This window comes from Cinclus cinclus, chromosome 15 (assembly GCF_963662255.1).
Source record: "Cinclus cinclus chromosome 15, bCinCin1.1, whole genome shotgun sequence".
Lineage (NCBI taxonomy): Eukaryota > Metazoa > Chordata > Aves > Passeriformes > Cinclidae > Cinclus > Cinclus cinclus.
Genome location: NC_085060.1, coordinates 19,110,344 through 19,254,522, shown reverse-complemented (window position 1 = coordinate 19,254,522; position 144,179 = coordinate 19,110,344). Strand labels below are relative to the sequence as shown.

General features: G+C 47.5%; 1 protein-coding gene across 1 annotated transcript; it reads right to left on the bottom strand.

Annotated features, from left to right (window-relative positions):
* Positions 1-51,422: 51,422 nt before the first annotated feature.
* On the bottom strand, positions 51,423-95,171 carry FGF13 (fibroblast growth factor 13). Its single transcript, XM_062502807.1, has 5 exons — positions 94,985-95,171; positions 92,939-93,049; positions 89,441-89,544; positions 52,059-52,257; positions 51,423-51,559 (listed from the first exon to the last, which is right to left on the bottom strand). The coding sequence occupies exons 1-5, from the start codon at positions 95,169-95,171 to the stop codon at positions 51,423-51,425; spliced, it is 738 nt and encodes a 245-aa protein (XP_062358791.1).
* Between the last annotated feature and the right edge of the window lie 49,008 nt (positions 95,172-144,179).

The window sequence follows — 144,179 nt, the reverse complement described above, 5'->3', positions numbered from 1 at the left end:
AATACAGCTGGGTCTGGGGGAACTGTCCCTGATGTCCCTGCTGTCCTGTCCCCACTGACCCTGCTGTTCCAGGGATGGAGCTTTGCTCTCAGAATTCCTTTGGAAAGTCTGGGAGCATCAGCCCCTCTCCTCCTGCATCACAATGAAATCAGAGTACTCCGAACCCCTTCTCTGCTCCCTGCCTTTGCAAATGCATTTCGTGGAAACCTTGCTGCTTAAGAGATCATGTTGGAAGTGATTGTTGGTCTAACACCCACTTTGTAAAAATGCTTTTGTAATAAGGTCATGTTTATGAATGAAACCAAGCTGGAATTAAACATTTGAATTGCTGGAGTAAATATATTGACAAAACAATATGGAATTAACAGATGGAGCCCTGGTCATATGGCATTTATATCTTGTAGTTTCCATAGACACTGTGATGGTGTTGTGCAAACACTCTACACCACCTGAAATGCATTATTCAGCAATAATAGCTACATTTAAATATGTTCTGCACAAAATTCCTCCTGAACTATTTGTTGAGTGATGGAAACTAAGCAGGTTTTCAAATGTCATTGCAGTTTTATCAATTCTAATATTAAATTTTCCCCAAACTAAAGGTGAAAGGAAAAGGAGGCAGAGAAAGCTCCTGGCTCAAGGCCTGTGCCTGTAATTTGGTGATTTTGTGACATAGTCCAGTGAGTGCAGCTCAGCCTGGGACAGGAGACTGGGGTGTGTGCATGTCCCCAAGCTGGGTAAGGGAATGACAGGGTGGCTGGGGAGATGGAGCCTTGAAACGGGACTGAGAAGGAGCAAAACAGAAGTGCAGGAGAGAGAGACAAGGATGAGCAAACAGATCCATCGCAGGCAGTGCCAGAGGTGTGAGGCTGCAGGAAGGGTCCCTGCAGCACAAGGGTCCTGCTGATGAGGAGCTGCCAGGAAGGGGAAGTTCAGCCTGAGCAGCACTTTGCTGCTGACAAATTGCCAAGAGCTGCAGTGTCCAGGTGAGGCCGAGGGTTTGGGAAAGGTTTTTGAGCAGGACAAAGCCGGGGCAGAGCCCCGTGGGCACAGCGAATCCTGGCTGTGCCTCACTGCCAACCCTGGGGGTGAGCTCCCACAGAATTCTGCCTCATCTTGGGCAGGAATAATTGCAACAGCCAGAATTATTATTCTCCCTCCTGTTCTTCTTCATATCAAATATGCATTTCCCCCCTCTATGCTCTAATTAAAACCAAATGAGAGGGAGAGAGGAGGAGAAAACTAATAATGCCAGTTACACATTTGGCTTAGGAAAAAGAAAAGCACACTCTAATGCGTTTGAGGAAAATAAGGAGGAAATGATTCATGCTTAATAAACCTCTTTGCTCTTAATCTCTGTTAACCTAAGGGCTCTGTTACTTTATTGAAAAGTCTTCTCACTTTCTGTTGGGTCATTGAAAAGAAAGAACTTCCATTATTACTTTTTTTTTCCGGGGTTATTAGTTGAACTTGCTGCCTCTGGAGCACTGGGGTGTTGTGGAAACTGGGCAGCCTGGTTGCAGTTACAGCAAGAATATTTTATCAGTGTCATGACCCTTCCCCTTGCCCACTGCAGACCTGGGAGGTCCCAAGGCACACACCTGTGTTCCCTACCACCTTCAGTTCCCTACCTTCAGGTGCTAGGGAAGGCTGTGGGGTCACCTGCTTGTTCAGGTGATTGAGATGTGCTGCCAGGGGGGATTCTGGGTGCATTCCTGCCACCTGAAGGGTTGAGGGGGAGTCTGTGCTGGAGAGTTCCAGAAGGGACCCCAGAGCCGAACACCTCCTGCCAGCTCAGTGCGAGGTGGGAGTACAGCGGATGGATGTGATCAGTACACTGTGTTTGCTGCCCGTGTTCTTCCTGCATGATGCACAGTGTTTCACAGCTCTCTCATCCCGTGGAGCAATGCCCAGAACTTGATGTGATGCTGCTGTAATGGGAGAGGCGCAAGTGGCAGGATGGATATTGCTGAGAATCCCCCACGATTAATGATTTCCTGTCCAGCTGCATCATCTTTCACCCTCTCCCTTGTGCCTTCAAATAGCCAAAGGCTTGGCTTTGTTTTTTTCACCAGTGCTCTCTGGTATTAAGTGCAGTCCCTTGGCTGGAATCTGCAGCTGGTCCCAGCTGGACCCAAGTGTTCATTGCAAGCCAAGACCTCTGACTGAGATGTCTCCAGTCTGGGAGGGTCAACACTTGATTTGATATCAAATCAATCCTTCAAAGGAAATTTCCCCGTGCTTTTAATACAATTGGGGGTTTTAACTCGAGCAGCAGTTTTGTCTCATTATTTCTGTGAATCAAACAGTGATTCTGAAATATTTTCATTTTTTTTTCCAAGGGAAAGCTATTTTAAAGTCAGAGCTGGATAAAAATTAAAGCATGAACATTATCTGACTGGAATTTAAGTCCTTTCTAAGATATTCAGAGTGGAACCAGTACAGCTGCGCAACATCATTCCCTGTTAATTTAATCAATACCCTCCTCTTGCAGTGCTGTTAGAGGCACATTTCTCTGGTTCTGGCCAGTGAATTTTGAAATATTGTTTGCATAAGTTTGCCAATTTCTTGCTGTGTTTATTTGACAATTATTTTAGTTATCTCAAAATCAGATTTTCAAAGAAAGAAGTTTTTCCCCTCTGTGATTACTATGAAAATTACACTTGGAAAATCAAAGCTTTCAGAGGTAATTTTACTTTCATCTCTTGTTTTTGATGAGGTCCTAGCATATCAAAAATCCACACTCAGAGACATCAGTCTCTGCTCAAACATTTCAAATACCAGGATGCTTTCATGGTACAGGAGGAGTATAACCAGAATGCTTCCACCCCAGCACTCAGTGGAGCTTGGGATGAGGACCCAACTCATGTCAGAGTTGGGGATGCTTGGCTGGAGCTCTGCCTCTGGTGGACAGCACTGCTGGGACTGGGCAGAACAGGAGCGTGTCACACTTGATTGAAACTGGACAGAAAAGGTCCTGCAGGAGCATATTTTCCACAGGAAAAACCCTGAGTTGAGTGGATTCAGTGCTGGGTTGCCAGCAGCCTGAGGTTATAACCCTCTAAAGGCTTTCTGTAGCTGGGGGCATTAAATAATTCAGTAGTCTTTCCATCCAGCCTCATGGAAAATTTTCTCATGTGCTAAAAAATTCTCCAGACCACCACCAGCAACTGAAATGATGAGAGAAGCCCAGCCTGAGCACTAACACTATGCTATGGCAAGGATGAATAAAAAACTTGCACGAAGAAGCCCCCTGGGAGAATATGGCATTGAAATGTGTTTCCCTCCTACGATTTAAAATGCAAGTGAGGAGATGCAAGAAGGCACTCACTCAAGGTTCAAAGAGCTGCTCATGCAAAGGATCAATAGATCCAGCACTGCATTTAGTGTAATACTAAGTGCTGGACCAGGCAATTATTTTGATTCATCACGGTGGTAAGTGAAGCATCAAAGTGTGACAGAAAATTCTCTTATTTTCTTGTTTCTTACGTAACCAAAATATTTCATCTTTAGAGGCAGTTAAGTTCTAGACTGATATTCTGCTCATGACAGACACTGCAAATGGTTTGTTAATTCAGTGTTAGTTTCATAGGTTTTTGGCATTTGCAGTCTCTGACCCAGGGGTCTCTGTGCCATGGGGACCCTCCCAGCAGCACCCGTGGCCTTTGAGACCTGCCTGGGGCATTAGAGTGCAAAAGCTCTTACTGACATCACAGGGAAAACTCCTGCTGGCTCAAAAGAACCAGTTCTGGAGTTGGAGCCATCTTACTTTAACAAACTAAAAGATGAAGGTCTGAATTTACTCAGGGTAATGAATTAGATAACCAATATATTACATGTTCTCAGCCACTTTGCTTCAAAGGCTTCTATAGTTCTGTTCACAACAGCAGCAGCCAGTCCCAAGTAAAACCTGAAAAGAGAGCATGAGCACTTTCTTCCTTGTTAGATGAGCAAAAGCAGCAGATGCTGTGCCATCCAAAAGGCCTTTGGACCTGAGGACATGATGGAGCTTGGAGCTCTGGGGTTTGCTCCTTTCAGCCTCTCTGTGCCTGTGGAACAGGTTCTGCTTTTAGCAGCTGTGTGAGTTTGTCCTGCCTGCTGCAGGGCAAGTGCTCCTGCTTGGGGTGAGTACACCAGTTCTGGAGCATTTCTCTCATTATTCAGTATGATTTGAGCAGCCTGTGGAAAACACTGAAGCTCTTTGGTTCTCTGTGCTGTAATGGGGTCAATGGACAGGCTTGTCCTGACAGTCCTGGAGGGTGAAACTCTGCTCAGACCCCAGGTACCTCCTGGTGCTGTTATTCTGAACTGCTGCTGGAGCCACAGCTGCTCCAAGAAATAAATTTGTTTGCTCAAAGAATGTAAAGGTACCATATTTGCATATGTTTCTTTTGAAGCGATTGAAATTCCACTGAACAATTCTGCAGGAAGTTCTTCAGGTAACTGCAGACTCTTAGACTCATTTATGCATTTTGGTTGACTAAAGCACCTTTCAAAGAGTTATGTGTGTTTTGTGGATGTACAGTCACAGGTGCCTTGCGGGCTGCTTGCTGTCTGTTCTTGGCAATATTTCTGCCTGAAATCCTTGTGCAGTCTCAGGCTATAATGTCACTTCAAATGAGAGGACAAAAGACCAGCACCAGGACCAGAACATGGCCGGCAGCTGGAATCTGAATTACTGGAAGTGCCAGTGAAAAGCTCAGAATTTACATCAGATATAATGTATTATGAGTGAGATTTATAACAGGATTACAGAAATGAGTTAGTTAAAGCTACTGGCAGTAAACAGGGATTAAAATATTTATCTAGCTGTAAAAATATGAATAATGGAGTAATTCATGTAGTTATGTAAAGAAGCTGTGTACTTTATACTGACAACAAATAGCACTCCTAATATCACTAATATTTCACAATCTCCATGTATCAAGATCCTCCCATGCCTTTCACTTCCAGCCCAGATCCTCTCGTATCTAGTCAGTGCATAATGTGGAATTGCCTGCAGCTGCAGACATGCTCACAGTGGTGCATCACAGGACAATGAAGCTATCTGCAGCTCTCTGCCTTTCTGCCTACCTGGGACAGCAGGTCCTTCTCTGCATTCCCTCTGGGGTATGTGATGCCAGTTACAGACAGATAATATTTCCTGCATTTTCGTATTGCTCTTCCAACAGTTGCATTTCTTCTTACTTAGCTGTGTGTGATCGGTGTTATTTTACAGGAAGGTCTGTTTCTCTGGGGAAGTGATTGAGATTTTAGACTTCCACAAGTCCTGTCTAATATTTGAAACTTTTTACGTAGATGAAGTCTTTCTGAGCCAGATCCTGCTGCAGTTACCTGCTGCAGCATCCCTCCAGTCAGCTGCTCTGACATGTAATCTGTAAAATAATTAGTAAATGTAAAGCAAACACTGCCTCAAGAAAAATGTATTGGTGGCCATGAGCAGCACCAGAAGTTTCACTTTTCACTTTTTCCATCACCTTCTTGCCAGGAACAGCTTTCAGTCAGATGCATATCTACAGTGATGCTTCCAGATGTGCTGTGACATTTCATCCTGGACAAGTTCCCCTGTTGTTGTAGCTCTGTAGAACTGTGCCTGAGTCTGCCTGGACTACTAACCATCTGCTGGGAAAACATCAGCTTCACCTGGAGGACCTGTGCCATCCTCTGAAGGCTAAAGCACAGACCCTGGGGCCAGGCTCTTCCTGAGCCAACCTCACAGATTCCACAGTTGCCACCAGGACTCTCAAGCATCCTGTTCTTAATCTTCTGGGTGAGAAAAATATTGTTCATTCCTTGTTTAGGCCTAAGGAAGGAAAGCTCGGTGGTTTTCTGCTTTCTGCTTTAACTCTCCAGTCAGCTTAAATGTTTAAAATACTGAGCAGAGAGGATTAGGCAGCAGAGCTGGCCTTGATCCTGTGTCTTGCTGAATTCGCCAGGTGATCAGTCACGCTGCACACCGAGTGTCTCCCAACAGCTGCTGAGTCCCTCAGGTGTCCTCTGCTGACAGAAATAAATTCAGCCCGTGGTGTGGTCCAGGAGATGGCATTAATGATGGTCTTTGGGTGGCCAGCTCCTTTTCCTCCTGGGTCAGACCACCCCAGTGCTCTGTGAGCTTTGCTGCTTTATTTCACTGCAACAGATTGGTCTCACTGCACTGCATCAACACAAATTACTTAGTCAATTTTGGATTTGAACTCTATATTTTATGCATCACTTGTGAGTCTTCTGTGAGATGTGTTTTTGATTTTTGATAAGTGCAATGATTCATCCCCTCTTGACATTCTGTGGGGCTGAAGTTTGCTCTTCCTCTCCAATGGCGCAGCTCCAAGTTCAGTTTCAGCCTTTGTGAGCCAGCACAGAGCTCATAAAAATAATAATTTAAAGAATATGATCAGTGGCAATCAAAGAAAGTAAATACAGTATTAAAATAAGGCAAAAATGTGTGGTATTGGAAAACTGTTTCAGCTCACTGGCTAAAAATTGTGTAGCAGAACTCATGAAAGGAGATCTATGTGTGCAGCAAGGCACAGACAAGGAGCAGCTGCTAGAGGATTGCCCAAAGGTAAGGAGATATGAAACATTCTCATAAAAATCTGGAAGTTCATAGTAGGGACATATTCTCCAAGACTGCTGCTCCTTTCCGAATAAACGAAGTCCTGGCCTTGGCCACTGCCTCAGCACACTGGCCAAGGACGAATGCCTCTCCAGACTAATTCTCTGAGTTTATTCCCTAATTCACTCTTAGTTTTTTATGAAATTCAGAAATTCTGATGAAACTCAATCCTAATTTCTCACAGAATGGAGACTGATTTGTCAAAAGAGTATGAGGTGCTGAAGTAACCAGTCTTCCAAAGCAAATGTGGTCCCAGGAAAAGTTCCTACTGAGCATTGGGATGCTGCCAGTTCCAGTGCAGTGCTTGGGCTGATATCTCATGAACCACAGGAGTCATGAAGGTTTTATACCTTTGGGAGGCTCAGCCCTGGTGCCTGTCCAGCTCCTCCAGTGCTGGAAGGGAAATCAGCTCCAGCTGGGCTGTGCCCGGGTGACTCTGTGGGGACAGCAGGGAGCTGGCAGCTGCTGCTCTGTGCTGTGGCTGGAGCTGTTTCCAGCCTGGCAGGAGCACACACAGGGCTGGGCTGGGCTGGGCTCTCATCTGCTGTCCTGCATCTCTGGGTGGGGGCAGCTCCTCCTCCCCTGGGCTCTCCCTCACCATGGGCAGGACTGCATGAGGAGAACTCAGCATTTCTGAATATCTGGGGCTCAAGAGGGAAGGTTTCAGTGCCTTTTGAAATTTGTTTTGTTTTTAACCCAGGACAAACCTTTCTGTTCAGTGCAGAGCTCTCTGGATTCTGCCAGCAAAGCCACGAATAATGTCACAGAGCATCAGAGCAGTCCTGCAGATTTCGTGCTCAGTCACCTTTTGGATCACACTGGAGCGCTCTGTGTTTATTCTGGGAAGCTCCTTTTCCACCCGGAGAGAGCTGCTTGGGGCACTGTGGGGGCAGATCACCGACTGTCTTTTCTCTTGGAAAGCAGAGCAGAGCATCCCCCACAACATCCCATCATATTCTTAAGGGGGAGTTCTTCCCCCTAGTGTAAATTCCAGTGTGTGTCTAACCATGCTCCAGAAATCCCCAGCCAACATCCAGCTCTTGGGGGAGAGGGAAAATGGGATATTGGGTAGGAGGTAACTGCAGCAGAGGCAGGGGAGCTGCCTGGGAGAGATGTGGATGTCACAGAGCAGGGACATCAGCTCTGGAAGAAAAGAATGTTCCTCCAGTTCCAGCCTGGATCCAGAGCCCAGCCCCTCTCCATGTCTCCATGCCCTGTGAGTTTCCCAGAGCCCCATCGAGGCAGACTCAGATGTCAGAAATGTCCCCTGCTGCCATGCAGTGACTCAGCAATGCAGCACAGGAGGCTGCTCAGCAAGAACACATTGTTCTCTGGTTCTAAGTACACTTCTTTTTTTTTTTTTTCATTCTTTCCTTTTTATTTTATTTTTTAATTTTCTTTTATTTTTAATATCTTCTAATTATGCTCTCTCTGCTATTGATCCTGTGCTCTTTTAGAAGCCAGACTCATCCTTTGCCCTTAAGAAGCAGAGAAGAAAACATTTGGAGCCTAAGCTGCTCTGTGGTCCCCCAGCCATGGCTGCTGGGCTCATTTGCTGGCTGACAGTTGGTTTGGGACTCTTGATTGCATTTTTTAGGGATGTGATTTTACAGTGTCAGAATCTCATGTCTATCACTCTTCCCTGCAAACCACTTGTGGACAGTTGGCCAAACAGAAGTTTCATATTTAAAAAAAAAAATAAAATAAAATAAAGTGATGAAATTCTGTTGCCAACTCTCCTGTCATTCTCCTGTCCTATTTACTGCTTGGGCTTGAAAAGCAGAACGATTTTTGAAGGCTTTGTTTTTAAACTCTGCTCTTGGTTTTCCTTTGTGACTGCTTTGACAGACTCCTCTGATGTATATTTCAGTATAGGTTGATGTGAAGCTAATGAGAAGGCAGATGTTTATTTACAGAAATATGGGTTCCATTTGTAAAATTATTTCCTGGTAAGGAGAACATTGCTTTCCAATTGCCTTACTTGCTAGAAGGGCTTTTTTAGAAATGCCTTTGCAGCTTGGTCCTTAACTGTGTATTGCTACAGGCATATAAAAACTGCCAGTAAACCCAAACCCCACAACTTTAGCACTCATTATAAAACACAAAAAGATTCAAATGTTATTTTAAGTCAAGAAACAGATTCACACATTGTAAAATAAGTCTATAAATATCACCACCGATTTATAAATCTGACTAATAAGTACTAAATAGAAAAAGATTAGGTTCGTAAATTCTCAGGCTCTGCTTTGAGTTGTCTGGTTCCTGATTTACATGAAGTAAAACTTTGTGTAAATTTGGGAACAACAGAGCTTCTGCCTTGTCTGCCATACAAGCCCCAATCCTTGTTCTGTATGTCCTGATTAGACTTATTTTTATCACTTCATCTTTTTGTTCTTACCCTTGGAACTATAAAATAATTGTATAAACAGAAGTAGAGCTCATCTGTGGTGCATGGCCACGAAGCAGTGCCCTGTAGAAAATCCAGCCTCCCCCAAATGAAGCACAGAAATCAGTTGTGTTTCACACTGTGACTGAGGGCCCAGCATGGGCTGGGAGATACTGAACTCACTGCTCTTTGGGATGGAATTCTCTACAGAGGCAGCAGGTGTGGGGTGCTCTTGCTGCAGTTTGTGTGGACTCCAAACCAACTGACACTAACAGGGTAGCAAATACTTCAAGAGGTAAAATTTTTTCAAAAAACGGGCTAGATGTCAAGTGGCAGGTAGCTAAATTAGCTTGGAGGGAGATGAATCCCCCAAATTCTCCCCAGTGCAGACACCAGGACAAGCTGCTGTCCCTGATGCTGTCCTGGCCTCTGGCCAGCTGCAGTGTCACTCCTGATGCGATCCAGGATAATGAATAGTTTTCCCTAACTGGGGCTTGCAGGTCATGTGGCAGGACTCACCCTGGGTGCCTGTTGGGGAAGAAGAAATAGGAATGCCTTATAGATATGATTGTTTAGCAAAAGAAGCTGGGAATATAGAAACTGTAGGTGAGATTGAAATGAAAGAGGTGTTCGACTGAGAGTCTGGAGAGCAGCAATATGGATGCCTGACATCTTCTCCCTTTGTTAAGATAATGCCTGTTGCTGTGAACATACCAAAGAGCCATCAGAGACCCCTTCCTGGCAGGACAGGAAGGGCCCAAGATAAGGTTTAGAGATAAGAAAATGGTAAAACATCATAATGTAGCGATTCCTATAGGTTGTATGTTAATCTTAGAAATTTGTATCTTGTGCTAAATTGGTTAGTGAAAAAGTGGAATATTCAACACAGAAGGAGATTTAAGACCTTGTAGAAGGAGACCTCACTCTCTTGCCTCTCTTGCCCTTACGCTCTTTCTCCCTTGCCCTTACCCTCTTACACACACTTACTCCCTTGGCCTTGTCCCTTTTGTTATCCTGCTCCTCTGGGCCTGCTTTGAGCTGCCTCTGGCAGCTTTTTGTTGCTTTGATTACTGCTTTGTTTTTTCACAAACAACCAGGGCAGTAGCTGCAGGGAGACCTCTCCTTTGTCAGCAGCAGCAACTGGCTGGAAACCTGGGCCCAGGTCCCTGAGGGAGCTGCAGGTGGGACAAGTCTGGGAATCTGCCTGTGCTGACATCCAGGCTGAGCCTCCAGCATCACTTCTGAGTGAGCTGGTTGCTGCCTGAAGTGTTGGTACAGCTGGCTGAGCCAGGCATGCTCCTTCAGGCTGGTCCTACCTGGGCGAAAGCAATCTCCTGTTCTCCTGCTTATTGCTCTCTGCAAGGAAGATGTTTCCTCATCCTCCCTTTGCTAATCCATGGCTACTCCAGCTCGAGTTCTGCTGGGTTCAGTGGGGTCAGTGCCATGGAGAAATCTGCCCTTTTCTTACTGGACCCAGGCTCATCAGAGAGCCACTTGTGTGTTTTCCTAACTTATTTGTGGGGCAGTAAAATTCCTTGAGGTTGTTTCCACTGCTGCTTCCTTCCTTTCATCTGAACTCCCAAAGCTGAAACCTCTGTCCTGGTTCATGGCTGCAAAGGTGGGATCCTACAAGACCCAACAACCCTTCAACCACCAGTGCTCCCTGGGATGTCAGAGTGAAATTACAGCCATGAGCTCCGAGTCTGCGCTTCTGCAGCTGTCCCCTAAATCTTGGAATCCCAATCAATAAGAAGGGAAAAATAAGTATTCTTGGTAACCAGTGTACCCTCTCAAAGAACTTACTGGCACAGCAGTTAGTGAAACCTGGCTGTGTTCCTGTACAAGACTAAATTAAATGTTATTTCAATTTTTGGTTCAGTTTGAATGAATTTTACACAGTCCCATTACCTTGTCTTCAGGGAACTAATTTCTAAGATTTCATTTACTTGTTTACTTCTAAATTCAATTTTATCAGGCTTAGTCCCTTCAATGCTTTTGAGGAAAATCCCTTTTCTATCTCTCCTATATAACATGAAAAACTATTTCCCTCTTTTGCTGAATAAAAAAAAAAAAATCACCATCCTGACTAGTACTGTGTGACTTTGGTGGGAGAAGAGTATTTTTAGCTAATCAGAACTGGAAATCTGACTTAGAAATGAGTGTAAATATGTGTAAATCAGGCTCCAGAGTAAAGCATCTGCAGAGCTGCCCGAGAGGAGCAGCAGCAGGCAGGAACATCCCCCCGAGTTCAGCTCCTGCCTTTGCGTTCTGCTCAGGGCAGCTGGGCAGCAGGCTGTGCAGTGCTGGGTGCAGCTTGCCAAGAGGTCTTGGCAGCCAAATCCCCACAGCCTGTCCAAGAGGGGAAGTGAGAGCAGGATCTGGCTGCTGGCTTCTATTTCTTCCAGCTAATGTCTGGAGGAGCTCTGCACTGTCTGGTTGGCACACCGGTGTTCAAGAACTCAGCTCTTGTGAGGGTGGTACCTGTGACAGCAGCCTGCAATTCCTGAGTGTCATGCAGGGCTGGTGCTGGATACAGCAGCGCCGCAGTCCAGGGGCTGCTGGATTCATGAGCCACTCGAGGGTATCTCAGCAGAAAAATGGTATTTGGTATGACTAGAGCAAGCAAACACTTCACAACAGGCTTAATACAAAGCTGCGAGGTGTCCTGCTGAAACAAAGGGAAGCATTGGTGTGCTTTTACAAAATATCTGTTCTCTTGAAGGTATAAATATCAATCCAGTGTGAGAATTAATTTATATTCACACTGTGGTATGTTAGTTTGTGTAATTATCCATGCTCAGGGTATCTTCACCCACCTAAGTCAGTGTGCATTGGGATGTCAGTGCAGTAGGTGTTAAAACCATCAAAGCCCCTTTTGCTCTGTTTGTGTAAAGGAAGATTTGAGACAGACAGTAGGTGTGGTTTAACATGATCTTCAGTTTATTTGTTTATTGATTGATTGATTGATTGATTCTGTTGGAATACCTGCCATATTTATGTTATTTCTAAATTAATCCAGGTTGTGGAGCTCTGTGAGGGTGGATGAGGCAGGTCACTGTAATGTCAGCTGTGTGTTATGGGAGATACTGCATTAGGTCTGGCCCTTACAGCCTCTTCCACATTTTCAACTCAGCAATGCCATTGCTTTAGGCTGTCATAATTTGATTAAGCCCTGATTTGTCTGGAAAGGTGAGTCACCTGTAATCAGTACATTAAATGAGAGACCTACGTGATTTGATACTGAAAAATAAACTCCAATTCAATAAGGGTTTAATTCCACATTTACAAGCCCTGATGCTTTCAGCTCTCTAATCACTGTTTCCGGTCAACCACAAAAGTCTTTTCATTTCCTGGAGTATGAACACAAACAACTGTGTGAGAAGAAGCCAGGCAGGCGCCAGGGCTGAGCTGCTCTGTGTAGGACATTGCACATCTCATTTTAGGAGGAAACCTGGGACTGTTGTGTTTCCAAGACATTTTATGGAATACCACTGCTAACACATCTTACAACTCTTGATGTCCAGCGAGATTTGACCAAACAATGGTTGAAGTAAGTCAGCATCCACCAAGTTTCCAAACTCTGGTGGTCTGTATTTGGTGGTATGTTTGAGAGGAACTTAGCTCCTGGGATAACTCTAGCCCTTGGGAAGCTTTGGGGAATATGCTGTCATATCAAATCATGGGGCTCCCTTGTCATTGAGGGGTTTGTCCCCAAGTGAAGCCTCATTGTGAAGTCAGCGACATTTTGGAGCATGAAGAGCTGTTGAGCAGCTCACCCTTTTTTGTGTCATGTCTCTACAGCCAGTGACCCAGGGAAACAAATGGGAACTGCTGAGCTTTGTGGTGCTCTTCTCTATGGGCAGAATCTGGGTGCTGGCCAAGGTGGTGTCCTGAATGATTAAAAAAAAAAGTAAAAAGACCAGCAAGGCCATTTCATAAGCAGATTCCCTCAAGAGTGACTTTATTGTACACCTCTATAGTTTCAGAAAAAACATCAGGCAGCAGTGAATTAGGTTCTTGGAGAGAAAGGGTTTAGTGTGTGCTTTTCTGTGTCAGTCTGAAGTAGTAACTGCAGCTCTGAGGTGGGGGAGAAAAGGCCAAAACAGTGACTAAAATGTGCTGTGGCTCTGCAGGGGCAGTGTTCCCTCACGTGTGACTTACACTCATCAGAGGCAAGGTTCAGCTCTGGGAACTGTGCCCTGAAGGGGAAGGGAAGCCTCTGTGGGAGGTGTGCTCTCCCCCCTTGTTCTGGAGTTCAACACCGTTGTCTTTGAGAAGCTTTTTGAGGGGAGGAAAGCTAAGAAAGAGATTGGACTGTCAGCTGAAGGACCAATGCTGCTTGTATGTACTTACTAACATGCAGCAATATTACCTCCAGAAACACTCCTAGAGCTAGAAAGTCCAGCATGTAAAGGATTTGTAGAACAATGGTTTCCTATAAAGACAGAGAGGCAACTTTTATATAAAGCATGCTTGAGATTTTTTTTCACTTGGCACATGCAAGGTCCATTAGACTCAAAGTGATCCAAGGATAATGATATGAGCACAAGAAGAAAAGGAAATGGAGGGAAGTGCTTTTAACTCCAGCAATCTGAAGTGTCAACGGTAAATAATACATAGATTGGCATTGCTTTCTAAAGCCAACTGCTGAGCCTGATGGAGATTTTAATGCTGAGAAATCACGTGTGCCCCACGGAGGGTTTGGAGCCAGGTCAGGTGTGCCAGGGAGAGCTGAGGTGATGGGGAGTTCCTCTCCTCTTCTGTACTGGGGAGGCTGGGCTGCTCCTCTGAGGGCAGCAGACTCCTTCAGCAGTGGCCTTTGTCAGGTTGCTGTGTTAGTCCTGTTTGAATCATCTGCTTGCAAGAATTTACAGAGTCTGCTGGTGCAGCAGAGGGGAGGGGATGCTTCCCTTTGCAGAAAAGCAGCTTGAAAGGGAAGGCAGGGTTTTCCTCTGAAGGCTCTCACTAGATGGAAAAATACAATCCTGTGTGACTTTTCCCAGGCTTGTTGGTGTCAAGAAGGTGGGGATGGAATGACAGAATCTAAAGGAGACAGTGGCACTTGTAGGGCCCAGATAGTTTGGGGATGTGCTGGCACCAGGGACCATGAAGGAGAGAAGGAGGTGAGAGAGGTTAATATGGCAGAAGATCCTTGGAGACAGTCTGTGACAAAGAGGAGGAAGGGGAGCACCAGAGAGAGTGGGAAAAATGAGGAGGGAGAGCCTGGGATGGGCTATGCTCCTCTGCACAGGACAGACACCCAGGAGCAGGGGAGCTCTGTGCCGGTCACAGGTGTCCCCTCCTGTCACCCACCCCTGCTTTGCACGGCCTTGGCCTCATCTCACTCACCCAGGGAAGAGCCCTCCTGTGCTCTGCTTGCCCAGGTGAGCAGCTCCAGCAGCTGGGCAGGGGCCAGAGGGATTTTGACAGGGTCTCTTACACTGAACTTGCTCCAGCAAGGTTTGATGGGCACGGAGGCCCTGAAGCCTCATCCATATTCATAACCATGATAGCTTTGCACTCACAAAAAAATTGGATTGCCTGACTTCACAACCTTTACTAGATACAGTGTGTGGCACTGTGTGATCCTAACAAGGCTGATAACACACGTCCTATGAGCTGGTGGCAGTCTTATACTGATTTGGAGTAATTCTGGTTTCTGTGTTTTGACCAACTACAATTTTCAGTTGTGATTGTCAAAGTGCATTTTCACACTGTGGCAGGAAGCCCTGATTTTCTGCATGCAATACACTGAGTTCCCACATCACAAGGGGAACTATTGGAAAATCCATAATTACAGGCCTTGGCAACCTTTAAATATTTCCATGGTTACTGGGGGGAAGGAGTTTCCCATTGGTTGGTGCAGAAATTATTTCAGTGACAAGGATGAACATGATTTTTGAAGTTGCTCGTTAGAGTGTTATTTGGATTTAACTTAATTTTGTAGCTCTTAGAGTACAATTCCATACAAGCTGTTTGTTGTTTTCTGTTAATGGGAAGTGTTAAAACTTTGACTAATAGTGCCAGTGAAATGATGTGGAAAACTTCACCACTGGTGCTTTTACATTACTTTCAAGCGAATGAGGAAAGCCATATTCTTTTTGCTTTTAGTTTGTGTCTGGATTTCATGTCTACGTTAAAAATTGTGTTTTTACTGATAAAGAATCCCCAGAAAGGAAAAAAATCAAAGTTGTAACAGACAACTATGAATTTCTGCCTTCGGTGCATTCAGGTGGAAACGAATGTGCTGAGCTCCCACATGGCCCAGCTCTGACCAGCTGTGCCTGGCTGATTTTGGGGTGTCTCCAGAACATTCCTTGCAGTCAAGAGGGGACAAAACCCGCCTGTGCACAGGAGGGGCAGATGGGGAGAGTGAATGCCAGGGCTGTGTGTGCGTATGGGATGCTGAACTTCCCTTCTAGAACTTTTCCATGAACAAAGGGGGACAGTGTTCACTGAATAAGTGGTTTATGGAATATTGCTCAGTTTTCCAGCAGCAAGGAAGTGACAGTAATTCTGTCAGAGAGAGCCCCAGCCTGCAATGCTCTGAGGCTGCTTGTGCAAGGGATGTGAAATGATGCCAGGTATTGGAACCTACTTTCCTTGTGTGCTTGTTTCTGACTCCTCTGATTTTCTTCCAGGAGTGTCTGTACAGGACAGCGTGGTTGTGTCTGTGCCAGGTGCATTTCTACTTGGGCTTTACAGTTAGTGGAGTTAAAGGTTTAGAGCTCAGTGCTTGTGCTAATTTTTTGGCCCATTATAAGTCTAACCCAGCTTGATGAACAAACCTCCAAATTTGTATTATACAATGAGTCTCAGCATGTTTGTTTCCTCTAGGGAAGTAAAGACAAGTATTAATGTCAGACTGGATTTGAACTGAAAGCATCACAAAAGAGTTGTTTTATGGGGTAGTACTCTGGCACTGGGCTATATGGGCTTTTTCTTCCTTATTATTTTTTTTTTTATCCTACCCTCTCCTGCTGACTATCCACAGCCCCAAATTAGGACAGCTAGAAATTTTCTGGTTGAAAAAGCTGAAATACAATTACCATTCCTGTGTGTCTGTGCTAATGCCAAGGGCACATGAATACAAGCAAGGATCAAGGCACAACCCTGGGGCAGTTCACACTGTGGCAGCTGCAGACAGAGAGGCAGACTGTGTTGAAAGCTGGGCACGTGAAAGCCTGTCAGGTTTAGCCAGGATGCAGCCCAGGGGGCAAAGTTGGTTCATTTTAGGGGCTCTGTGTACAGATTGGTTTATTTTTAATTGGGACAGCTTGTGCTGCCTGGGGTTAATGCACTCACAGGTTCATGGCCACTCAGGAGGGTGTTGCTGTGGATTGAGGGGCCAAATGCTGCACTGCTGACACAACCAAGGCCATCCTCTCCTCCCAGGAGCTGCTCCGATGCTGACAGCATCTAGACCTCAGTGTGGGTGTAAAACAAAGCTTGATGTGGACACGGGAACACTCCCAGCTTTACAATGGTCCTCAGGTAAATCAGCAAGGTAGAGATGCTGTGCTTGCACAGCAAGAGCAGCCCAGCCCAGTACTGGTTCCTGGCCCTGCAGAAAGGTGCAGAGCTAAAGGTGCTTTTCTCATCAGCCCCTCTTCATCACTCACAGCACGACTTTTGGGAGAACCTTTGGGAATTGAAGTCTCCTTCCCTTCCCCCCCAGCAGTGCTGTGAGGTCTGGCCCATCTCCTTTCCCCTCTGGTCCCTGGTTCCTCTCGTCCTGATGTGGTTTGGGCCGGCTTGGGGCAGCGGCACACAAGATTAATGGCAATGTTCTGTAGTCCCTTCGAGTCCTCCCGGTGAGATAATGGGAGGTACCATTGCATGGCATCTGCACCGTTCCTCTCCTGCCCCTGCCATTTCCTTTGGCTCGCCGTGAGCCCGCTGCCTGGGCAGGAGGCGGAGGCTGCCTGGAGGCAGCGGGTGTTTGAGCTGGGGCACGGCTGCCCCCAACGCTTTCGATGCTGCGTTGGCGCTGGTGATGAGAGTTTTGCAGAGCTGACAGATGCAGCCGGGGATTTTCCGGGAGCCTGGGGAGGTTGCTGGAGCAGAGGAGGGAGGGAGGCTCCTGGAGCCGGCGCGAGGACCTTCCCGTGGGGACAGGGACAGCGGTGGCAGCGGTGGCAGCGTTGCCATGGCAATGCCATCAGCAGCGCATCCCGAGCGGGAGGCTCTCTCTGCGGCATCCCGAGGTTTCCCAAAGCTCAGAGCTGCTCCTGGCTGCAGCTGCAGCTGCAGCTGCCGCTGCTATTGCAGCCCAGAACGTGCCCAGGGAGGGAGGCAGCTGTGGGGTGTGAGCCCGGAGCAGAGCCCAGCAGGACTGGGGAGCTGCCCCGGGCTGGCACAGCACCGACCCTGGCACAGCACCCTGCTGCCCCTGCTGCAGGCTCCGGGAACCAGCCCACCCTGTGGCAGGGCTCTGCCACTCACTGAACGTTGTGGCTTTGGGGTTGGTGCTTAGTTTATCAAAGATGGTGACAAACACAATTTTTCCCTGCTTTTCCTAGACCTGAAAGTGTCCTTCAGGTTTGAATGGTTTAGCAATGCCTGGAGGAGAGGGATTTCTGTAAACACCAGTATGTTTTTCTTTTATTGTTATTATATTCCATGTACCGTGAAGGCTGGGAAATCAGTATTTCAAGCAGGGAGAGCTGAGCCAGCACTGTGGCTGCCTGGCTGTCAGAGCAGCTCCTGGGGGAGTGGGTGTTTTTCCCTGGCCTGGGTCAGGCACAACACTTCAGAATTTGTGCCAAGCCAGCTCAAGCAGGCCGGCGTGCATGGGATTGGAATATCAGTAAAGGCTGAAGTCAACTCAGTGATTCCAGGGCATTGTAGTAAGAAAAAATTGCATTTTCTGAAGGCTGGACTGTAGTTGTTACATTTAGACAAGTACTTTAAAGCAGGGTTACCGTATTATTCTGTGTTACTAGTGACCACTTTGTTGTTATAAGCTGGAGTTGTCTTGCAACACTGGCACACATTCTGGATCCTGACTTAATCTCAGGAAGAAAACGAATCCATTTCGAGAAGCGAAGTGTTGCTTTCATTGTATGCTCCAAGTCATCAGTGCTGCTTTGCTCAGTGTGGAATCTGAGCCTGCCACTGTGTAATTTCAGTGACTAAGATGGCTTTATATTGTCACTGTTGTCAGCAGTTCCAGTTCTCATCAAACAGCTACTTTTCGGTGTGGGAAATTTAGCATGCGCATTGTCATGCTGGGTGCAAACCACCTCAGTATAGTATTTAATGTGGCAGAAGCTCATTGCTGCTCTCCCCAGTTGTCTCTGTACCACTCCAGACAGACCAGCAGAAGGTAAAGCACACTCCTCTAACTCGGAGGGGAGCCCTTTTGTAGGATGAAAGAAATCCGTTTTTTAGGATGCAAGAGATCAGTTTTGTAGGATCCTAGAGAGCTCGCTCAGGAACTGGGACAGTCTCCTTTGCCTGACCTTTGTTTCCAGTCTGGCTTGGATGCAGTCATTTGCTGATGATTCTTTCTGGAGGGATGAATTTTGCACGTGGAGAGGAATTTGGAATAGGGATGGAATTGAAGATGAGGCCGTGCTTTACTTCCCTTCTGATGCTGCTGTGAGATTTCTGGTCTGCAAACAGCAACCCCAGTGCAGCTGGGAGGGAGAGGTCTCCTCATTTTATTACTTCAGTGCTGCAGACAGCAGCACAAACCCAGCTGTTAGGGACATTTCCCTACAGCTGTGTTCTCAGTGAAGGCATTTTATGGTTTATCTCAGCATTCTTCAGGCAAATGCACAGAATTGTTTCTGTTTAGCAAAAGAAATCCTGGGGTTTGGGTGCTCGTCAGGAAGAGCAAGGATTGTCCATCAGGACACTGGCCCCTGTGGCCTGGGCTCACAGAGGTGCTGTGGGGAGGGAAATTTTTTCTCAGGTGCTTTTCTCCTTCCCTGCTGCCAGCGCACCCCAGGGCAAGCTTACACACAGTGGTGGCCACAAAAACAAGAATTCATCATATTTTCCTTTCCATGAATATGTTGCTTTGTCCAGGCAAACATCTCAAGACTGTGGTTGGTGGAGTGTTTCTGGGTGGGTGTACATGAGAGCAAAGTTTGACTCAAAATTCTTGAGTTAGCCTCAAATGAGAATCCTTGGAAGAGGAGGAGGACAAATACAGACAACTTTAGCTTTGCTTCAGAATCTTGGAGGCCTTTTTATAGAGACAAGAATATATTTCAGATTTGTTGTTGCACGAAGTTGAGTTTTGTTTGGAAAAGGCCATTTGGCAAATTGTATGATTATATTAAGCTCAGAGGTGGTGACTCACTGGCATAATTTCCAGGAAACAAATGAAAGAAAGGGTAATGATATGTTGTTTCTTCTACAGTGGAAGAAAGGAATAACCTTTCTGCCTGGGGGTACTTCTAGAAAAGCAGATAAAACCTGGAGTCATAACCATTTAAATCAGTAAGTTCTGTCTTTAACATTTCCTTCAGATTTCCATGCTGCAGTTTCTGAAGAAGAGGCTGAGAATCAAAGTACTTCCAGCCACAGAGATTTGAAGCCTATTTTTAGTTATCAAAAATGTTTCCTGTGCACCTCTGCAGGGGAAGCCCCGAAATATCTGATTCCTTGTGGGAGGGAGCTGCTTAAGCAGGTGAAGTAAGAGGACTGGAAATAGTCATTGTCCCTTTGGATGCAAACATCCAGGCTCTTTCTCTGTCAGCCACTGTATGGGGTGAACAGTGCTGGCACTGGGGAAAAGCTGAAGGAACTGGTCCAGTTACGGAGTATCACTACTGCTAAAACTCAAAAAAAATAATAATTTGAAATCACTCATTCATCAAAGAAAAAGCAATTCAATGTTTGCAGATCTCTTTGCAACACAGAAATATTTTCTAACAAACATATGAAGAGTCATTACAACTTGTGCTTCCTCAAAATTAAAAATAATTTACAATCACAACAAATCCTGATGATAGAGGAGACATAATTTTTAAAGCTTAGTGTTTCTGTTTTGGAGCAATTACAGAACCTTGTATTATAGAGGATGATGTGATTGTTTTTCATGTGGCAGCACCATTTAATTAAGATTTAAACAGATGGTTAACAAGAATAGTATTGTAGGCTTCATCAAAGTAAAGGGCACAATAATATTTCCACTTCAAAGTGGTTTGTTTTGATTTCTGCCAATAAATAAATGAATTTCACATGTCAGAGGAAAGCAGTCTCACAGCACAGTTACGGTATGACTACTTGTGAAGTGTGTTCACAGAACACGGAGTTAATTTGTAACCCCAGCACAGATACAAATCCACCAAATGAGCAAAGTGTTTGATTTGTGAGAGTTAGTGGTAACTGCTGAGAGTGAAAAAAACCCCAACACACTGTTTTTCTTAATTGGGAAAAGCACAGGCATGATCCGAGTGGAAAGGCAGCATCCAGCCCCTGTGCCCCCCTGCCCCACCAGTGCCCAGCCCAGCAAAGAGAGCACCCAGGAGATAAGGGGAGGGAGAGGAGAATTTCTTACCTGCCCTGTGGGGATTCAACCCAAGAGCTGGACTGGAAATGTGGAAACAGGAGTGGATGGAGGGAGCAGCTGCCACCCACAGCCCTGCTCTTCCTGTCCCCACTCTGAGCACTGCCCTGCTTGCTGGAAACCCACAGGAGGAGGAAAGGGACTGGACCATGCTTGTCTAAATGGGGCTTATTTATTTTTCCTCTACAACACAGGTCTGCAGAAGAGGCACCATCACAACCTCCCATCAAACTTTCCACAGTCAAAAAGGAGAAAGCACAATATCTAAATCAAATTGAAATGAGATTTCCAGGACTTCTTTGGGCAAATGACTTTGATAAGAAAACTTGCCTACTGAAGGGAAGAGGCCATGCTGGCCCCCCAGGTCACCTCCAGAAGGAGGTGAGAGCAGCCCTGCAGAGATAAGTGCCCTATTTCTGGGCATGGCCCAGCAGCTAGGCTCTTCTGCAGCCCCAAAAGAAGATTTCCAGGAAGGAAAGGTCAGAGAGGATAAAGCAGCCATTTGGGAGCTGTCACTCTTTTCAGTGTGCTTTCTGCCACTGCACTCTTCACACTCACATACAGGTCAAGAAAAAAAAAAATGAGTTCAATAGTTGCCTGCCTTCAGCAGGGGTGCCTTGGGATGTTGGACTGGGATTCATCTTGTCCAGCTCTAGTCAAAATCTAATTTCCTTGGTACTCTGTCAGAAGAAATCAGCAATACTGGAGGGGCCATTCAACCATGCCTTCACCCCTTGGCTTCCAAGGACCCTGAACCCTGGTGCTGCTTGCTGGCTGCAGCTGACGATGGAGGCTGGGATGGAGCGGGGATGGAGGCTGGAATGGAGGCTGGGATGGAGCTGAGGATGGAAGCTGGGATGGAGCTGACGATGGAAGCTGGGATGGAGCTGAGGATGGAAGCTGGGATGGAGCTGAGGATGGAGCTGGGGATGGAGCTGAGGATGGAGCTGGGATGGAGCTGGGGATGGAGCTGGGGATGGAGCTGGGGATGGAGCTGGGATGGAGCGGGGATGGAGGCTGGGATGGAGCTGGGGATGGAGCTGGGGATGGAGCTGGGATGGAGCTGGGGATGGAGCTGGGGATGGAGCTGGGATGGAGCTGGGGATGGAGATGAGGATGGAGCTGGGGATGGAGCTGGGATGGAGCGGGGATGGAGGCTGGGATGGAGCTGGGGATGGAGCTGGGGATGGAGCTGGGATGGAGCTGGGGATGGAGCTGGGGATGGAGCTGGGATGGAGCTGGGGATGGAGCTGGGGATGGAGCTGGGATGGAGCTGGGATGGAGCTGAGGATGGTGCTGAGGATGAAGGCTGGGATGGAGCTGAGGATGGAGCTGGGATGGAGCTGGGGATGGCGCTGAGGATGGAGCTGAGGATGGAGGCTGGCATGGAGGTGAGGATGGAGCTGAGGATGAAGGCTGGGATGGAGCTGGGATGGAGCTGAGGATGGAGGCTGGCATGGAGGTGAGGATGGAGCTGAGGATGAAGGCTGGGATGGAGCTGGGATGGAGCTGAGGATGGAGGCTGGCATGGACGTGAGGATGGAGCTGAGGATGGAGGCTGGGATGGAGCTGAGGATGACGGCTGGGATGGAGATGGGGTGGAGCTGAGGATGGAGGCTGGGATGGAGCTGGGATGGAGCTGGGATGGAGCTGAGGATGGAGGCTGGCATGGAGGTGAGGATGGAGCTGAGGATGAAGGCTGGGATGGAGATGAGGATGGAGCTGGGATGGAGCTGGGGATGGAGCTGGGATGGAGCTGGGGATGGAGCTGGGATGGAGCTGGGGATGGAGATGAGGATGGAGCTGGGATGGAGCTGGGGATGGAGATGAGGATGGAGGCTGGGATGGAGATGAGGATGGAGCTGGGATGGAGCTGGGGATGGAGCTGGGATGGAGCTGGGGATGGAGCTGAGGATGAAGGCTGGGATGGAGATGAGGATGGAGCTGGGATGGAGCTGGGGATGGAGCTGGGATGGAGCTGAGGATGGAACTGGGATGGAGCTGGGGATGGAGCTGGGATGGAGCTGGGGATGGAGCTGGGATGGAGCTGAGGATGGTGGCTGGGATGGAGCTGAGGATGGTGGCTGGGATGGAGCTGGGATGGAGCTGAGGATGGAGCTGGGATGGAGCTGGGATGGAGCTGGGATGGAGCTGGGGATGGAGCTGGGGATGGAGCTGGGATGGAGCTGGGGATGGAGGCTGGGATGGAGCTGGGGATGGAGCTGGGATGGAGCTGGGGATGGAGGCTGGGATGGAGCTGGGGATGGAGGCTGGGATGGAGCTGGGGATGGAGCTGGGATGGAGCTGGGGATGGAGGCTGGGATGGAGCTGGGGATGGAGCTGGGATGGAGCTGAGGATGGTGGCTGGGATGGAGCTGGGGATGGAGCTGGGATGGAGCTGGGGATGGAGGCTGGGATGGAGCTGGGGATGGAGGCTGGGATGGAGCTGGGGATGGAGCTGGGATGGAGCTGGGGATGGAGGCTGGGATGGAGCTGGGGATGGAGCTGGGATGGAGCTGAGGATGGTGGCTGGGATGGAGCTGGGATGAAGCTGGGATGAAGCTGGGATGGAACTCCTGCACTCTGCTCTTTGCAGAAAGCTGCACTCGTGTCCTGCTGGTGCTGGGACACGGCTGACATCACAGCAGCACCTGCACACAGCTCCAGCAGCTCCTGGGCTCTTTGGGGGATGCTGGCAGGGGTTCCCTGCTTGTCCCTGCTGCACAGCACTGCCGCTGTCTCTGGCCTGTCTCTCTGCTGGGACGAGAGGGACAGGCACCAGCACTGCCCCCAGCAGCTGCAGGCTGGACTGAGCCTGGGAACCCCTGGATGTGCAGCTACCTGTCTCAAGGACAAGAGGGACTGGAGATGCACCACGGGTGGGTGAGGAGCTGCCGTCAGCTGCAGAGCTGGGAACACGAGGCAGCTTTTCAGGAGAACACTTTGAAGTGACACAACAGAGGCAAACAGTGGAGATATCCCATTTGTAATCAGCACACGCAAAAGACAGGAAGGTGTTCTTTGTGCAAGACCTAATGTTATTAAACTTTACCTTGGCAAATATCAGGGTTGCTGGAAACAAATACAGCCTCTTCTGCAAATATAAATTCCTGCCTTAAGGTGATAATTTCCCTAAACATTCAAGTGACAGGTTCAGGAGGTGTAATTAGAAAACCCTGACAGACTTAAAAGGAAATTTTTTCACCACAAAGATGCAAGTGTGTAAGATGCTGTTTTACCCTATGCTGCTATTGTGTTTAGTAGTTTTGTTGCTTAAAATGATAATCAGACTGTGTTGAATTTAACAGAAATCAGAAGAAAGATGAACAGCATAGAATCCCACCTCAGTTTATCTTGCTTAACTCTTCTTAGGGTAGCAGGCAGTGTAATTTTCTCTTTTTTGTTTGGTATTTTGTCCCAACAGAGTTGTCACTTCTCCCCCTGTCCTTCCACACCCCTCACTCTCCACCTGCATGTTCTTCCCCAGCTGATTTCCAATTTTCACTCCTTGCAGAAGAGGTCACTCACAAGATCCTGGTTGTGTCAGCATCCCCAAAGTGTTTAACAGCAGGACCAACTTGAATATGGCACGAAAGTTGATAGCTGATGAAAGCATAATTTAATATTAATGTGCCAGATTCTCCACTGATACAAATTGAGGAGAAAATGAAATGGCACTGTTTTTCACCATCTACAGCGAGGCACAGCGTAGATCTCTGGTTAAAAGTACCTTGTGTAGTTCTAATTTCACACTCTAAGTTGTCTGGAAGACAGGGAATTAAGCAACAAGGCTAAGCATTTTCCAGAAATAGAGGTATCAGTGGGAGTTGCAACAGAATTTTGTATGTAATTACTATCCTGCCTGGGGTGTCAGGTTCATCCACAACAGTAAAGCTTTTCTCTTGTACTGGAATATGCAAACAGAGCAGGCCCCACATTTGGCACTAATTGGCAGAGCTGAACACCTTGCAGGAATGCTGCAGTTGTGTAGGGTGTGCAGATGGAGGGGTGAGACCAGCAGGCAGCTCTGGGTGAGGACTGTGTGCTCTGGCTCCTCTCCTCTCCTGGGACACTGAGCAGTGGGGCTGGGGAAACTCAGCCCATCCCTTTTGATGGCCAGGGTTACTTGAGCCCAGCTCCACTAAAACTCCATTTGGAACAGGCAGTGCATTCCAGGAGCAGCCAGAAATGGGATTGGACTGTCAGTGCAGACAGGACTGAATGTGCTGTGAAAATCCACACAGGAACCATGGAAAAGTCAAAGAAAAAGTTCTGGGGAAGAGCAGCAACCTGCAGATGTGTGAGTCGGGGCAGGATCCAGACTGATCCCCTGAGCTCTCTGTAGGACAGGGACATTTTCTGCAGGTTTTGCAGAGAGCAGCAATGACACAGAGCAGTACTGTGATATTTAGGAGCTGGAGTGAGGGGTGTCAGCTGTTATTGCACAATCACTGAAGAGAGCTGAGCTTCCAGGCACCAAGGAGGGGCAGGTTTCCATCCCACCTTCCTGTGCTGGGACATACTGAGAGCAGCTGGCCCTGGTGCGCTGGGTGCTGCTGTGGGTGATTGCTGCTGTTTCTGTTCACACAGGGCTGTCCATGGTGGCAGGGATGTGCCTGCCCCAGTGCAGGGGGAGGCTGCTGAAGACACCCAGACCTGGTCCCCCATGGCAAGTGTGAGGCTGCAGCTGCAGCTGCTGGAGCACCAGTGTGGGAGTAAAGTACCTTTGGGAATCCTTGCTGTAATGGGGTATTTTGGATCTTGCAGGACTGGCTGTGGTTTCTTTGGCTGTTCTGCCCTTTGGAAGAGGTATTGACTCCCCCGAGAAAACCAGTGATTTTTGTGTTTCAGATGTTCATGCCCCCTTCAGTTACCCGGCCCCACCTCAACCCCCATCTTATCAGTTCCACAGTGGTTCTTTAGGCTGTGGGAAGGGAAGAGATGAACCAATGCTGAGGCAGTTTTGTGTATCTGGGATTCATAAATCTGTGAGTGAGCTGCAGCGGAAGGTGCTGCTGGCCAGGACAGTCCCTGCACAGAGAGCTCCATGAACAGTGCAGCCAGGAGGAATTGAGGGAGAGTCCTGCAGCACCTACACATGCCTTGGTGGAGTTTAGGAAAGCAGACAGGCACCTGAACTCAGTTATGAGCTCCATTCTCACCCAGTGCTTAGTCAGTCCCATCCATCCTCAGCCAGTCCCATCCATGCTCAGCCGGTCCCATCCATGTTCTGCCAGTCCCATCCATTCTCAGCCATTCCCATCCCTTCTCAGCCATTCCCATCCACGCTCAGCCAGTCCCATCCCTGCTCAGCCAGTCCCATCCCTGCTCAGCCAGTTCCATCCATCCTCAGCCAGTCCCATCCATCCTCAGCCAGTTCCATCCATCCTCAGCCAGTTCCATCCATCCTCAGCCATTCCCATCCATCCTCAGCCAGTTCCATCCATCCTCAGCCATTCCCATCCATCCTCAGCCAGTCCCATCCCTGCTCAGCCAGTTCCATCCATCCTCAGCCAGTCCCATCCATCCTCAGCCAGTTCCATCCATCCTCAGCCAGTTCCATCCATCCTCAGCCATTCCCATCCATGCTCAGCCAGTTCCATCCATCCTCAGCCAGTTCCATCCATCCTCAGCCAGTTCCATCCATCCTCAGCCATTCCCATCCATGCCCAGCCAGTCCCATCCCTGCTCAGCCAGTTCCATCCATGCTCAGCCAGTTCCATCCATCCTCAGCCATTCCCATCCATGCCCAGCCAGTCCCATCCATGCTCAGCCAGTCCCATCCCTGCTCAGCCAGTCCCATCCATGCTCAGCCAGTCCCATCCATCCTCAGCCAGTTCCATCCATCCTCAGCCATTCCCATCCATGCCCAGCCAGTCCCATCCCTGCTCAGCCAGTCCCATCCATGCTCAGCCAGTTCCATCCATCCTCAGCCAGTCCCATCCATGCTCTGCCAGTCTCATCCGTGTATCCTAGGCAGGGATGGGGCTGCCAGCAGCACCTTGGCTTCAGAACAAAATGCCTGAATTCAGGGCAGCAGATTCCTCTGCTCACACTGCAGGCAGGTTTGGGAGCCTGAGAAGAGGCTCACATAGACTCTGTGTGCCAGGCAGTGTGAGGCACAGGGACTCTGGGGAGTGTTGACTCACAGTATTTTCATCTCTCTCACTGGCAGTAATACTGGTGCAGTAATGAAAAATATTCCAGAACCTTCCCTCTGGGGTACCTATCTCATTTTGGGCTGCATAAATCCTCCTCACAGGTTTGCAATAAGACTTTGGTTAACTTTTTGTAGGTGATTTAAAGTGTATGTCTGACAAGATTCCCTGTTCCATATTTTCCTCCCTGCTGGAATGTCCTTTGGCATTCAATAAAAACCCATAGTGGTTATGCTAATTTGATTTTTGCAATCAAGCCACCTTAAATTGCATTTATTCCTGTGTGGTGAGTCATGCTGTAATGATCTGATTTGTAGATCAGGTCCAGCTTCTGCAGGGCATTGTGCAAACATGAGACAATTTCCTTCTCACAAATCTTGGAGGGTGCTTTCAGTTCCGCAGTAACAAAAGAAATGAACACATTTTTGCCTACTGCAAGTAGAAGCCAAAACTTCCAATTGTTTTTAAAATAGAATTTACAATATTTTAGTAAAACAGGCATGAAAAATTGTCAGGTGGAATCTGTGATCCCAAATAGGTGAAAAGAGTCTCACAGTGCTGAAGCCATGGTGGGAGTGGAGATGACAGAAGCTGCAGCCATGGTCTGTGGACAAGGAAAAATGAGTATTGGAAACCAGCACAGGGGAACTCCACTCTGTGTGTTTTCCTGTGGGGTAACCCTTGTGCTTCCTTCCTGTCCCTGTGCCTTCTCCAGGTGCAGCAGCAGGTCTGGTGCTGGTCCAGTCCTTCAGATGATACCTCCTGTCTGGGCAGGAGCAGGAATTCCAGCTGTCAATCACTGTTATTGACATTCTGGTCCTGAGTTGCAAGTGCACATCTAAAGTGTGATTGCAATGACTGGATTGAAGCTGGAGGCAACAAGCCAGCAGTGCTAATTAACTCAGCCACAAATCAGCCTCATTAGCTCCAGCAGTGTCTCCTGACCACAGACGATCTGCTGCTCCCATGCAGGAGAGGCTGGGAGCTCCAGGAGAGCTGCAGATCACCTGTGGGCCATGGAAGAAGGAGGCTGAGGAGGAGATTCCAGTACGGATAGGATCACTCTGGTACCACGCTGGTGTCCTGTGGGCCATGGAGTGCCTGGCTTGTGCTGGCTGATGTCCCGTTCCCTGTGTGCAGACACCACCCACACCTGCCTGCCTGCCCTGCCTCCTCAGCTGGCACACTGTGAGCTTCTCTTTGCGTTCAAACGATTTGGTGTGGTTGGAATTTCTGCCTTTCAGGTCATTGAAACTGGGAACGAAGTCCCTGGCAGTAAACCCAACATGCTGAGGAGCTGCTGCTCCTTTAAGGGTGATGTTCACACATCAGCAGTGGCTTCAGGAAGTTGTTCAATAAGGTTAGGAGTGTTTTGTCCTGTGTGTGCCCTGTTTGTGTGCTGGGTGTGGTGATGGACAAACGGAGCAGTCCCAGTGGTGGGGACCCGCAGGCCAGGCAAGGAGCAGTGAGTGGCTCTCGGGGCTGGGGAGACACAGGGATGGAGAACATCTCTCTTTGCAGTGCACTTTAACAGAAATATCCCCAAAGGTTTCCCTTCTTTCACCTTGCTGGGCTGAGAGACTCCTGTTCCTAGCAAGACAGAGTGAGTTTTTCTTTGCCTTACTGTGATTTGCCTTGGAAAAACACTACTTCTTTTTTGTCTATTGACTTGTTTTTTCATATGAACAGCTGACTTGGGGCCCTGTCAGCTGTGCCCTTCCCTTCCTGCTGCCAAGGCACCCATTCCCAGGGCACACATTCCAGGATTTGCTGCTTTAGGAGCAGTGACCCTTTGCATTTGTTTCAAGTCGCATTGTTCTTTTTCCATGATAAAGCCTTGCAAACTCATCCCATATTGTAACAGTCCCTTTTGGTTACTTTAATCCAAAATTCAGCAGTTTCATTAAATTACTCATTCTCCCCATTTTCTTTGTGATCACCAGCCATGTCAGTCACAGCAACTCTTCAAAGAGGGAGGCTGAACTCTACATCAGATAGGACTTCTTTCTTTTTATTTATAAAGCAAAGCATGAATTCTAACAGGTCCACTAGTCATATCTATTGATTTGGTACTTAATCATATGAACACAATGAATATTCAGTGCCTGCATGATATAAAAAGAACAATCAGAATAAGCTATTAGAGGTGCTGGAATCTCATTTAAAATCTAATTAGGCCTAGAACAAAACTAGAGGAGTCTTGTCTGAGTATGAAGAAATGGATGTGTCTATATAATGATTGAAATGCCTTCTTTTTTCATCCTTATCTTGGCATTTATTAAGAAACTAGCATTTTTTTTTTTTCCCAGTTCAGGCTTGTAGAACCATTAGTTTGGCTGATACTCTCATACTTTAACTTCCAGATTAGAGCTGCTCACTCCATGCTATGTGACTGCTCTCCCTGTGCAGAGCTAGAGTCCTGGTGTTGGGGTGGGCAGGGCAACTCAAGCAGAAATTGTTTTATAGCTGTCCCTGTTCCACTGCACTGACCATTCATAAACCCCTGAGTCTGCATTGCTTTAACTGACCTCATCGTTTTCTGGATTTTGTCACCATATCAGATCAGTACTTTGTGAATTTCCCCCCCTTTTAATAACAAAACTGAGAAAAACTTCAGTTATTTATGGCTCTTTTGCATAAATATCATGGCTCAGCTTGCAGGGCTGGCTTGCATGAAGGCAGATTCAGGCTTTGCTCAGCTGGGCAGAGCTGAGCAGGTGAATTATTCACTTCCTTTTAGCAGCCAGGCTGGACCTACCCCACGCTTGCATTGTCCTGCTGAGGCAGGCAGAGGATGTGAGCAGAGGTCACCCTGTGATGAATGCTGGTCAGTGGGACTCTGCTTTGCTTGGCATCAGCAAACTCTGCCTGGATTCTGGCATTTCTGACTTTTCTGGGAGGTGGCCAAGGGGGCTGCCCTGTTTTTTTCCTGCTGGGTCATTTCCAGCCAGAACATAATCTCAGGTTCTTCAGGTAGTTTCACTCATTCTTTAAAGCCCAGGTCATGTAAGTCTGCTCTCAAATGCGCCCCAGGAAGGGTGCCAAGGCTTAGCAAAGCTAGAGGGAAGGGCTTGCCCAGGGAACCCCTGCCCATCTGCACACACCCCATGCTAAGCAGTAATCTCCTACAAATACAGCCCCGGACAGAGAAACGTCTTTTCATTCATGGATTCATCTTGTGGTTGCTGAACATTTATAGCTGGGAATGATTTTTATGCACTGAAAGCCTGTTCCTCTCCCACCTTCAGCATTTCTTGACAATGCAGAAGCCAAGGCAGCTGCTCCAGGGAAAGTACCTTCCTCAACAACCCCACTGGGCTGCATAAGGCTGGCAGTGACTGCAGAGCTGCCAGCTGCAAGCATCCCCACCCCAAATGGCTATCCAGAATGGTTTAAAAAAATGTAAGGAATTATATTTACAAATATATTACTCCACATGTAAATAGGGAATTAAAGGGAGTAGGAGAAATTTGTGTTGATAGCCTGTGCAGATCCTACATTACCACAGGGACTGAGCAGTGAGGCCCCACTCCCTGGGGTATCCAAGCACTGCATGAACACTGTTCAGTAAGAGCAGTTTCAGAAGTATAACCTGTGCACATCTTCCCCCCTGCAGTAGCTGGCTGCTCCCTCCCTTCCAGCCCTGCAAATTCAAGTTATGGAGACATAGCTCAGCCCTAGGCGGCCAAAAGCAGCCCAGGACTTCTCTTTGCAAGGGAAAAAATGGCACTCACAAAAAACATGAGATTAATTCCTGAATTAGGGTATAGTCCTCATGGTTTGAGGATGATGAGAAAGGTCTTGAGGTCTGGTTCAATTTGTTTATGGTTTCCCTGCTTTTCTTCTCCTTGCTGTAATGAATTAAACCTTACAGAAGTGGGCACTTGCCAGGTATGATTTCAGACTTTCCAGGCTGCTGTCTAGGGCTCCTAATTTTTGCCTGATATGCATTACTTTCCACAACTATGTTGTTCTGAGGATCTGATTTTGATTCTGTTCCATCTCATCTGAGATGAATGGGCTTAATCAGAAACCCACTTCATTCGATGGCAGCCCTTTATAAGATGCTAAGAAACATACCACAGTCTTGCCCTGGCAAGGCAAGAGCCCAAATGAAGGGAAGAATTTTAGCTTCTAACTGGATTCTAACTATGGAGCTCTGAGGGTTTATAAGATTTTCCAGTGATCACCTCATTTGGCCTCTGTAAATGGGAGCTGGGCAAGAAAATAAAATCTGTCTGCTCTGAAATGTGCTTATTGATGTCAGCAGTTGTTCTATAATTGTTCTCACAAATCAGCTAATTGAGGTCCTTAATGAAAGGTGACTTAAGCAGCAGTAAATCTTGCAGTTGCCTCCCCAATGGACAGCAGCTGACCAAATCTGGTTTTCCTTGTTAACCAAATACTATTCTTGAAGCACGTTTGCCCAAAGGACTGGAATTAATGAGGTTTATCAGGGTGCTGCTGCTCTCCCTCATGTCCTGCAGCGAGCTCTGTAGGGCTGAGCTGTGCTCCTTGCACTGTCCTCGGCACAGAGGTGCCTGCCACCCCCCTGGCAGGGCTGCTCTGGAAAAAGGGCTCACACCTGCACGGGAAGGTGCCAAACTCTGTACTCGGGGGCTGCCAGGTCTCACATCTGGGGCACAGCTGGGTCCTTCCGGTGGCTGGAACAGGAGATCCCTGGGGAGGGTTTGGGCACAGGTCTGGAGGCAAGCTCCTTGTTGCTTGTTTGCCGGGGTTTGGGGCTCCTCAGCCCATCCCTGCACCTGGACCTGCTCCTGCCTGAGCTCCCCAGGCTCTGCAGGGCAGGCACCACAGGAGCTTGGTGCTCCAGGCCTGACACCAGGCAGCTCAGAAATGCTTTCTGGCCGTCTCAGACGGAATTCAGCATCTCTTCGTTCTCGAGTTCACTTGTGTGGTTTTCTGCCTTCATTTTGCAGCTTTAACTGAGAGGAGAGGACCCTAAAGTTCATCCAGAGGTTCAAAAAATTAACATGCTTTCTCCTCTGAACTTTCAAAATCCAGCTAAAGGCTTTTAGCTGATTATCACAAGTCTCTTCTCTCTAATGACTTTCCAGTTTATTGATGTTGCAAAAAAATCTGTGGATAACCCTCTCTATTAGATATAACTATTAATGACTATTGAGCTTGGGAAATTATTCTGTTAATTTTGTCTTTTGTCTTCTATTTCCTGTCAGAGATGTGAAATGGAAGCCTGCAGTTCTCTCATAATTACTGCATTTTGTTGAGTTCTCTTCCCTATTTTTAAAGATAAGTTTGTGCTTAAGTATAAGCTTTTGAAAGAGGGAAGTAAAAAGTTTCCACTGAAGTGTGGTTGTGGTTTGAATGCAAAAATGTCATTGACGAAGGGGAACCCTGATTTTTGATTGAAAATTCACCACTGATGAAGCAATTTTATTTCTCTTGATTAGATTTTGAGATTGTCTGTGTGTCTCATCCTCACAAGGATGAGTTCTTGTTCAAGTGGAGTTACACAGATAAGACTGATCGTGTCCCATACTTAGCTGTTCTGGATCCTTTTTTAACACTTCCCAGCTGTTCAGCTGGTGATTGATAAAGAACCCATGGAGATGTGAGGACGTGGAGAGACCCCATGGTGGTGTTCTGAGGCTGCCAGTGTCTCACAGCCCTGCCTGCCACGTGCCCTCAGCCATGGAGCAGCCACTGCTGCAGAGCTTTTGCTGCTCTATCTTGCCTTTCTAATAGAGGAGAAATCTTTCCTGTAGCTTTTTAAGCTCCCCGAAATAGTTTAAAGACATTTATTTTTCACAGAGAGGGTCACTGCTATTGTGAAGCTTTCATGGTACAGTGTTACTGAGGCAGCCACCCACTGTCTGTGCACCAGATTTGGGTATTTTGTCCTAGAAATTTGCAGTCTAGTGAGGCTTCTTCTCCTTAAACAGTAGTTACTTACAATTTAATTCTTTAATTTCTTAGGATCAAAAAATAATATGGGTTGAAAGGGATGTCTGTCTTCGGCTTTTATTGTGGTCTGAGCAGAGCAGGTTATTTCCTTTTATCCTCAGCAGAGCACACTAGTGCACGTTTGTGTTCCCAAATACAAAATATTCCGTTAACTCAGCTGAGAAAGTAGGTCTGGACCTCGGTGCTGGATTTCCTTCCTTGTCTATCCCTGATGCCTCTTGCTCCCTGTTGTGAGTGTTCTTTTCCACAGAGCAGTGTGACAGCAGTCACTGTCCCTCCCTTTGATGTTCCTGTTGTCACCATTCCAGGCTGAAGGGTGGCTGGCAGCAAAATCCATCCCCGTTCCTCCAGAAACTCATTAAAACCAAGTAACTGAACTGTAGCAAAGTGATTTCTGTTTGGACTACATTGCCAACTTAGCAGATGTGTGAAAGGAAAAATGACTAAGTAGTTTCTTGTATAGAAATCTCTCTAACTAGAAACTTTAAAAAAAATTTCAAATATATATTCTCTAATTTGATTGACTTTGTAGGCATAACTTGTAATCATCATGTACTGCATTCCTAAGAGAGAGGATGTAGGTTTTTTGTTTTTTTTTTTTTTTTTTTCTTTTTTTTTTTGTTGTTGTTGTTGTTGTTTTGTTGTTTGTTTTTTTTAATTACATCCCAGTTCTTTCCTTGGCTGATTATAACTGCAATATTTTGTGTAGGTGTTTAGAACAGAGGACTGGGAGTATCAGCATTGCAGCATTTCAGGACACATTCTGGTTGAACAGTGCAGCTCTAACTCTCTGTGTTGAGAGTTAATGAAGTTTTTTTTCCTGTATAAAAACAACATGTATTAATTTGTATCTTTTTTTATTTTTATAGACATATTGGTGTTCATAATGGAGGTCTGACTACTCTTAGGACTATGTAACCAACTTTTAGTGTCAGTGGGGGTCGTTTCACCCATTTCATTTGATTACAATTAATCCTGGAAAACAATGGCAGCAGTGTCCTGTTTGTGCAGGCAGAGCACTGGAGTGTTAATGTGCTCCTCACTGTGTTCAAGCCACATCTCCTGTCATTTGACTTCTTTTCTTAGTAAAGGAAAATAAAGTTTTCACAGCTTTTTTTTTTTCCCATTTCAGCATATAATTTTTTAGCGAAAACTTGTGCCAAATTCTATTTTGATGCCGAGGTTTATTTTTAAACTGCAGATCAGTACATTCAGGAATCACAATTACGTGAAGATAATGCTGATAACGTTGCCGTGCAGTTTACCCACAGGAGTTCTCCATGTGGTGTTTATCCTGCTGGTGTCTGGCAGTAGTGACAGCAGGCTGAGAGGGAGCTGCAGCTTTGCAGAGCTCTGCAGAGCAGGCTGTGAACAGGGGGCTGTGCCATGTGAGAGTGGGGGACAGGAAAGCTTTGATTTGTGCTGCACCTCAAAGGCTGTGAGAGACACAACTCCTGAAGATGCTGCCCCAAAAGCCTGGAGGGGCTGGCACAGGGGACACTGCGGGGCAGGAGCCAGCACAGGGGACACTGCGGGGGGACAGGGCCAGCAGCCGAGTCCCCTCCTGCGCTGCTTGCACAGGGGCAGGAAGCAACTGGAAACACCCCAGAGCTTTCCAGGGGCTCCCTGGATGTCTCTGGTCTGTGCAGCTCTTCCCACCACTCCCAGGTGAAGCTCTAAGCTTGGAGCAGAGGCTGCCTGAGAGCCCTGGCCCCAGTGCTGTGCTGTGAGGCTTTCCAGCAGATAGGAGTGTTCCTCAGGGGATTTCACCTAAGGAAAATCATTCCCCTGAGGATTTGTCATTGCAGACAGTCCCACAGGGAGGTGCAGGAGCTGCCTGGCTGCAGGGCACATGCTGGGTGCAGGGCTGCAGTGCCCTGGCAGGGCAGCATCCATCCATCCATCCATCCCTCCATCCCTCCCTCCCTCCCTCCACCATCCATCCATGCATCCATCCACACCTCCCTCCATCCCTCTATCATCCATCCATCCATCCATCCCTCTATCATCCATCCATCCATCCATCCCTCCCTCCCTCCACCATCCATCCATCCATCCACCCCTCCCTCCATCCATCCCTCTATCATCCATCCCTCCCTCCCTCCCTCCACCATCCATCCATCCATCCACCCCTCCCTCCATCCCTCTATCATCCATCCATCCATCCATCCATCCACCCCTCCATCCATCCATCCATCCATCCATCCATCCATCCCTCTATCCATCCATCCATCATCCATCCATCCCTCCTTCCCTCCCTCCCTCCCTCCCTCCACCATCCATCCATCCACCCCCCCCTCCATCCCTCTATCATCCATCCATCCATCCATCCATCCCTCCCTCCCTCCCTCTATCATCCATCCATCCATCCATCCATCCATCCATCCATCCATCCATCCATCCATCCATCCCCCTCCATCCCTCTATCATCCATCCATCCATCCATCCATCCATCCATCCATCCATTCATCCATCCATCATCCAGAAGGAACAATCCTGACAGAACAGACCTGAAGTCCTTTAGTGAGCAGGAGCTCATCTGTGTCCCTGCCCTGGGGGTGGACGTTCAAGGACCCTGATTTGTCTCCAGCAGCCAAGGATCACGTAGGGACAGCATGACTGGAGCTGCCAGGCTCAGGTTGCAAAGTTTGGTTTCCTTCAGGCTTTATTGTTGTTTGGTGTAGGGTTTTTAAAAATTTTAATGCAGATTAGGTGATTCAGGAATGGTTTAGATGCATTTGATTCTAAACTCTCAAGAGGATGCTCAGCAGGGGGCTTTTCTCTTGATTAATCCTAAACCCCAAGGCTGCTATCGATTCCCTTCTTTGCTGTGTTTCACTGCTCTGTCCCAGGCACAATCTAGCAAAGGAACAATCCTGTTCTGATTATGTACAAGAATGCCAAAGCAAACAGAAGTGCAATCACAAAGGTGGATTATGAGTTGTTTTTCCTTTGTTGAGGGAAGAATGTTTTTTGTCCATGCATTTCAAGGATTACTAGTGTTCATGAACAATTTAAAATAAATATTTGGTACTGCAGGGGAGTTGGTAATGACTTAATAAAAAGTAAAAATACCTCTTTGCTCCAGTTGAATGTTCACATAGTTTAGTTCTTATTGGCATCGATTTCCCCCAAATCTTTAGCATCTGATTTGTGAAAGGCAACATAATGAATTTTAGCAATAAACAAGAATATTGGAACAACAAACCAGTCTGTTCTTCCACTCCATTGAAGGGCAGTGTAGAACTCCTAGGGCAGCTCTGGAAGAGCTCTGCCTTGGCTGGCTCACACTTCCTCTGCAGTCACATGGCAAACTCCCTGTGCCTCCCTCTCCACCCCTCTGCAGGCCAAGAGAAGTGAGAAACCACCTGGATGTGGAATGAGCAGACACGAATCCCTCTGCAGCAGGCAGGCAGAGAATCCCTCCTGTGTCCCTGCTGCCCCCAACACCTGAGGGACAGCTTGGGGGTCCCTGGCGTGTGCCTGCCCTTGTGATTGCAGCTGCTGCAGGACCCTGTGCCACACTGCCAGTTCTTATGGCAGATGAGGGATGTGCTGAGCTTCCAGCGGGGTGATGTTTTTATTTAAAGCACCTGGGAGTGGCTGACATTCTCAATTACAGTTTGTTTGCACACGGTCTTGGCAATTGAAATGCAGTTTTCAACCAGTGCACCTAAGGTCTGCTCTGGGACATGCCAAAATCTCACTGCCAAAGCTAGGAAAGTACGTGGCATTTGCAGTGCTAATAGAGATGGATCAGGGAGAGAAAAAAAAAAAGCCTAAACTTCCTTCATCCCTTTTAAGTAATGATTCAGTCACCAGCCCTTCCCACAGTTCTTCACTGATGTTCTAATTGCAGACCAATACCAGCTTAGGCTGCCTAAAAATAAACTCCACATTTCCATTTAATTATTTGGACTATCTGCCTCATGACTCTGAAAATTATAGAGAAGAAAATATTTACTTACAGGGTTTTCCTAAGTATGATCTCTCAGGTATCCCAGAAAGAGAGGTAATAAATCTATATAACAATCTGTTAAAATACAAAAGACAATGTGAGAGTGAGTTTGGGCTGGGAGAGCTGGGCAGAGCTCAGAGCCTGCCTCACCTGGGACCAGTCTTTGGGCACAGGCTCTGCCTCTCTCCCTCCTCCCTGGGCAAGGCTCCCATCCATCCCTCCATCCCTCTGTCCATCCCTCCATGGGTCCATCCATCCCTCCATCCATCCATCTGTCCATCCGTCCTCCATCCATCTGTGAATCCATCCATCATCCCTCCATCCCTGCCCTTCCCTGCACGGTGTGACATGAATGTGAACGGCAGAGCTCTGTCCCTGCCAGCGCTTTGTAAAGGAATCTCTTTGATCTCAGGCGGGTTTCCCTGTGCTATTTTTAGATGCAGCGAGGATAACCGAGAGATGTCGATTCTAATGCAGACAGAAAGCAGTTTCAGATGCAGTTTTTCTCCAGGGGCAGAAGAGCAGAAGGAGGAAAGCACTGCAATCTCCAGCAACATTTCCATACCTTCTGCTTAGACAGAGCAGGGCCCTGAAGCTAGAGTGGGATGTTCCCCAAATAAAAAATCCACTGGATAGCTGGTGATTCTCCGTGGTTTTTTGTGTAACTCAGCACTGTGCTGAAGCAGAGCCAGGACCTGCAGTTAAATTCATCTTTGTAGCACGATGGATACGTTTATAAGGGGTTGCTAATTGCCAACCTTTGATTTAAAAGTAATGGCAACATCTCTCACTTTCCCAGCTTAAAACACACCTCCAGCAACCAGAGGTCTCGGATTGCTCAGTTTTGATCACACCAACTCCTGCTTTTCCTTTCATCTTCAAAACTGAGGCAAAGCAACGAGCAGATACACAACCCAAACCTTTCTTCCCTAGGGCCAGAGGGTGTGTGTCTGCAGATTTGCACTCAGACTGCTGAAGAACAAGGGTGTGAACGTGTTTACAGGGCAGAAGCGCTTCCCAAGGTGTTTTCTCCTCCTCCCGTTGCTGGGGAAACCAGCGCGGTGCTCTCAGCAGCGCGGGGCTGCATCCAGCATCGCTCCGTGCCTGCCTGCAGCGAGCCAAGGCACATCCAGCACCAGCACCCCCAGCACCCTGCTCCGGGACACAGCTCCGGGACACAGCTGGTCACAGCTGGACACAGCTCCGGGTCACAGCTCTGGGACACAGCTCCGGGACACAGCTGGTCACAGCTGGTCACAGCTCCGGGACACAGCTGGTCACAGCTCCGGGACACAGCTGGTCACAGCTGGTCACAGCTCCGGGTCACAGCTCTGGGACACAGCTGGTCACAGCTGGTCACAGCTCCGGGACACAGCTGGTCACAGCTGGACACAGCTCCGGGTCACAGCTCTGGGACACAGCTCCGGGACACAGCTGGTCACAGCTGGTCACAGCTCCGGGACACAGCTGGTCACAGCTCCGGGACACAGCTGGTCACAGCTGGACACAGCTCCGGGTCACAGCTCTGGGACACAGCTCCGGGACACAGCTGGTCACAGCTGGTCACAGCTCCGGGACACAGCTGGTCACAGCTCCGGGACACAGCTGGTCACAGCTGGACACAGCTCTGGGACACAGCTGGTCACAGCTCCAGGTCACAGCTCCGGGACACAGCTGGTCACAGCTGGACACAGCTCCGGGTCACAGCTCTGGGACACAGCTCCGGGACACAGCTGGTCACAGCTGGTCACAGCTCCGGGACACAGCTGGTCACAGCTCCGGGACACAGCTGGACACAGCTGGACACAGCTCCAGGTCAAAGCTCCGGGACACAGCTGGTCACAGCTGGACACAGCTGGACACAGCTCCAGGTCACAGCTCTGGGACACAGCTCCGGGACACAGCTGGTCACAGCTGGCCGTGAGCACTCCCTGGAGCCTGGGAAAGGCTGGCACAGGCTTTCAGTACCCGGGGAAGGAGGGGAGGGGACAGTGCTGCCAGCTGAGGCTGATGGAGAAAACCCCTCCTCATTTCAATCGGGCTTGCTAACTTTCTGCTTGTCCATAAACATTCACAGGGACTAAGGAGTCCTCTTACCCTGCACCTTCATCCCTGTTTGCATCTTTTGGAGTGGAGCTGAATTCTGTCCAGTGTGACCTCTGGAACCTGTAATGGACAAATATTTATTTTTTGTTGTTGTGTCCATGGTGCTGTAGTTAGAGGATACTTCTCCAAATGTAGTGTTCTCTTAGCAAAAATCCAGGCACTAAGATACCTAAGCTTGTAAATCCCAAACCATGAGGTCAGACAAATACACTAAAAAGCCAGGAATTTAAAAATAAGAAAATTAGTATCTACTTACGTATTTTAATGCATTTACTACAGATTTTTTAGTTTTTTCTCCTCTGTTTGGAGGACCAGAACTTTAGCAGTGACTTCAGGGCTTCTGGTTTTCATGCTTTCCTTTTATACAGTGCCACAGTTCTGGGGAGGGGGAATCCAGGAAATGTGATGAGCCTGTAGGAGAGCAGTGAGCACAGCGGGAGTGGCAGCAGCCAGGAATCAAGCTTAGCAGGGTTCCATTAGGCTGGCTTGGCTCCTGGTCTTGGCAAGCGTTGGGAAACCGAGTGCTATCTGGAAATTCTCCCTGCTCAGGCTTGTGGGCAGCCTGTGATGCAGAGATATTCCTAATATCTGCATCTGAGAGCAGAGCCCTGATGTTACAGGTGCTGAGTTTGAGACAGACATTCCTAGCTGGACACTTCCAGTTTTTCAAACACAACCTCAGCCCCTTCTCCCCTATTTTCCTTCCCAAGTGCCACCCACTTCTTCAGACTGGTAACCTACAGCTGAAACAGACAAATTCTGATTTGGAAAAATCTCCAAACTTGGTGTCTCTTTAGTTAGCGGAATCCAAATATGTTTGGCCGGATGGATCAGTTACACGTCCTTTCCTCCCTGCCCTGCACACCACACCTGAGGAATCTTTCCAAACCCTTTTTTAGTACCTGAAATGCCACTCCCCCAGTCTTTTCTCTCTCCAGGCATTCTCCACAGGCCAGGGTTAATCCCAGTGCAGTGAACCATTTCCCTTTTGTTCCATTCCCCCCCTCCAAACTCTCAGCTCCTGCAGGAATCCCTCTGGCTTTGATGCTACCAGGATCCTGCCTGGCTTTGTTCTGCAGCCCAGAGAGAGTTCCTGTGAGTCTTGGGCTGCCCCAAGAGGAGAGGGAGAACACAGGGCTATGGGCTGGGCACCTCATCTTCTGTCCCCACCGTGCTTTGTCTTGGGAAGATTCATCAGTTGCACTGAGCCAGGCGAGAGCTGCTGTCCTGGGGCCAGAGCCCCTGCCTGAGCAAGAGCCTTTGCTTGAGCTCAGCAACCTCTGCAACACACCAAGGAGAACCAAAGAGATGCCACAAAGGGCAGGAGGAGAGTGATTTTAACTCAAATAATGCTAAGCATTTCAAGCCTAGTCACAAGCCAATGCTAGGTTTTCACAACAGAAGTTAGGATTTAGAGGGTGGACTGTCTCCTGAATCCTGAACCCCATTTCCTGGTGAGTTCTTAATTCTGCAAGTAGGTCATGTCTGCTGTCTCCCTTCGAGAGCAGTGGAGACTTGACAAGTCAAAATAACAACTCTTATCTCTGCTCTCTTTGATGTTAGATGTCACTAAGTTGTTCCCTGCCATCTACTTTTCATTGCTTCTCTTCATTTCCTGCAAAACTCTGCTGAACACACAGGATGATGAATGATAAGACGTTTCCAGGTCCAAGCAATGTTTGGCACATGGTCTCTCCCTGGCTGCCAGGGTGACCCATGGCAGTGGCTGGCTTGGGTCATGGACCCTGGTGTCCCTGTGAAGGCACCCAAAGCTCGTTCTTGAGCTGCAGTTTCAGTGCACGAAGCCCAGACTTCTCAACCCTCTGCTAGCAAAGATGCCACAATCTGCAGGTGCTGGGAAGAGCCTCTCTGCAGATGGGAGGCCACATCCAGTGCTGGTCACAGAGCTGTACCCAGGCCAGGGTAGTGCTGGTGCCACCACAGTGCCACCACAGTGCCAGGACACCTCCCACACTTCATTTCACCTCTGTGCCTTCAGCTGAGAGGATGCAGCTTCTGTGAGGAGCCTTGCAAAGACCTTGCCCTAATAACAGAGTAATTCCAGTGACATTTTAAATTATGGGTGAGTTTTACATAATTCTTTTGATACGTGTTGTTATGACATGTAAAATTTTATCTTTGCCAGATGCAGTGAATTATGTAAGATCTTTGTTTCGCATTTGTCAGGATAACTCGAACCACTACACATTTAACAAATGCACTTTGAAAGGACCTGGTCCTGCAAACAACTGCAATAATAAAAATAAACTTCATAAACTTCATTAAATTTCTAGTAAATTATATAAGCTAACAGGCAAGTTTATGTGGATGCCAAAGCCAAGAATGCAAGGAGAAGGAGAAGTCTTATCCTGAAATGCAGCACCATTCTGGGCTTCCAGGGATGCCTCATTCTATGATCAAATGCTGTTTTTCCCATGGGGGCCGTGTCTCCCTGGTGGAGCAGCCAGCCTGATGCAAATCAGTGGGCAGCAATTCAAAAATCTGTTTTCTTTATGTCCTTCAGCCTGTGGCCCCAGCCCTTGTTTACTGCATCCTGCTTATCCTTTCTGTAAAGATGAAATACTCTTTCCACTTGGTTTTTGGTTTGTTGTTTCTGTTTCTTTTTGTTTTGATTTTTTTTTTCTGTGACACTCATTACTCCAGTCATGTTTGTTTATTCTGCATGCACACTATTAATTAATTTGTCTCTGTGAACCCCAGTAAGACAGGGGAGAAACATTATCACTTTACAGATAAGGAGCAGGGGCACAGAAAGATTCAGTCAGGAATGTCACTTTATTTGGGATGTTCAAGTTCAGATGCTCAGGAGTTGAAAATTCCTGTGCACGTGGGATTTATTTGTTGCTCTGGGGATGCCATGGGCACTGTCAGGGCAGCACTGCAGTGGGCAGCTGCTGCCTGTGGCCCAAAGCACTTCTCAGGGCATGAGCCCAGAACCAGCATCCAGATGGAAGAGCAGGAAAGCACAGAACCACAGAATCTCAGAATGCTCTGGCTTGGAAGGGGCTTAAAGATGCTCTAATCCAGGCCTGCCCTGAGCAGGGACAGCTCCCACTGTCCCAGTCTGCTCCAAGCCTGACCTTGGGCACTGCCAGGGGTCCAGGGGCAGCCACAGCTGCTCTGGGCAGGGTGGCAGGATAAATGCAAAGTCCTCTCCTCTCCTCTCCTCTCCTCTCCTCTCCTCTCCTCTCCTCTCCTCTCCTCTCCTCTCCTCTCCTCTCCTCTCCTCTCCTCTCCTCTCCTCTCCTCTCCTCTCCTCTCCTCTCCTCTCCTCTCCTCTCCTCTCCTCTCCTCTCCTCTCCTCTCCTCTCCTCTCCTCTCCTCTCCTCTCCTCTCCTCTCCTCTCCTCTCCTCTCCTCTCCTCTCCTCTCCTCTCCTCTCCTCTCCTCTCCTCTCCTCTCTCTCTTCCTGGAGGAGAGCACAGGCAGCCAGGAGAGCCCAGCTGCAGAAGCCCTGCTGAGCTCACCAGCCTTCTTGGCTTGCTTCATGTTATAATTTGCCAGCTCCCAGCCCATAAATGAGAGATCTGAGAATGGCTATAGAAACTTTCCCTTGTCAAATTCCAAGAGTATTTATATAATTTAATCGATAAATTGCATCGATTTATTTTCACTAAGTAACTCCTTGAGGTCTGGATAATAGATAAGGGTGTGCATGGTGCTGTACAAACACATCATAAATAAATGCAGCTTGCAAATCAATTGCAGGATATTAATGATTAATCTTCTCATAGTAAAATAATGTGATGTCTTTCCATTATGGATTAAAAAAAAATAAAAATCTGACCTGAGAGGTTTCAGAGTAATTTATTTGAGGAAGGCTGCCCTTTAAGCCAGATCTTACACTTTTTAAAAGGTCACAGGGTTTAAATATCATGGTTCCTTACAAAGCAGCACTCCCTGAGTGGTTTGACAGCACCTCCATCAGAACACATCAGGTCCTGAGGCCAGACCTGGGTTCTTGCTGGGAATTTCACTCTCCCACCTCTTGTGATGAATACACAAAGAGCTGTAAAGATTACCCCAAAGCCTGGTGCATTAACACAGGTGAAGAACAGCATGTTTTCCTGGCTGGGACATTTTCTGACATCAGGGGGAGAGCTGGGAACAGAATATTTTGGTGTTTTACTGCACTGCATTTTGTGCTGGCCTCATGCAGACAGGAGGGAAATCTCTGAGCAGAGGAAGGTGTAATTCCAGGATGCTGAGCTCAATGAATGTCTTGTTGAGGCAGATGAGCCAGACCAGACTGTGCCCATGAGATCCAGCCCAGCTTTGGGGCTCTCCCCAGCTGGGCACAGCTCAGCTGCCTCCCCATCCCATTCATCCCCTGATGCATTATCATATAGCAAGAAGAAAATGCTTATTCTATAATTATTTGTTCTAATTAATTTATCTCTTCATCTGGTTTTCAAAAGAGACAAATTTCCTTGTTTGTCTTCCTCATTGCCTCTTGGCATGTGCAGTACAGCAAGGCAGGGCCACGCTGTCCTGATGTTTCCCTGTCCTTTGCAGTTCCAGTTCTCCACATGGGGCTTCAGACTGGATTTTTAGAAGGAACAAGGGCTTTAAAAGTAATTTATGTGCAATTGCTCTCAGATACTGTTGGGGGTTGGTTCTCTCCCTTTTCCCTCTGTGGAATTTTCCCCATTGTCATGCTAAGATACCTGTTGGCTGGGCCCTGGTGACAAGGGGGAGGAGAGAGAGAAGAGGGAAACCCCACGAGATTCAAACAGCCAGAAGAGGAAGTGGAAGGCTCTGGCTCAGCCCATTTCCCCTGCAGAGTTGGGATGAGAAGGACGATCGCCGCCTCAACCCCATTCCTGCCATCCCAGCGCTGGGAGCCACCTCACTGCTGTGGGACCTGCCCTGCTGCCTTCTCACTGTAACCTGCCACCATCCAGCACTCTGCTGAGCACTGGGACCCACACCGTGAGCGGAGAGCTCTCTCTCCATCTCTCTCTCCCCCTGGGACAGCTCTGCCATCACCCCCAGCCCTCCTACAGCTCTGCGGGACCTGCCCGTCCCCAGCACTGGGAACTGCAGCTCAGGGAAAAGGTGCCTGCAGCCAGAAAGGACTGGGACTGAGTTACTGTTCTGTTTGTGGGTAATTTCATAGCTGTTGTTGTTCTTGTTTGTCTTCTTAGTTACACTAGTAAGGAACTGTTATTCCTATCCCCATATCTTTGCCTGAGAGCTCTCTTAATTCCAAAATTATAATAATTGGGAGGAAGGAAGGAAGGAAGGAAGGATCACTTTTTTTTTTCAGTCCAAAGGGAAGCTTCTGCTTTCCTTAGCAAACACCTGTCTTTCAAACCAGGACAGATACATTCTGCAGGAGGGCAGGGAGGTGGCTGAGCCTGGGCTCAGCTAGTCAGAGCAGAGATCAGCTTTGGTGAATAAGAACTTGGTGGCTGGAATTTTCACTGACATTTCATGAAGACTTCTTGTACTGCCTGGATCTGTAGGCAGCCCAACTTTCAGTAAGTTTTTCACCACTTTTGAGTCATCATTAATGCCATCCCACTCAGTGGTTATTCCCTGGCCTACTCTCTCTTCCCAGCACTTTCTTGCACATATACTTTCAATTTTGTTCAGCCCTTCTGGTGATTAACCTTTTCTCCACCTCCTGTCTCACCTGGCCTGGCAAGCTCCATCCAGCTCTGCAATCTTTGTCAGCTGCTTAAACCCTTCTGCATTTCCATGGCAGCCTGCAAAGACTTGACATCTTTGTGCAGCTTTTAGTGAAGTTTCAGCAGCTGCCTCCTCTCCCTCTTATTGTGGCCAAGGGACTGGAGTCTGGTTTCTCTTTGATTGCCACTGCTGATGAATTCTTCTCCACTGCTCTCAAGAGGGGTCAGGCAGTACCCAGGGCAGTTTGCCTCTTGCAAGTGCTTGCATGAACAAGACTGGCAGGGATTTCACCTCCTCAGCATTTCTGCCTTGGCGGGGGGATTGCTGTGAGCTCCAAGCCTGTTCACAGCACGAGGTGTTCCCTGAGCTCTCTGGTGCTGCCCCATTCTCAGCAGCTCAGGCTGTTTGCCAGGGACCTTTCATAGGACAAACATGAGCTGCTGGATATAGCTCTAATTAACTATCCATAATCTACGCATGTATTTATGCGTGTCTCTGTCTTTCATGCACATTTGTCTGTGTGTGTATTTAACAGATTTCAGTGTGCTTAACACATTTTCCTCCTATGCAGAATTGCAACCCTGAGTGGGCTCCGTCTGTCTGATGGAACAGTTCTGCCTTTGCTGAAAATGCTGCTGCTTGAGAGCTGGCTCAGTTAGCAGCCAGAGGGATGTGCTCTGTACCCGGGGAGCAGCACAGCTCACCTGGAGCCAGGTGTGTGCCTGGGCAGGTGCAGCCCCTGCCCTGCAGCTTGTGAGGAGGAGAGGGACCCTCGGCATCTCCAGCTCCTGCAGTGGGAAACCCTGGGCGCTGCTGGCTCTGCAGGGCGTCAGGACCTGCCAGGGCCTCCCTGTGCATCTGCTGGGCTCTGCAGAGAAGCCACAGCAGCAGCAAATGAGGCTTGCGATGTGTCACCGGCTGAGCTGGAGGCAGCATCCAAGCAGAAGACATGAGCTGCAAGAGCAGCACCCACAATCCTGACTGCTCTGTGATTTCCTTGGCTCTTTGTTTTGCTCAGTCTACCCCAATTATGTGATCATGAGATTTGCTGATTGAAACTCCCTAGAAAAATCTCATTATGTTATCTAATGCAAAACCTTTGTGGTTAATGTAAAATAATTTCACCAGCTCTGTGGCAGGTTGGTTCTCAAGTGGAGCCGCTACTTCCTAATGCATTAATTGTTCTTTTAAATTACAGAAGTAAAATAACACTCCACACTTTTAAACAACAATGAAAGTTCTGCTTTTGTTTAACAAGAAAAGCAGTTTAATTTTTAAAGATCACTCTATATTATTAACTTCCTTAATTATCGGAAGGGATGGCTGAATGAGCAGACAATTAAAACAAGGAGAAGCTCAGAAGGAAAAGTTCATCAGTGTATTAGAGAGACAATGGGGGTAAGTAAAACTATTTCAAGCACCACTTGAAGGAAACCATTTGGGAAGTAAACAGGATTAATTAAGTTTTGAACCAGTTGATTTTGTTATCTAAAAATACTTCCTAGATTAACATTGTTACATTTATGTCTAAGGTTCTTCAGCAACAGAGGGAAATGTTGGTGCAGATAAAGGCTCTTCAAACCAGCAGGGAAGTCAGACCCAGCAGAGTCTGTGCTTTATTCTGGGGCTGAGGTTGGGATCGGGGCTCGTGGAGCTGCAGCAGAGCTGTGCCTGTCCTGTCCTGGGCAGGTGTGCTGAACTCACCTGAGCCATTGCTCCTGTCCTGTCCTGTCCTGTCCTGTCCTGGGCAGGTGTGCTGGACTCACCTGAGCCATTGCTCCTGTCCTGTCCTGGGCAGGTGTGCTGAACTCACCTGAGCCATTGCTGCTGTCCTGTCCTGTCCTGGGCAGGTGTGCTGAACTCACCTGAGCCATTGCTCCTGTCCTGTCCTGTCCTGGGCAGGTGTGCTGAACTCACCTGAGCCGTTGCTTCTGTCCTGTCCTGTCATGGGCAGGTGTGCTGAACTCACCTGAGCCATTGCTCCTGTCCTGTCCTGTCCTGGGCAGGTGTGCTGAACTCACCTGAGCCGTTGCTTCTGTCCTGTCCTGTCATGGGCAGGTGTGCTGAACTCACCTGAGCCATTGCTCCTGTCCTGTCCTGTCCTGGGCAGGTGTGCTGGACTCACCTGAGCCATTGCTGCTGTCCTGTCCTGTCCTGGGCAGGTGTGCTGAACTCACCTGAGCCATTGCTCCTGTCCTGTCCTGTCCTGTCCTGGGCAGGTGTGCTGAACTCACCTGAGCCGTTGCTTCTGTCCTGTCCTGTCCTGGGCAGGTGTGCTGAACTCACCTGAGCCGTTGCTGCTGTCCTGTCCTGTCCTGGGCAGGTGTGCTGAACTCACCTGAGCCATTGCTGCTGCTGCTGCTGCTTTCCCTGCAGAATGTGCTGCAACCCCAATCCAGCTTCTCTTTGGCATCCCTCTATTGGCCTTGTCCTTTTTGTCACCGGGAAAGTGAAACTCTGACTTCATTGCCCCAAACACAGGTGGGATGGCCCTGGTAGCCCTCTCCTCTGCCAGGAGACAGGCTCAGAAAAGAAGTGTGACCACATGCAGTGCTGAGAAACCCCTGGGACACAGGAGCATTCATCCTGCCCCTCAGCTGTTGAATTCAGGTGACTCATACCAAATACATCTGGGGAAAAAAACGGGCCTACAAGTGCGTAATTTTCTATACATGGTATTTAAGGTTCTTAAATTTCAAATCATGAATAATGATCTTTGAAGGGAACCCTATAAGTTGTCTTCTAATTCCTGATGAGATAGAATAATTTATGACATCAATTTATCTGATTAATGTAAAATGTGTTTCAGATTTGGGTTTTCCTTTAATATTTAAACTTCCCCTTGAGAGGAGCTGCAGAAGGTGACTGAGTGTCCCCCAGACGGATGTGGTATGTCCTCAAAGCAGAGTGAGCTCTGCTACTGGAGCTGGTCAGCAATAAAACCACGGGACAAGCAGAAAACCCAGCTTATTTCAGGAGCTGCTCTCCAGGAGGGATGAACCAGGGCCCCACACATCTGCTCACTCATGCCAGGGGAAAGACTGTCTTAAAAACTTACTCTGTGAATTGGACATATTTTGTTGTCAGGGACACGTCCCCAGAAATTGCTGGAAAAAGGCCAAAGCTGGAGTTACTCAGGATAAATTGCGTATCGGGTCTTTTCTCTGAGAAATGAATTTACTTTAAATAGGCTTTCTATTCTACTTGCATGTAATTTTTGCAGAGCCAAAGTCAGACAAAACCATGGTGGTTTTTGTCTTGGCCTTGCATCAGGAAGGAAACTGAGCTCCAGCATTTAGAGCAGCCATTCTCTGAGCTGCTAAAATGCATCACACTTTGTGTCCCTCACCCACCACGCGGAGGCCACAGAAAACTGAAACACACATCCTTACTGGTCTTGGGCTGACCCCTCAAGGTGTCCCTCTGGAAAAGGAAAGGAAAAGGACAGTTTTAATCCAGAAGGGTCTCTGTCCCAGGGCAAGCTAAGCCATGGTGTGGTGCTGCTGGTGCAGCAGAGAGCCCTTACAATACCTGCCATGATAAAAAAAACAGAGCACAGACAGGAGCCAGTTGGTTTAAGAGAGAATTCTTTATTTGACATAGGAGTTGTTACATACAGATTCTGTCCTGCAAAAGTGTCCTGGTCAAGGATATGTCAGGGAGACATTGAAAGCCACAGAGCTGGCCCTGCTCTCCAGCAGAGACAATCAAGACACAGCAGAGCTCTGCCAGGCCTGGCTCAGCTGGGCTCAGCCTGGGTACCACAGCATCCCTGAGCTTGTTCCAGCGCCTGCATCCCACGGCACAGGGGCTGGGGACGGCAGGAGGGGCACTGCTCTTCTGGGCTCACCTGGGGACCGCTCCCCAGGCAGGAAATTGGTTTCCATTGTGCCAGCAATGAACGTGGGTGAGCAAGAGGCTACAGAAACACAACCATGCCATGAGGTAAATCAAGCAAAAACCAGGAAAGGAACAAAGACCTCTGTGATACAGAGAAGATCTCTTCCCACACTGGCTCCCAAACCAGGCCAAGCAGCAGTTCCTGAGCCCTGCCAAGACCCCTGAAGAGCTCTCAGGTGACACCAAAGGCAGCAGCTGTGCCTGGGGAGAGCTGTGCTCCCAGCAGAGCTCCTGGCAGCTCCAGGGCTGCCCTGCTGCCTTTGGGCTGGCATTGTCTGCACAGCCCCGGGGCTCTGCAGGTGATGTCCAGGTGTGTCAGAGGCTGCTGGGATGGGGCAGCACTGCTGGAGGGGCAGCACAGCAGAAGGGGCAGGTGAAATCCCCACCCTTGGCAATGCCAGAAGGGCCCAGACCTGTTCTGCAGGTGCTCAGGGGCTCACAGGAGCTCTGGGCTTGGATCCACAGCAGCTCCTGGGCTTTTCCAGGCGTGCATCTTCCTGCACTCTGCCACTGCACCCGTGCCAGAGCAGAGCAGCTGTAATTACCAGTGCTCCAATTTTGACAGACAAGCATCCAAACAGACATTTTCCCAACATCTAACTGTCTTCCCAATGGAAGATATTATCCAGAAGAAATCTATATAACTTTCTAATTTATGAAATAAATATTCTGGAGTCTGATTCCTCAGTCTGGTCCTCTGATGAAGCCACATTCTTGTCTTAACTCTGCTGGCTGGGGCAGAATATTACCTTCACTCACTGTCTCTAAAGTCACATTTAACTCAAACTTTCCTTATTAAATCCTAATTATGGCTCCAGAGACTACATGTAAAACCCTGGGTATGATTCCCCACTTTGCTCACAGAGTACATAACCTTTTGTCTGCTATCAGCACTCCATCAGGATTATTGCCCTTTCATTCCTCAGTAATCTGAAGGAAAAACTATCATTGGAGGTTTGTCAGAAATATAATTGTCAGAAACATCTATTTCTGACTCATCTATCACCACATTTCTCTCATCTCCATCCACAAGCAGCCTTTGTTAGCTTGGTGTATCAGACAGCTTTGGAACAAGAGATCAGATTTGGCAGTGAATGCCACAGCTGACACTAACATCAGCACAGGATGATGGGTCAGACACAAGGATGCAGCACAAAGGATGGGTCAGACACAGAGCTCAGAAAGGATTTGGGAGCCAAGAATTCCCCTTCTACTGCAGATGAGCTCCAGGGCTGGAGGTACTGGGGGTGGAGAGTAACAGGAATACTGGAGGCAAAAAGCAAAGCAGCAGAGCTCCAGTTATCTCTGAGGCAGGAAACACTCAGCACCAGCTGAGCCAGCTTTGCTACAAATACACCCATTTTAAAATCAGGCTTTATGTTCCCAAGGTACTCAAACTCCTTTTTTGGAACATCTACCCCAGTGAGTTTGATGTTTGGGGATGGGAGGGTTAAAAAAAATGTTCCCCAAGAACATCCCACATTTAGCTGAAGGGAAGAGATGATCCAGACCCAGTGAATTATCAAAACCTCTGGAAAAATCATGACATGTTCAGTTTTTAAGGATTTCTTCGGCACTGGCTGTGCTCTCACTTTCCTCCCCCCACGGAAAGAAAGGGCCAAGCTGGGGAAGCCTGGGCCCTGTGAGAGAGGCCAGAGCTCTTCACTTACTATTGCCATGAAACCACAAATCTGGAGGTCTGATCTGAAACAATCTCCTTCCCTCCTCTCTCAGCCCTGGCAGTGCCCAAAAGCAAAGGTTTGAATTTCCGGATGTAGGTGTTACAGGGAATGACCATCACACAGAAAGATTTTGAACATTAATTACAGTATCTTTTGTAACTTTATAATTTAATTGCCAACCCTTTTCCCTTCAAATTAACCATGGATGTACAGCATATAATCAAACAAGCTTTTTTAAAAAGTACATCTTAATATAAATAGTTTATTCAGTGCATGGTTGTGTATACAACAAATAATAAACAACTTTTTTTGTACCAGGCAGAAAGCTGCCTGTACAGAACTAATTCAGTTTTGGAGCACAGAATCCAACAATGATTAATGCACAAAATCTTACACATCATGCAAGTCTATGCCAATATTCCAACTTTCTCCCATGCAACAGACATGATGACCTAAATGGAAACCTAACTACATTTTTTAAACAATTGTTTCCAATAGCATGTATAAGTATATGTTGTTTAGGGGTAACCTGTCCTAACGCTTCCTCCTACACAATATTCACGTGCCCATTACAGTGAAAGGACTTTTACAAATAAGACGTTTCTTATAAAAAATTAAGTCACCTTAATTCCACAGTTTCTGTCTTTAGAAAAGAAGCCACAACGATAGTTTAACATGACACACAAAATGGAATTAAGAGAAATCTACACTGGAGGATAATTTTATCCCTTTCTGTTAACTTCCACTTGGGATAACAAAACAACTCAATTCCTACAGACTGGGGTTAGCACAAGAACTTTACCAGAAACTACAAATCTATAAAAATTTATATTTCATTGTGTTTAAAACCACAAGAACACTGTTTGCTTGAGCCTGAGAAACCAACTCTCAGTTCCAACCCTGAATTTTTAATTATTTTTTAAAGACATAGCTTTAAAGACCCATTGGAGTTCAGAAATCAAAAAGTTGCACTATTCCAAATTAAAGGATACGGTTTTTTTATCAAGCTTTAGATATAAAACGTTAAGCCAAGGAAACAACAGAGTTTACATATTTGTTTTTTGTTTGCCCCTATAAAACATACAAGCATTAAAATTTCCTTTGAAGAGCAAAAGTGGTCTTTTTCTGAGTTGGAAAGCAAATTCTTATCAGCAGTGAATGCTGTGAAATGTTTTTGTTTTGTTTTCCACAAAGCATAGGAGAGGGAGAGAAAGAGAGAAAGAACAAGTGAGAGAGAGAAAGAGCTGGACATTTCTTCTTGGAGGTTTTCCCACAGGTTTTGCTGCATCCAGCTGCCTTGTGGGATGACAAGCACGTTCTACATGCCTGGGCTTTATCCGTGGGCAACCAGCAGATCTAATGGCTGCTAAGGGGGCTATGGAGCTCGGTGCCGTGTCCTGGCGATCCAAGGTTTGCATGAAAGACTGGAGTAAGAGTTGAACTGCATCCAGAGGTAAGGTTCTGTTCAGAGAGCACTTGGCTGGCTTGGACCTGGCTACGTGGACTCGTTCTGGCTCATGGATTTACCCCCATTTAACACTCCTGAAACGCTTCTGCTCTTTGTTGGGGTCCCACTTCCAGACCTGGAGAACTCTGTGAGGTCGTGGAGGGAAGGCTCTTTGTACATGGCCACTGCAAGGCAAGAGAGAGCAGAACATGAGCACAGCTAGGCTGGGGCTGGGCTGGGGGCAAAGCCCAGCTGGGACACACTGGGATCGCTCAGCCAGCAACATGCACTGGAAGGAGAGACTCAAAAACCCAGGGCAAGGAGATCTCTTCCATTTCAAACACTCCCTGAGGACCTCCGGGATCCTCTTCAGTGGACTGACATCTTACAGAGCTGGAAAACCACTCCTCCCTCTCCCAGTGACAGCAGCCTCCTAGCCAGAGCACTTACACAACCCTGCAGGACAGGCCTAGGCTGACCAAAATCAGCATTTCCTTACGGACAGAAAAGCAGCTCTGTCAGCAGTTGTGGGTTAACCTGTTTGAACTGTGCTTAGACGAACACCACATTGCAGAACATCACACTGCTGGGACATAAACAGCTGGACCCGTCACATATATATGCACAGGAATTAAACACAACACAGTATCAGTTCAGACAAATGGAGCAAACCCAAGGAATTACCTTTTAAGGGTTTTGGAAGAAAGTGCGCTGCAGGTTTATTTTTCTTCACGTGGTTTCCTTTCATTATTTCTCCTTCTTTATTAAGACCCAAATACCAGCCCCGGCCAGACTGTTGCTGTCTGTAGATCATTGAGGAATAGGTCACGTAATAGTTTTCAAATACCGATTCTTTGAATTTGCATTCAGGTGTAAAATGCTCCTGTAAGAAAGCAACAGATCAATACTTGCAGGGCTGAATCTCAGACCAGTTAATGAAAAAGCATCCAATATCATTGCTTTCTCAAAGTTAGAAGTCATACCTCTCATCTTCAACTATCCAGATATGAAACATGGGCCCTAAAAGTATTAACAGAAGAGTAACACAATTTGAAACCTGTGAAATGATGCTGTGAGCAGCTCTAAGCAGAATGTAATAAGATCGTTTTGAACAATGAGTAAAAAGTCTCAGTGAAGATTTATTGATTGCTGCAGCTAATGGCCATCAGGCAGACACAGAGCTGTGTCACCCCTGGGACCGGCTGGGCTCCAGCCCTGCAGGCAGCAGAGCCCAGGGAGTGCTCTGTGCATGAACTGCTGGCCCTGAGTGATGTGCATGAGGCAAGTGCAGAACAGGCCAGAGCCAGCATGCCCCGAGTCAATGGCTCTCTCACCAAGCCAGCAGTGTTCAGTTAGCTGGTAGCAGCTGCCTCTGGGGCCTGATCTCTGCTCCTCCTCTGCCTGGGCCATCACCCAGGAGAGCCCAGCAGCCAGGGACCCTCTGCAGACATCACCTGTGTCCCAGGGCTGCACCAGCCGGGGCACCCAGCCTTGGGCTGCCTGCTGGACTGCACTATGTCCTTTGAGACAGTGAGAATAAAGAGCAGTGAGCAGCCCAGAGCCTTCTCCTCCTGCCACTGGTGTGCTGGCAGCCCCTGTGCAATGCCCTGACTGACCCAGAATCGCTGCACTGCTGCCCAGATGTAAAATCAGACACAGGCATGGGACATGGCTCTCAGAGGGATCTCACAGCACAGCACCAGCCCTGACAGCAGCACTCAGCTGCTTCCCACAGCCCTGGGAACGTGACAACTTCTGACAACATCTCACCTGTGGACTCTCAAAGCCCATAAAATATTCAAGGAGCAGGGTTTGCAAATGCTAACATCTCACTCGTGGCTGTCACTGCACCCCAGAGCAGCCAGATGTTTGCTGGCCTTCCCTTGTGAAGGCAGCCAGCTGCAGGGGAGCTGCCCTTGTGCTAACAGTGCCCTACAGGGGCGTTGAGAGAAAGGAGGATAAAATTGTGCATGTATAATGATTGTAATTTTGATTTTAAAATATCACAGGAAATTAAATGTCTCAGGAGTTTAAGATATTCTTATCTAGTTTCTAAAATACTCTCACGTGAGAAAAGGGTGGTATTAGGAAAAAAAAAGAAACCCGCCACTCTGCATTTTCTGCACATCTTTTTCAACTTTGTCTTTATAAAAGAAAGAAAAAAGCTCCAACTCTCTGACTGGCATTTGCTTCAACAAAGAATGTGAAGCAAGCAATTTTCTTCTTTTTTTTTTCTTTAAGCTAATTGGTTGTTATTTCGTTAATTGACAATTGGTTTCAATTGCTGTCAAATGGGGACAGTCACTGCATTTTTTGTGAGATTTCTGCATAAAAGCTTCCCCTCACTGTTCTCTGCTCAGCATCAGCCATGGTAACAAAGACTATTGCAAGGGTATCATCCAATTAGCAGCAAAATGGAAAAGTTCGGTGCTCCCCCTGGCAGATTATGGTTTATGTGCAGTCATTTGGAGCTGTTTTGGGTACAAAAGGCCCGCTTGTACACAGCAGCAGAGGGTCAGACTGCAAACAGAACCAGAACATCTCCTCTGGAGCTCTCAGGATGCAAGTTAACCTCAGAATGAGCAGCAGCCCAGAGTCACAGGAACAGAGGGGACAGAAGGAAAGACACAGAACCCCTCCCTCACTCCTGCTTTTCCTTGGCTCTCATGGAAGTGCTGTGCTCCTGGGAGTGTGCAGCTGATGCCCTGCAAGTGCAGCCCAGCCTGCCAGCCCCCCCCAAGGCATCCCAGAGAAATCCTTTGTGGAAATCCCTCCTGGAGCATCCCAGGGAAATCCTCCTGGAGCACCTGGGATCCTGCAGGAGCTACAGGGACTGGATCCTCTCGACGAACAGGAACAAAGACATCTCTCCATAACACGCTCAGTTACCAGGACAAAGCACCTCCCTGTTTTCTGGGCACTAAAGCAGAGCCCCTGGTTCCCTGGGCTGGCAGAGATTCGTGCCCCTTTCTGCACCTGCCAGTTGCAGGCTGGAGGGGCATCCTCCTCCCTGCCAAAGCAATCCTGCATGGAGCTGCCTGCAGGCTCTGCCTGCTCCTGAATCCCAGCAGCTGCTCACCTGCAGGACTTTGTTCCCACCCTTCCCTTCCTTCAGTTTAATCCAGTGTGCTTTCCCTGCTCAGTGCAAAAAGAGGAGCCCTGCATAGGGAAGCTCTGAGTAAGAAATAGAGCATGGAGGCATTCCAGTGAAAATGGACTTTTGTGAGCTTTCAAGTCCAGCCCAGCTGAGTATGGACAGGACTTCCCTGAGCGCATCAATCCAGGATCCAGTGCAGAGCAGAAACTGCTAACAGCCACTCTGTCATGTCTGCTGTCAAATCCTTCGTTGCTGCACTGAGGGAGAGCATGCAAAAGTCAGGAGAGGGCTGGGTACCCCACTTAACACCGGTGGTTTCCAGCTCACACAGCCAATCCTATGGAAAAGTTATAAACACATGTGTTGAATTCTAAGGCCAGTTTTCTCCTGTCTCTCAGCTGTCCTTTCAGCCCATCCTTGCAATAAAAATGCAAATGAGTTCTGCAAAGTCCAGTGTTATGGATACATTACTACACAAAAGAGATGAAAACAGTTATTTCTGTGAAACAGATATTACCAGTATTTTCATCTCTGCTTGCCTCAAAAGTCACTGAGGATGGCACCTAAATGACAATAAACTGCAGTCACTCAAGCCCCTCACACATCCACTCTTAACACTGAATGAATGAACGAATAAAAGTGAAAAGGCAGTGCTGGATTCCCTGTAGTCATGACTCAGCCACGCTTAACTAAGCAGGAAGATGAACTGTCAGGGACTGCTGCTTGGTTTTGAGCTGATCAGCTGAACTATTGAAAGGTTGCATTGAATATGTGAGAAATAATTAAAAAAGAATAATTTGGTGTATGATAATATGGTAAAAATGCCTCATGGCATACACTTAGAGTAGCTGTATTTTCAGGCAGCTGACTAGATTATATCTAAAATAATTCAGGCTGCATTACTGAATGACAAGCCTGAAAGCTACAGTATCATAAAAACCAATCTGGAATTCTTCCTGCTCTATTTGTGCAGAAGACTCATCTGAAGCCCAAACCCCTCCAATTACCAGCATCTCACCCACCTACACTGCAGGAATAATGTTCATTATTCTTTGTTCCCAATGACTCTGGTGCAGGGATTCAGCCTCTCCATGCCCAGAGGAGGCTGCTGAAATGAAGGAGTTCATGTCACAGCAGCCTCTCCTGGGGTGGCTGATGCACAGAAGGAGCAGGAAGATGTTTGCTCTCTGCCATTTATTGCATTCCGAGTCTGCATTGTGGATACCATCAGTAGGGGCCATCAGCAAATTCTTGCAGTCATGAGGTCAAGACAGGCTTTGTTCTATGCTTTACCACAGGTTGAAAATCCTGCAGCTACCCTACAGTAGTTTATTACAACAATCCCAGATTTTGTTCAGATGGTCTTAGTGCTAGAGGAATGAGTAAACATCAAGAAAAGAAAAATTAACCTAGAAAAGTATTAAAAAGTATTGTGTACTTGGAAACTTGGAAAATGTTCTTATATATTGAGCATGTAATCATATTCCTTGTGATCAATGACTACGTCTGTGTATGGGATTTATCCTTTATTTTCTCCACTTAATGAAAATTGGATTTTTTTCCCTCCATATCCCAATTTCTTTCAGAACTATAATGTAGCTCAGGATTCCATTTTATAATCATGAATTTTTGAAGGAGCCTTGTTAAGGCTCCAGAGTAGTGATTTTCTGCGCCAGTGAGCCTGCCTTTTTTTATTAACAGAGATTGATTTTCTCCATCTTGGCATGTGAAGTTCCAGGGTGTATCCTCTGGACCATCACCCTGTAATGTGCAGTGCTATCTACAGCACAGGATGGAAATACTTCAACTTTAATGTTATCAGGAATAACAGCTTTTAGATCACAGGGTGAGAAGTCTGAAGGAGCTGGGATTTCCTGAGCCACCCAAAGCCCTTTGCTGCAGCCATGGAAAATGACAATTACCCTAAGGCAATGAATGCACTTGTGATCAGAGCTAGCACATTGCCACAGACAGGTCCCAACCCCACAGTGCTCCCCATTTTAATTGAGTTTACCAATTCTGAGGAATCCTGGTGATGTCAGTGGGAGCAGCTCCCATCTGCATGCACAGATCCTGTGAGGTGTCTGACCACGGAATTATGGCTGTACCCAGCACTGTCAGTCACAGCAAAGACTTCTCCGGGAACCTGAGGGGCGTGGAGGACAGGGAGGAGCAGCACTTTGGGCTGCCCCTTCCAGGTGAGTTTTCACACAGCCTTTGCAGGAGGGGGCTGGGAGGCTGAACTGCTCCCACACAAACTACCAGCTGAGCAGGGATCTGTGGAACTGTGTCATTCCCCTGCAGTTCAAGGTGTGTGTACTGGCCATGCAAGCATGGAAGGAAGAAAATCAGATCAAAAATTATATAGAGAAGAGACACTGGACTTATTCAGGAAAACAACTTAATGACAGGAGTGAGAGGAAGGCAATGTTTTCTGGAGAGTGATCCCAAACAACTCCATAGAATGGATTTTCCTTCTTGCTAGTGTGATAAACAGGAATTTATCAAGTGAAACACAAACTGTGTGTAAAATGACTTCATGCAAAGTTTCTGTGAAGAGTACAGTGGAGCCCAAGGAAGCAGCTGGATAACAATACTGCAGAGAAAGATTTCAGGTTTGCACTGGGTATTCTCTGAATCCATGAGAAAAGCACTGAAAAGAGCCTGTAATGATTCCCTTGATGCTGCTCCTTTGCACAGCAAACCAAATGCACAAATTCAGGGAAAAATGCCACAGTGAATGGAAGTAAAAAACATATTAATTACAAATACAGCGATTTGGAGGTATGAATTTCGTTCATTCCTCTTTTTCTACCCTCATCAGTGACTCAGTTGTGCCAATGTCTCCAAGCCATCTTTGCTCAGGTTTTTAAGTGGCATTTAGGCCCATCAATAACCAACCATTCAAAGCTGGCTGCTCACCTCAGTGTGCTCTGCCCATCAGGATGTGCTGCCTGATGACCCAAGGGAGACCACTCAGTGACTGTAAACAATGCTGGAATTTGAGACAGGAACTATCCATAATCATATTATTGTTCCCCTGTCTTCTGGTGATGCTTCACTTTTACAACTGCATTGATTAATCAAAGCATTCCTTAGCTGGGGCAAGAGAACTAAGATACATACAGAAATCAGAAACTCTACTGATTACTGCAGAGGAAATTAATCCTGCTGGAGAAAACCTGTAACAGGGCTTAAGACATCTGCAAGATGCCCAGGAGCCCATCTCAGAGATGTCAAACACAGGTCCCTGTCCTAGTCCATCCCGACAAGTTCTGACATACAATTTACTAGGTATGAAGAAGGACAGAAGATCCACCTGACCCCAAATTCGTCTCTTCTGCATCATGTTCACCTCTGATGATGCTGGAATCATTGTAGAGGGAAATCTCTGCCATCAGCTGAATGATCAAGTTGTACTTGAATGCTTGCACCTCTTTTAATTTCTGCAGCTTTACGGAAGATCCCGCCTTGGCCTGTAGGAGAACCTGAGTCACCTGAAGCAGCCCGGGCAGGTGCAGCAGGTCCCTGTGTGCAGGTACCTGTGAGTAACAAACACCCAGAGCCCACTGGAGCTGGGACATCATTCCAGCAGCCCTGGGACCGTGCCAGCTGCTGAATCACGCTCCCACTGGAAACTACCAGAGAACTCCCTTTTCCTCACAGTTTTCCCCAGAGCGGCCAATCCTTTTCATAATTTTCCTAAGCTCATTATCTCTGTTCCCTGCCACAGCAGCTTCCACAGGTGAATCCAGCACGGAAGAAAACATATTTAAAACGTGTCTGTTGTTATTTTTTATCATAAGCGCCCTTCTTGTCTGTTTTTTTCACCTTTTTTTTTCTCTCAGCTTTTAATTCTGGAAAGCAGCACATAAAAGTACTCAGTGTGCTTCTCCTGTGCCATTCATTACCCCACATCTCTCCATCGTGCCTCTGCTTATTCATCTCTTAACTAAGCAGGCATAATCTTTTTAAATCTCTTCTCATATGAAAGTTTTTTAGTGCCTTTAATAATTTTCAATGCCCTTCACCGAATTCTCTCTTTTTTTTCCTCTATCATTTCCAAAACTGAAACACAACATTCAAGAAGAGGCTGCATCATCGACTTTCGTAAGAGAGGTAAGGTATTTTCAGTCATTTGTCTTATGACAAAGTAAAATGGACTTTGTTGCTTAACCTCTGTGCATTTGTAGAAAAGTCCTTTATCTTTTAAGTTGTGTCTCTGATAAATATAGTCCAATCTGATGGTATTTCTGATGCTCTGATACAGACAGTGTACTCAAGCTTAAATATTAAAGGAAGGAAGAAAGATGCACAAAGCAGCTCAAACAGCTTTCTTCCCCAGAACTAGAGCAGAGAACCCCAAAGATGGCTAAGAAATGTATTTTATAATAAATCCATTATTACAGAGATAACCTGCCAGACACCTCAATCAGATTGCTAGCAGTTATAATTGCCATCAAATCCTGGTATTGTCAAATCTCCCCAGCACAGCTGTTGAGAGAATGTCCTCAACTTAAGTGTGTCATTTAAGTGTGCGCTTTTTAAAAAAGAACAGACCTAAGTTGAAAAAAATCCCTTTGAAGTGTGGGGGTCATCTCCTGCTGTCAGAGCCAGCCCTTCATCCCCCTGTTCCAAAGGCCCAGCTCTGAGCCCACTGCAGGGCTGGTGAGAGCAGAATGGCATCTATCCTGGACAGGACAGCAGCCCTGGGCCAGGGGGATGGAGGAGCTCCTTTGGACTGACAGCTGTGAACTCATGCACATTGATCTTAAAGGCTTGGACAACACTAATCTCGCTGGTGTTTGCAGCAAGCTCTAAGTCTGTCTGCTTAATTACAAGCAGGGACATGACCTCTTTTGCAGTGGATGCTCCTCAATTCTATGGCAAATCAAGAAAGCACACAAAACTTTTTCTCTTTTGGGGAAGAGCAGCTGAAGGAACAAGGGTCAGAACAAGTGGGGACAGTGCTCTACAATCCCTCTGTTGGGAACAGGGTAGCAGGGGATGCTGTCTGTGCTAACCTGCACCTGGCTGTACAAGCTCAGGTGGGGAAATCCATGGGAAAGGGATCCCCTCTGCTCTGCTGAGGTGCCAGCCCGTGTTTCTGATGGGAAACTCGAGCAGGCAGATCTCTCCTGAGCACAGCCCCTGCTCAACCTGGCCCTCCCCAGCTCCAGCAGCCACTTGCTGACACTGAAGAAGAAAGATGGGGTCTGCACCAGAGGAGCAGCTCAGATGCTGCTGAACGAGTTTTTTCTGCACACCAGAAATTGCCTCTGTTCAGAGAGGCTGCAAGTGAAAGATAAATGACAGCAGGAGCTGCAAGAGAACGAATAATGGCACAGCACATCACACAGGTTCCTTCTTGGCTGCAGCTGAGTCTGCTCCCTGGGAAAAGCCAGCCCTGCCCTTTGGCTTTGGTAATGTGCATGCACACCCCCGGTGCTCTGACTCGGCCCCTGCTCTCAGCACAGGCTCTGTCCCTTCCTCCTGTGAGCCCCCAGCACTGCCCCAGCCCCTGTGCCCTCCCCTGGGCACTGCCTGGGCTGGAGCTGCTGCCCCACAGAGCCTCCCCTACAGCAACACTGCCAAGTGCATTTATGAACCCCTGGAAAGCTCTGTCAAGTAATACATGGGATTAAATACTTAAAAATAAAACCAAAATAAAAGGCCTGTAAATTAGGCTTTTATTCTGAGGCACTGCATTGCAAGCTTGTTAATATGGATAATGTCAGTGTCAGGACATTACACTCAACAAAAGCAGTGACTCCTTCAGAACCTGATCCAAAATGCATTTTCACCAAGGCAAATATTACCCATGCCTTTACTGCCCTTTGGTCAGTTCCCGGTGTTCAGGTAGACACACCAACATCTTGCTTTAAGAAACCTAGGATATTTGATATTTGTCACTATTAATTCAGCTCACTTGCTTATTACGAAGTGTAGATGTAAAAACTGAGCCTAATAATAATCCTAATGTGAATGTCCCTGGTTCAAGGAAGCGGTCAGCTCCATCCTGACCAAACCAGCACCTCTGTCTGACCAAAGGATAATGAGACTTTTCAGATGAGCTGGATTTACTGAAATCTGTTCATTCATGCATGCTACAGGTGGATGTTTCTCAAATCTCAGCAGGCTGACAGAGCCAGGGCATTCCTGGCAGCCAAAGCCTGCTTCTTGATACAGAGCAGGGAATCTCTGCAATTTCTCCACCCTTCCAGCTCCCTAAATGATGCTACTGACCATGTGCTGCTGAAAGGATCTCAGAGAGATGTCTGTATCAGAGAAGGTGAGAATTGTGAGATGTGAGAGATTTCAGATGGTAAAAACTTCAATAACAAGATAATAAAGGATCATCCAGGGGAGATGAGATATGTGTGAGTGGCCCTTCACCTGAGAGCTGATGCTGACTGGTAGAACACATCTGTTTCAGTGAGTGAAGACCTCACCTACAAAGGGACACATGCAGAGAACAGGCTACATTTTCGTCTGTAAATTACACACATGCACGTCTTGTAAGCATTTTAAGTTTGGGGGAAGTTTTCCAGCACTTGTGTGTCCTCCTTACCAGGCATCCAAAAGCCAATGAATCCTGGAAGTAGCCCTGTCCTTCAAGAGCCATCTGAGCACACAGATAAGCTCCCAAAGCTCTGGCTTCTCTCTCCCACAGTGATAGGGACTTTGCAAAGGTCTCTCAATTTGGCTGCTTTGTGACTCCCTGCTGCCCTTGGGCTGTGTAAAAGATTACTCTGGAGCCAGACTTTGGGGAGACACCACGCTGCTGTTGTCTAAGCAGCAGAGGAGAAGCATGTCCCTGGTGAAACACTTGCAAACCTAATTTAAACTTGGAAGACACCCAAATGTCTCTGGGACATGCAATTTAAAACCTTAACCTAAAATAGCCTGGACTGCAATTGCAGATTTCTGGGAATGCTGTGGGACACTTGCTCCAGGAACTAAACACTGCAGATCTCTGTATTGTAACATTTCAACAGGAGAGCTGTTCTGAATTCTCTCACAGGGACAAAATCAGAATAACACAAAATTCAACCATAGGTATGACTTAGACTTCTGCACCAGCAAGTCTCTCAGCTTCCTGAGAATCTGAGTCAAAGAACCATCTCCATCTCCATCTCCAATCTCCAATCTCCAACTCCATCATCTCCATCATCTCCATCATCTTCATCTCCATCTCCAATCTCCATCTCCATCTCCTATTTCTCTGACAGTGCTGCCTGTTGAACAGACAGGGAGCTCCCTGAAAGGATTTAGGAGGGTTTGAGTGAAATCTTTGTCCCTGGATCATACAACAAGGTGGATGATGTGAGCACTTGGATTTCAAAGCTCAGCCCTGTATCTCTGCCTCAGAAAGTTTTTTAAGCCCAGTTCAAACAAAGAACTGGCACGAGATTACCAATACTGTGTACAGTATCACTAGGAGGGATCTGAAAGCCAGGTCCCAGGTTCAGTTTGGAAACTACTGCTGTATTTTTTGTTGAGGTATCTGAAGTGCCTTGGATCAGTTCTGCCCTGAATTGCGGTTCTCTATTTCCAGGTCACATAATTCTCAATTTCCTGCCTGCAGCCAGCCAAGAGTGAACAGAGCAAACCCAGCCTGCAGCGGGAAGTACAAAGGTGAGCCTGGCCACAGAAAAGGTGATCACCTTTCCCTTTCCCCACTGTCTGATCTCCCATTTCCCTCTCCAGGGACCATGCCACTGATCCCTGCCCTGGCCATGGGTGCCCAGAGGGACCAGCTGCTTGTGCTCCCACTCAGAATTCCCATCTTAGCAGGGATTCCTGCGCTTCCACTACAGTGCTATGTCTTCAGAATCATTCCTAGGTGGCTTTGCCTAGGACTAACTGGGTCTACAAACGAATGACATTCTTTCTGCAGGCTGTGACAGTTTGTCTGCTGGTCTCTTTGTATTTTTAAGCTCCAGCTAGTGAGATTCAGCTCTTCACTTCAGTGTCTCCCACCACTGGGTGTTCGTTATTGAAAAGCAGCTGCTGGCAGAGCGGCAAACACAGCCAGGAAAGCCCAGAATGCAAACTGGAAAGTGATGAGGAAGAAAAATATGAATTCCTTCCCCTAGATTTTGCAAAGCCATTACCTGTTTTCGAATGGCATTTCCAATTCGACACTGGGAACCGCTAAAGCATTTACATAAGAATGCAAAATTGCACACATTATCACTGCAGGAAGCACTTAAAATTTATGATAATTATATAGTATGGAAACCATTCCAAAGGCCTCCAACAAAATAACAACTAATTCTAGAGAGTCACCCTTTAAGATGATTATTACTCTGCAGTGCTGCTGATGTCCCACCAAAAAAATCCTTCTCTTTACAATTATATGCACATTATAAATTCCTACTTTGTTCTTCTACCATCAAGCTCCTCCAGCTGCCAGTGACAAATCTGCATTCTCTGAGAGCTTAACCAGACAACCAACATATTCCCACTGGGAACAGAGGTAAAGCACACGACTGCCATGGCGGGCCACCCTCCCTTACACCTCTGCCTCCTGCCCCACTGCTGCCATTCTCTTGTCTTTTCCCCAGGTGTCCCAGGGAGAAAAAATAAAATATTCCACCCTAGCTCTATTGCTCAAAGCAAACTCATCTGGGGTAAAACTAATCTGCCAAATCCTAATATGTTTTTATTGGATATATGCTAAGAGACATTTATAGAAGCTCATGCCAAAGTCAAACTCTTTTTTCCCTGCAGCAACGGCAAAAATACAAACTGAATTCAGAACAAATGAAAATTTCTTGTCTCAGATATTATGGAGACTTAAGGAAGTGTCATACCAAGTCTCTGGCTTAATGGACAAAAGAAAGTATTTTCTGAGTCTAATAATTGGAAATAATGGCAGTGAAAAGAGCTGGAACTTTCCCACAAACTTCAGCCTGAGAAAGAAAACTGATAAATTTAAAATCTTATATTTGGACAAAGCACAGAGTAGATGAAAAGTGTCTGGCAATGGGAAGTGCAGCCATCTCGTTACTGGGTGTTGCTCCCTGGGCTGCTGTAGGTTTTCAAACAACTGTCTCAAACAAACCAGAGCACTGGAGGCCACTGCTATCACTGAAACCTGGGCATTATTGGAAAAAGACACAAGAGCTGTGCCCAGTGATGGGCTAGAAGAGATCTCCCGCTGAGCACAGCAGCCGCTCTGACCTTTCCAGCCAGCCAGCACACCTGGGGGCACCACAGAGCAGCTGCCAAATTCAAGGCTGGCACTTGCCAGAGTGGCCTGGTACAGACTCAGTGCTCGGGGCACACTCTGGGAAACTGAAATTACCGAAGTGAGCAAAGCACCACGGGCAATTCCCTGCTTTGTCACACAACAGTGATTACTCCTGTTAGAGGTAATGAATGTTTGCACTCCACTGTGAGAATGAGGACTACTAAGTAATATCTGAGTGTAATCACATTTACATATTCAAGTGTGCATAGAAAAAAAAAAAGCCTTTGAAGGGATTCACCTTTCCTGCTCCTAGCAGCTGCAGTCAGTGTGATGCAAGAGTGCAAAGGGCTTTAAATAATGCATGTGATTTATATATAAAAAAGGCTTATAACATAAGAATTGAATGATGTATAGACTAGCTCATCACTGGGGTTTTAATACGATACCTCTAAAATATGCATATGGATCAGTGATTTACTAATAACTCACTCTCACAACACAGGCACACAGACAGGGATGCAAAGCACAACAGCTTTAACCCCTTTAAATCCCCTAATTCCCATTCTCACTGCTATAGAAAAGAAGAAGTATTTAAATCAAGTTGGTTTCATTATCCCTTTGTAAGTCTTAATCCACTACTGGGCTACCTTCTACCACAGCACATAAATAAATCAGCCTTTCATTGTCAGAGATCTTTACAGTATTGTTGTTGTTCATTTAGTTTCTGTTTTCTGGGTACGCTGGGCAAATCCCAGGCATGCAAGAAGGATCCACCTGCCCTAAGAAACTCCAGATCAAAAAGAAAAATGTTATAAAGATGAAAAATATTCATCAGAGGCAGCAGGAAATCAGGGGAGCAGAGCAGGGCAGAGACAGACAGAAATGATGTAATGCTCAAAATTGTATTTATAAAGTAAATCCTTAGAGCTGAAGTGCATTTCAGACTCAGCAGCAAGTTCAGCACGAGCTTCTGGCAGTGCTGCAGTGTTCCAGGAATTGTTCTGGTTCATCACCAGCTTGGCTCCTGTGTCTGCTCCTTGGTTTAGAAACAGAGCTTGTCTGCCAGCAGCACCTCCCAGTGTTCAAATGTTATTCCCACACGAGCATTTTCACAAAGAAGGAAATGAAAACCCAGTTCTGACATGTTTTGCCCAAGGCTGATGAGGAATTTATTGCCCAGCATGGATTAAAACCCCAGAACACTTCTTGCACCACTACTGTTTTCAGTACAGGATTTTTCTGTCTCCACTGACTCCACCAAGCTCTCCTGCACACTGAGGGCAAGAAGAATTCTGAGGCTCTTGATTTATTTATTGGTTTTTAAAGCCCTGAAATAGCCCCAGCACTTGTACTCTCCTCAACACCTCCTGCTACATTGCTAAACTTGAATTTTGGCTTTTTATGTGCAACTTTACCCACTCAGAAATTTAGCAGGATTTACACAGGACTAGCAGAGGAGTGTCCAGTCTCAAGTTCCACAAGGACCATGGTCACGTCTGCCTTTTCCAGAGGGAAAAAGCTCAGGAGCAGCCACTGAGTGTCCAAGGTCCTACCTGCAGGAGGGCAGCAAAGAGGAGGAGGCTGCTGCTGTATTTACACTGCCAGCATGGTCCTGCTCACCTGGAGCACAGCTGGAGCAGCTGCACTGCCCCCTGAGCACAGCTACACAGCAAGGGCAGCAGGCAGAGCCCAGCCCTGGAGCTGCTCAGGGCCGGACTGGACACTGGGCTTGGAGCAGCCTGGGCTGTGGGAGGTGTCCCTGCCTTGGAGGGGCAGAATGGGGGAGCTGTGAGGTCCTGTAAGAGTGGGATGGGTCTGTGACACCTTCAGAGCGACCCTTTTGCAACTTTATTACTGCTTTTTTAATGCTCTATTAATGCTCCACTGCTGCTTTCTGCAGGGAGAGGTTCCTCCACAACACCTGAGTGCCTCCACCTGCACTGTCTGACTACAGAGGCCAAGAGGGCAGTGAAACCTCCAGGGAATTTTTACCTGAAAAAGCTTTTTTACCCTGAGACTGGCTCATGAATGGAGCACTTGGCAATGGCACCTGGCTGGCAATGACACCTGGCTGGCAATGGCACCTGGCTGGCAATGGCACCAGGTTGGCAATGGCACCTGGCTGGCAATGGCACCTGGCTGGCAATAGCACCTGGCTGGCAATGACACCTGGCTGGCAATAGCACCAGATTGGCAATGGCACCTGGCTGGCAATGACACCTGGCTGGCAATAGCACCAGATTGGCAATGGCACCTGGTTGGCAATGGCACCTGGCTGGCAATGACACCTGGCTGGCAATGGCACCTGGTTGGCAATGGCACCTGGCTGGCAATGACACCTGGCTGGCAATGGCACCTGGCTGGCAATGGCACCTGGTTGGCAATGACACCTGGCTGGCAATGACACCTGGCTGGCAATGGCACCTGGCTGGCAATGGCACCAGGTTGGCAATGACACCTGGCTGGCAATGGCACCAGGTTGGCAATGGCACCTGGTTGGCAATGGCACCTGGCTGGCAATGACACCTGGCTGGCAATGGCACCTGGCTGGCAATGGCACCAGGTTGGCAATGACACCTGGCTGGCAATGGCACCAGGTTGGCAATGGCACCTGGCTGGCAATGGCACCTGGCTGGCAATGGCACCTGGCTGGCAATGACACCTGGCTGGCAATGGCACCAGGTTGGCAATGGCACCTGGCTGGCAATGACACCTGGCTGGCAATGACACCTGGCTGGCAATGGCACCAGGTTGGCAATGGCACCTGGTTGGCAATGGCACCTGGCTGGCAATGACACCTGGCTGGCAATGGCACCAGGTTGGCAATGGCACCTGGCTGGCAATGACACCTGGCTGGCAATGACACCTGGCTGGCAATGACACCAGATTGGCAATGGCACCTGGCTGGCAATGGCACCTGGCTGGCAATGACACCTGGCTGGCAATGACACCAGATTGGCAATGGCACCTGGTTGGCAATGGCACCTGGCTGGCAATGACACCTGGCTGGCAATGACACCAGATTGGCAATGGCACCAGGTTGGCAATGGCACCTGGCTGGCAATGGCACCTGGCTGGCAATGACACCAGATTGGCAATGACACCTGGCTGGCAATGGCACCTGGCTGGCAATGGCACCTGGTTGGCAATGACACCTGGCTGGCAATGGCACCTGGCTGGCAATGGCACCAGGTTGGCAATGGCACCTGGCTGGCAATGACACCTGGCTGGCAATGGCACCTGGCTGGCAATGACACCTGGCTGGCAATGGCACCAGGTTGGCAATGGCACCTGGCTGGCACCAGAAGGGAGCTGGGCCACAGCAGCAGCCAGCGCTAGCCTGGTTTTAAACAACAGCCAGGCACTCTGTGCTGGAAAGTTCCTCCATCCCTTGGCAAAGGCTGTCCATGGCGTGCTGCAAGGGAAGGCAGAGGGAGGAGCTGCTGCTGATCACTGTACCAGTAAACATGGCCAATGTGCAGCACCAGTTGCCCACTGCTCCAGTTACAGTGGGTAGCTACAAGTAAGCCAAGTACTTTACTTGTGTAATTACAAGGAACTAATCCCTGGGGGTCACACAAATAATTCAGTATACTAGCTAAAAATGAGCTTTCTGAGAACATTTAAACTATTATAATCTGATGGGATGCAGAGTTCTGGAAAATAAATGCTAAAGGGGATGAAAAAGCAGCTAAAGCTAATTTATTTTTTAAATCAAGTGAATATTAGCATTTTTTTGTCTGTATTTGCTCAGCTTTAAGGAATAGCCTCTTTCCTTTTGGTTGCTATTTGTTCTTCTTTGGTAATATATCTGAGTTGTATCCGAGGTTCAGCACAATGCCAAGGAGTGAAATGCAGAGATAATAAAGCTACACTGCACTACATGTGGGAGGCACCTTTGTCCATCAGCCTTTCCAGCGAGCTTCTGAAAAATAAACCCTGTTATAAAACTAATCACCCTGTGTCAAATGGCAGAGTGACAAGAGAGAAAGCGTACCTCATAATAACGCAGCAATAAAGGTGTGTACAGGGGAGGAGGAAATGAGGCTACTGCAGACACAGCAATAACACCACGAAGCAAAATCCAATATTGGAAGTGAAAAAAAAATCCCATCCCAATATTCCTCCATTACAAGTATGAAAGAGCATGCATAAAAACAAGGGGAAAAGATGAAAGGCAGCAGCAAAAAGTGCCTGAGAGGAGTGAGCTGAAAGGTAATTAATGTCTGCAAGGATGAGAGCAGGGGCAGAGATGGGACCTCAGAGATGGGACCTCAGAGATGGGACCTCGGAGATGGGACCTCAGAGATGGGGTCTCAGAGATGGGATGTCAGAGATGGGATGTCAGAGATGGGATGTCAGAGATGGGATGTCAGAGATGGGGTCTCAGAGATGGGGTCTCAGAGATGGGATGTCAGAGATGGGATGTCAGAGATGGGGTCTCAGAGATGGGACGTCAGAGGTGGGATGTCAGAGATGGGATGTCAGAGATGGGGTCTCAGAGATGGGACGTCAGAGATGGGGTCTCAGAGATGGGATGTCAGAGATGGGGTCTCAGAGATGGGATGTCAGAGATGGGATGTCAGAGATGGGGTCTCAGAGATGGGACCTCAGAGATGGGATGTCAGAGATGGGATGTCAGAGATGGGGTCTCAGAGATGGGACCTCAGAGATGGGGTCTCAGAGATGGGATGTCAGAGATGGGGTCTCAGAGATGGGATGTCAGAGGTGGGATGTCAGAGATGGGATGTCAGAAGATGGGGTCTCAGAGTCACTCCCTGCTCTGCTCTGTGCAGGGGGATCCAGCCAGGACTGCTCCCCCATCCCCTCCCACCCAGAACAGAACTGGGAAAGGGGTAAGCAGGGTGCTGGGGAGGCAAGCCAGATACAAAATGTGTGGCAGTGACATGTTTCCTAACACAAGTGACAGATTTTAATAAGCAAGCTATTCTTCAGTTTTGATTTGAGGTGTATATAATTAGGTGATGTGGGTGTTGAGTGATAAAACCCACAAGAAATACACAAATTAGAAGCACTGATTTTTTTGAAACCATGCCCTGCTTCAGACTAAGTGGCATGACCTATTTTTATTGCATTATTATATTTAGAAAATAAAAGGAAAACTTTTCTTTTTCATCTCTTCTTCAGCACAGACTGGGGACAAATGACACTGGTCTTTTAAGGTCTCCTCTTTCAAAACTTAAGAACCTTACTTCTTTTACTGTTAACTGGCTTATTCCTAGAAAAGATGAGATCTATCTTGTTTTTTCCAGATTTTCCAGAGATCATTTGCACAAACTTCCCTACAAACTCAGTTAAGTATTTCTCTATTCCAGATTTTAATAGGACCAGGGAAAGCTAGAAATACTCTGACTGCTGACCAAAAGCAAGAATTTACAATGGATTTCAAGAATGTGCTTTTGAAGCTAATACAACTGCTAAAAAAAAAAAAAAATCTTCTCTGCATTTTTGGGCATTTCCTCACATGGCAAGATCTCTCCATGGGCTCTGAAAGTGAAATATCCAGTACAACTTTCTGTACAGCCTGTAAGAGTTCCTGCTCCTCACTGTCACCACTAATGGGCTGAGCAGGGATCAACACAGCACCTGCACAAAACACGTATTTCTGTCTATCCCAGGAATTTAATCAATTCTTTTCAAAATAAGGTAGATTATCTTAATTAAATTTATAATGTGAAGTCCTTTGGTGTGCAGGACAAGGTCCTGTTCCAGTATCTCCACAATCTTTCATCCAGGCCTCCAGTGGGCACCAACTCCTGAATTGCCTTTTCCAGAGCAGTTATCACCTCTCCATCACAGAAATGTTATGCAATGGCCCATCCTTATCTCTGGTGCCTGCTGTGGACAAAGCCCAGCATTATTATTTCCCAACAATCCACTTAACAGGGCTGACCAGGGGTGGTTATAGAACATTATCAAACAGACATCTGGGGACACAGAACTCCCGTCCTTCCCACAGTACAGAAGTTCTGGGCAGCCTTCCCCAATTCTGCTCTGCCCCATGTGCTGCACTGTCCCTGCCGGCCCTCTCCAGGCTCCTCTGGAGCCCAACTGCCCCCCAAAACTCATTTACCTCTTCTTGCATCATGACAAGGCATCACTACAGCCAGTAAAAGCAAATTTAGTCCCATGGGAAACACCAGCACTACAAAACCTGTTCTTATTTCAAAGCAGGATGAAAAACACCAAAATCCTGTATCTTTTCATTAACACAAAATAGTAGAAATCATCTCCTGATACTCTCAAAATGCTACATTTAGGCTATTATGCAACAAAAGACTGCAGTTGCCCTTTTGATTTTTTTTTTAATCTATAATAGTAGTATTTTCATAGTCTTTTCTCAGAAATTTTAGAAATCAAAACTTACAGCTTTTCTTCTGGATACAGCCATCTATCTCCCAGCTTTCTCTCCTGAAACCTCTTCTCCTGAAGTCTTTGTTTATCCTTATGAAGGCACAGACCTGTTTTGCAGATGTCTTCACACAGCCCCTCACCCAGAGCATCCCTGATTCTGGATCCCCAAAGATCTTCTTAGAGCTGCCATCCATTCCAATTCATAACAGCAGTGATTAATAAGAATAAGAACGTAAAGCCAGCAGCAACAAGAGCTTAGTGGGAATGCTATACTTTTAAATGAAAGCTGATTAGTCTCAGCTCTTCCTTCTGGCTAACACTGAGCTCTAATACTTGATTCCATCTGCTTTACTGCCTAGCCTTTGCAGGGAAAAGATAATTTTTATTTTTATGACTAGGAAGGCAAAGTATCAGCATTTTTAGTGATCCCCAAAGCCTAAGGACTCAGGAACAGGCATCATTACCAACAATCTGCCAAAAAATCCCTTTTTATTTCACTGCCTTTTGACTCGAGAAGCTGGTGAGTCCCCAGGTGCCTGTGCCCCACTCATCTTCACACCCAATATTGCCAGCAGTGGTGGCAGTGACCTCCCCAGCCCAAAATCCTGTCCCACTCCTGCCAGCCAGCTCCCGTGTGGGGCTGCTCCCAGGGCTGCTCATGCCTTTGCCCCGAGCTCTGCATCCCTACAGGGCTGTGGGCTGGAGCCAGCTCTGCTCCCAGCCTCCCACCCCAGCAAAGGAAGAGCTTTCCCCTCCCTGCAGGGAGACTGCCCTGCTGCACAGGACAGCAGCAGCTGCACAAATCCTGCAAGGACCTGGGGCACAGAACATCCCTGCAGGTCTCAGGAGCTGTCCTGGGGGGAAAACCCCTCTGGCACGGTGGGAATGCTGCTGTGGGCAGGCTCTGGGCTGGGGCACTGCCAGGCACAGAGGGACCCAGAGACCTGGCACTCAGTGACCAGGGGATGCCCCAGGCTGGGGGCTGTGAGTAGAGCCAGGAGCAGGAAAAGGAAATGACTCATTAAATGTTTCATTCGGTCCCACTCAAGGGCCTGACCACTGTCCTTGCACTGACTGGTAGATGGAAAACATCTGGTTCGTGGAATGGTTTCTCCTGATGCCTTTCAGATGCCAACAAGTTAGAAATATTGCCCCTTTTGCACTTAGAGTACATTTCCAAATTAAGAGCAGAGAGGGTTTTTATAGTCAAGTGGGAGATTTGCAGTAACTATTGTAACCCAATTATAAGGAAGATCTCCAGGGCTTTATCAACTTTTTCCTTGAAAAATTTAATCTTGGTAAGAAAACGCAGAATTTTAACTCTCACAGCAGTTTTCCAGATGAGCTCTGCCCTGGCCATGCCTTGTCCTGGTCCCACCCAGAAGGTTCAAGACGTGCCCAGAGGCTCAGTGTGCAGAACTGCAGTCACTTCTGGCTATCACAGGGTAAACAAGGACAGATTCCCAGAGTTACTTCTGAAGAGATTGACCTGGAAGAGCATAGCACTGTCAGACACACAGGAGAACCTTCCTCACAGGAAAGCACTTTCAAGGAGGTTATAACTTAGCCCTTATCTCTTTTTGATGTAAAAAGAAAATGCTTTTACCAGTTAATGGCTCAGAAAAGTGCATGACTGGTTACTGTAACCACAACAACATATTCAAAAGCAGTGAGACAGAAAAGGAAATGCTCGATAAGCATATGTTGTTTTTAATAAAGAATGACTTAGTGCTAAGTGGACCACACAGTTTCCAAGGTTGCTGGCAAGAGCAGAACGTGGGGGAACCCAACACCCTCGGGATCCTCACTGAGCCCCAGCAGCCACCCTCTGCAGCATCCTCCTGGCTTCTCCTGGCCCCCAGGGCATCGCAGCCAGGCTGCAGAACAGGGCTGGCACCTCCTCGCCCACCTCCAGCCTGCCCAGCCCCAGCATGAAGCTGCACCAGATCAGTGCCCCATCTACTCCCTGGTACTGACCACGAAGGTGATTTGGTCAGAACTGAGATCTGGAAAGCTGTTTTTGCTCTGGCCTCGCATGAACTGATCCTTTATTGCAGTGCAAGAACAGCCAGGGTGTTATCAATATTCAGAGGTCCGAGAGCTCCGAGTGCAGCCGTCCCACAGACTGACAGTAATTCATTGTGTGCAGTGCCTCACAGGAGGCTGGAGGAGAAGTGCTACCATCCAGGTGGCTTTCTGAGAACAAGCACAATGAATCAGCCAGCAGCTCTGTAATATCCTTCCTGGGAAACTGCACAAGGGAGAGAAGCTGGTCCTCACTCCACACTGCTTCCCCTGCTCCCTGTGAGCAGACAGCAACTTGTCCATGACATACACTTCAAAATACCTGCCTGCCATCAGAGCCATCCTAAGCAAGGCCTAAAATTACCTGGCTTGCAGGCTGCAGCTGAAACAAAATTGCTCTTCTTTCTACAGCAAAACCTTTGTAGAGCCCGCTCACTGCACCCTTGCTCTGACACTACAAGGAAGCAGTCGCTGGGCAGCCCTGATCACCCCGGGGTGTCTGGTCTGGCATCAGGACCTTCCTCCAGCTGCATTTCATCCTTCCACCTTGAAAATGTGGCTAAGGTTACCCTTAGCTGCACAGCATAGGCAGGAAGCAACATCTAGAGTAAAAATCAGTTGTCGTGGCAGGTGAAACTCCAAATACACCTGAGTCAATGCCCCAGCAACCTCCAAGCCATGACAATGTGCTTGTTCTAGTTCAACAACCTCCTTACGCTCTTCCCTACAAGAGAAATGCATTTTGCTCCTTCTTGGAAGTGGCTGGGAGAAACATAAAGCTCAGGTAAAGCTTTGGGTGGGAATGGGGATGCAGCTCCAGTGATGCTTCCTGCAAAGCAAATGGGCTGAAAATGAACTGCAGAGCTCAAACAGCAGCAAACAAGAGTCAAATGAAATTCACAGAGGAAAAAAAAAAAAGTTGCCCCATTTAAATAAGCAAATCAGCATTATTAAATTAGAACCTTCATTAGGTGGGCTCCTATAACATCCACCAGGGCCATTCCCAAAGGTGTGCCCCAGCAGGAATGTGGGAATGGGACAAGGGCTGAGCAGCTCTGAGCACTCCCATCCTGCTGAGAAACGCTACTGCAATGATTTCACTTAACCCCAGTGCTTGGACCCCAATTCTGAGGAGGCACAAAAGCAACTGCTGCTCTCACAAAATCGAGGCTCTGATAAGACGCTGCAGGTTCCACACCATTTCCTGAAAGGGAGATAAGGACAGAGTTTGGACAACTCGCATCTGGGCAATGGTGACTCGGAAAAACAGCCCCGGGTACAAAAAGCAATTTCAGGTAAACCCATCTGCTGATACAGAAAAGTAATTCTAGCACAGAGATGACAAGTATTTTAATTTTAAAGTCTCAAAAAACAATCTGAACAAAACGCACTTAAAACTTTACACTGAATCTCTGTCATCCCAGCTCTTAGGGCTGGACTTGTACAGCTCAATAGGTCAGACCAAAGTCAGACAGGAGCACTCTGAGCCCTGAAAATACCATTAATTCCACAGAACATCATTTCTGTGGCCATGCCAAGGAACAGGGAGGCGTCACCACGCTGGCAGCAGCACAGAGCTGCAGAGGGGCTGTGTGCTGCCCCAGTGAGGCACACAGGGCTGGCTCTGAGCAGGGTCCAGCCCGGGGGTTTCAGTGCCCCCACACAGAGCCCTGGGACTCACCCCCATTTGCCTCCTTCCATCCCTGCGCCCTCACTCAGCCCGGGGTGAGCAGGGCTTGGCTGCAGACACCGAGCCTGCCTCCTCCAGGCTGGGGCTGCAGCTGATCTGGGCACTCCGGGGCACCCCGAGCTCACCTGGCTCTGTGGCTGCTCCTCCCCGACACACACAAAGTAAGAGGAACTCTCCCTTAAGGCCTTGAAACCTGGTTTATCACAAACTGCATACGTTGAGACAAAAACCACCAGAAAAGCCCGAATCCTCAGCTGTCATGAGCTAGCCCTTGGTAAACTGCTATAAATGGGTGGCTTCCATCAAGTTCATGGGGAAGGTTTGCCTGAGTACTTAATTTAGGCTGGAGGTAACAGCCTCTGTGCTAACCCTCTACTCTCATATTTCACACCAATATCTGACAATCTCAAATATTCTTCACTCATGATGATGCTTTTCTTCTTGGTGTCAAAAAATTTCAGGACAATTTTAACACGTACCTTCAAATCCTCTTCAAGCTGAAACAAATCTGAAAGGTGTGCATTTCCCCAAAACACCACCCCCAAAATACCTGCTGTTACTTCTACAGCCGAGCTGAAGTTAGAAACTTTAGGGAACATCTCTGTTGGGCTTGGTAGGAAAAAAAAAATCAAGCAGGATGAACTGTGGTGAAAATTCTCTGCCATCAGCAGCCCCAGAGAGTAGCAAACTCCACTGAGGGCTCAAACTCCCTCTTGGCTCTGCCACGGAGCTGCAAAGAATTCCACCAATGTCTCCTTTCAGCAATTCTGAAATTCTAAACTTCAGCCCAGGGGGTTGTGCTGGAAAGGAGAATTCTCACTCAAAATGAACAACTCATCTTCAGGTAAAGGAATGAATTCATTACTGGAAAGTCAGATAAAGGATTTGCAAGGGTTTGTTTTTCTTTTAGGTGGGAGGAAACTGTGCAACGGTCTTGCTACCACAGATTGGTGTAAAAGATGGGTTAAAATTTCCTGTGCAAAACTGTGGTCCAGACCAGAAGGAAAAAGATACACATGTGCACAGGGAGGAAACCTACAGCTCTGTTTTAAGATTGAAGAAAGAAGACAGAAAATGTAGGCCAGCTGAATCCTCATTAATAATGTCTGAATTCACCTGGCTCACCCATGTGCAACTGTGTGTCAGGGGGTTCAACCTCCTGCACAGGTACCTTCCTCACCACTCATTAATTCTTTCCCAACACTCCTCTTTCCGAGTCATTTTCTACATGAAAAAGAAATTAAATTAATACTTTGCCCATATATACTTAGTTAAGAATAATCCACTCAGATGTGATGGATGGCTGTCTGGTCTGTAATATACTTGCCATACCATATTTTCTATTATCCTGCTTGCTTTCTTTGCCTATTTCTGTTCTTTATTAATTCACTCTCTCTCTGACTTTCCCCTTTAGTAATTCTCTGCTTGGATTCCAGCCTTATTTTTATCCATGGATTTTTCCATGACTCCTTTTCCTGGCCCCTTGAGGAGGATAACAAAAGCGGAGTGTCCCAGCCCCAGTGAGACTCTCAGACCCTGCACACCCTCACCAGCAAGCAGAACTTTTTGCCCACTTTCACTTATTTTTTTAACAAGCTGGCTTTCAAATAAAAACGACAGTGATTAAATTATACAGCCCCTCTTTGGCAGAGATGATCACATTCCTAAGCAGTTCATCCCAAGGCTTTGCAAATGCAATTCCAGCACATCCTTTTACCTGGGACTGTGATTTCCCAGAGGCAAACACACTCTGCTGCTAATTTAAACCGAGCTCATGTACCCATGTGCTCTGCTGTGAATGGTTAAGGATCACTGGGGCTTACACTACATAGGCTTCCTACCTATGGAAATTTCAAATTACCCAAAATGTATATGAGTTGAGTTGAATATGTATATCCACCACCCCCACTTCAAATTGAAAATTGTTGTTTTTGGTTTGTTTTTTTTTGTAACAAGTGCCTATTTTGAGCAGAGTGTTTGGAAAAGAAAAGCCCTTCCAAGCAAGGGTGTCCTTTGAAGCAAGTGGGAGAAGAAACAGGTTTGAAACCTACTCCTTTTGTCCCAAAATGTGGAATTTATTTTGTTGCTTTTCCAGTCACACACTTGCCATAGGCTCCAGCAGGCTTGGAAGCAGGGATTGCTTGCAGGGATGCTGCAACAGGAGGGAGGGGTTGATGGGAAGTAAATCTGTCCTTTCTGCTGGCAGAGAGGGGTGTAATAAATTCCAGAGGGGGAGGAAAAAGAGAAATGTAATAAATAAAATACTGAGAAGGATGGATGTTAGAAGAGGAGAAGTGACAAGCAGAAAGGAAAGGAGAAATTACTGTAGTGAGGAGCAAAAGCTGTTTCTGAAACGGAAGCAGAGAGGGAGCCAGTGGGGTCAGGGAACATCCAGGGCAGTCCACGGTGCCAGGGCCTGTCTGGGAGGCAGGAGCTCCCCTCTGCTCCCCCTGCGAGGGCAGGACCCTGCCAGAGGGGCTCGGTGTCACCAAAGGTCACCCCAGCCCCAGTGCAGGCCAGGGCACAGGGCACCCCCAAACCCAGCTGTGCCCATGGACAACGGCCACGAGGATCCCTTGGAGTGATGTGGGAAGCAGAAAAGGTACAGAACTCTCAGAAAGCTGTGGGAAAGCAAATCTCAGGATGGAGAAATGCAAGATGCAAAGACAAGAAACCATAGGGCTGTGAGCTGTGTAGAGATGGGCCTCAGGAAAAATTAAACTACATGGTAGAAATATGTAAGCTTAATAATGAAGATTTATCCATTGTTTTAAGCTATGGCAAGCAAACATTGTTCAAAGCAAAAGGTACATGTAGCTTTATTAATTGGCCTGTGCAAACACTTGTCAGCTTTTAATATTGTGCTACTGGCTAGAAAGTTGTTTAAAAACTTCGTAATAATAAAACCCTTCGTTTGCTATTAATAGCAGCTAAAGCTGTTCCATCTCCCTTACTTAGTTCTGTAAAATAAAACTAATAATTGCAATAAAATACATCTTCACAACAGCTGCTCCAGCATTCCCATCCCATTGTTTGTATACATAAATATATATAAATATATTTTTTAACAAATATATCCCAAGAAAATCCAACAGTGTGGAACTTGGCTGCAGCCCCTCTGGCCAGCCCAGTGTCCTGCCCCTTGGGCACAGCAGAGCCCAGCTCCCCTCCAGGGTCACTGCTCTCCCCAGGCTTCACCTGACACACTCAGTCCCTGCTTTAATCTGGCTCCAGGCTTCTTCCTGAGCTGATGAGAAAAAATTTCTGAGCTGCTCCTTTAGGGAAGAGCCCTTCTTCAAAGCCCATTCCAGGTGCCATGTGCCAACAGCAGCAGATCCAGGTGCCCTCCTCAGATCTCACTTGGCTGCACTGAGGATGCTCCTGGGAGCTGTTTCAAAGGCTGAAGAGTCAGCATCAGAAAGAAAAGAGGTGTGTGGGTGTGAAATTACTAAATGCAAAACTGTCAACCTCCTTTCATTTACAACCCTGAATATGCATGCCTGCAAAAATGTAGGGCTTATATTAAAGTTTTTACTCTTGAAGCAGAAAATATCAAGGAAAAAAGAGACTAAAAGAGAAAATAAGGCTGTGCAGGTCAGAATTCTTTCTCAACTAATCTTTTCTTTTTCATCAGTAATGATTTCTGTTAATAAATCCTTAAATGAGATTGTCTTTTGGCATCTCGGGGAAGGGCACTGTCAGCAGACAGACACCTTTGGCTGGTGACTGGTCAATGACAGCAGAGGGGTTTAGTCTCTTACCCAAATAAAAGCTATGTGCAGAATCAATGGCCATCCCAGAAGAGCACTGGCTTACAAAGCAGCTCAGGGGAGGGGTGGGGATGCTGGGGTGTCTGGGTGTCCCACTGGGGAGGCTCCCTGGGCTGGGATAGGGACCCAGAGAGTGCCAGTGGGAGAGCTGTGCCCCCAGGGACTGCCCTGTGCCACCCTGAGAACCTGAGCAGCAGAATGGGGGCACACAGGGCTGGGGGACACCACCCTTCACAGCGCACCAGAATTCCACAGTGCACAAACTCTGGGAACAGGCACTGCTGCTCCTGAGCAAACGCATTCCTTGGAGCCGAGAGCAATGAGACCTTGCCCATCTCGTGGGAAACCCAAACTCTGCCCTTAGTCACCCTCAGCCTGCTCCTGCTGCCTGCTGGTGCTCCAGACTGCCACCAGCTCAGGGACGCCTGCACAGGGGACAGACACCAGCTCAGCCTGGCTTTGCTCATGTCCCCAGCACTGCTCTGGCATGGCTGAGGCTCCCTGAGCTGCTGGAACACCCCTGTGCTCAGACCCAGCTGGAAAACAGCCCTGGGGCACGGGGGCAGCATGAAGGGCTGAAGGGGGAATAAGTCCTTAACAGACACCCTCAGCATTTATATGGAAACTATGATTTTGATAGTAGGTTTTACTTTAAAAGGACCTAGATTTTTGTTTAAGAACTACATGGCCGATAAAACCCCACCAGACTCTACCAGAGAGTCAAAGATGCCACATCAGCCAGAGGATCAAACTCTTCCTGATGTGTGTGACCCCACTGCAGGTACCCCAGGGATGAGGTGATGTGGGAGGGACAACCTGAGCATGTGCAGGGCACAGGCAATTTTCCCTTCTAGGCTTCTTTTGAGTAAGAGTGGAGATGTTTGGATTTGGCCTTTCAGTAGCAAATGGCTCCAGAGGCATACTTCTACCAACATTGCTTGACTTGGTAAAAACCCCACAGACTGAATAATTGCTGTATCAAAAAGGAAAGGCCATAACTACCACAGTTACCCTCATTAACTCCAGTTGTTTCATCAGAGAAGCAACTGTTGTTTAGAAGACTGTCAGAGGGAAAAACCCCTTGTCTTCTTTTACTGCCAGTGCTGTAATCATAAAATGAAGCGCTGCAAGTGCAGAGGGCTTGCTTTGGGTAGCAAATGAAGCTTCCTCAGATGATTCATGGCCAAACCAGGATGATGGTACTCATCTTCTCCCCTAACAGCACAAAAGGAGGTTGATTTCCTTAGCACAGATATTCCCAAGCCACTCACAGATCAGGACTGCCTCCCTCTCACCTGGAAATTCCAGATATTCAGGGATTTCTCATGGGGAAATCGCTGTAAGGCCTCTAAAGGCAGCCCTGGAGGAAGAGCTGGTGACTGAGCTGGTGCCCAAACAGGACCCTTCACTGCTGCAGATCAGTGCTGCTCAGGAAGAGAAATCAGCAGTGCAATGGTCTTGGCTCATGGGGGAGGAATGTTCTCCCCCTGCCACAGCTGCTGGACATCAACGTGAAGAAAAGATTTTGTTGTAAGAGCTACCGGTTATTTACAATAAATGCTGCCCTTCTGGTACTGTTCCAACAAGTATAATTAAAGGAAATATAAACTGTTAGTGCATCACTTACAAAGTACAGGTGTTTTCTGCCATCTCACAGATTAGAAATGCAAATTTGGGAAAGCATTAACTAATGTGGTAGAAATCAACAATTTGCATAAAGCTCCTCCATGTCTTTCCTACCACAGCTGCAATAATTTTCCCCAAAAAGAAGCCCAAGAAGTCTGTGCTAAACTCTGCTGCCCATGGTGCAAGCTCCAAGTGTCTCTGTCCAGAACACATCAAATCTTTGTTTCACACAGAGGCAGCCAAAGCATCAATTAAAATGAAGCTTTTCAGAGCCAGCTGAGTGGTGCTGGCTGCAGCTCCGAGGCTGGGGACACAAACACCACCAGGAGTGCAGAGGGGCCAGGAGGGAGCAGGATGTGCTGCCTGAGCCTGGCACTCCTGGAGCCTCTGCCTGCTTTCCCTGCCCCTGCAGGACCCGAGGGTACCAAAACGCTGCAGCTCCTACCAGTGAACGTCCAACAGGAGAAGGTGTTTGAAGGGAGGGATTGTCTGGGAACAGAACAATCCCGGGTGGGCACTGCTGTGCCACAGCAAAGCTCAGCCCAGCTCCTGCCTGGGGCTCTCAGCTGCACACAGAGCTCCAAGCCAAAGGCTCAGGGCTTGCCCATGGCACAGAGAACCCCTCTGGGCAGCCAGGGCTCTGCTGCCCTCCCGTTCCTCATGGCAGTCCAGGCTTGGAGCCTGGCTCCAGCCAAGTAGGCACTTTTTTAGTCATTAAGTTCCACAGGCCTCCCAAACGTTCTGTTCATTTTTTAATGACACAGAAATCTCATATTGTAAATCAATGACTGTCTTGTCCAGATCCTGAAAATTTTACTCAGATAAATTAATTCTCCCTCTGGCTGGCAGTCAAAGAAACTGCCTGAGTAAGAATTACTTACATGAAAAAGGATTTGCAATATCAAGCCCATTAAACTCTTAGTTTATCAGGTGAAGGGAACAGATCTGCACTTCAAACTGTGTCTATCTCACTTATTAGAATTTGTCCTGGTTTTTGTTCTGTTTCAGATCATTCACTTATTTACTCTGAGCTTACTGTGCCTTCTGTCAGTGTCAATATGGCTCGGCTGGCAGCAGATGCTCTGCTAGCTCTGAGCACACTGGTGTGAAGTAACAAGAACAGAATGAGAATTGATGCGAACTTTTGCCTGAAACCTGAGCTGAAACCTTGGTATTTATGAAACTCTGCTTCTAATTCATGTACCAGCTCCACCAGATATCCTCCCTTTAAAAATACTGCCTTCCAGTTTAGTTGGAGTACTGGCAGGGGGAGGAGCAGCCCACTCTTGGCAGTTCCCTAAACCCATTTTTTAAAACATTTAAGTTCTGGAGCTGTCATTTGAGGAAACGTGCTCACAAATCTTTTGAGGTTTGCCCACTCACAGTCAGCTCAAATGCAACGTCCCACCAGCAGTTGGGTTCAAGAGGAATGCTGCTGTCTTGTAACAGGATTTTGTAACATCTGAAAGTGCTCTGGGGATGAGGATGGAGGGTCTAAATTGATCCCTTATTGCTGTGCATTCCAAGTAATCGAAGTAAGGAAAGGGGGAGACTGCTTGTTAAAGCAGCCAGCATCCTGTGCTGTGATTCTGAAATGAGCTCTCTGATTTTTAGATACCTCCTGAGGCTTTAAATAAACAGAGCTGCACTTCACCAATTATCATGCCTGTTTTGCTTAGCTCCCCAGAGGATTCCATTTTAGAAGAAAAGTACTGCTCAATATTCAGAGCTGTTTGGGTAAAACTACAAAAATGAAAAACAATGTGATGGCACATGTAGCATCAGCAGAATGTAAAATATGAAAGGCATTATCAGTTCAATTATTGCTTTTATTAATCCCATTCACTGGTAAAAGCTGTTACATAGGCATTATACCCAAAAATCTCCCTAATCCACTCAAAATTTTGGATTCCTTTATTAATCCTAGATTGCCTAATGAGAGCAGCTCAGTATGGAAATGCAAATTTTTTGATACAATTTTTATCCAACAGACTTTTTTCCCTTTTTAATTTTCTAGCCAGGAACCCAGCAGGTCAAACTCCAAGAACTCCCTTATGAAAAGTTAGTTTCTGAAACCAAGGCTTGAACGGCACAGTGTAAATATGACAACTTTTCCATTTCCTCTGTTCCTGAGCAGCTCCTGTGCCATACAGAAGGTTTCTCCTGCTCTCTAGGATCCATACAGGGGCTCAGGCTCCAGCACACAGGGGTCATACCAAGGGGCTGCCATTCAGCCAGGGACTGAAGTAACAGATTTCCTTTGGAAACCTCCAGTTGTGCTGCAGTTCTCAAAAGCAACGATAAATCTCAGAATCTTGGACTTAATAACTCCTTTTTCTCCCCCACTGACTCCCCATCGGTATTTCTCTGTACTCTTTCCAAAAGAAGCCTTTGGCTGACAAGGTGAACTTTTATAGCCAAGCTGGATTCTCAGTGTTTGCACTCCTCCCTTGCAATAGAGGTTCTGCAAGGAAAAGATGCTTTTAGTAGCTTTTTTAGTAGGCTTGTAAGGATGTAAACGGCCAGGAGCAGTAAACATTTCCCTGGAGGCTGCCAAGTGGAACAGAAGTGAATTCTGCTCCTCTTAGCACTGCTGTAACTTCAGGGCTACACAAAGATAAAAAGACACGAAGAAGTGTTGAATAAATCCATTCCCAATACCCATAACATGGCAGGTGAGCTGATCGTGCCAGCCTGGGTTGATGGATAGCAATTCTGGGGAACTGGGCTGCCCTTTAGGTACTTTCAGAACAAGAACTGCTGAATTTTGTTTTTCCTGGCCCTGCCGCAGCAGCTGGATCTCTGAGCACTGTCGTGCAGCACAGGCACTCACAGGAGCAGGCACACCTGCACCTTCTCAGTCTGCTCCACACCTTCACCACTCCTCCTCTCCATCTGGGACCAGCTTTAAGACTTTGGGGAATTTCTCATCAGAGCAGCAACAGCTCCTGAAAAGGAATCCACACACAAAACATCACCAGGGTGCAGCAGCAGCCCCGACCAGCCAGGGCCCATGCTCCTCACCCTCCTGGAAAACTGCAGGTGCCCGTGGGAGGGTGCAGGAAAAAGGGAACCTGACCTCCCCACCACACTGCCCTGGCCTCTGCTCAGTGGAATTCCCAGCTACTTCCAAGCCTAACATAACATTAAACACAACACCACTGTACTTTGTACTTTTCCCTGTTGAGAATTTACCTAAGTGCTGCTGGAAGTCACACGGATGAAGGGATGCTGGGGCTCCCATGGCAATGAGCTCCCAGCTGAACAACGAGCTGTGTGGAAAACACTTGCTGTGAATTTAATAAACGTGATGAGCCCTTGCATTTCAGTGTCACCCTGGGTTAGCTCCTACTCTAGTTCTGAGCTTGTTTTCCTATGCCAGCCCACTCCTGTTGGTTTGGGGAGCCCTGGGGCTGTCTGTCAGTGCCCCAGCACCCTGGTTAGATGTTCACAGGCTGAGCCATCCTGGCAGCTCCAGGCAGGGGCTCTGCTGAGTCACTGTGACAAGAGCTGCTCGTTAGCTCAACCTGCAGCACCAGAGCGAGGAGAAGCCCTGGGGCTTCCCAGAGCAGGCAGACAGATTTTTAGAAGGAAAGGCAGGTGCAGGAAAGAAGCCAAGGTTTCATACGGGTATTTTCTTTTAATTAAGTCACATTCTAAAGAAAGAGTCAGTTTGGAATGGAATCTTGCTTCTGAACTTGAAGACACATATTAGGGAAAATAATCAACACCTCAAAAATACTGGCATACCTCTTTTGCCATTGAACTGAGCCCAGCTCTCCAAGAAGCAGGCACATATACCTGGTGTTCATGGGCCTCTACACCCCACAGGTACCTACACTACTGGTCCCCAGGTGTAGCACCTACACCACATTTGGGAGAAAAAACCAGCACTTTTCTCCTTGGCTCTGCTGAGTCCCAGCAAGGTGAGCTGTCCTTCGGTGACCTGAGCACACAAAGCCATGGATCGGGGACCTGGCAATGCTCCCCTCACACTCTGCAGCCCAGCCCTTATCTGCTCACCACTCTGCTTGTCAAACGTGTTTTGCAATGACACTGAGGAGCTGTGAGGAGCCTGGAAGCCCTGGAATTCAGGATTCCTTGTCTGCTGGTCCAGTGCCAAAACCTGTTGTTCAAAGTGATCAGTGTGATCCAAGGTGTGAAGCTCTCAGACTTGAGTCCAAATTCTGCTAAGGCTTTTTTTCTGTCATCATGGCAGTTTTGTGTCACTGTGACCCCAGTGGGCAGTGCAGTGGACTGAAACACTGGGTGTTAAGAGCTACACTGCCGTTTCTGCCACACTTTGGAGCTTGCTGAGTCCCAAACTTCTGCTCTGAGCAGAACTCTCTGCTTTTTCATTCAAGGACTTTGGCATTGATTAGCAAATTACCAACAAAGGAAGAGAATGCCCTTTTTAGTCTCTTATCTACTTTGCAGGTACATTATTTATATTACGGGACACTTAAACTCATCTTGCACAAACAGCAGCTTCACTGCTGGTTTTTAACAGCAGCTCTGTGGGGAAAGCCTTGCCCAGATGTGCAGGTCTGCCAGGATCAGAACAGAGCACACCCTGGAGCATCCCCCTGCCACGCCTGGGCTGCTCCTAGGGAGCCCCAGCTGATGAGGAGCTGAAATCCTCAGCTCCCAGCACCTGCAGCCAGGGAGGGAGGCACAGCAGCACCTCTGAGGATTTCAGATGCCTGGGGGATGGCTTGTAGAGAAAAGCAGCAAAATAGTTTCAAACCTTCAGCTTGCTGAATCTCTTAATAATCCTCCCACGGGAGGATTGTGCCATCTGCACTTCCCTGCTGGAGACAGGCAGTCTGTCCCCAGAATTCTGGGCTCACACTGCTCCCACCAGAGACAAGCTGAAGGGAACAGCAACATCCCTCACCCCACCACACATCACTGACAGCAGCACAGCTCTCCTCCTGCTGCAGGAACCTCTTTCCTCAGGACTGACCCCAGCAGTGCCCCTGCCCAGAGAGCAGCGCCAGGCAGGCACAGGAGCTGAGCTGCTCATGTTTGAATAGCTCACCCAAAACAATCTCAACAAAAGGCTGCGGGTCCCTTCAGCAGGGGGACAGGGCTGTGAGCAGCAGCCCTGCAACCACGCTGCCAGCTCGGAGAGCCTCCCAGGCACACACCCTGCCTGGAGGCTGAGCCAGAGCCTGGGCAGCAGGATCAGCAGCTGTGATGCTGCACTGAGACCCACCCAGCTCCCTGCTGCAGGGGCCAGGAAACATCCAGGAAACATCCACCAGCTCAGGCTGGGGCTGCAGATCCTGGGAACCTCCCAGGGCAGACTGTCCCCGGCTCCCACAGCCTGCTCCCTCTGATCCCAGCAAGCAGCACACAGAGGTCACAGGGGACAGAGCACCCCTGAATGTGAGCATGCTGAACACCTGCCCAGCACAGGGCAAGGTGCTGGGATGGAGAAGAAAACACAGATGTGCTCCTCAGACCCTGGCACTGAAAAGAATCAACTGTATCAGCTGTCTGTGTAGTCGGCATTCATGGTAGAAAGTGATTTATACTGACGTGCAAATTTAACCAGATGAAGCTTTTGATTATTTCCCCTATCTATTGGTTCGTGCTATTTCCCTGAGGTGGAAAAATGCTCTTTGCCTGTAATTCATTATAAATGCCCCAGCCATTCCCATTAGCTACAGCAGGTCTCCACTGCACTGCTCAGTATTAAAAATATGCACAAACTTTTCTCCAACTCACCAAAACAAATTTTTTAATCGCTCTGAGAATTTAATCACATTTCAGTTCCCTTGGCTATCATCGACGTTCATGCTTCACACAATATTTACTTTCTGTGCAGGTCCCAAACTCAGAGGGGACAGTTTATTTTACATGCAGAGGACAATATTACTGAATGCTCTCTTAAGGTAAATTATAGGTACAGCTCTGCACTGGGTTTTATACCAAAGTGCTCCCTAATCCCCTGCTAACTCTGCATCAAGTGACATCAGATGAGAAATGGCAAAACCAAGCCACGTACAGCAGCAATATTAAATCAAAAATACTGGACATCCCAGAATAGTTGACAAAGCCAGCATAAGCACCTCATCCCACAGAAAGCTGAGTGCCACGAACTGCCCAGGGATAAGCTGCAAGGCTGGATGAGGGCAGGGCAGACCTGACCCTGTCACTCATGGTCAGGCAAAGAACCTCTCTTAGTGCCCACAGCCCTGGTAAATGAAACACTTTGGTAAAACACAGGAACGCAGAGCAAGACAAGACTGGCCAGAACTGTGCAAAGAGCAGCACATATTTAATTATTTTGTTTCTGACAAAGTACCCAGGATAAAACAGAACAAAATCCCCTACGCTGGAATGTTCTATAGGAAAATGGGCATTTCACTGACAATCATTGCATGATTTGAAAAACCCGACCATGATGGCTCATGGGAAATGCATGGCTGGAGGTTCACAGGCTGGTTTTTAAACTCAGCTCATTTTGGGCTGGTCCAGCCTATGCAGAACACTGAACTCCCTTCACCTCCATCCCCTGCCCCTGAAGGAACTTCACTCAGCTGCTGCTCTGGATAGCTGAGAGCCTCCTCTGCCACATTACCACATTGCCATGAGAAAGCAACAGTCCCAGGACTGTGTGTCTGACAAACTGTGGAGGCCCATGGGCCTGCCAGGGTTCCATCATGGCCTTGCCCTGGAAGGATGTCCCTTGAGTGGGCTGTGATTAGCTTACCTCAAGCCTCCTGGAAGGATGCTCCTTAGCTGGCACACCTTTTCTTATCATGGTCAGCTATCCCCGAACAGCTTCTGTTATCCCACCATGCCCTAGCACCCATGTTAATCCTTTGTAACCCACTGGTCTTTCCCCCTTGTTACCACCCTTGATCTCCCCATAAAAACCCCAGTATCTCCCCAGTTCAGAGGGAGCAGTGGTTCCTGGCTCCCTTCACAGAGCTGCTGGATAATAAAGGAATCTCTGTGGAATTTGCCATGCCACAGTTCCCGTCTCTCTGTTCCTGATAGCCTGGGACAGCCTCTCAAGCAGAGCTGGAATGGCTGAGCTGAAATCACTGATCAGAGCTGATCACTTGTGGCCATGGCCATCGATGGCTGAGGCTCATCCAGCAGCTAGGAGCCAGCCAGAAGACTCCATGGAAGGCAGTTCCTCGCAGGACTCTCTCTCTGGGAACACTGGTGGCTTCCTGGGTCTGGAGCATCAGATCTCCACGGACCCCCTAGCAGCCAACAACAAACGCATCCTTCAAATGGCTCCCACCCCTTCGTTCAAGACAACCAAACAACAGACACAGGAATTCATAGGATATGAGACCTGAAAAACCCAAGTGTGGCATGTACGGCAGGCATGTGAAAGATGTGGTCGTTCATAGAAAGATAAGATGAAATGAAAGCCACCCTAAACCACAAAATGATTCATGATGTGGTTACGTAAGGCAGCAGGGCCGTAACACTGTTGAAGTCATCCTGCAGCAGCATGAGAGAGGGATGAATCAAACCCTGTGCTTTCACTGGGAAAGGATGCTCCACACCAGGAGCTGGTGCTTCAGACACCTCCTAACAAGGTCCCTCCACATAAAGCTTTGAGGGTGGGTTCTGTGTGGGAGGAGCAATCACGGAATACCCGTGGCCTTTGGGAAAGAAACCATTTCAGGTGGGGAGCTCTGTGCTATGGAGATGTGACATGGTCCCTTCCCTTCCCTTCCCTTCCCTTCCCTTCCCTTCCCTTCCCTTCCCTTCCCTTCCCTTCCCTTCCCTTCCCTTCCCTTCCCTTCCCTTCCCTTCCCTTCCCTTCCCTTCCCTGCAGGCCAGGACTTCGATGTGCTCCTATTCTACATGTAGACAACTGCAGATTTGGTTTAATAGTTTATCTTTCTCCTGCTTAGCTGAATTGCTGCCGTGTCCCCAAGGAGCTTTTACCATTACATTACAGATCTTACTTTTGCTCTAACTGACAGATGCTGCAAACTATCTATAAACTCTAGCAGCCAAGCCCAGATACCTGTTCTCTGCGTATTAATGACACATCACTGATCCCCCAATGGAGAAAATTCACCTCATTCTCGAGGGGTGCAGCAAACCACACTGCAGGCTGCCTCTGAGAGCAGACACCTGGGTGCCCCTGTGCTCACACACACAAATCACAACAGAACCAAAACCAAGAGATCATGACAGAGACCACAACAATCCCTCTCCTTATTAAATAATTTCATTTCTCTCTGGAAATGGTGTAGCTCTGCGGTGGTTACCTCCAATTTCAATGCCTTTCTGTTTCCCATGCTCTCTTGCTTCAGGAACTTGTCAGTGTTCTGTGGGGCTTTTGCACTTGATCAATCCCATCTGTCTGCTCATGACAAATCCCATTCAGGAACACATCGCTGCAGGGCCTCTGAAACCCTCAGCATGTGTGGATGGATGTCACTTACTTGAGCTGATCTGTTCCCCAGACTCCCTGGTGGCTTTCCTTGAACAGGTGAGTGTTCAGCTGGTATAAATCAGCTGAGCTCTCCTGGGACTCATTTATACCAAGCAAGAATACAGCCCAAAATACAGAGTTCATTTTCCCATGCATCAGACTGTCAGACTACATCCCCTGCTGAAAGGACCATTATCAGCAAAAGAAATGCTGGAAACACTTGAAAAATCGGGCTGGAATTGGATTTCTGGCAGCCTGAAGTAGGGGAGATGCTCCTCACCAGTCCTTGTCCATTCACTGGGCTCACTGATAGGCACCAGAGCTGGTTTTTCCTCTGAGAGTTTCCTGTGATTATTGCAAAGAACAGAACAACCAAACCAGAAGGCAGCAGGGGATAAACACAAGATTATTGACAGCTTGGGTGACAATTTCCCCTAGAAAAGTAGACCAAAATTAAGTGGATACCTGTCTTTGTGAAGAGTATTTATGAGCACAAATTTGGGAAACCACAGAACAAAAGTCTGCTTAAGGTTTTGCCAAACCCATCAAGTTCAAGAAGATTAAAAAAAGAAATGTAAGAAAATAACTGTCTAAGGAGGAAACGAAAATGACCACTGTTACTAAGGGGGAAACAGAGAGGTGCCAGCAGTTAATTTTGCAATGACACAAACTGGAATTCAAAGATATTGAAGGATTCAAGGAAGACAGGATTCATGGGAACATAACCATATGAAGAACTATCCTTAACCAATGCAAAGAATAAAAATTACAACCCAGGTGAATCTCAGAGCTCTCCCTAAGATGCATGTCAAGCTAAAAGCTGCACTTCATTTACATGAGGGTCACACTGTACCCCTTGTCCTCCATCCCCTGAGGGGTGCTCAGGGCTGTGGCAGGAGAGCAGGGAGTGCCCAGAGCAGGGCACTGAGCCCTCCCAGCCAGAGGTGATTCCTGCAGCACCCAGAGCACAAACGCAGAGCTCTGCAACGTTCCTCTGGCCTCAGCACTGCCAGGCCTCATCTGCTCCTGCTCTCACACAAGAGCAAAAAATATGCAAAGCTGCCCCTGCTCCCAGCTGTCAGGACTGCAAAGTAAATGAGAGATTTGAATAAGTTTGCTTAATTTTTATCAGGAGTAAGGGAATCATTTCTAGAAGAGAATATTTTGCAGTAGATAAAAGAATATACTTCCCTCTATTTTCCTCATTGAGAAAAATATATTAAAACTGTATAACTAAAACTCCTGAACATAGTCCAGCCAAATGTTCTTAATTGAAATAGTCTATTTTTTTTTAAAAAAATATTTTTTTAAAAATAAAACCACTGTCTGCTCTTGTGAGAAATGTCACTAGGAATTATTAATTGACTTTCTTCACCAAAATTACTAATAAAGCTGTTCTTTACTCAGTCACCTCCTGGAAGCCATAAAATTTATATTTGAAAATCCTGGCCAAACAAAAGAAAATTACTGTCTCTAATTCCTTTCAGCTACAGCAATACAGATTCTACAGGAAGACACAAATTATGCTCAGGCACGCGTGTGACCCCAAAGTTGTCCCTTCCTCTCAGTGCCCCACTCTGACCATCCCAGTCAGTCCACAGTGACCAAGAGAAGGGATCCTTTCTGTTTGGGGTTTTGGTTGAGGGGTTTTTTTTATATCTCACACTTCAAGATCATTCAGAGGCATGTCAGTTTGATTCCACACTTCCCCAGGTGTTCCTGATGGAAAAGATTCATAAAGCAGAACCAGACTATCCCCACCACACTGGCTCTGCTGTCAAACCTCCATTTATAGGTTACTAGCAGAAGTAAGTTATTCATTTACCACAATTCCACTGAGAACAGAATTTCAAATGTTTACTTACTGATGTATATAGGTATCCTTCACTGTTCATTGCCAGGTATAATTTTGTTTGAACCCCCTGGATCGCCACCACTCGTAAGCCCACAGGTATGAGGTTAAACAAAGCTAGGAGAGAAAGCAGATGAGAGCAAAATCAGTCCTGTGGAGTATGCAGCAAGGAGAGAAAATTAAACCAGAATTACCAGAACCAAATAAAAAATGTCTATTCATGCAGATATTAATTTCTGTGGGTGCTACAGGGCAGTACTTCTACCATCAAATGCTTTTACAGCAATTTCCACCAACAGAAATTATCTGAGGGTATCAGTGCATCTCATTCTGCAGATGGGAATTGCTGGCAGCTAAATGAACTGACCTGCAGGGCTTTTGTTAGGGTGGTTTTCTTTTGCCATCAAGTGCAAAAAGGAATCCAGAAACAATCAAACAAAAAAACTTCCAAGACAATCAAAAACTTTTTTTCAAAGTCAGTAAACATTTTGACCAAAAGGAAGGAAGAAGAAGAAATTCAGAAAAGCTGAAAACCATCATTAGCATCTCAAAATGTTTCCACTTATAACTCATTGGGGTTTAATTTTTCCTCTTTTTTAGAGAACAACTGGTTTGAAAAAACAGAATTAAATCACTTCAAAATGAAATGAAAGGGCAGCATATTCTTCAGATCAGTCCCTCAATCTGTGCTTTCAAAAGTGCACTGCTTTGAATGTTCTGCTTTCATTTCTGCTTGTACACATGCTAATAGTGGCAGGATTTATAAGCACAGAAACAACTCTTCAAAAAATGAAAATTCCAGTTTGCAAAGTGGCAAACAAAAAAATAATAACAAAAAAACAGAAAAAGAAACCCCCAAAAACCAGAAAAAAACCCCACAAAGCTCTGCCATAACTTGGACTCATGGATATGTTAAAATTGAACACAAGAAGTAAGGAGTTGAATACAGTACTCTGTGTCCAATATGTAGGATTAAAAATAAAGGGGAGTTAAGAAAATTATCATAACCCAAAGCTCCTCCTTCCACTCTGTAGCAGAAATGCAGAGATAGGATAAAGTGATGCCAAACTACCTCTCATTTCCAGTGATTTAGTACTTGGCTGAAAGACTCTGGTCTGCTTCAGGCAGAAGCTTTATATTTATGGTCACTGTCTAAAGCCAATTTAAAAACGAATTACGAATTTGAAACATTTTTATTATTTTCAAAATTAAAGCTACGAATTATGATCCATTATAAATTCCTTTTTCAGCCTGAAAACCCTCAAATGGTCATACTTTAGTAAAAATAAAATTACAGCTTGACAGCATTTAGCACAGATCCTAAATTCTGCTTTTGGGGCTGTCAAGAGCATGTCGAGTGCCCTGAGGTCGGGGCACCTTTGAGCACTGCACTTCCCACAGTGGTCAAGCAGAGGAGAAAAAAAGGAAATATCCAGAGCTTACAAATAACTGCAGGGTATCATAAAACCTGTGTTTTTCTTTCACTTTCACAACCAGGGTACATGCAGACACAAACACACACCCATCCAGACCCTCCTCACGCTCGCCTCTAGCTCAGAATCAACACCCATCCCTTTTCCTCACTCCGAATTCCCTGGTTCTGCACAGCTTTTGGCGAAAGAAACTTGGATTTCAGCAAGGGAAATGGATTTTTCATTCATTCTGTCAAATGCTTGAGTTTATTCAGGGGAGAAAACATTCCCTTGGACATAGGTCCTCTGCAGTTCAGCCCCAAAAAGCAGCACCTGATCTCTGATTTCAGGGGGCGACTGAAAGCTCAGCCCAGGCAGAGCCTGCAAGGTCTCTTCTGGAGGGTGATTTCTTAATGGCACATTGCAAGCAGGGCACATGTTGGGGTCATTTCAGCACAGGGGTCTGAGTGTGGGCTCCAGTACTGCCACTGGGATGGGACAGCAGGGACAGAGGTGGCACTGGGATGGGACAGTGAGGAATTCCTGGTGTGCCCAGGCTGAGCCCTCGTGCCTGAGGCAGGCTGGCACCTGAGCCAGGGCTGCTGCTCTCACCTGTGGGACACATTTCCCTGCCACGCCCGTCCAGGCTCTGCTCGAGGCAGACAAGGGGGAGCACATTCAGAAGCTGTTCACACTTCAGTGGGATGAGCAGCTGCTGGGATTTGGGAAGGGGCTGCTGGAATTTGGGAAGGGGATGTGGGGAACATGCTTACCCTGCCACTCTGCCCTGCGCCAGCACAACCACACATCCTGCCCCAGCTGCTGGCTCTAAGGACAGAGGCAGTGGCACTGCACCGAAGATGGGACTGTCCCTCTCAGCAGCAGCTGGTCCTGCTCCTGTCCCTGTGCAGGCCAGGTGTGGCTCCTGGAACAGTGAGTGATATGTAACCCAGCCGTGGTCACTGACAGGACCCACAGCAGAGGCACAGAGAGATCTCTGCAAGTGCCCAGAGGGACAGGGGATGGAGGGGTCACCTCACTGCCAGGGGATGAGCTCATGTGGACAGATTCCACAGAAGGGGTGGCAAAGAAGTTACAGCTTCTTTATAAAGAAAGAAAAAGAAATTGCTTGCTACTGTGATCAGCTGGTGTCAGCACAAAATAATCCAAAGCAATTTGCATCCTACTCTCTCCCTATTACATTTGTGATGTTTCAAATAAGGATATAAGGATAAGGATATCCATCCCAATGAACAGCTCAGCAATGAGCAATGCCCAAGGGAGAGATGATCTTTGCCATGGTTCACGTGCAGTATGAGCTGACAGATACAAAGCTGCACAGGAAGAGGCAGCAGGCACAGCTGGATTTGGGAACATAAACATTTCTCTGAGGTCTGCCAGTCTTGGCTGGGCCACCTGGTCCTTCTTACACTTTCTCCTGTTTCCTACATTGCCGTATTTCACCAGTCCTGAAATCTTTCTGTCCAGCTGTGTGAGACCCTTAAGTATTTTTCACACACCAAATCAATGTTCTAATCATCTTTTCCTGTTTTTTATTCATTCTCAGAGTTGTAAAAATAACCCCAATCAAAAACAAGTAAAAATCCCCAGAAAATCTGAGGGAAAACAGATTGAAAGTTGATGGTGCAATTTAGAAGAGGTAACAAATAATAAGAATAGGGAAATGTGGAGTTGAAAATGCTGCTGAAGTCCCAGTTTGTGAAATAGCAGGGTGCTGTTGAATGAGCCCCTGTGTGAGAGTGGAGACAGCATTATTCTATTTCAGGCTCTGAGTAGGCGAGCAAATTTTCCCTGCCGAAAAAAAAAATCTAATAAAATCCAAAGGACAGCAATGAACTTCTCTGGATTACCATGGAGATAACATTTGCTTTGTTTGTCACATGTGTCATCATTACCTCCTCTAGTTCATGATTTCTGTAAGTGATTTTGATCTGTCTTTCTCTCAGAGCCAGCAGGTCTGAAGGATTCTGTGCTGCCACTCAGTCAGCCAGCCCAGGACAGCAGCTCTGAGGGGACCTGCACGACAGGGACAGGACACCACAACCCACAAACACACCACTTATGCTCGTGTCACTTACTGTAACTACTGTCTTCCTCTTTTGTTCCATCAATTGTTCCATCTGCTTGCAACTGCAAGTGGTATCCTTGCCTGCTGTAGAGCTTTGTTACTATACCTTTAAGCTGAGGCTCTGCAAAAAAACAACAGTGAGATTAATGTGGGAAATCCTGGTGTGCTGTTCCAAGCGAGCAGGACATGGAAAACAAATCTTCAGGTTTCTGCTCAAGGCTGTGGTAAGAAAAAGTCCAAAAACAAAAGCAGGGCTAGCAACTTGGCAACACTTTTCATTTAGGTTGAGATCAAATTTATGTCCATGAAATCAATTGCCAAAATGATTAAATGCCAGTTTTGATTACAATGTGAGTAGCACAGCGAAATCCACTTCCAGTGAATGCAGATTCCAGCAGGGCTGCTTGGCCTCAGCAGCCCAGCCCTATCTCATTTCAGATTAAAAATGAGCTGGCAAAGAGTACATTCAGTCTTTTAAAAAGGTGTGAGTTCTTAGATGAAGAGGAAAAAGAAGACTATTACAATAGCATTAATGAGAGCCACAGTGACAGCTGAGAGCCTAAATATACAGCAGCAAACGTTTAGCACAGGAACTGCTGCAGCTCCAATAAACAAACCCCCACTCCTCACTGCTCCAAAGAGTACAGAGCATCCGAAGAGATAAACTACTCAATGAACATATGGAAAATGGAGAGGGAAACCCTGAAATCCAGCAATGTGTGGAGCTGCAAAATAAATATTACCATAAGGGTTGAGGTAATTACCTCATCAGCTAGAAGAAGAAAGATCAAAACAACGCATAGTTTGGATAGATTTCTTTTTTCCATAACCGTCCTCAGCTTCACAGCTAGAAAGTGAGGTATGTCACACGGCTCCGTATCATTCCAGACCAAAAAGCACACAGCAGCAGGGTATGCTGTCAAGTGTGCTACTCAGAATACCTGGCTAAAGTATCAGGAGTAATTGCAAGAAAAGTCTACGTCCACTGCATCCCAATGACATCTGCATTGTAGTTATTCACACAGTTCTGTTTGTCAGGAGCTCCTGCATCCCCGCAGCTCGCTCCACAGCATCTCACTGTCCACAGAGACAAACCCCCTGGGAAGATGTGGTGTGTCATTTCCAGCACTGTGTCTGGGTAAGGCTCCTTGTGCCTGTAACCAAAGGCAATGGGGACCTCTGCTATGCACTCCCATTTCACAGGGGCTGAAGGAAAAAGCTTACACTTCGCCTAAGTGTAGTAGATCTTATTAGCAATTTTGATAAGAATCCTGATGGACACACAACTCTTCCCTACCAACTTTTCTGAGCAGAAATGATCCCATCCCTCACTTTGGCTCTTCAGACATAATCCATCCCAAAGCTGCTGGCAAACTGCGAGCAAGACAGAGGTGGAGTGGCAAAAGCATCAATGCTCCAGGCCAGCAAAGCCACGGCGACATTGCCAGAGGGTTTTGCTCCTCCCACATACAAAACAGTCCACTCAGATCAGGGACCCAGCCCTCACGCCTGATCCTGGAACCTGTGACCCACCGGGCAGCTGCAGGTGTGTCATTCCTAGAAAGGCACAGGGCACTGGAGTAAAACTCTGGAAGGTGCCAGCAAAAGCACAAAGCCTTGTCTGCAATCAGCAGATAAAGCATGGCACAAGCATTCTGTGAAGCAGGACACCAAAACCAGATCTCCGGACCAGGAAGTTATTTAATATACAACTGAGAGAGGTGTGGGAACCTCCCTGCTAGCATCTCCCCCCCAAAACACACCCCTGTGTCTGCATGTGTGTGACACAGGGACATAAAAATGCTACCTGGGCACACACAGGCGAGGCACGGACAGCACCGTGTGCTACCCAAATAAACCAGATGAACACAACAGGGGAAAGGACTGGCATGGGGTAGCCAGGTCAGCCAGGCCAGAACTGGCAGTACCTGCACATCCATTGTAGGAGCGTTGAGAACACCATTCCCCTTTCCCCACACCTGACACACATCCCAGCTTCCATCACATCACATCGCATCACACCAACCAACCCCCCAAAGACATAACCCGTGCCAACCTGGTCGCCTCCTTCGCCTTTTCTTGGAGCCAAAGAGTTTGACCCTGGAAAACACATTGAGCTTGTTCTTGTCGCAGCTTCCCTTGCTCTTGCTGGGGCTGTTGACACACTTACAGGCATTGGACTTCTCCCGCTCCCTGGCTTGTCTCTTCTGGCGGATCAGGGAGCTGGCGATGGCAGCGGCCATGGCCGCCACGGCTCGGGCGGCTCAGGCACGCGGGGGTCGCTGGCCAGCCGTGGCCAGCATGCTGCTCGGCCGGTCCCCAAGGCCGGGGACACTGCCGGACAGCCTGGCCCACGCCAGCACGGGACACGCCGTGGGACGAGCACCAGAGCCCCGGCTCGACACGCAACAGTTGAGCTCGAGCGATTTCGTCCTCTGGGATCTTCCTCTTTTGGCTTTCTAGTGATTTTTTTATTCCTCCCAACTTCTAGCAAGGGGAAGTCTGCAGACAGAGGTGAGCGTTTCTACAGAGACCACGCAGATCACACGCAGGACATCCCTCCGAGCTGGTCCAGACGCTATTCGCATGCAGACATGGCACTTCCACTTGGCGCAAGATCATCGCATCTCTCCTAGCCCCAATTTCTGCAGGGAACTTTTCTCCCCACCCGTCCCCTCCCCATTCAAATCCCAGCAAACACCTGTTAGACTCCAGCTGGGGCTGCCCAGTTGCAGGGGTTTTCTGGATCCTTTTTCCTCCTCTGGCTTAAGAAGAGCCCCGCAGCAGCTGCCGGAGGTGCTGGGCTGAGTGCGGATGCCCGGCCGAGGGAAGGATCTGCCAGGTGAGCGCAGCCCCTGCTCTGCTCTCACTCCGCAGCACTTCCAGCAGGTAAACAAGCGGCTCCCGAGCCGGGACTGCAGCTTCAGCAGCAGCAGGAGCAGCAGCAGCAGCAGGAGCAGCAGCAGGATCCCTTCGGCAGCGATGCAGGCACCGCGCACTCCCCACGAGCCGTGCGCTGGGTACAGAAACGAGGCGACGCAGCAAACCCTGATCACCGCCTCCTCCTCCTCCTCCACCACCTCCTCCTCCACCTCCTCCTCCTCCACCCGCTCCTCTCCAGGCACGGCGGCGAGCGGAGAGGGGCGAGCCCTGCCCGGCGCTGCGGGGCCACGGTGGGGATGGGGCGGCCTGGGAGGGGGTGCCAGGGGCGGGGGTGCCTGCGGCGCTCGGAGCCGCCTCCCGGGAGCGCAGACACCCAAACAGACGTGACTGCGGTGAGCAAACAGCCCCGCCGGCACCGGAGCCAGCACACCTGGCTGGCAGCAGCGCCGGGGCTCAGGGCAGGTGGGCACTGCAGCCACAGCTCTCCCTCACTGCCTTACCCTCATCCCTGCAGGATGTCCCCTCTCTGCCTGATTTATTGGGGGTTTTTTGCCCCTCTCGTCGTTTCTTTCCACCGCCCGCTCTCAGCTCCGGTTTTGTAGGAAATCCTCAGAAAGAGCGAATTCCTTGTCGCTGTCACATCCCCCCGTTTCCCTCTGTTCCCCCCACGGTGCCTGTGTGTCCCCCGAGGCCAAGCTCCCCCCAGCCGGCTTTATTCCCCTAGCTCGGTGGTCCCAGGGCAGCAGCCGCAGCAGAGCCGTGCCGGGCAGAGCCCGGCACAGACCCAGGACACGGGACACAGGAGATCCTGGAGATCCCTTTGTAACCCCCTCCCCGCTCTTCAGCGTGCTCTCAGCAGCTGGAGCCTAAATCAAACCAGTTCAGGCTGGAAATAAAGCAAGAGAGCTGCAGCCCTGGAGGCAAACAACTACTGAGAGAATTTATCCCGAGGCAGGGGGTGTTCACAGGCACTCCAGGCACTGAGCAGGGTGGGATGTCCCTGAGAGCTGGCGCCAGGCGGGAGCCGAGCCCGGTGGGGACTGCGATGGCAACAGGCTCCTGTCACTCGAGTGTCAGCCAGGGCTGGCAGCTGCATCCCCCGTACCTAGGGCCAGCTCTCCTGGGCCCTACAGACACCAGGGATGGCTGGGCCGGTGGGACAGCACCAGGATCCTGATGTGCTTCCAGACTGGGCCAGGCTGAAGGCGTCTGCCCCTTCCTCCTCTCCTCCACGTGCCCTCAGCCAAACCAGGCGCCGTCCTTGTCTGGGGTCGCACGCTGGGACAGGCGCTGGCACAAGCAGGAGAAGCTGTGCTGCCCCACACCTTCCTAGCTCAGCTCAGCTCAGAGGAGCTTTGCTGTACCTCTGCAAACAGCACAGCCCTTCCCTGGGCTGGAGACAGCCCACAGCAGCTCCACACCTCCCTCCTCCGCCTGGGGATGCCCACCGTGCTGGAAGCGGTGACAGAGTGCCCACGCTGAGCAGTCCCCAGGGTGTGACTGTCCCCAGGGACAGCGTGTCACTGTGTGTCCCTCCCAGCTGAGTGCCCTGCCCGGCACCCGGTGCCCTGCCCGGCGCTGCCCCTGTGCTGCAGGAGCTGCCTGTGCACACCACACCTACACTCACGGTTTGTGAGGCAGCCCACGCACACAACACATTAAACAAATACTCCTAATCCCTTATTTCAGTTTAAAAGCAGGGTAAAAATAGCTGCAATTCACAAGTTCCACCACTACACTCATGTGCGAGTCCATATAAACCATGTGAAACCCAGCACAGGAGACAGCCACTTGGGTATTATTAGCAATAACTCATCCCACTCAGCTCACCGGTAACATACTATGGATTTTGCCATCCAGTACAGTCATGAGTGAGACTTGTTTTTTTTCCTGAGACTCACCCATTACTTTATAAATATTCCCAATTTGGAAAGCAGTGTTTGATCTTCAGATCAAAGTGAAGCTGCCTCATTGTGATCGGTCCCACAAGGTCACAAGACATTGCATTTTCACAGAGACTAACCAGAACTCAGAATTCAGCTAACCTTGAAAATCCCAGGGAAAAGCAGTATATAAAAGCAGTACTTGGGATATCTTTCTGCCAGCATTCCAGCCTGCATGCTTGAAATCCATAATGAAAATTCATTTGCACAAATGTTCCTTGACAGATAACTAAAGCGAGGAACAAAAATAGCATATATGCATAATCAGATTTAAGTTTCAAAAAACAGTTTTTTTGCATGAGCAACCTCTTCATCTATCAGCACTCCTACAAACATGTCTTCATTTACTATAAATGGCACATGAAAATGAAGATCTTGTTGGGAAAACATCTTTGGTTTAGGACTAGCCTCTGGACTACTTCAGTGTTCCAGATAGAAAAATCTCAAGGAACAGCTTTATTTCCTTTGAAAAGCAAGAGCTGTTCACTCCCCACCACGCTAAAAAGGTAAAATAAAATAAAATTACATTCCAAGTGACTTTTGAACATAGACAACCAGACATTCCTTGAACACACATTGTCTCTTTGTTTGTGGTTACTGCAGTGGGGCCCATTAAAACTAAGGGGTTACCTGCCAGTACCATTTCAATCCAAGAGAAATCAGCATGGGACAGACTTATCAGGCACAGTGCCACCATCTCCCTGGAGCTGCCATCTGACCACAAGCAGTGCCACTGCTTTGAAGCAAAGATCTCACCCACCTTTGATTTATAGTTTTCCCTCCCAGTCATCTGTTGAGTGTTTGCTGATGATTGTTTCCACGATTCGGATCACTAAAATATGCTAGAACCTTCAGATTGCCTGGACTGGGGAGAAGCAGAGCCTGCAATTTGGTAGCCAAGGCAGGAGTGGCTCTTGGAGCGAGGCAGGGCAAGTTTCCAGCAGCACAGAGCAGGCAGCCCCTGCCTGGCTCCTGCACAGAGACATCAAACCCCCATCACTGGCCCGAAGTTCAGGCAGGGCTGGCTCTTTCAGGGAATGAGAGGAAAGTGCCAAAGTTCTGTTTTTCCATTCATCCTCCCTGAATCATCTGTGCTGTGGCAGGTCCCAGGCCACTGCTGTCTGCTCTGAGTTTGAACCTATTCCGAGCACAGACGATTTACAGTAGGTCCCGTCTCATGCTGAGCACAACAAAAACTGAGACCAGGTGAAAAACACCAAGGCAGTACAGAGCTGACTGCCATGGGAGCAGCTGCAAGGACAGACAGACCCCATCGTGCAGCACGTCTGTGGTCAGGGCAGACCTGAGCAGAGGAATCCTTTCCCCCAGTGCTCCTCACTGAGCACGAGCCCAGGTGTGACCCTCCAGGGTACCCACGCTGCTCTGAGCCCTGGGAAGCACCTGCAATTCTCATGACATAAAGTAGAACTGACTTCCAGCACCTTGAGTCAAAATATCCCATCCTTGGACCAAACTGCATTCTCAGTCATTTCCTGTTCCCCTGTACAAGTAGTAAAAGATTTATAGCAGACCCTATATAAACTAAGTGTTTGGGCAAAACGAATGCTGCATCCAAATCAGACCAGAAGCAAAAAAATCCCAAGCCAGCTCCAAGCCTCACTCAGTCCATCTGAAACCCCAAACCACTCCTCCACAGTTAGAAGCTTGAAACTGCTTTGGTGTGACGACGAAAAAAAAAAACAAAAAACAAACCAGCCTGGCATTGGGCATCAGAAGTCCCCCCTGAGGCTCTTTTTTCTTGCTGTTACAGAAAAAGTAGGGAAAAAAGAGCTCCAAACATCAAACCTATGGACTATTTCCACTGCCTACACTCTCCAAAAGTAGAGCATTATTTTCTGAAAAGCACCACCAGAATCTCATCTCTCTTTTCAGATTGAGATAAACAAGACTTTCTCCAGTCAGGGATGACACAGCAGCACTGAGGCTCTGGTGCTTTTTTGCTCTCCTAAGTAAACAGAATTACTATTCACCAGGAAGCAGAGCTGCTCAGAGCCCAGCCCCGAATCACTGAACTGCTCTGTGAAATATCCCATGGAAATGACTCAGCCTTTCCTCGGCAGCCAGCCCCAGGCTGGACACAGGCTGCAGCACAGCAGGGCTGGGGGCTCTGCTCAGCCATCAGCACGCTCTGCTGGCCCCTCTCCACCCCAGAGCTTGGGTGTTACCAGCCAGGGTCAAACAGCAGTCAGCTGCGCTTTGTCCTGAGGCCAAGATAAAAAGAGGTGTTAGTGGAAGCTGAGCTTCCAAGCAGCTCCAGCCCAAGAGCTCAAACTTGAGGATATTTTAGAAACAGATTGACTGGGCTACCTGAAAATTAACAGCAAAGAATGGCTACAATAAGCAGCTGCAAACAGAAGTATTTTTATGTTGAGAGCATAAGAACACTTGTAAATAGTGATGTGGATGTTCCTCAGTGTGTGTGCGTCTGTACCACGGTTTTTTGCAGAAGTTCACTGGGAAGCCTTGCTCAGAAACAGGAAAAAAGCCAAAATAGGTGCCTGTGACACTAGTGTAGACATGGCACCTAGACCCACTTTACCTAAAAGCTCACTTCTTCCTCAGAGGAGGAGGTGATTCGTTCATTTTTATCTTCTCAGGGTACAGACTCACGAATCCCAGCACCAGAAGAGACCCCAGTACAACTGGGGCACAGCACTGGATGTGCCAAAACTGGCACCCATCCAGCAAAGCACAGAAACACATCCCTGACTTCAACACCTGAGATACTTAAAAATAATTGTGTAGCAGATGCATCACAAAAGGTTCTCATAGTCTAAGCCCATTCTCTTCTAAGATCTACTCAAGTTTGCCAGGGAAAGATCTGACTGGCAAGAATTTGGATCTTCATGACTTACATGACCTGCTAAATGCTCAGGATGGCCAAGACACCTCATATAAAGAACGCCAGTTTCAGATTCTCACAGAAAATACTAATGAGAGAAAACCTAGTTCTGCTTTTTCCCAGCTGTGAATTCCAATTTCTTTCCAGCACTGTATCAGTAAAAACTGGATTTGATCTGACCTGGTAGTGCAGCCATTTTTGGAAAAGGAGGGCATTGTTTGAAGACAGAAAAATAGAAATAATTTTGCCTAGGTTAATTCATATTCAGTCATCCCAAAATGTCAAGCAAAAAAGCTCGTCTGTGCAGCACACAAAAGATCAGTGCCAATCAACTGGGAAAGGTCACAGAACAAACACAGGAGAGCAGCTCCCACAGCTCTGTGGCCTCCCAAAACTGGAATGTGTTATCCCAGTGCCTGGGGGGCCTGAGCTGAGCCAGGAACTCCAGCAGTGACCAAGTGACTCCTGTGCCCACCACACAGCCAAGCAGCACTCCCACCTCAGCAGGCACAGAAGGATCTGCTTGCTCACCTCCCAGCACAATGGCTCTGGGAAACATCAGTGCAAATGACAGCTTTTGGGCCCTGAAATATTTACATCTCAGCATGGGATACACCACAAGTGTGGGCTGGATGCCACTGTCAAACTTCACATAAGGCCACTTCACACATGACAACACACTGTAAATAGTCCTTCACAGAGCCAAGGCAAGTTGTCTGGAAATTGCCACATCACTCAAATAAGATCTTTTCCCACCTTTTCACAGATCTGATGGCTCATCCTTTGTCAACAGCTCGATAAAAAAAGACTCAGAGGGTCTCCAGTGAGTTGGAGCCTCTGAGAATTCTCCTCCTTCCACACCCCAGCATCTCACCAGTTTCTCACAGCCCTGCTCTGCTCAGAACGAACTTCTGCCCCACTGCTTGGCTTCACACAGCCACAGAGCGCAGGCCACTGTGATCCTGTGCAAGCCTGGCAATTCCCATTGCTGTGTTAATGAGCTGAGACTCAGCTGGTTCCTAATGATGAAAACTGTTTACCTGGACTGGGGTCAGAAGAGCCTGGCACTGGTTTTCTGTGACTTCCACCCAAATGCCAAGATCATGGCACCACATTCACACAGACGAGTGAGAAGGTGAGCAGAGCAGGTTACAAATGAAAGGGACTCTGAGGAAGAAGTGCTGGATATGTCTTGGATGGAAGCAGAGCTCTCCAGGAACTGGAGACAGACCCTGCACTGGTCAATGATGCTTCTGGAGATGTGGAAGCGGAGCCTGGCTCACTCACTGGCATGGAACTGGAACCAGTTTACCCAGACAAAATGCTGTCAGCCTCTGTAAGCAGAAGGAAGGAACATCCTTGAGGATTAGAAAAGGAGCCACGAGCCTGAGCTTCCATCGTGTCTCAGTTCACCATGGAACAATCATGGTCTGAACAGAGGTGTAACAAGACAGGTGTAACACTGACTGAAGTGATGTAAAGAGGTTTATCTAAGATCATCTGACTAGGTGTCTGGGCTGAATACTCCAGAAAGAAGAGAGAAAGGCAGCTCCAGATGGCAATTCATTCCCATGCAAAGAACACCATTATTTTCCCAGTGATCTGAAGGAAAACATCAGCTCTGCTTTACTGAACCTGTTGCAGAGTGATTCAGACTGTACCTCATGCATCATTATGATAAGTAATACTCACCACCACCAAAATTAAGTAATCACTTAATGAAGGTCAGCACAGCCCAGGGTTTTGCTTCTGGCAGTGCTCACTCACACATGGGAAGATAAATCCAGCCCAGGCAGTGGCTCAGTCACACTTCCCACACCCAACTAGCCCTGCAGAAATTAGCCTCATGACAGGAGCTGCTGCTGGCAAGAGCAGAACAAAGGTGACATCTACAAATCACACAGGGATTTTGGACTGAAAAGTACAGTGCATCATGAGTAACCAGAAGAGAATTCATTGCCACAGGCTAGATGCACTGTTTTCACAAGCAACACCGTGAAAAATATTGGCCAGAAAACAGGAACATGAACCACAAGCCAGCATCTGCTCTGTGGGATTTAAATAGGTCTGGAGACTAGAAAAAATGTGTATGCAAATTTCACATAAGCAAATTAGAAGAAATTCAGAGAAGTCAATTCAGAGAAGGAAGCTAATGGCAGAACATCTGCTGCTGCTCTCAATGTTGGCATTAGCAGCTGGGAACATTTCTGGGGAATCAGACCTCATCAGAAAGCTCAAAAAGGTTCTGTTGCTATACAGAGAAACACTGCTCAGAAATCAGAGACAGGAAGCTGCCCAAGCTCAGCTCTGTTATTCCTTGCTTAGGTCCAGCTGAGCTACAGCAGGGCCACATTTGCTTGCACAGGCTGGGTTACTGTCCCACCATGGCACATTTCTGCCCAAAGCCACCACGAAAGGAGCCTGAGGGGCACAAGCAGACACAAAAGTAACAGCATGATGCTAATCCAACTCCCAGCCCACATTATGGCCTTTGCAGCACCCCAGTCACGCAGCTGAGTGGTTCTGAGCTGCATTCACAGCACAGACACAGTCACACAGGTGATGGTAAATCAGGATTTCTGTCCTCTCCCTGCAGCCCCCAGCCCTTGGTTATCACTCTCATTCTCCGCCTCTTCCTACCAGACCTGCTTTCCTTGTTTCATTAAAAACTAAACATGTTTCTGATGAGAAGTAGCCACAAAGCCCATCACTATCTCCTCTCATCTGAGGTCATATTAACCTTGTTTACACACAAATAAACTTAGTTTAGCTTTATCTACAATACAACATTGCATGGCTTGGGAGCTTGTGCTGGGAAGGCACAAGGAGCAGACTTAGATTACCAGGCACAGAAATAAGCCCTCTGGACTCTTAAGTTCTCTGGGCAGAGATGCAAATGTAAACACAGGCATTTATTTGTCTGCTTTTTTCCTTCTTGACTCACAAATATGAGCAAACCCAAAATGTCACAAAAAGGCTGAGAGGCACAAACAGTAGGGAATCAAAGGGGAGCTGTCAATGATGTGAGAAACTTTCACCTCCCTCAGTCCTTTCTTTTTTTCCCCAACTCTGCGAAATATGAAACATCTTATTCAGTGACTATATTTTTAAACCACTATTGCCGTACATTTTAGCATACTTAAAATTTTCTGATGTACAGTCTTCTCAGGAAGCTTTCAGAAAGATGTAGAGTTTCCTGTACAGGAAGGAGACAGTAAAACCTGAATTTGTAAACAGTTACAAACCAAACCAATGGAACAGATTTCCAGGACTGAAAGTGGTGGAAAGGAATAAAATGAGGGAAATGAGAAGCAAGAGGGACACCTGCAGTCAGTGCCGGTAAGTGCCCGGCAGGGTTTACACTTTCTGCAGTTTGGGGTCTGTCAGTGCCGATGTGTAACCGCAGCAAACACCAGCGGATTTTGGCTGAGGTGACAGGGCAGCGCTGGGAGAGCCGGGACACAGCTGGAGCTGCCCCGGCCCGGCTGGATTCAGGGCTCGGAGCCGGAGCTCGCCCTCTGCAGCTGCGGGGCTCCGGGATCCGGCACGGGCTGCGAGGGAGCGAGGGACACCGGGGACACCGACCGGGGCCACCGCCTGCCCCGGCACGGCACCCCGGGGCACCCGGGACATCAGCACAGGGCATCCCGGGACATCCCAGGGCACCCCAGAACATCAGCACAGGGCATCCCGGGACATCCCAGGGCACCCCAGAACATCAGCACAGGGCATCCCGGGGCACCCCAGAACATCAGCACAGGGCATCCCGGGACATCCCAGGGCACCCCAGAACATCAGCACAGGGCATCCCGGGGCACCCCAGAACATCAGCACAGGGCATCCCGGGGCACCCCAGAACATCAGCACAGGGCACCCCAGGATCATCCCGGGGCACAGGGTCGCGTCCAGGTCGCCCCCGAGCAGCTCTGCTGGCCGGAGCCCGGCGCTGTCCGTGGTGCTGCTCGGTCGGGGCGGCGGCTCGGTGCCCAGCCCGCACCCCGGATCCCGCACCCCGGATCCCGCACCCCGGATCCCGCACCCCGGATCCCGCATCCTGCATCCCCATCCCGCCCCCTGCGGCCCCGAGCAGCGCGACAGCCGGGTCTCTACAGCAGGGACACATCCCCAGAGCACAGTGACATCCCCAGAGCACAGTGACATCCCCACAGCACAGTGACATCCCCAGAGCACAGTGACATCCCCACAGCAGGGACACATCCCCACAGCACAGTGACATCCCCACACCCCAGTCTGTACCAGCTGCACATTGGGGCTATACAACAGACACCCCACAACCCACCCCACAGCAAAAACTCCCGACTGCTTCAGCCCCATTCATCCCTACCAGCCCCAGGTACAGAACTCACAGCTCCTGCAGCACAGAAAGGCATTCAGCAGTCCATAGCACTGGTAATATTCCTGGTGATCGTATTTGGTAAATGCCAAACCACCACAGAGTGCATTCCTGGCACTGCACTCTTTACTGTACTCAGATTTACTCGATTAATTTTAAAGAGAAAAGGAAAAATGGATGCCCCACGCAGTGGCATAAAAGTTGATCATTAAGCTTGTTATTTCTAATGCAGAATGACACACAGCCCAGCTCATGTCCAAGGCTCACAGTCAATGCTGAATGTCTCGTACTTGCTGCTGACCAGATCATTGTTTGGTACTGGGGTACTTTCCAAAAGTCCTTGGATTTGCTCTGCTCTTCTCCAACGCCACAGGGCGTTGGTTGCTACAGTACACTGATCATTAAATGTACCCCATGCAGAGAACACACTTTTTCCTTATTGAAGAAAACTAAATCACACCATCATAAGCCTTCAGCTAAAACATGGACAAAAGAATAGAGAACTTAAGGTGGTTTTGTATAGAAAAGGTTTTTACATTATTAACACCATGACAAGATTGTCTTCAGTTAAGGTTAAGCACAGTACTCTGATGAAAGGCAATCAGAAAAGAAATTGAATAATTTGTTTTTTCTCTAAATCAATCTTTATACCTGACAAAAGCCTGGGTACACAATTAACTAAATACATGGCACAGATGTTTAAAAGGCCATAAAATCAACCTGTTTGACATGTGAAACACATATTCAATCAGGACAAATTTGCCAGTTCAGCAGCATATTCAGTCTATTTACAGTCCCAATCAGCAGGAATGAACACTAGCACCTGGCTTTTCCTTCTTAAATGACATTTTTTAGAGTTACTAAATAAAATTCATGAAGTCAAAGAACAACCACATTCTTAGTATTAAAGAAATATTAACATCTGATTTCTTTATATAGTTTATAACTTCTACAGAGGATTAGTTGCCAGGAAATACCTTCTCATTTTTCCCTGTAAAAAAAAATGTGCTTAAATACATCTTACCTGAGTAAGACTTTCTTATCCCCAAAGCCATGCTGCCTCACAAGCTGCTCCTGCCCAGGCAATTGCAGTCTACATTTGGAGCAGACACACGGGCAGTAGATCAGAGAAAGTTTAAGGCACATTTAAAGTATTCTCTAAGGTACTGGCCAGAAACATCAAGCCCATACTCGTGGTATAGAGAGATCATTAATGGGCATTAGTGACAGACCATTATGACTTTCAGAATCATTAAAGATTCATAATGGAGCTGCATTGTTCTGGCAACGTCTTGCCATTTCTTGGACATAAATGTACGTTTCTCCTACATGATTTACTTAAAATTGTTATTTTTCAGTGTCAAATTTTGTTTTCCGCCTCCTAGAATTACAAAGAGCAGCTGTAACAGGATCCTGCAGTGCATCACGCCAGCCATAGGAGCCTGTGCTTGCTTTATTTGATGCCCTTTCTGTAAGGCAATTTGCAACAGGAATAGCTCAACAACATTCATGAGGTTGAATACAGACCAGAATTTCTTTCTACTTTAAATAAGATGAATTATTGATGTAGCACACGTGTTACAAGCATAAAAACACTTGCAAGAATTAAATTTGGTAATGATTCTGAAATAATTACCTTTCGAAATTGTTAAGCTTTGTCCCTGCCTTTCAGTAGAGTTCATCATTTGGTATTTGGATATAGTGAAAAATATTGCAGATATTAGTCAGGGTCAGCCAAATCTGCAACTCCCAATGAAATTTTGGGAAGTGAGGAAAATACTGAGATTTGCTTTTAGAGATGTACAATATTGCCAACAGTGTGCTCCAGAATGTGGCTACAGTTATACCTCAGTTGTGTTAATCAAGGGTTGGATTTAAATCTTCTCCTGCTGAACTAGACTGAGACCCTGTTCAACCCATCCCTCCTCAGTACAGGAGTCAAGCCCAGGCTCACACATTATGTAAATAATGAGATTTAGGCACTTCAGAAGCACAGTCAGATTTCCAAGTCAAATACTGTCGTCAACTGTGCTTTCTTCATTGTGAAACCATAAAATCCCAAGTGGTAGAGAGGAGCTATTTGCAAAGGCTCTGACTCTCCGTGGGGTCACCACTCCCCCCCAGACATGTTTACAGGCGATGTGAGCTGGTTTGGTTTGGTTGGTTTGGTTTGTTTGGATTGGTTCGGTTTAGTTGGATTGGTTGGTTTGGTTGGATTGATTTAGTGTGGTTGGATTGGTTTGTTTGGATAGGTTTGGTTTATTTGGATTGGTTTGGTTTGGTTGGATTGGGTTGGTTTGGTTGGATTGGTATGATTGGATTGGTTTGTTTGAATTCGATAGGTTTAGTTGGATTGGATTGGATTGGTTTGGTTGGATTGCTTGGTTTGGTTGGGTTGGGTTGGATTGGATTGGTTGGATTGGTATGATTGGATTGGTTTGTTTGAATTTGATAGGTTTAGTTGGATTGGATTGGTTTGGTTGGATTGCTTGGTTTGGTTGGGTTGGGTTGGTTTGGTTGGATTGGGTTGGTTTGGTTGGATTGGTATGATTGGAGTGGTTTGTTTGAATTCTCTAGGTTTAGTTGGATTGGTTTGGTTGGGTTGGGTTGGTTTGGTTGGGTTGGGCTGGATTGGTATGATTGGATTGGTTTGTTTGAATTCGAGAGGTTTGGTTGGATTGCTTGGTTTGGTTGGGTTGGGTTGGATTGGTTGGTTTGGTTTGTTTAGTTTTGGTTTGGTTGGGTTTGGTTTCTCCTGTTCACTTTGCTTACCCACAAGGAGCACATATCCACTTGTCTGTCAAAGCATCCTGATCCCTCTGAGGAGCAGCAGCTCCTGAATTCCTGCAACACAAGCACTGTAACTGTGGGAGATTTGCTAAGGCTCAGACCTTTCAGGGCAAGAACAAACAAACCCCTTCCAGATGCTGGACCTAGGATATTAAAGTGAGACCTGGCAGCCAAAGCCTCCCAAGCATTTCCACATGGCAACATCAATGCTGTGCTGATCTAGGCCTGAAAGGTGAAGCTCAGCAATTTACTACTAATAAACAATTTTCCCAAAACAATATTTTAGTATTTGCTAATACACGTTATTGCTTATATATTTGGAACTCACAACATGAAGTATGCAGAAGCATACCATGCTGTGAACTGCACAATTTTAGATTCCCTGTTTCTTATGCCACAATTGCTCATAATCAAGCTGTGAATAATCCTGATATCCAACTACCCTGTGCAATTAAAAACATCCTTAATTATTGTTGCCAGAGATGAACAGTACCACGCAAAGAAGATGGCACTGGGGCAAAAAAATGAAGCTAATTTTGAGACCTCTCCACTTGGACACAGCACTGTTTTCAGCAAAGGAGTACAAAAGCCACGTGGAAGGATGCAGACAAGTGCATTTCTAATGGCCTGCTGAGCTCTATTGATTCCAGCACTGACCTTGAGTCAATAGGTTTTCTGTCACCCGTGTCAGCTACTGACAGGCAGTCAAAAGCCCAAAGTGGTTTTGCTTACTGCCAGGCAATTATAAACAAGGTTAATCCCTTGGAAATGTAATTCTTGTTCTACTGGCAACAGTAGATTCCCAAAAGCCTACATTACCTTGTGATGTTAACTCCCTAAAACTGACATGGATTTTATTAAAACGTCATTATTCTCTACTCTTCGGCCTGAATCAAAAATGGTTTAATTAGTTCAGGATCATTCTTAAGATTTTACAATATAATTGGAGTTATATATTTAAAATAGGACCTGGTTCAGCTAATCCTTATCACCACCTAGTTACTCACTGCATATTAACTTGGTTTGTTGCTTTTATTAATGGGAGGAAGATGCAGCTCCTATCTGATCTCTGGTTTGTTCTGATCCCTTTCTGTCCCTCAGCACAGGGCTGGAGCCACCTGGCCTGAAGGAACTCAGCTCCTGGAGACCCTGCCTTCAGCCCAGCTCCCACCTCACCTCTGCTGGAGCATCAGCTGCCTCGGGGGGTGACAGCTTAAACAAATGCAGAGGGACTACAAGAGAAATTTGCAATAAAACCAGACATTTTTTATTCTTGTCCAGTGTAGCAATAAAGATCAAGCTGCTGTTTGCTATGAACTGCCCCCAGAGAGTGTCACATTATAGAACTGCTGAGCACGTGCTGCGCTGCCTTCGGCTGGGATAGAGTTAATTTTCTCTGGCAGCTGGTGCAGGGCTGTGCTTTGGGTTTGTGCTGGGAAGTGTCTGTAACTCAAGGATGGTTTTGGTGTCCCTGAGCAGTGCTCACAGAGCCAAGGCTGGGGGTGTCCAGGGGGGCTGGGGGTGTCCAGGGGGGCTGGGGGTGCCCAGGGGGGCTGGGGGGTGCCCAGGGGACACAGCCAGCACAGCTGGCCCCAGTGAGCCCAGGGATGCTCCAGAGACTATCCAGCCTCATGGGAAGTGGAAAAACCTGGGGGAAGAAGGAGGAAGGGGTGGACATTTGAGCCTTTTGTCTTCCCAAGTAACCATTATATGATGGAGCTCCAGCCAGAACCAACAAGGGAGCGAGTGGACAGCTAAGAGCAAGGGGAAAAGATAGTTTGGAAAGGGCATTTATGTTTGTAACCATCTAAAGAGAAAAGCTCAAATTAGCCCTCCAAAAGCATCCCTTTAAGGCAAACATTGATCGGTCAACCCACGGCATTGTGTGCCAGAACAGATAATTTGGCAGATCCCAGTGGGATTTATGGCCCCATGTTAGTTTGCTGGCTGTTCTGGGAACTGTGCAGCCAGAACATCATCAAGCACTCTCCTCCCAGAGAGCACAGCCACACATCAGCACAGTGCTCCACCTCCTCTGTGCTCTCCACAGCACAAATTCTGTCTCTTGCATCTGAGCAACAATGCAGGCTGAAATAAGGGCCAAGCACTGCCAGAGAAGCTAGCACAGGCAATCCTATTTCACAGAATCCTGCTTTGTGCTTTTGAATACATCTTGTCCAGAAAAAAAACAGCAATCAGGCCTGACCTTCCTCCCTGGAATCCAACAACAAAATCCCCAAGGAGCTTGTCTGGCAGGAAGAGGCCAATTACTCAGCCCCACTTGTGCTGCTGTGACCAAAACATCTCAAATGCAAGCTCTGGCTGAGCAAGCCCAGCCCTACTGCTTCAGCAGCCCTGACCAGCCCTGCAACAGGAACCTGCCAGGAAAACACAGATCAGAGGCTCCTGCCTCCTCCTAGGAGAAGGAACAAGGAGAACAGAGAGCTCTGAGCTGCTGCCCAGACAGACAGACAGACACAACACCCCTTTGGGGTTCTGGAGCCCTCTGCCCTGCACAGACTCCTGCTGTGTTAGCCATCAATATATTTTCATACAGTGATACAGAGTTATGAATTTTAGCTCCAAAGAAAAGTGCCTCAATCCAATTTTAGAATTCTGGGGTTTAGATCAGTGAAAATATCGTATATTTGTATGGGAAAATACAGTTTTCTCTCTCTTTTGGACCCGATTGCACTACCCTGTCCTACAATCTAAAATCAGGAAGAAAGTCACTAACAAGTGAAACTATTTCATATTCTGATGCAGGGAATGTTTCAGTTTCTGCTTTCCAAAGGGAAGCTGAGTGAAGCCAGCGCAGCAATTTCGTTCCTTGGCTCCATCTGCCACCTGGTGGACCCGAGGTGGCAGAGAGCAGCATTTTATGGCACACTCCAACAGGCACCTGCAGCTCCCTGCTGCAGTGAGGCTGCAGTGAGGCTGCAGGGAGCAATGGGCAGCATTGCAGCTGCCAGCATCCGTGCAGCTCATGCTTGAAAAGCGTTCTGCAACTAAACCAATGCTTCTGCAGAAAGGGCAAACTTTGAATTCTGATTTTTTAGCCTACGAAACTAAACAGCTGCAAACTCCCAAATGTCAGAAACTGTCCCAACAATTTGTAACATTTATGAAAACCTCCTGAGCCCAAGAGAAGCTCAGATTCAAAATCAGGACTTGCAGACAGACACAGGATGCAAAACAGAGAGGCAAAAGAGACACTTTGATACCAGCCTGCAAATAGCTGGAAATGCCCTGCTGCTATGGCAGAAAAATAAAGCAGGGAAGACAGAATTGGTACAAGGCTCAGCTTCTGAAAATACTGTACTCTATTTGGAACAGGATGTTTATTTCATATTCTATTCAGAGCATTTTAGCAAAGCTGCAAAACCAAGCATAACCAAAAGCAATTCCTATTTCCTCATTCTGAAATCAGCAGCCCTGGTTGTGCTGTCCCACACACTCACAAGGACAGGGTGACACTGGTGGGCTCACCTGGTGCCTGCAGGGTGTCACCTGTCCTGCCAGGGCTGGTGAGCTGCCCCAGTGCCCCAGGAGCACAGAATGCTCTGCCAGGACACCCAGCACTGTGCTCACATCTGGCTCCTGCTGCTCATGGGGCACTGAGCACACAGGAAAATGTTTGTTACTGGGAGATGCTTGCTATGTTCACCAGAAGTAGAAGCACAAACCTCTAGCACACAAAAGAACTGCCACCACTTATTTTGCAGACATTATTTTGGCCTACTTCCCTCATTAGGTAAAACACTCCCCATGATTTGAGCACTCAGAAAAATCTCAATAAAGCATTTGCCACTAGAGGAGGCTATTCTATAATTCTTTTTTCCAGTGACACACCTGCACCATCGAAATCTTAGCAGAGTTTCTGCAAAATCACCACCTACTGTTTTCCAGCTATTCCTACTGAGCATTCCTTTGGAATCAGGAAATTCCTCAGTAACTGTATTTGTACTTATTCTTGAGCCAAACTAAAAATGAGTTCACAAAAACCACAGCATGATGGTGTTTTTGCAGCTCTACTCTTTGCAGTGAAAGGGAAAATACAGGCGAATAAATTGGGGGCTTCCAGGGACTCTGCTCATATGTAAATAGAATAATCCTAGGCAGAGAAACTTAAGATTGATAAATTATCAATGTGGCCCTCTCATCAACAAGTGCATCAATTTTCTTCACTATTTCCTATCTTTTCTAAAAGCCTTTTGAGAACCAGACCCTCATCTTCAGACCATCAGACTCCAGGTGACCAGGTTTAGGATTATTCCCTTGAAGAACTGTGTAGTCTTGCATTATTGCTCCACATCTGAATAGGACCAAATTTTAGAACATCTCAATTTTCTAAGAAACAGATTTGCTCTTTGCAGTCTGGCCTAGGTATAAACTGATATTAAGGGAAACAGGCCAGGCAATTCTGTTGGACACATCTTGAACTCATAAAACATATGTGGTTGATGGTCCCAGAAATAGCTGCCCTTTCTCCATCCACAGAACAAGCACATCCCAGAGGAGATCAGGGAGAAAGCTTTGTCCGACAATCCCATTTTTTGATGCACCCATCACAGGCTCCTTTATTCAGGGGAATCTTCTGTGCTATTCTTCTGGCTCCCAGTTCATAAATTCCAAATCTGACTCTGTATCATTAAACATTCCCACCTTCACTTCCTGTGCAAAGCAGCAGTTGTTAAAAAAAAGTAATTTAATTTAATTACAATTTTTTAATTAAGGAGCTGTGTAACTATGTTCTCAATTATAGTGGTGAGAACTCTAACTCCACAACCCAGCATTAGAGGGAGTCCTGCTCTTGTTTAATTCTCTCTGCAAAGTCAGGGAGGGAAGTTGGAAGCACGGCTTTAGTGAACAGCATCCCAGCACTCAGTCAGCAGCAGCAGAAAAAGGAGAAAGAAAAAAAAGCCCAGGAATGTATTTCATGCTCTGCAGTGAACCCAGAGCACACAGCAGCATCAAAATCTGGTCCCTCTCCTCCTGCCAGGATCAGCATTCCTGCCCTGCTCTGAGCTGCAGCACTTGAAAGCAGACTCACAGACACTCAGGCTCAGTGACCTCAGAGATCCAAAAGGATTTGTCAGCCTTTAAAGCAGTTAATTTTATACTGATGGGCCTGAAGAAATCCAGCAGCCACAGGCAGAGCACAGCAGTCAGGACTCTTGGGTACACACACAGGCACCCAGAAAGCCAGGGATGGGGGATTCCAGGGACATCCTGGGGCAGGAAATTCCAGGCACATCCTGGGGGTCCAGGGACATCCTGAGGCAGGGGACTTCAGGGACATCCTGCTCCTCAGGGCCACAGCAGCAGGGCAGGGAGGGAGCCAGGCAGGCAGGGGACAATGCAGCCTGTGCAGCATGGCTTGGGCCAGCTCACCTTGCTCAGCACAGAGCCTGGGCTGTCCCTGGGCAGGGCTGCAGGTGGGAGCAGTTTCCACCAAGGGGTGTCCTTTGCCAGCAGCACAGAACTTTAATGGGCTGGTTACTCTGCTGTCAGCTCCAACATGTTAACAGCAAAAGGATTTTTCTCTGCCAATTATTAGAGGAAAGGTGCTCATTCAGGTGACATTTCTAAGGTTTCTCTGCACCTGGAAGCAAGAAGTGAATGGAGCAAAAACCTGACTGCTGATGGACATTAAGTGCTATCACAGATGCCCACTGGATTTCTAAATGAGTTATTCTGCAGCCCCTTATGCTTTTGCATCAATCACTTTCCTATATATATTTGACTCAACACACAGTGCTGACACATTTTCCCAACTCTTCTCAACTTTAAACCCGAGAACTGATGAAAACAAAGGTGAAAGGCAGATTACTATTTAGCTCTTGTTATGTCATTCATAACAGTCTTCTAATAAATTAATGCCAAGAAAACACTTATTACCAATTCTGAAGCAGCAGGCTGTGCCTACAAGAAAGCCAGGCTTTGTTAAACTTGACAGAGGAAGAAATCTGGGATGGAGGAGGAAGAGCTGCTTCACTCTGGATTGTCTGTGGTGGGCAGACAAGGCTGTGGGAGCTGCACCCATGGGGACACTCACAGGGACAGGAACACCCACTAGGATAGGGACAGGCATGGGGACAGGGACACGAACACGATCACCCCAGAGGGACAGGGACACCCATGGGGACAGGGACAGGCACAGGGACACCCACGGGGACAATCACTGGGACAGGGACAGCCACAGGGACATCCACTGGGACAAGGACACCCACAGGGACACCCAGCCTGCAGGACCCCTCTGCACCCCCAGCAGCTGGTGGGACTCTGCAGGCCTGGGCCAAGGTGACCAATGTGCCAGGGCTGCTCCAAGAGGACACCACCTCTGTTTTCCCACCTGTGCCTCTGCTAAGATGAGGTTTTCAGCACCAGGCTGCAGCTACCCAGGATCATTAGAGACAGGATAAAACAACAAATCTCCTCTATGCTCCACTCCATGTTTTGCTGCATTCTTCCAATCAATCTATGAAGCACCCAGTGTTTGTTTTCATCCCTGGCTGCAATTAGACCTACAGGAAACATGTGACAAACACAACCTTCCCACAGGGATTATTGCTCTGCAAGCCACTGACTAACCACCACATGAAACACCTCAATGACACCAGCACCAATTCTCAAAATGCACGACTAAGATGAACATCTTACAGTAACAATATTAATTACACTGGGTGGATAATATGAGAAAAACACCCAGAGAATTCAGTGAGGGCTGCTAAGATATGTAATGCTTAAGCAGCCAATTCAATTAAAAGAGTCACCCTTTAGTCATCAGCAATTTTACAGCTCCACCGTAGGACATAAACACTGGAGCCAGTGCACTGTGACAAGGCAACAGATTTCTGCTGTGCACTACAGCTGACAAACCTTCATCTGTGAGATGTCTGACATTTAATGCGGTTTTTTAATAGACTTGGCAAAACCGGACAGATGACTGGAACAATTAGTAGCCATTTCCTAAAGCAATTATTTATCCCAGCAGATCTTTCAGGGCTTTTAGATGTGACCAAGAGAATTTGAACATCATGAGACACGAGGGGTGCACAGGTGAGAGCAGCACACACCTGAACACCCAGGGCTGTCTGTGTGAGCCTCCCCTGGACTGTGGGTGCTGGGACACAGCCCCAGGGTGTCCCTGGACCTGCTCAGCCTCACTGCACCACAACCAACCCAGGGCAGAGATCCCTCTCCTCAGAAAAACTTCAGTTTTACAAAATAAATTTTATGCTCCTACAGCTGTCACCAGCTTCTGAGCATCCAGCTAAAAGGAGGCATTTGTTTTCAAATTGCACATTACAGCTTGGAAGGGATGAAACTATCATCTTCATCATCAAATACTTCAATATTTGTAATATGGAAACATCTAGGAGTCACAATTGGGTCTACAAACTGAATCTGCAAAGGATGGAGGCAGACATCCTGCTCCGAGAAGGAAATTAGCATTAAACTGACAAATTATTGTTTCTGCCATCAATAACATGATTTAATTTGCGGATGGAAACGCAAATAACAAGAGACAAAGCCCTGGATCACTCTGCACTGCTCTGCCTTTGCCTGCTGGAGTCTTACAGTTAATGAATGCACTCCACTGGAAGAAATGCAGATCTGCTCTCAGCTGAAGGAAGGATTTTGTAGCTTTGCTGAGTTTCCCTGTATCTTGCCTCTTTTTAGCCTCTTTGAAGCACCCAGAGTTGCAGAGGCGTGATGGGCCAGTTCATAAGGCATTTCAAAACATGGACACACAAAAGAAGTTAATGCAAAAAAAAAAAATCCACTTTATTTTTTTTTTTGAGAAGCTGGAAATGCTGTTCAGTGGGTAAATTAGAATGAAAGGTTTCAATTTACAAGCATTTACCCCCCAGATTTCTTCTCAAATTAACAGGAAGAAGTAATTTCACATTTCAGTTTTAACCAGCCTTCTGTCTAGGTCCCCAAAGATGACAGAATAAAAACAAATGAGGAGTTAATTAATATTAATATGGCCATGAACATGTCCATGGTCAGGGAGGGGCTGAGGCAGGGCTGTCAGGCACCTGTGCGTAAGAAAAGCTGAAAATCCTCTGGCCCAGAATGAGCAGCTGTCACCCACAGGGTGGGGGCAGTGGGGACTCAGGGAAAACCCCCTGAGATGGAAATCGAGTCTGATCTCTGTTGCACAAGATGTACACAGCAGTGGAACTGAAGCTGTGACAAAAGCTGCTGCTGGGTGTGCAGGCTATAAACAACTGTCCCCTTGGAGAAATAAGGAAGGACACGGTTTTTAGGAAGAAGGAAAAATCAATAAAACATGAGAAGAGACACTGAGAAAACTTGTGTTCCAGCTGCTACAGCAACACCTCTGTACTCAATGGGGAGAATGCAAGAAATCCCACGGAATGGAGAGCACAGCTGCAATCACTGCTCCACGTGAGACCATGCGTGGCGACATCCCAGCAGTCAGAATCACATTTTGTGCTACCCCATGTGCCAGCTCCCCCTCAGCCAGTCTGTCAGGTCCTTCCCACAAGTGTTCCAGATCAGATTTACCAGGGTGACACTTGGAGAGCACAAACACAGCTCAGCTGCTGAGCAACAACACAGCAGGGACAGAAAAGCTCCCCAGCAGATACGTCCTTCCCATGGCACACCATGTGAGACCGGGAAACAGGGCCAGCGCAGGTGGGAGCACTTTCCTGCAGAGTCTCAGGGATGGGGGAAAAACTTGTGTGCACCTGCCAGGTCTGTGATTAACAACATCACTTGATTTTCAGGATTCTATAGCAAGGTCCTGTTTTCAAAAACATGCTCTGCTAAGTTCCTCCACTTATTCGAAGATGATTCACGGAAGAGGTGCCTGGGGCAAGAGACTGCTGAGCACACTGCCCTCCCTGACACCCCACAGTCACTGCCCTGACACCCCGCAGTCACTGCCCTGACAGCCCACACTGCCCACCCTGACACCCCGCAGTCACAGCCCTGACACCCCACAGTCACAGCCCTGACACCCCACAATCAGTGCCCTGACACCCCGCAGTCACTGCCCTGACAACCCACACTGCCCACCCTGACACCCCACAGTCACTGTCCTTACACCCCGCAGTCACAGCCCTGACACCCCACAGTCAGTGCCCTGACACCCCGCAGTCACAGCCCTGACACCCCGCAGTCACAGCCCTGACACCCCACACTGCCCACCCTGACACCCCACAGTCACTGTCCTTACACCCCACAGTCACAGCCCTGACACCCCACAGTCAGTGCCCTGACACCCCTCAATCACAGCCCTGACACCCCTCAATCACAGCCCTGACACCCCGCAGTCACAGCCCTGACACCACACAGTCACAGCCCTGACACCCCTCAATCACAGCCCTGACACCCCTCATTCACAGCCCTGACACCCCTCAATCACAGCCCTGACACCCCGCAGTCACAGCCCTGACACCCCACAGTCACAGCCCTGACACCCCTCAATCACAGCCCTGACACCCCTCATTCACAGCCCTGACACCCCTCAATCACAGCCCTGACACCCCTCATTCACAGCCCTGACACCCCGCAGTCACAGCCCTGACACCCCACAGTCACAGCCCTGACACCCCTCAATCACAGCCCTGACACCCCTCATTCACAGCCCTGACACCCCTCAATCACAGCCCTGACACCCCTCATTCACAGCCCTGACACCCCTCAATCACAGCCCTGACACCCCACAGTCAGTGCCCTGACACCCCGCAGTCACAGCCCTGACACCCCTCAATCACAGCCCTGACACCCAGCAATCATAGCCCTGACACCCCTCAATCACAGCCCTGACACCCCTCAATCACAGCCCTGACACCCCACAGTCAGTGCCCTGACACCCCTCAATCACAGCCCTGACACCCCACAGTCACAGCCCTGACACCCCACAGTCACTGCCCTGACACCCCTCAATCACAGCCCTGACACCCCACAGTCACAGCCCTGACACCCCGCAGTCACAGCCCTGACACCCCACAGTCACAGCCCTGACACCCCTCAATCACAGCCCTGACACCCCACAGTCAGTGCCCTGACACCCCTCAATCACAGCCCTGACACCCCTCAATCACAGCCCTGACACCCCACAGTCACAGCCCTGACACCCCTCATTCACAGCCCTGACACCCCGCAGTCACAGCCCTGACACCCCACAGTCAGTGCCCTGACACCCCTCATTCACAGCCCTGACACCCCGCAGTCACAGCCCTGACACCCCACAGTCACAGCCCTGACACCCCTCAATCACAGCCCTGACACCCCGCAGTCACAGCCCTGACACCCCTCAATCACAGCCCTGACACCCCTCAATCACAGCCCTGACACCCCGCAGTCACAGCCCTGACACCCCTCAATCACAGCCCTGACACCCCACAGTCACAGCCCTGACACCCCTCAATCACAGCCCTGACACCCCGCAGTCACAGCCCTGACACCCCGCAGTCACAGCCCTGACACCCCTCAATCACAGCCCTGACACTCCTCAATCACAGCCCTGACACCCCGCAGTCACAGCCCTGACACCCCTCAATCACAGCCCTGACACCCCGCAGTCACAGCCCTGACACCCCTCAATCACAGCCCTGACACCCCGCAGTCACAGCCCTGACACCCCTCATTCACAGCCCTGACACCCCGCAGTCACAGCCCTGACACCCCTCATTCACAGCCCTGACACCCCGCAGTCACAGCCCTGACACCCCTCAATCACAGCCCTGACACCCCGCAGTCACAGCCCTGACACCCCTCATTCACAGCCCTGACACCCCGCAGTCACAGCCCTGACACCCCACAGTCAGTGCCCTGACACCCCGCAGTCACAGCCCTGACACCCCTCATTCACAGCCCTGACACCCCGCAGTCACAGCCCTGACACCCCTCAATCACAGCCCTGACACCCCGCAGTCACAGCCCTGACACCCCTCAATCACAGCCCTGACACCCCACAGTCACAGCCCTGACACCCCTCAATCACAGCCCTGACACCCCGCAGTCACAGCCCTGACACCCCTCAATCACAGCCCTGACACCCCTCATTCACAGCCCTGACACCCCTCAATCACAGCCCTGACACCCCGCAGTCACAGCCCTGACACCCCTCATTCACAGCCCTGACACCCCGCAGTCACAGCCCTGACACCCCGCAGTCACAGCCCTGACACCCCTCAATCACAGCCCTGACACCCCGCAGTCACAGCCCTGACACCCCACAGTCACAGCCCTGACACCCCTCAATCACAGCCCTGACACCCCTCATTCACAGCCCTGACACCCCTCAATCACAGCCCTGACACCCCGCAGTCACAGCCCTGACACCCCTCAATCACAGCCCTGACACCCCGCAGTCACAGCCCTGACACCCCTCAATCACAGCCCTGACACCCCTCATTCACAGCCCTGACACCCCTCAATCACAGCCCTGACACCCCGCAGTCACAGCCCTGACACCCCTCAATCACAGCCCTGACACCCCTCATTCACAGCCCTGACACCCCGCAGTCACAGCCCTGACACCCCACAGTCACAGCCCTGACACCCCTCAATCACAGCCCTGACACCCCGCAGTCACAGCCCTGACACCCCTCATTCACAGCCCTGACACCCCTCAATCACAGCCCTGACACCCCGCAGTCACAGCCCTGACACCCCACAGTCACAGCCCTGACACCCCTCAATCACAGCCCTGACACCCCTCATTCACAGCCCTGACACCCCTCAATCACAGCCCTGACACCCCGCAGTCACAGCCCTGACACCCCGCACCGTGGCACCCCAGAGCCCCAAGCCGAGCACACGTCCGGCTCTCCGCAGTCCGTGCCCAGCCGTCCTTTCGGCCATTTGTTAACCTGTGCCTCGCGCTCAGTGACCCGAGCGCACACTGACCGCTGCCCCGGCTGCTCCGCTCGGGGCTCCGCTATTTTCACTCCGTTCCACTGCCGGCCTTGCCACGTTTGTTGGGAGCAAGGCAGGCTCCAACCTCCGGGGCTCGGCAGGGGAAGCTCTGAAGGCTTGCCGTGGTTTGCAAGTCTGAAACTGCCCACAGCAGCTGCCCTTGATATCAGATAGAGGTTTATAGCCAAAACAATCTGATCTCCATCACAAAGCCCATGACAGCCAAGTGAGAAACTCAGAGCTGAGTAAACAAACGAGTACATGGCACAGTAACAAGTTTCATTAGCTGATAGATCCAAGGTCCCCAGAAAATAAGGAGCAATGCAGGAACTTAATTGTTTCCTTTGAATTTTAATATACTGGATGCCATCCTTTTACTTGGAAATTCCTCTGCCTCAAAAACATTTATACAAGAACATATGATGCATATTTACTATTATTTTCTTGGTTCAGCTTTTCTTAATGCTTTATTATATGGCAGACTTCTCACAGAACTTACCACAGGTCACAGATTTAATTCCAGTGGAGCAAAGTGGATGTCTCTGTCTACAAACCTGGTAATGGAGGGGTAATTCAGCAAAACAACGGCTTAGAGACGTACAAGAACGTGAATATCACGTAAAGGGCTGCACCTGCATTGGATGTCATGGCTCTTAGCTGGCTGTTAACAGCTGACATACAGATTTATAACTTATTTCAAACAGTGGACAGCACAACTGGTGTGAGCTCTTCCCTGAGCTCTGACCTGCACTGTATCCAGTACCTCAACACCACAACCATACTCAAGACAATCAGGACTTGAACTTCCAAGCACAACCTTTACTACCTACCTGGGCCAACATGTGTAGTACTGAACGCCTGTGCCAGAGAATTTTCTGCAAGGTTTAGTTCTATCAGGAATTAACACCAAATACAGGAGTTACTACACCAGGTAGAAATGGAAGCCCACTTAACCGTAACACTAAAAAGGAAAGTATATGCATTTTTCAGTAGACACCTCCTCTTTTTTCTCTGCCAATTCTGGTACTATGAGAGTGGTTTAAATACTGAAACATCTGAATGTGAATCCCCGCCAAAAGCTAGCTGCAATTCATCTACAACTAGATATTTTGGTCACTGGTACTTCCATAGATACACAGATAGCAGAAGCCCAAGTACATACCCAGCTGTCCCCACGTGAACTGGTGCTTCTAGAAGACACAGCTCAAATTCATTATATTTAACTGTGTGTTTACAGAAAAAAATGAACTTTGCATCAAAGTTTAGAAAACTGATGCCCAGCCTTAGATTGAACAGTCCTAAAATAGAGTGTCAGAGTTGGAGTCTGAGAGGAACTGAATTAACAAATCCATCACCATTTTTAATCTCAGGCCCATTCATTGGCAGCCCCAGGAGCACAACCACATAATGTCACATAGCCCCCATTAACCCCTCTGTATCCCCAGAGCCAAGGCAGCAGCCAGGGCTGCGGGCAGGAAGAACCACGGGCCCAAAGCATGAACCATTTCAGGATGAACTCCTCTGCTCACCTAGACCCAGCTTTGTTGTTCCAAGAGATGCTGAATCAAAACCCTCCTGAGGACATCTGGCTTGACTTTGCTGCATGGTCTGCATCAGCAAGCAGCTAGAGAGTTTCCTTATTGAAAATTCTACATATTAAAAGTGCCAGAAAGGTACATTTGAGTCATGTTGATAAATCCTTGTTTAACAGTTGTCAAGGGAAGCTGACAGATTAGCCAGAGGGGGATCTCTGGGCATGCAGCACTCCCAGGAGTATCATGTACAGTAAAGTGCAGATGTAAGGAATGATCACATCACAGTACAGGCAGCATCCAGAACATACGGAGATCAGCCTGGGAAGGAAACCTTCAGTGCTGCTCCACAGGCAGAAGGACCCTGGAGCAGCTCTGGAAGAGTCCAGAGCACCAAAGGCACGCTCAGGGCTTGTCCCAGCAGGAATTGCCCCAGCAGGAATTGGGTGTTTGTCCCAGCAAGAATTGCCCCAGCAGGAATTGGGGGTTTGTCCCAGCAAGAATTGCCCCAGCAGGAATTGGGGGTTTGTCCCAGCAAGAATTGTCCCAGCAAGAATTGCCCCAGCAGGAATTGGGGGTTTGTCCCAGCAAGAATTGTCCCAGCAAGAATTGCCCCAGCAGGAATTGGGGGTTTGTCCCAGCAGGATCACAGCCACAGCCTGGCCTGGAGAGAGAACACACCAGGACATGCTGTGACTTCATTCACAGCTGCTGCCACAAAGGCTTTCACTTACTTCTGTCACATTATCCATGGCACCCAAGCAGATCCATTCCAAATACAAATGCTTTGGCTCTTAGACCAAGCAGCAAATCCCCAATTTTTCCCATTCTGCTGCTGCTGTCCTCGTGCATCTCCAAGGTCAGAGCAGTGGATCTCAAGAATGGCTTTCAATTATCTCTGTACAACTCTTGGAGAACTTTCCTCCTGTGCTGTACCTTTGTACCAAAGCTCGTGGTCATGAATACAAAGGGACTGAGGCCAGATGGAAAACCTGCAGATGAAATCTTGACAAACACTACACAAATTCACAGTGGGTCATGCCAAAAACCTCTGATGTATAGCAAGCCTAATCTTCCTGAATAATTGCATGCCTTCCTACCCCACGCTGCTGTATTTTTCTCTATTTTAAATTATTTTAATAAAACATACATTTGTTTGAAAACAACATACATTATTGAGCTGTTTCTGGTTTAGAAAACAGAATCATTAACATGATATAGTACACAAGTGCATTTCTAGATCGTTTTATTTTCTGCTTTGTCAGTTTGACTCAGTCTGTTTTAAATTGCACAAGCTATTTTAATGTCCTTTTTGCAATTCAAATCTGCATTCTCTAAGTACAACTGAAAAGATAACAGCTCAGTTTTAGTATTGCACTCCAATCTGTTGAAGGAGGCTTTAGCTGAATATTCTGTTACTTAAACTCTTTTTGACTATTAATTTTAAGACAAATCTGTTTTAAAAAGCTAGCCAGTGAAAAAAAGTGAGGATTGATTCGAAGCTTTTTCACAGACCCGAAGGCAGGTAGGTCCCAAGGAGAGCAGGGAGATGGATGCTCCAGAACAGTGAACCTAAGTGAGTGGAACTGTCCCAAAAGCCTGCTGGGCACCAGAACAAGGGCACCAGGACCAGGGGTGACACTGCCAGCCCAGGGCCACCCTCCCTGTAGTCCCTGCCTGCACATCCCCTCTGCTCCCACAGATGTGCCACAGCTCCAGCCTGGGCAGCTCCACCAGTTTCCATTTCTCAGAGATATCAGAGTAGTGTTCTATAGAGTTGGACCATGAACAGATGTATGTTAACAGCAGAGGAACAGAACAGAACAGTTGCTGAACTATTGATTTTTAATTAATGCTCACTTTTCAATTACTTGTCTTTTTAATTAAATTGCTACGTTGGAATGCTGGAGCATCCCTAGAAGTTAGTGCACTGTTCCTCTGTGTCCTCCACCTTGAATGTTTTATACTTAAAGGTAAGTTGCATAACTTTAGAACACCTAAGGCTTCAGAATGTAACCCAGATTTTGGTGGGTATATACTGCAGGAAAACGCAGAGAACCATTACTGGGCCAAGGGCACTCATAGCTTGGAAATATCTTTCTGACACTGCAGCAAGATCTGTTGATCTTCTACCAGAGCCTCAGAACGGACAGAAAAGCATGTTTTAACTGACCCTCGCGTGAGTTTATTACATCTGTGATTATCTACTGAGATTGTTGTATTTTTGGGTGGGAATGAAACAGCTTTTATTATATGAGACAGGACTATCCCCTGGGTAGATATTGCCTTAGTCCAATTATAGCAAGAACTGGCACCATGAGCCCTTTGTTTCACTGTCCAGCTCAGAATATGTTCAGTTCTAACCAGCAGCACCCACTCTTCCCTGAGCTCAGCCATGGAGCAGGCTCTGCCCCCTGAGCTCACCTCTCCAGAACCTTTCACTGACTCCACACAGGGCACAAGCTGAGAGCTCTGCTATTTCATTCTGCCACAAGCAAACAGAGTGATCGTCACTGCCATCCTCAGCTGAGCCTGCAACCAGAACCAAATGATGTCAGCAAAGGAGACAGAGGTCAGGAGGGAGGAAATACTGGGAAAAAAAAGGCCATTTATTTCATTCCTTAGGTAGGAAATGGGCAATGACTTTTAGGAGAAGCAGCATCTTTTAGTGAGTTAAAAATACTTCTCTTTCCTGCAAACCATGTCTGGCCTCTTATCCATTTGCATTACAACAGCATTAATACTATGCTATGACTGTATTGAAAACCTAAATCAGGTAAAGTCATCATACGAGACATCTGAAAACAAGAGAGAAAATTAAACAACTGCAGGTTTAAGGAGAGGAGGCAGAAGAGCTTTTTCCTGAAGCGAGAATCCCACAAGTTCTCTGCAGCATAACTACACTTCTGTCTCTCCTCTGAGCCTGGCACCTTCTGAGCCAGCACCCAACCAAGTGCCGTGCTCCCCTCCAGCCCAGCCACTGCTGGAAAGATCATTCCACTGAAGAGAGCTCTGCTCCAAAATGTGGGCTTCCCCTGAGACCTCCCCAGGGACCTCTCTGGAGATCCTCTGGCAGTTCCTCAGTTCTGTTCTCAATTACATCTCAATTCAAATTTCCACCTGCCATCAGTGGGGAAAAAAAAAAATCTGCTTGTCTTGTGCCAGTGGGCTTCAAACTCACAAATTCTTGCTTCCCTCCAGTAGCAGACTTTGGGTTTCTTTAGCGATTCCTGACCCTCAAGGACCATTTCTGTCCACAAGAGGTGCATTTCCCCCTGGAGCTGCACCTTTCCTCTCCCTCCCCAGCACGTGGGCAAGCCCATGGCTCATAGTCCTCTGCTCTCTCATTTCAGCAGCAGCTCAGTAACCCATTTCCCCATTTCCCCTCCTTGCCTTTGCTGCTGAACAGGTCATTTTTCTCCAGTGACTTCTCTTTTTTTCCCCCAACTCAGCCTGCTGCAGCATCTGAGCACTCATTTACTATGGAGTTCTTTACTCATAAGCTTATTATCTTCCATTTATCTGCACTGAGCTGTATTGCCCTATTACAACCCAGGTACTCAAAATTAATCCCCATCATGCATCAGATTAAATTGTTTCTCATTATCTGCTTGACTCTCAATTCAGTACCATTTGTAAAACTAAAACCTACTTTTCCATACTATTAATCAAGACATTTTTTTGTGACAAAAAACCACTGCATTGTAATCTGAATAATCTAAACCAGTTCAAGTGATATTTTTTCTGCCAGCCAAACTTGCATGTTTCCATATTTTTCTTTTCCCTTTGTTTCGAAGCCCCTCGCTGTAATCAGCCATTTGAAACATGAATTTAATGTGTTTAATGCACATTTCTCTAACTTGTATCATCTCCTTACAGTTAAAGGTTCTCAGTGATCAATATTTACATTATCAGATCAATTACAGCATATGCAACTGTTTTAGGAGACCTGACAAAACAATTTCCTATTGTTTTTTTAAAACTGGATTAACAAGGCAATTTCCTTACTGCTTGGTGGTCCACAATCATAGAGAGCACAGTTATGACCTTGGAGAGAGAACAATTCTCAGGTAATAGGTTAGACAAGAGCCAGGTTTGAGGAGACATTAGGGGAAAGCCTGATGGTACTTCTGCTCTCCGACTCCAGAATTGACAGGAACATTCTCAGAGGGATTATTCTATACTCCTGATTGCCAACTCCTCCACTGTATTTACCCACTTGTAAAATGGAGAAGGGGAGAAATAAAAAAAGACGCATACTTGAAATTTAATTTAAAAATGGCTTTGTTCCAGAACAGAACAGCCTTGGTTTATTGTGTCGCAGTTATCAAAGGCACTTCAGCCTGGGCTGAAGGGCAGCTCTGTCCCTCCACACCTGAGCACAGGTGAGCTCTCTATGACACCCCACATCTCCCAGTGCATCCCCTCTGCAGACAAATAAATGGGTTTGAAATCCACTGACAACTTTCTGTAGTTAGGCTTATTCAGTAACTGGAAATAACTCACTGCTGGGTCCTAAATGCTTTTTGGAGTGAAGTTCAAAGCACACCAGTACTCAGGGGAGCTCTCTAAGGGTAGTGCCAGCTGCATTCCTTACCAGGGGGAGGGGATGTCAGATATTCCTGCTCCTGTCCCCCTTCCCACATGCAGCTGGTGCACATCTGGCCTTGCAAAGATGTTCCACAGCTATAGCAAACACAGTTGAGGAACTTCCTTTCTACAAAACTCCACACAAATCAATATTCCAAGAACACATCCTGCTATTCTGTGTGTACTTCAACAGATGGAGTCCTCCACTTCAAAAAGGGAATCACACAAAAAATAACAAGTCTAGTTATTACAAGATGGAGAAATCAGATGTCCACTCTTCCAGATTCTTAACACTGTTGTCACTAGATTTTATAAAGACCAGAAATAAGCCCAAAACTATTTGTGAATTTGCTCTGCACATCAGCTGCAATGAATGAACTGTTCTGATTCTTCCCTGGAGTACCATCCTAAATCAAAGTACTACAACTTACTCTTTTAACAAGTTTCCTTTCTAATGAACCTGCAGCCTTACAAGTCTCTAGAGAAATCCGATGTGTGAGTTCAGGTTTGCACGTTTTTCCTTATAAACCCTGATTTATAGATTATAAAAATAAAATTTCCAAGGGTTTGTACCCTTGAAAGTAAGTGTTCATCGACTCGAGACTGGAAAGGTGACAGTATTCTGCTGGGCTTTCCTCCCCTTGCTGCTCCTGCCTCCCAGGCAGAATGTTTTCTCTAGAGCTGACCAGAAATGGACTTTAGAGCAACAAGAGCCAGCTCAGACACCAGCTCTGAGGCAGACTGGTGAAACAGAGGTTACAGAGAGAGACTGCTAGAAATAGAACAGGGAATGAAGGTTCAGAGTTTGGCACCTGAGTAAGAACCAGCTCCTGCAGGAGAGGAGAGATAAATCCAGAACTGCTCTGCAGCACCAGCTGAAGTCACTGGTGCCTTTCAGAGGGATGTGATGAAATCTCTGGGGCTGGATCACAGAACTCAGAGGGCAAACTGGCTTGCAGCCCAAAACCTCCCAGTGCACACATCTCAGGAGGAGTGGATTCCAATAAATGAAAGTCTGGCCAAGGACTTACAGAGAAAAACACTGGCAAGTGTCCATCTCAACATCATCCTGCTGGAAACAAGCTGACTTTAAAAGTTGGCAACGAAACTACTAAAAAAACCCAACTCCAAACCACACCACTAAAAAACCCTGGCAGAAGTGTCGGGTTTCGGTTTTTTTACCATGTCCTTTTGAGACACTGGTTTTTAAAAGGCACCTTTTCAATTCTGTTGAGACAGTACAAATTCTGCTGCAGGAGAGATTACATCAATAACAAATTGTCATAGTGCTGCCCTGGGATCTTCCTCAGTCTCCCGGATTACACTCATGCTTTCATTTGCATGTGCAAACTAAAGAATCTGCCATAAATACACCTGATCAGACATCAATTGGCAGCATTCTACAGACATCAGTGTACTTCACCAAATATACATAAGGATATGAAAATCTAATTGTGTGACTGGAGTGCACGGTTTGGAGCATTAAACCATGCCACGTGTGTAATGGGATGTGCAGAGCTGTGAAGGTGGGGTTAGAGAGGCAGCTCTGTGCTTTGTGAGCAGCTGGTGCTCAGTTCAGGGGCTCTGACCCTCCCAGGGTGAGGCAGAACCACTCCCAGAACCACTCCCTCACTCACAGAACACACCAAGCTCCAGGCAGTGCTGGCACAATAAAGGTGATGTTACTCCAAGTACAGCTGAGAATTTGCCTTGACAAGAGATCTCTTGTCCTCTAGGGTAACCTCTCCCACTGTGAGGGGTCCATCCAGCTTCCAGCTCCTCTCTCTCCCTGGAGCTCAGGGATCTCTGCTTCAGCTCTGGATCTCAGCTGCAGCCAGCACGTCCATCCAAAAGTAGATGCTCACCTGTCCACACCGCCCCCTTCTCCACCACTCTCCTTGCAGACTTTCTTCCCCAGCACCACACTCACCTTCTTCCACCTGAACCTGTCCTGGGTACCATGATGCTTTAAAGCCCACAGCCTGTCCTCTCCTCCTTGGTGCTCCTCACACCAGTTCTCCTGGCACTTTCTGTCACTCTATTCAACCCATCTTCTCTCCTCATGTTCCTACTGTATCACACCGACTGTGTATTTCACTGCACATGTAATGAAATGCACCACATCAAGTTCTTTTCAATTAAACAGTCATTTCCTAAACATGCTCCTTTGTTATTACTACAAAGTGCAGCAAAATTTCTCACTATTTTTACATTTATCTGATTTAATATCCAAGTGATTAAAGAAACCACTTACTTGCATTTGGCAGCACAAGTCCCATTCAAATTTTTGCTTACTACTGGTTTTACAGTATATTTAATCTAAATTTATCATAAAAAGGCCAGCCCCATGAACTGCACTGGATTACTGCTGACAGCTCATCATTAGAAGGGAAGATCTTAAACATTTTCTGTTTACAACATCTGAGAAACACTAGCAATATCTGAGGTCAGTTTTGCCACTTGTGTGAAATGAGAAAATGAATATACTTACCAGAGATAAGAGCAACTAGAAAGCAAAATTTGGTCTTTAATTACTGACTCTACCAAGCTGGAGCTGTAGAGGAAGAGAAACAGGGGCAGGCACCAATTAGGCAAAGGTGCACAATTGAAATCCACTCTGCATTTTTAACAACTCCTGCAATTAAGTGTTAATTTGATGTCACCTGTTGCAGAAATGAAAAATCCTGGGACTGTTGAGAGGAAAGGCACATTTAGAAAACAGACTGACAGCCACCACAAAGGTGGTTTATGATGTTAAAGTCTTTTCCAAAAGATGGAAAAGTCAGCACCTCTTCCACAAGAGCCAGCACAAAAACCTGAGACAAGAGTATTGTAGAAAGAGGAAAAGCCAAGGATAAGGAGAAAGATTTAGCTGTTATTTGGAAAATATTTGTTAAGAAACCCAAACCACCATACGAGCAATTAAGGCAAAGCCATCTTGGACCAATTCTTTTGTCTTCTGTGTGGGGCTCAAAACAATCAGGATGATCAAATGTTTGTGCAACGTTATCCTGAGTCACCACTCTACACTGGTGTTCTGACCTCTATGAAACAGGCTACACAAAACTAATTAAAATCTGACTTTATGGTGCCACCACAGACTTGAAGAGTGGCCACAGGTTTTTATTCTGTCACGAGAGTAGATTTGATCAGATGGAGCAGGACAGTGAGAACCAGGAGCTGCACCAATAACCTCTCCAGAAGGGACTTGTGTAATGTGGAAATGTCAAGCATGAAGAACAGCTGGGAACCAAAGACTTCTGGTGCAGTAACTGGTGTGCATTCTTAAGTTTTCCTTTCCTAAATCAACATGCAGGAATTATTTAGCAGTTGAAAAACATAGAAGACAGCTTCAGACCAGGAATATCTGAGATGCCTGGAAAGGATTTCTCCTCATTTCCTTGTTTTCCTTACAGGAGTTCAACACTGTGTCACTGAAGAGGCAGCACAGCCTTGTGCTGTAGCTCATGTGCAGTTCAGAACTTCTGCAGCCTTATGTGCCTTGTAATCCCTAGGGTTTATGTAAATCTTTGTAATCTGTCTTTCAGAGAAAAAAGATCCATGTGTCTGTTTTCAAACACATGGCAGAAAGAATCAAACACCAGGACCAATACCCAGCACACACGTGTTAATCCTTCCTGAGCACTGCTTGGCAGGACACCTTTCTGGCCTGGAGGACAAGGGCTACCTTGAAAGAAGATGTGCAAATATTTTGCACTGTCCTACCAAAGCTGGATCTTTTAAAGCATATATGCACAATCAAAGAAGTTGTACACAGCAGGCAAATTCTGTAGATAGATACCAGTGGGCAAAAATCCTGAATATGAAACAGTCTGAGCAATGACTTTTCCCCAAACACTCAGGTACTACTGAAAAAGCATTCAATAACTTTATGTAAGTGTTCCATGAAAATTCTGGCCTTTTGCAATCTGAGTGCGCATAGAGGTCTGGGTAAAGCTGCTTCAGATTCTTTAGCTTTCAGGTCAGGACATTTGAAAGAGAACAAGAAGTAAAGACAAATGTACTATGTTCAGAAGTGAACTGCTTATGCAATCAGAAAGAACAGAAATGCACATTACTGCCCAGTGTGCTCACCCCAGACTCGGAGGAAAATGCACTGCTGTGAAAATCCTTCAGCTTGGTTCAGAGAGCATCCGCAGCCCTGACAGAGCAGGACCCAGAGCAAGGAGAGGGAGGAAGAGAGGGAGGGAGAGAGGGAGGGAAAAACACCTTGAGGTGGCCCAGGGAGAGCAGACTGAGCCCCAGCTTAGACTGAGCCCCTCTTCTTCTCCAGACAATCCAGGACAGGAGGAGCCTGCTGGGGCTCTGCTGAACTTTGCTGGGTTTTTTTGTGCCCTCAGAGGCTGCAGCTGCTCTAGGTCAAGACTGCTGATGGGATGAAGAGCAGAAACCCCTGAGTTAGGTGTGGGCTGAGCTGAGCCTGGAACTGGAAACCACAGACAATTACCTATGTGAGCTAAGCACCCCTGAGGTGAGCCATTCCAGTGCACAGGTGTGGGCAGGGCAGCTCCACTGCTCCATGCCTTGCCTTGGCCCTCCTGTGCCTGACTACCCTGGGCAAGGAAACAACTCTGCAGTGACAGCTGGGAAGTTCAACTCCTCCTCCTTCAGACTCAGCCTAGCCCAGGACATCATGGAAGATCTGTCATGATCCCAACCCAAAGACACTCAGTGCTTGAATAGAGCAGACATTGCCACTGATAAAGGTTTGTGCAATAATTATGATGGGCTGTGTAGATGAGAGAGGTACAAAGAAAAACCTTCATTATTAATAAAGAACTACATCTCCTGATTTAAAATGAGGACAGATTGAAGAAGGAAGCCTGATGCTTTCTCAGGAGAGTCACGGGATGGAAAAGTAGCAAGGCTACTTTTGTACTTCATACAAGGAACACTTTGAAGATCTCAGAGTCCTTTAAAGATGAGATGAGAAAAGAATATCAGGGTGACTCATTTGGTCTAAATGTCCTACTTCAGCTATGCTAAGTGCCAGATACTGTCTCCACAGTGAATATTTACTTTGAGATTAGAACAAAATAGCAAAAAGCACAGATAAAAGGTTTCTCTCAAAGGGTACACAAGTAAGGTAAGAGACAGCATTTCTTTTTGGGTTGCCATGACCTGTTCAGAGGCAAGACCAGGTCCAGTTCAAGAATTAAAAATCATTATCTTGAAATAAAAGTTCTACAGCTGTTCCTAATGCCAGGTCTTACTTAGAATTTTCTGGTGCTACAGAGTACGAATTTGGTTAACAATTGCACTTCTCACACTCACCGCTGCACCTCTGGAATCTACCAGCAGGAAACCCAGTTCAATTAACCACTTCATTATTAGCTAGCTGTATTATTGACGTTTTATCTTAATTTCCTCCAGCCACATTGCTCTTAAATCTGAGTCTGACCAACAGCCCAAGGTCTGCACACTATTTCCTGAGATGCTGTGTGGCCACACAGTGAGAAGGGTCTCCCCAGACCCCTCTAAAGGTGATAGTTCAGTACCTAGTGCTCAGGTGATCGGGGCAATGTTACTGCTACTCTTCCTGATGACATGGCCAAATAGTTTTGAGAATCAAATCCTTCTCTTCCCTCTTTATAAATGGAAACATTAGATTTCTCTATTGCTCAGAACTCCTGTGTTGACTTGCACGTTCAATCATGAATCACTGTGGCAATAAGGACCATATTAACTGCTGAGGGAGTAAGAAAAGAAGAAATCTAACTAAACCATACAAGGGGGTTCTGATCTCATTTGCAGACCATCAGATATTGAATAGATCTCGGATTTTGGTGGAATTACTCTGGATTTGCACTTTCTGAGCCTGAACCAGATCCAGGCCCAGCCTGTGTTCAGGTAAACTCATTAAACACCTCCCAAACCTGTGACCGCTGGGAGCACTAATGTTTAATCTCGTGCTTAAAGGCTTTGGAGGATCAGGGCAGGAGGGCTCAGCCACGTGCAGGACTGAGCTGTTCTGCTGGTTGTTCTGAGCTTCTGAAGCAGCAGGGCAAGGTCAGCACTGCCCCCCAGCCCATGGCACAGGAGATTACCAGGTCATCCCCAGCCCATGGCACAGGAGATTACCAGGTCATCCCCAGCCCAAGGCACAGGAGATTACCAGGTCATCCCCAGCCCAAGGCACAGGAGATTACCAGATCATCCCCGGCCCATGGCACAGGAGATTACCAGGTCATCCCCAGCCCAAGGCACAGGAGATTACCAGGTCATCCCCGGCCCATGGCACAGGAGATTACCAGGTCATCCCCAGCCCATGGCACAGGAGATTACCAGGTCATCCCCAGCCCAAGGCACAGGAGATTACCAGGTCATCCCCAGCCCATGGCACAGGAGATTACCAGGTCATCCCCAGCCCATGGCACAGGAGATTACCAGGTCAGACCCAGCCCAAGGCACAGGAGATTACCAGGTCATCCCCAGCCCAAGGCACAGGAGATTACCAGATCATCCCCGGCCCATGGCACAGGAGATTACCAGGTCATCCCCAGCCCATGGCACAGGAGATTACCAGGTCATCCCCAGCCCATGGCACAGGAGATTACCAGGTCATCCCTGGCCCAAGGCACAGGAGGTTACCAGGTCACCACTCCAGTCCAAGATGGTTCCTCTTCAGGGGAAAAAGCCATTATAGCAGTGACAGCTTCAGCCCTTTGCCTTTTGGTCTCTGTCCCTCCCTTCAGATCCTTCACTGCAGACATGGTCCTACAGCTGCAGCAGCTCCACGTGCACCCAGACAGGCAGGGTTTAGGAGTTCACATTCATTTAGTACTGGACAAGGCTTAGGCACTGCTCAGCTGCCTCTTGCCAGTGCTAGAACCTGGGAACAAGGTGAGGGGAAAGCTCCACATTTCCTCCAGGAAGACCTGAGAGAGGCAGGAAAAGCAGCATAAAGAACAAAGTTGTGCTTAGGGTAAGGGCAGTGAGGAAGGCACAAGGGGCTGCAGGGCCCAGCATCATCAGCAGCAGAGTGCTGCCTTCCCTGGGATGAACAGCTCCAGGAGAGACTGCCAAGCTGCAGCACAGAAGGGTTAAATGGCAAGAGCAAAGGGACACCAAGTCTTTGTTTTCCACCTCCACTGAAATGACAAGGTGTGAGGAAAAATGGGAAATGTGAAATGTGCCAGTGTCAAAGGGATGGAGTTTCAGTAAGATCATGTGAGCGAGCATATGAACCAGGAGCACCTCCCTGCACCTGGGCCAGCCTAAAGGTTAAACCTGAGGCTCAGGGATGCACAGCACAGGTGCTGAACTGGGGTCCCACAGCCACTGTGCCTGAATATCCTGCACATTGTGCCTGTTTCATGTGGCTCATCTTTATTATTGCTCACTGGAACACAAAGTCATTTTTAGTTCTGAACAATGTGTGAAGTTTAAAAATCTGCCTCAATTCTCTGATTTCAAGTACAGTTCTCCTCCCCCTTCTTTCCTTTTCTCCTCTAAAATGCAGAAATACACATGCATTAACATAATTAAACGAGCCAGCAGGGCTAATAGGACTGATTTAGTCTAGAAAAAAAGGATGTAATTAGAGTGCCAAGTAACAGTGCTCTCAGTGGTGCCACGATGCTGGGAGCACCAGAGGGACATTCTGCATTACAGCAGAGAGGCTCCACATTTCTGTTGATTATTCTGTTGATTTCTGTGGTGACAAAAGTGCCAGTGTATACGGAGTAGGTGGAAGGAGCCTCTACAAAATGTACTTTAACATTGTCCCTTTGCTCACCCCCAGACTGGCTCTGCCACTCACCCCACTGCCAGGGATGAAGAGAGCAAGCCACTGTCAAGGGCAACCACAAAACTGATTGTTTCACATTAGCATCCTTAACATTTTCTATCTAATCAGATTTCCTGTTGGTTGAGGAAAGCTGCCTTTCCTCATTACCAGCTGCTATCCCAGATTTCCCTCTCCCCATCCCCAATACGTATTTTGCCATGCTTGTCTGCTTTTCTGTGTAAAAAGGTTATGTATGCCCGGAGGGAGACTAAATGTTACCATTAAAAAAAAAAAAAAAAAAATTCCCACATGAAAACAGAACTACGGGCAAGTGTCCAAGACTCTTGACTGTGGGACTGTGACTAACCAATGGGTGCTTTTTAAAAACATTTCTCTCATTTTATCCCCTTCCCTGGATGTAATAATACAACTCAAATTAGTTTTCCAGGAGCTGACTCCTTTTTATGTAATCATGTTTTATACAGATAGCAGCAGCAGCTTATGTTTAAACAATTTAAGAGAACAAATAGCTGCAAAATGTACTTCAGATGGCCCTTGTCCTGTTAGCAGCATATTCCTGCCTTGAGGGAAGCTAAAAAAACCACTCTGGATTTTGCTGCTGCGTGGATGCAGCTGTAAACAACGGCCAATGCCCACAGGAGCAGCATCCAGGTAAGGATGTCAGTTCTGCTTGTTTCACTGCCTTTGAGAGACCCATGACATTGTAAACTGGGCAGTGACTTTGACAAAACAAAGCTGGAAGGATGCAGAACAAAGCAGCAGCTCAGCTTTTTACACTGCCCCAGGTTCCCAGAGCAGCAGGGAGGGCAGCACCTACCTGAACACCCTGCTGCCACTGGGCTCAGGTGGAATTTTCCACTTTTGGACAGATCTCATTGCTGTGATCTCCTGCTGCTCTCCTTCCTCCCACTTGCTGCAGTTACTGGGCCAAGGACCTCATCTGTGTCCTCCAGGTACCAAAGAACTGCCCTGGACCTGCTTTCCTCAGTGCATTTGAGGCATTGGGAATAAAGGTGATGATGCAAGCAGGCAAGTAGGTGTAGGGAAAAGAGAAGGAAACCAAGGCAGAATAGTTTAGGAAACATGGATCTCATTTCCTCATTCCCACTTTTGCTTTTAGAAATAGGTCCAAGATACAAGAAATGATAGAGCACAGGAAGCTCAGGTACCAGTGTGACGTGGCACTGAACATTCCCCAGACATCCCTACAAAAGGCCTGGAAAACCTTTTACGTGGTTTTTTTTTTTAACTTTACCTGGTAGGATGATGCATCATCCTACATGCCCAGGGAGTCCAAGTCCTCAAGTGATAAATGAGTCTCCCCAAGCACTACCCCTGTACCAAAGTGGTTAAAAGGTGCAGAGAAATCCATCATCTAAACAAAAGAGTGGCAAAAACACACAGACTTTACTCTGTGTTCCCACGCCATCATTCAGCAGATTTAAAAGGTCCACTTTTATACTCTGCAGAGTCTTCCAAGTCTGCAATTTTCCCTAAAACTTCCATTATGACACTTGGAGAACATTGCTAGCAGCTTCCTAGTTGTCATACTTTCCAGTACCTTCAAAAATGTGTAATTTGTGTCACAGTAACAAGTTTAAACATTCCTTTTCCTTTATCCTAACAGCACAATGAAGCTGTTACCTGCTGGGGTCACACTGGAAGGGATTTCTGCTAGGATTTGTTTCAGCCACTCCATCAACTTCCATGGAAAGCACAGTTCAGATCACCTCACAACCAAAACTGTTCAAGCTCCACGCCAGCAACCCACTGAGCATGGGACACATCAGTCTTTCAGTGGGTCTAACACCACTGCCAAGGCATTCACAGATTCTAAAGAAACAGAAAATGTAGCCCAGGCAATGTGAGCTACAACAGAGGCTAAAAGGATTCCTGATGAGATATTCTCCCTCCCGTGCTAGAGACAACATCTTTCATAGAAACCCCACAACAGCAGAAACTGGCTACCCTTGGAGTTCCCATTTCCTCAGGTGGCCACAGGAAAGCCCGCGTGGCCACGGCTGCTGGTGCCTGTCTGGGAATGCAACACTCCTAGAGGAGAGCAGGAGGGACAAACAAGGGAAGAGACATTCATCCTTGTGCACAGCAGTAAAAGGTGACAAGCCTTCCTCTCAGAACCAAACATTCCCCTGAGAATGCTTGAGTAACAATGCCAGGTGCCATGGAGGCAGGAGTGACACAGCTGCTGGGGGAGAGAGGCACTGCAGATTTATGGAGAACACAACAGTGGCAACACCACGGCTGCACTGCTCCAGCCTTTCCCAGCAGATCCCAAAATCCCCAGCACTGAACTAAACCATGTCCTCAGAGACTGGAGAGAAAAGGCCCAGCACTGCTCTGCTTTCCTGGCTCCTCTTGGACAGGCCAGGTGTTGGTTGGTGATTTAGTCACTGGAACCATCACTGGAACCATCAGGTGTGAACTGGTGATTTAGTCACTGGAACCATCACTGGAACCATCAGGTGTGAACTGGTGATTTAGTCACTGGAACCATCACTGGAACCATCAGGTGTGAACTGGTGATTTAGTCACTGGAACCACCACTGGAACCATCAGGTGTGAACTGGTGATTTAGTCACTGGAACCATCAGCCCAGCTAAGAGCTCCTGTTCTGCAGGAATCCAGGTCCCAGTGCAGGTTCCATTGAAATGCCCACGAGCTCCTGCTGGAATTTCACAGCAGCACACACAATTCCCAGCACAGCAGCCAGGGATGCAGGTGTAGGGCACACCTTTCATGCCTCATGGCTATGGATCTTCCTACTCACCACATGCTGAGCACCTGCAGAGGGTCAGCTGCCAGCACCTTCCTAGAGGAGCTTACAGGAACAGTTCTGGGCTCACAATTTACTGGTGAGCAGCACAAACCCTGACAGGTGACAAAAAATCCATGATGTCTGCTAAGCCAGAAGGGTGCTGTAGGATTCACCTGGCCTTCCTGATTACTGACTCAGGAAATCACAACTTCTACCAAGTCAGCCCCAGAACTGAGAGGACAATTGCAATTCTTCAAACCCTGATTTTAATATTCAGTTACATCACCACTGAAACAAGAAACGTCTCCCCAGGTCTTAAACCAGAATGTGCATCCGAGTTAATATTTCTGGTGAGATGATAAATGCTATTTTAATAAAATACTTTAATTTTAAAAGACACAAGTCTCCCAGAGATGGTTCAAAGAATATTCATGCAAAATTTGGGGAACATAACAGAAGAAAGCAACTGACCAAAATATTTTGGGCCAATAGTGACAGCTCAGCAATGGATGGCTATCATCACAGAGAGAATAATGCAAGTGATTTGTAATAAGAACTCCAACCTGCTCACTCTGCCATCCTTGCGGACTCAACTTTGGCAACATCCAGCCCTAAATATTCCATCTTGAAACACTTCTACCAGCAGCAGCATTGTTTGTCTTGGCAGATACCGGAGCTTATGCAGAAAGTAGAAGGCTTACCATGTGGAATAGGAAGCAGTAATGCAAAACACATATGGAACAGTAAGAGAAAGTATTAAGAAATATAATTTAAAACAGTTTAAGCTTATGTATGCTAGATTAAGGAGATATACCTCATTGGCAATTTCATATCAGTAAATACATCATGAGGAGAGACCATACCTTTGCTTTATCTGAAAAGGAAAACAAACTACTCATTGTTTTTTTCTGCTCTGCATGCATTTCATTTCCCAAAATGCAACCAGGCGTGCATTACAAACAAACTCCATCCTGCTTCACCCCGAACAGCTGCCATGAGCATTCTCTAGCACTATGCAGAAGCCTGATGGAGTGCAAGGTGTTGGGGACAAGCTGAATCCCAGTCTGAGTGCCAGGCCAGGAGCAGAGTGCAGCTCCAGAATGTCACTGCAAAGAACTGCCTGGGAATCTATGCCGTTTGAGGAGCAAGCAGCTTTGGGCAGCCAAAAAAAAAGGGCAGTGTGTAATGATGAGAGCTGGAACAAACAAACTTTATTTGAGGAAAAGCAGCGCCAGTTCTGTCCTGGAATGACCTGTGAGGGGCTCAGGTCACAGTGTCCTGTGGGAGCATCAGACACTGACAGGCAAGCAAAGGGACACGAGTGCATCGCTCCTGACACAGGCTGGGGACACACAGCACACCCGGGGACACACGAGAGAGAAATAAAACAAACAGAACATGGATCCATAGTGCCACAAACCTTCCGGCTCTGTGTTCTCTTTGAGGTGCACTTGCTTCAGTGGGCAGCAGAAGATTTCGTGACACTTAGCACGAAAAGGGGACTCTTTTTTCTTTAATTCCGCAGATTGGATGGAATCTTGCCGTAACATAATGTACTCCTGAGTGCCAGGGGGAGCGTCATCCATAACTGTGGTCACCACATAACAAAATGAACTCAAGTTAGAGCTCGAGGAAAGCAATCCCAAGAATCAAATCAACTACAAAATGTCAGGGGGGGAAAGACAGGAGGGGAAGAAAGGTTCACAGGAAGGAAAATAAACTTTAAAGTATCTTAATCATGAACAGCAGGCAAAAACATTTATTTTTATAAACAATGCTTCTCATAAACCTCAACAACCATCCCATTTCATGCAGCTTTGATAAACAGAGTAACACCCCGCTCTGAAAAGCAACACAGTTCCCTCCTGTATTTTCTTTGTTCTCCCCTAGCATCGCTATCTATCCTGCATGCAGATTAGGAGGAAAGCAAACCCAACATGCTTTTATGGCCTGGCCATAGGCAATGTCTGCACTAACATCAGAGAGCAACCACCCACACCTGCAGGGAGTGCCACACTGGGGTAGTGCTCCCCAAAACATAAAGGATGTGCCTCGATCAGGATAGAGAACCACACCCCATTACTTTTATCAGGATAGAGAATTACACCCCATTGCCTCGATCAAGATAGAGAACTACACCCCACTCCTCAGAGCAAGGATAACCCAGTGACATTTGACTCCATCATAATTTTCCACTAATAGAAGAGATGTACAAAGAGAAAGCACATTAATCCTTCTGATGGTTTTCTTGTAAAAGAGCAAGCAATTTTTAAAGCTGATCTTATAAATCAATACTGCCATTAATAACATAAAGGATACGCAGTTGGAAATTTTTCTGAATGGGCTCAGACTATTAAATGGCAAAAAGTTAAAATATATAGCATAAAGTTCCAGCTACCTCAAAGTGTCATATTACCAGCAAGAATTGAAACACTTTTCCACTATCTAAAACAATGAAGCCTTAATAACAGAGATAGTGAGATTCCTCAGCTCACAGCTTCAGGCACAGATCATCTCACATGAACAAAAATTAGCTACTTTTTCACAAGACAGCCTCTAACCACCAATTGTTATTTAGAGTGTAACACAGAGCTATAAAACCATACCCAAACCCAAACTTGGATTCCCCAGCCCCACCTGGAACTGGGGCACATCTGCATCTCCTTGACACCTTGCTGAAGGCACACGTGGAACCATGGTGCCAGCCCCCAACATTCAGTGTGTCTCTGCTGTTATATTTCAGCTGCTCACAGTTTTTACCCCTTCCACCCTAATGCACTCCCCATCCTCACGGGTAGAACACATTGGTGCTCCACATTCCCATCTTCCCATGAATAAAAGAGGGACAAGACTCCGTACATCATGGACACAGGTCATTAATTTACTGCTAAAGAACTTGCATATTCTCAGATGCAAGTGAGAAATAAATACTACATTGCTTTTACAAAATGAATCCTTGTCTCTTCCCCTCACAATCTGATGGAGACCAAACCCACAGCAACTGTGTATATGAGAGGAACTTGCTTAGCAGTAAATATAAAATAACTGCAGTAACTATTATGTTTCCTAATCAAAGCATTCAGCTTGCTAAATATCACCCTGCAGCACATTCTTTAGCTCAAATAAAATAATGATAATTACATTAATAAAAACTTGTCAACATGCCAGTAGGAACAAAATTTCTTCTTCCTGTAAGCTTTACTGAAAGTGATGTCTAGGATGGCTGCTGGTACCAGGATGTTTTTCAAGATAAATTCAAACATGTTTACTTCCTATAAACACACCAGCTAAACAGTCTGCTGGTTGTGTCTGTCTTGTATGTCCAACTGCGTTTCAGTCCCATCCAGAATTGCCAGAAACCATAACATCAACCCTGTCCATAGGCCTTGGCTCAGGTTCCAACTGAATAATCTTTGATGTAATTCAGAGTTTAATAAAGCTGTACAGAAATATCTTTCCCCCTGGTTTTGCATAGAGAGGCTTCAGCTCTGCTAGCTACAGGCTGTAGCAGCCATAGGGTAAATAAAATCCAGGCAAAACAAATCCTCCTGTTCCCTTTGGACAGTTGTTCTTGTATGTATGACACAACACAAAAAACTGCACTTCCGTGGATCCATTCACTCCTTGAATGAACTTTCCAGGTCATTACCTGAAACACGACTTTTCCTCAGTTCCCTAATGGTTAGTTTTACATGCTGTGAGCCCCAGCATGCTCACACTTGCAATAAATTCGTTTTGCTGGCATTTTGGGAGGACTGAAGCTGGGTCTCTACACACGAGGTCTTCAAGCCACAGAGAGCAGTACAGCATCTCTTAAATCCTGCACCTGCAGAGGGAAGGAAATCTCTTCTCTTTGGCACAGGGCAGGAAAAAAAACATTGCCCCAGTATGACTTTGTAGAATAATGTGAGCAGCAGCCAATGACTCCCCACTGTCACTGTCACCCCCTATTGTCACCTCCCCACTGTCACTCCCCTATTGTCACCTCCAGGACACAGAACAGCGATGCTCACTGATGCTCACTCCTTCATCCACTGCCTCCTTCATCCACACAAAGGAAATAAAGGTCACAAATGGTTACCCAGGCCCTGGGGCTGTTTAGAGTTATGCAGGAATTTTTATTTTTTTTCCTTTTAGGGGAAAACATTAGGCTATCAAGTTGCTTTCAGCTCCTTACAAGAACAAGTCCAAAAAAACCCCTCTCTAAAATAGCTTCTTCAAGTGACTGCCTGTAGGACAGGGAAGGGGAGGAAAGTGAGGTACTTTGTTGTAACGTTTTCCTAGTTGAGACAGATGATGAAAATCTCTCAGGTATACGAGCAGTAAAAACTCCCTCTGTTTCTTTTCATCACTGTTTTGTTTTCCCCCTGATTTCTCCCAGTTGAAGGTGTGATTTTTTTTTTTTTTTTGTTCGCCACCTGCACAACATAATAAACTCAGACCACAAAAATACTTACAAGCTAATTGAAAAAAATTTCTATTCTGGGGTTATGAAACACTCAGAAACTCTTAATGACAACACAGCCTATCCAAACGATTTCATCACCATTAAGCTTTGCCAAAATTTTGATGAAGTATTCTTACCAAACAGTTCTGGCACTTCTGCATCACCCAGAAATCTTATTTTCAGCTTGCAGCTGTGTGCTCACAACTTTGAAGTCTGGTTGACTCTGACTTGCAGATTTCACAATGAAGACAGATATGACAGGAAGCACAAGCAGCCAATTCTCTAATTTTTATTCACAGCAAGCCATTTCTGTAGTCCCTCATTTTGCACCACTCCTTCCTCCCCAGCACAGCCCCAAACCCAGGCACCACACCAGTTTATTTCAAACTGAAGGAAACGAAACAGCAAAAATTCATTATGAAAGACACAACTTTCTTTAGATGATTTTTCACAATTAAAAGTAGGCTCAAAATGAACTCGCATTAAATCTGGAAGCTGCTGCTGGACAGGGTCTGTGACAAGGAGAGGCTGTCAGGGACAGCCCAGCTCTTTCACTCACAGGGAAGCAGCTCCTGCTCGTTTGTTCTCAAACCAACTCTATCCATTTCCTCCACAGAAACCATCTCCTGTGCTTATTTCTGAGCTGGTATTACAGGACAGTTTTATGGCATGCACGAATAGAGCACCATTTTGAGATGGGCAGGAACTGCCTCCAAGAACTCAGACACTGGGGAAGCAAACCCCTTGCCCAATAGAGGGCTATTAGTACTTGGACTAATGAACTCTCAAACTGCTGATCTCAATTAGACTGCAGTCAGTTTTTAGAACCTGAGGCTTTAGGGATTCCACAGCATCGGGCTGGGAGTGCTTTTCTGCGTCTGGTGGGAAAAGGAGGGTAACCTCCTATTTATGGCATAAGTATCACAGGAATATTTAGAATTTGCTCACCACTGATGTCTAAGGAATGCTTGCTGTGCTACAGCCAAGGTCCCAGCTCCTGCTGTGTCAGGCAAAGTCACCAACACCTGCACAGCCTGAAGCCATCCCACCCAGACCCCAGCAGCACCCAAACAGCCCCAACCTCACCCCAACAGCCCCAAAGTGCCCAAAGCCTGCAGCACAAGCACCCCTAGGGACTCCTGAGCCTCCCTGGGGCTCATTCCTGGAGCAGCAATCAGAATTCCCCTTGCAGAGCCTGCATGGAGGGGAATGCCAGCCCTGGTGCTGGGCAGAGCAGGAGGGTCCTCATGGCCCACCCAGGCCACACCTGCACCACCAGGAGGGGAACAAACCCCACTGGAAGCTGCTGCAGCTCCCACACAGGTGGGAAGAAGGTAAGAAGAAAGTGGGCTTGTCCTCTCCCTGCGTTGTATGGGTCCCTCACAATTCACTGCTGAGACCCCAGGGAAATCCTCATGAGAGAACAGGAACCAAGTAAGCCACAGATGGCTGAAACCTATTTTAGCAAAACATTTCATGCTGTATTAATTCTTAAGGTTTGCACAGCTCCACCTTCATTCCCACATCAAAGAATTTCTCTGATGATTTTAGACAATGATTTTATTTTCTGATTCGAAACTACTTTCCATTGTGAAATATCTTCATATTTTAAATAAGTGACTTGTGATCAAATTTGAAAGCTGACAGCTCTTCCAACCATGTTTCCTCCTTTCCATACGTAGAAATTTCTTAACTTTTCTGTCTGCTGAAAAATTCTTAAATATGCTCTCCTTGGGTCAACACACAGAATAATTTTTTTCAGATCTTCCAAAAATATTTGCACAGAACACTCCCCCTTGACCTAAAAGAGTAATTGGATTAACTGCTAGCAGTAATAGGCTGTTATCCTCTGACAAGACTAGCCCAGATAAGGCTGCATTTAGATCCTGGTGGATAATAAAAACAAAGATATACGACATCAAAAATTTGTTGATAAATGCTGCTCAGAATCCATCTCCTCTTTCCCCTGGGGAAAAGGCAGCAGGATTTCTGCAGAGCCTCATCTGCCAGCCACTCCAGGCAGCCCTGAGCTTAGCTCTGTCCTGGGTTCAGTACAGCTCAGTTCAGCTCTGCCCTGGGCTCAGTTCAGCTCTATCCTGGCTCAGCTCAGCTCAGCTCAGCTCAGCTCAGCTCAGCTCTGTCCTGGGCTCAGCTCAGCTCAGCTCAGCTCAGCTCAGCTCAGCTCAGCTCTGTCCTGGGCTCAGCTCAGCTCAGCTCAGCTCAGCTCAGCTCAGCTCAGCTCTGTCCTGGGCTCAGCTCAGCTCAGCTCAGCTCAGCTCAGCTCAGCTCAGCTCTGTCCTGGGCTCAGCTCAGCTCAGCTCAGCTCAGCTCAGCTCAGCTCAGCTCTGTCCTGGGCTCAGCTCAGCTCAGCTCAGCTCTGCCCAGGGCTCAGTTCAGCTCTGTCCTGGGCTCAGCTCAGCTCAGCTCTGCCCAGGGCTCAGTTCAGCTCTGTCCTGGCTCAGCTCAGCTCAGCTCAGCTCAGCTCTGTCCTGGGCTCAGCTCAGCTCTGTCCTGGGCTCAGATCAGCTCTGTCTTGGGCTCAGCTCAGCTCAGCTCAGCTCAGCTCAGCTCTGTCCTGGGCTCAGATCAGCTCTGTCCTGGCTCAGCTCAGCTCAGCTCAGCTCAGCTCTGTCCTGGGCTCAGCTCAGCTCAGCTCAGCTCAGCTCAGCTCAGCTCAGTTCAGCTCTGTCCTGGGCTCAGTTCAGCTCTGTCCTGGGCTCAGCTCAGCTCAGCTCAGCTCTGTACTGGGCTCAGCTCAGCTCTGTCCTGGGCTCAGCTCAGCTCAGCTCTGCCTTGGCCTCAGTTCAGCTCTGTCCTGGTTCAGTTCAGCTCAGCTCAGCTCTGTCCTGGGCACTCAGGGATGCTGCTGGAACCTCGACCCTCCCGTGCCCACTTGCAAGGATGGGAACTGAAGACCCAAGCCGGAGCCACTGGTCAGGGCTATGAGGGACATCTGCTGCCTTGGCTTGAGCTCCTGACGGGAAGAGAAAGCTCTCTACCCTGTGGAGCCTCAGGTGCGTATCCGTGCAGGATTTTCTGACTGTGCAGGTGGGCAGCAATAAAGTTGCAACAAGAAGCCCAAGGGCAAACGGGGGAGGCTCTGGTGCCTCAGTTAAAGAATCAGGAGCACAAGGAGTTGCTCTGGTCCACCCCTGCAGCTGCAGGGAATAGTAAAGGCAGAAACAGGAAGAGCCAGCACAGCAATACCTTGTAAGCCTGGTGCCACCAGCAGAACGCTGCTTCAGTGGAGGTTTAGGTTGGTTTTAGGAAACATTGCTACTACAGAAGTGTAGAGAAATCGGCTGGAACCACAGCCCCTGGAGGGTTAAAGATGTAAAGTGCAGATGTGGCACCTGCGGACACAGTCTGGGGGTGAATGTGGGGAAATGGATGGG

Excerpts from the sequence above, each read along its gene's own strand:
- FGF13 (XM_062502807.1), bottom strand. The coding sequence starts at position 95,171 with ATGGCCGCTGCCATCGCCAGCTCCCTGATCCGCCAGAAGAGACAAGCC. Across the intron at positions 93,050-94,984 it reads AAGGCGAAGGAGGCGACCAG|AGCCTCAGCTTAAAGGTATA; the intron begins GTTGGCACGGGT and ends GTTTTTTTGCAG. Across the intron at positions 52,258-89,440 it reads AAGGATACCTATATACATCA|GAGCATTTTACACCTGAATG; the intron begins GTAAGTAAACAT and ends GCTTTCTTACAG.